This window comes from Polypterus senegalus, chromosome 1 (genome assembly GCF_016835505.1).
Source record: "Polypterus senegalus isolate Bchr_013 chromosome 1, ASM1683550v1, whole genome shotgun sequence".
NCBI classification, from domain to species: domain Eukaryota; kingdom Metazoa; phylum Chordata; class Cladistia; order Polypteriformes; family Polypteridae; genus Polypterus; species Polypterus senegalus.
The window spans coordinates 186,531,600-186,675,778 of NC_053154.1; the positions used below are offsets into that span (position 1 = coordinate 186,531,600).

The 144,179-nt window shown below is 39.8% G+C and overlaps 2 protein-coding genes and 1 long non-coding RNA gene across 5 annotated transcripts; all 3 read left to right on the forward strand.

The window, feature by feature from the left end:
* Positions 1-8,306: 8,306 nt before the first annotated feature.
* On the forward strand, positions 8,307-10,552 carry LOC120518768. 2 transcript variants are annotated; one of them, XR_005631296.1, is made up of 4 exons: positions 8,307-8,372; positions 8,539-8,641; positions 9,280-9,357; positions 9,624-10,552. It is a non-coding gene; the product is annotated as an uncharacterized LOC120518768 (long non-coding RNA). The 2 variants fall into 2 exon arrangements; XR_005631293.1 differs by having other exon boundaries at positions 8,318-8,411.
* Positions 10,553-26,035: 15,483 nt separating this feature from the next.
* On the forward strand, positions 26,036-55,458 carry LOC120518776 (C-C motif chemokine 20-like). Of its 2 annotated transcripts, XM_039741736.1 has the most exons (6): positions 26,036-26,099; positions 52,164-52,418; positions 52,726-52,834; positions 53,112-53,189; positions 54,795-54,799; positions 55,260-55,458. In XM_039741736.1, the coding sequence occupies exons 2-6, from the start codon at positions 52,343-52,345 to the stop codon at positions 55,400-55,402; spliced, it is 411 nt and encodes a 136-aa protein (XP_039597670.1). In that variant the 5' UTR covers positions 26,036-26,099; positions 52,164-52,342; the 3' UTR covers positions 55,403-55,458. The 2 variants fall into 2 exon arrangements, with proteins under 2 accessions (XP_039597670.1, XP_039597678.1); XM_039741744.1 differs by having other exon boundaries at positions 26,043-26,099; positions 54,795-55,375.
* A 5,093-nt stretch (positions 55,459-60,551) lies between these two features.
* LOC120518786 (C-C motif chemokine 20-like) lies at positions 60,552-68,972 on the forward strand. Its single transcript, XM_039741758.1, has 4 exons — positions 60,552-60,698; positions 63,701-63,809; positions 65,681-65,758; positions 68,494-68,972. Exons 1-4 carry the CDS (start codon positions 60,620-60,622, stop codon positions 68,516-68,518), a joined length of 291 nt encoding a protein of 96 aa, XP_039597692.1. The 5' UTR covers positions 60,552-60,619; the 3' UTR covers positions 68,519-68,972.
* The last annotated feature ends 75,207 nt before the right edge of the window (positions 68,973-144,179 follow it).

A 144,179-nucleotide genomic window follows, 5' to 3' on the forward strand; every position in this document is an offset into this window, starting at 1 on the left:
TTAGTTAAAGAAAATAATTTGCAGAAGAAAATGTCTCAATTTTCAAATGAAGTACATGACAAGTACACTAGCAAAATAATGCTTAATAAGACAGACAGTATATCACCATTCAGCCCCAAAAAGCTCACCAGTCCTATGCACTTACTTCTTCTAAAATAACATCAAAAAACTACAATGTACATCATACAGACCAATCTCACTCTTGAATAATGATGATAAGATACTCTCCATAGTTCTAGCTAGAAGGATTGATAAAGTGCTTTCTTCTTAATATAATATATTTAAGTATTACATTTAACAACCAAAAAATCTTACTATCTTTGAATGCAAAAAAAAGCATTTGACATGGTTGAGTGGGACTACCTATTCACCACATTGCACAAATTTGGGTTCAGCTCAAACATATGTACATGGATCAAACTACTCTATTCTAGTCCAGAAACCTTAGTTCGTATTGACAACATTATTTCAAACTACTTCAAATGAGAACTCGATACTAAACAAGGATGTCCCCTTTTACCATTGCTCTTTGCAATTACCATTGAGCCAATGGCTGTTTAAATTCAAAATGCATCTGAGATAAAGGGGATTTTCAGAAAAGGACTTGAAAAGAATATATCTTTATATTCATATGATATGGTACTGTATATATCTGACCCACAAAATTGTGTGCCAGCAGTCCTAAAAGCACTAGCAGAATTGGAAAAGATATCTGAGATTTCTATTCCAGAATCTTGAAGACTCAGATACCATCCAAAATTCATAAAAATATTTAAAAATCCCTTCATTTCAACGGTCCCAGGGCACAATGGGGAAAGTATCTTTCACTTAACATTTCAAAAAAGGAGTGGAAGGCAGACATGCAAAGAATACACTGTAGCTCCATATCTGCAAAGCACTCAATTATTCAACTTACAATCTTCTATTAAGTGCATTTATTTCAATTAAAACTGTCCAAAATGTTTCCAGGACAAGATTCAACCTGTAAACATTGCAATTGAGCTCCAGCCTCAATGAGCCACATGTTTTGTGCGCGCACCAAATTAACAGCATTTTGGACAAACATCTTTGAATACCTATCAGACAGCCTTGGTATCACAATCACTATTAGCAGCTGTGTTTGGTGTACTCCCAGATAGGAGTAAACTGCAGAAGGAAAAACAAATCGTAATTACGTTTACTTTACTACTCGCACATAGACTTTTCTTGCTCAACTGAAAGAATCCCATCCCACCACAATGTCCTATGTCCTATACTATCTGAAGTTGGAAAAAGTCAAATTCTTACTCAGAGAATCTGTTCAGTTTTTTTTTTAATTTATGGCAGGATCTAATCAATAAAATTTTAGAATAAGCTTCTATATCGGGGGAAAAGGATAATCTTTCATCCTTACTGCTTCAAAGATTTGCTTTGATGGCTGGCTATCCTTTCTTTCTTTCTTTTGGGTAGGGGTTGAATTTTAGTTTTGTTAAGTTTAATTTGATTATATGGATTGTTAGCTGCTTTTAATTAAATTTAACAAAATTAAAAAAAAATCTAAGTCTAGTTTTGAAAGTACCTAAAGTCGTACTGTCTGCTACGCTACTTTGTAGCCTATTCCATGTGTCAGTGGTTCTCTGTGTAAAGAAAAACTTCCTTCCTGATATTTGTGTGAATTTTACCCTTAACAAGTTTCTGTGTCCCTGTATTCTTGATGAACTCATTTTAAAATAACAATCTCGATCCATTGTAATAATTCCCTTAATAATTTTAAAAACTTTTAACAGTGTGATGAGCTGTTGGTTGCAATTAACAGTTAAAGAAAATAGTGCTCCATATTTTAACTATGATTTAGGTTAAATGTTGGGCTTTGGTTACTAGGTGCATTGTTACTTTCGGTTTTGAACCCTGCTTATATTCCATTATATATATTGTGACGGACAGCTGGGTCCCATGCCCGGACGCCCCTGCTGCATATGTTCCGGGGGAGCCACCATGGACAGCTCAATACCTCCCCCGGGATGCTTGGTGGTAGCCTCCCTGGCCGTTGTTCGTTTCCCAGTCTCCCACGTGGCTCCATGGGACATGGAGTCCTCCACAGCCTGGTTGGGCGATGGGGTGGCCACTAGGGGGTGCTGCCGAGAGCCAACAACCCGGATGGACGAGTTAACAGCCCCACCCAGAGGTGCAATTGGGACCAGCTGGTCAAGCACCTGAAACACTTCCGGGTGGGCTATAAAACAGGCCAGCCTGCCTTTATTCGAGGCCAGAATCGGGAGGAAGAGGACGAGGTTGCCTGGGAGGAGTGGTGGTGCCAGGAAGGGTTGTTTGAGCTCTGTATAAAGTGCTTTGGGACTGTGTTGGGCCTGTGGGACACGGGGAAGACGTGTGCCCACGGGCGAAGAAAAATAAAAAGGCTATTTGTTTTACACGTGCCTCTGCGTAAGTCTGTGCCGGGTCGGGCGCTATATAGCGCCTTTTAGAATATATTCCATGTTTTTCAGTTGAATTCCTATTGAAGTCATTATGTTTGCAGGTGAGTTGTTGCCTCACATACAGTTAGATATCTCCCCATGTCCAACTGCACTTAATTTTTACATTAAATTTCCTTATTATGCAACATATTGTAATAAACTTTAACATATAAACTGAATCAAATTACATTCCACATTCTATTTAGTTTGAGCCATGGATTTTTAAATTGCATTTAGTAGCTTTTGTATTCATTTATTAGCCACAACTTTCCACTGAAAATTTGGAAAGGAAATAATTTAAAATGAAGGCGTTAATAAATATGTCATAAAAGAAATCCAACAACGTCAACAGCAATGTGACTCCTTATTCCTATAAAGCCTACAACAGCAACAGGGTAGTACGTGAGTCAAATTCTTTCAACTCAGACTTATAAAACAATGGTGAGCAAACAGGAATGGCAGCAAGCAAACGAAACGCAACGACTGATGCTGCAACAGGCAAATGAAAGGCTGCGACAAGAAATGCAAGTGGAAATACAACAGGTGCTGGGTAAAATTGAAACGCTTACTGATCAATTGGAGGATCTCAAGGTGACATTCACGACTAGGATTGAATTAGCCAAAAATTTAGTCACCAGTGCTGAAGAAAAAGCAGAAAATGTCAGCTCCGAATGCAAAAAACTCGGAGAAAGACTGGCTGCTTTGGAAGATGGAAGTAGAAGGTACAACGTCAGAATTGAAGGTCTGCCTGAGAATCGAGAAAGTTCAAACCCGGTGAAATTCGCTGCTGAACTTTTTTCTAAAATAATCGGGGACGACTTTAAAGCAGAATCTGAGATAGCAGCAGCTTACCGCGTACGCGGATCAAACACCGTTAGACCCAGACCAAGATCTTTTATAGTTCGTTTTGAGCGATTATCATTTAAGCTAGAGGTGATGGCACTCCTCAGAAACAAGGAAGATATTATATATGAAAATAACCACATTCGTATCTTCCTGACTTCTCTCCAGCAACAGCTACTAAGCGCGCCTTCTACAACATCAAACAGCGGTTACAGCAAGCCAGCGTCAAATACAGCCTCTTGTATCCGGCAAAACTGAAAGTGGAATGGCAGGTCATTTCTATGTCTTCGCTAGCAAGGAAGAAGCAGAAAAGAATTAAGAAAGCTGATCCGGACTATTCTGATACATAATAGTGAGTCATGGCGGTTAATAATCTACTGTCTGATCTATTCGTTTTAAAATAAGGGTTTTATCAGCATATATTCTCATTTTTCTCATTATTACTTAGTATTACTAGGCGCTATCTGTTTATGTTTTATTGTGCTTAATTACTTTTTCTTTCCTTTTTTTTTTTTTCTTTTTCTAATTATTTCATCTCTACCCTAAACAGACTGTTCAATATCATACCCTTGGTTTATTGTTATTGCTATTACTGCATTAAGACTTGTTATGCTTATTTTGGACACATCTTTAACACCATCACCGGGTTTATTATCTGGGTGTATCATCTTAATGCACTAAAATTGCTGAAGACTATATATATATTTTAAGTGCAAAATTTTTTTTTTTTTTTTTTTTTTTCTTTTTAAAGACTATATTGGTAACAAATATCTCTATCATTTAACCTAAAGCGCCGCTGCATGGGGCTTGTTTGCTTTGGACGTGCTCTGTCTCTGGGTATGTCAGAGGACTGGGACTATGTGAAGTGGGTTTTAGCCTCACTTGGGGAGGCAAAAGGGAGGGTGGGGGTTAAGGGGAGAGAAAGAGAGCAGGCTTGATCTATACCTAATCTATCCTATTAATCTTTATAATTATAACTACCAACGTAATAATAAGCTGCATGGCAACAACTCTTGGGGAAATAGGAACCATTAAGACCTAAACTGTCTCACTTCCAGTTAAGACTATAAAATGACATCAAAAACTCAGAATCAGTGTCTCCATGATGGGACAGTTAACTCGTAAGCTGGAATGTTAAAGGCCTGAATCACGAATTAAAGAGAAAGAAAGTACTTCTCACCTAACAGGTCTAAATGCTAAAATAGTATTTTTACAGGAAACCCACTTACTAAGCAAGGATCAGTTCCGCTGCAAAAGACTGGACTGGCCAAATGTTCCATTCTAGTTTTACAAAGAAAACTAGAGGTGTGGGAATTCTCATACATAGAACAGTACCATTTGTAGCATCAGATGTAGTATTGGATCCTGAAGGGAGATATGTAATGGTCATGGGAGACTTATCTAACTGTAAAATGATTTTGATAAATGTTTATGCACCTAATGTTGATGATAAGGAATTTATACAAAATTTATTTGCATCCATTCCCAATCTGAACACTCATAAAGTTATAATGGCTGGGGACTTTAATTGTGTTCTAAATCCACTTTTAGATAGGACTTCCTCCACAGGGGGAACGGCATCTAACACCGCAAAGATAATTACAAAGTTTATAACTGATCACAACTTATCAGATCCCTGGAGGTTTTTAAACCCAAATTCAAGAACATATTCTTTCTACTCACCAGTACATCATTGCTACTCAAGGATTGATTACTTCTTTATAGACAATAACTTCTTGCCTAAGATTAAATCTTGTAAATACGATGCTATTGTTATTTCTGACCATGCACCTATGATCTTGGAGCTAAAATTACTAAGCCCCATACACTCACCCGCAGATGGCCTCAACCGCTTCTATTAGCTGACGAGAATTGTACTGAATTTATATCCAAACAAATCAAATTCTTTCTAGAGACAAATACATCCCTGAGATCTCTGCAGGAATACTCTGGGAAACTCTTAAGGCCTTCTTAAGAGGACAGATTATCTCATATCTTTCCCACAGAAATAAATCCGAAGCCAAGAAAGTAGCAGAGATAAAAGCGAAATTACTAAAATAGATGAAGAACATGCCAGACTACCAAGAGACTCTACATAGAGGAGGCAGGCTCTACATTCAGAATTAAACCTCTTGACAACTAAAGAAACTGAACAACTAATTTACAAATCCAGACATCATTATTATGAACATGGAGAAAGCTAATAAGCTTTTAGCTCAACAAATTCACAAGCAAGAAGTGCAACGCAATCTCGTAATCACTAACACTAACGGAGATAAAATCGAACACAAAAATATAATGCACACTTTCAGAGACTACTATAAATCCCTATATACTACTGAGTTTAAAGAAGACAATACACAATCTAATGCATTTCTGGATACATTACAGATACCACAAATAGACGCTTTTAGTGCGGAGGAACTTGATAAACCTCTGGCATTATCAGAATTACTAGATGCTATAAAGTCACTCCAAGGTGGAAAAGCAGCAGGCCCTGATGGCTACCCTGCAGAGTTTTACAAGAAATTCTCGCTCAGCTAGCTCCCTCCTATTAGCAACATTTACAGAAGCCAGAGATAACCAATCTCTTCCACAAACCTTTCGCCAAGCACTAATCACTGTCTTTCCAAAACAAAATAAGGACTTATTACAATGTGCATCATACAGACCAATTTCACTTCTGAATAACACGTTAAAATACTCTCTAAAATCATAGCTAGAAGGATGGAGAAAGTGCTCCCTCGTAATATCACAAGACCAAACTGGATTTATTAGGGGCCGACACTTATCTTCAAATCTTGACGCCTGTTTAATGTAATATACTCACCAACTAAATCAAACACCCCAGAAATATTATTATCATTGGATGCAGAAAAGCATTCGACATGATTGAATGGAAATACCTTTTACTACATTGGAGAAGTTTGGGTTTGGCCCAACATTTGTGCATGGATTAAATTACTGTATACTAACCCAGAAGCTTCAGTTTGCATCAATAACATTTGCTCAGACTACTTTAAACTAGAACGTGGCACTAGACAAGGATGCCCTTGTCACCGCTGCTGTTTGCATTGCCATTGAACCACTGGCAATACATTGTCGAAATACTGATCAGATAAAGGGGATTAGCAGAGAAGGACTGGAACAGAAAATCTCATTATATGCAGATGACATGGTACTGTATATATCGGACCCAGAAAATTCTGTGCCTGCAGTCTTAGCAGCACTCACAGAATTTCAAAAGATCTCTGGTCTCAGAATTAATCTGAATAAAAGTGTACTCTTTCCAGTGAATTCTCAAGCATATAATATTAGATTAGACACCCTACCTTTTATCATTGCAGAACAGTTTAAATACCTAGGGGTAAACATCACAAGTAAACATAAAGCTCTTTATCAACAAAATTTCGCTCTGCATGGAAAAAATTAAACAAGACTTGCATAGATGGTCAACCCTTCATCTCACACTAGCTGGAAGAATTAACACTGTTAAGATGAATATTTCTTCCTAAGATGAATTTTTATTTCAAAACATCCCAATATACATTAATAAATCATTCTTTAAGCAATTAGATTCAACAATAACCTCATTTATTTGGAATTCAAAACATCCACGCATCAAAAGAGCGACCCTACAAAGACAAAAGGCAGAAGGTGGCATGGCTCTACCTAACTTCCAGTTTTATTACTGGGCAGCAAATATACAGGCGATAAGAACCTGGACACAAATAGAAGAACATACACAGGCTTGGACCGCAATAGAAGTAAAATCCTGCAGTACTTCTTTGTATTCCTTGCTCTGCGCTCCAATAAACACACGCTATCGGCAATACACTAATAACCCAATTGTGCTCCACTCACTTAGAATCTGGAACCAATGTAGAAAGCATTTTAAGACGGAGAAGCTTCTATCTGTGGCACCTCTGCAAGAGAACCACCTCTTTCAACCTTCACAAACATATGCAGTTTTAATATCTGGAAAAATTTGGAATTAACTTGCTTAGAGATCTTTATATAGACAACGTCTTTGCATCCTATGAACAATTACATTCCAAATTTAACATTCCAGCTACACATTTCTTTCACTATCTTCAAATCAGGAACTTTGTTAAACAGAACCTTCCAGATTTTCCTCATCTTCCACCCTCATCCATACTGGAAAAAATATTGCTCAATTTCAAGGACGTAGACTCCATCTCTACAATATATAAAATCATTTTACAATCCCTTCCTTTCAAAGATCCAAGAGGACACTGGGAAAAGATCTCTCAATTAATATATCAGAAAAGGAGTGGAAAGTAGCAATGCAGAGAATTCACTCGAGCTCCATATGCAAAGCATACAATTATACAACTCAAAATTATATATCGAGCACATCTGTCTCGACTAAAACTCTCCAAAATGTATCCAGGGCATGATCCAACCTGTGAACGCAGCAACCAAGTCCCAGCCTCACTAGGTCACATGTTCTGGGCCTGCACCAAATTAACATTATTCTGGACAAAATTTTTAATTACCTTCAGACAGCCTTGGACTCACAATCCCTCCTAACCCATTAACAGCTGTGTTTGGGGTTCTTCCAGAGGGTTTAAAGTGGAGAAAGACAAACAAATTGTGATTGCATTCACTACACTGTTGGCACGCAGACTTATTCTGATAAACTGGAAGAACCCAAACTCTCCTCTTTAAAGTCAGTGGGAAACTGATGTGTTATATTATTTGAAATTGGAAAAATCAAATACTCAGTTAGAGGATCTGTACAGACTTTTTCAAAACATGGCAGGATCTAATCAGTAATATTTTAAAATAAGTTCATAAAGCACAGAGAATTTATTAATTTAGGTATGTTTACAAAGCCTTAAATCTTATGCCGTTTGGCTTGCTCTCTCTCTCAAGGGTGGGGATCGATCTGTTCTTAACTCTATTTTTCTTTTTGTAAAAACTTGATTGCTTTGTATGGAGTGCAATAAAATTAATAAAAATAATAAAAAAATAAAAAAAAAAAAACAATGGTGAGCTACAAACCTGTGCTCATTTCACTGCTGCTCCTGTGGATCTTGAATGTGTCTGCAAGTTAGTATGGCCTTGGCTTTAATTTAGTACTTCTTTTAGGTAATAATCCATGCAGAGCCTTATTTATAATACTTTTTGAAATGTATTGACCTTTAAATGCACAACTCTGCAGTCTAAAAACATAATTAGCAGCTTCTTTATTTCTTTTTCTTTCTCATTTTTTAAGTGTATGAAGACTGCTGTGTTTCCTACACAATAAAGAAAATGAAGTGCCGTGCTGTGAAGGGCTATTCAATACAAACATCCAGAGATCTGTACAATGCCATCATGTGAGTCTTTTTATATTATGTTGTTTTATTTTACATCGTTACCTGAAAAGAATGATCTCATTACAATTCAGGAAATATGATTTGTTAAATGGATAAAAGGAGAAATAGCATAATATCTGTGATTTGATGCTGAATAAATCTAAATGCCATACAAACTTAATTTCTAATTACATTTCAAATCATATACCTAAAAATGTACAATAGTAATTCATTTACTCCTTATAAAAGAATCATAATGATTAAATCATGTCTAGCCCCAAAAACTCTCCTCATCCTTACTTTCTGAACCTTTTTCTCAAGCTCCAAGCCTCCCTTCCTCCTAGCAGTTAACCCCTTTTCCAAATGTATCTCCTGTCTTTTAGTCTGTTAGCACCATGATGGAAGTGTATTTTATGCTTTAGCCATAAACAGCTTCCAAATGCCCCCAAAGAATTACTTCCTGGTCCCATATGTCACATAGAAGCCCTGTGGACTTACACCTAGAGCTCTGTATGCAGAGACACAGGCCGAATGTGCATGCCTCACTGTTAATACAGGTCCCTATTAAAAGTGCTACATTTTGCAGCACTTTGTATACAGAAATGATTTCACTGCTATAATGAAGAGTTTTGGTTAACTTTATTAACTTTTTTTCCCAGTTTCCACACAAAATGGGGCACACAGATTTGTGCAGACACAAGTCAGCAGTGGGTGATGGACATCATTCATTGCCTAAAGTAAGTTTCTCTCTAAATGTTCTGTAATAATGGAGTACAATATCCTAAACAATGCCACAGTGAAAAAACAGTAAGTGGACCATAGCAATAACTGCAAACTACAGCTATAGTGAAATCTGAGCACTTGCTGCCTACTCTGCAATTAATCATCACAGCTCTTTAGTGACTGAAAAACAAGTTTGAATCTTTCACTCTTGTTGGCAGCGCCTTTAAGCTATGTGTCAAAATAAATATATATATTTATTTTCTTTTTTTTTTTCATTTAGGCACAGAGTGAAATTAATTTCTCAACAGAGCTAGAATGCTGTAGAGGAAGAACCTGCCAAAGCTGGAAAAGCAAGCATAACACAACTCTTTAGTTTTGTTTTAGAAACAATAGTCTTTAAAGGAGCAGAAATGTTTTTTATTTATTTCCTGATATGTGTGTTTATAGATACTTAAGTACTGATCCATGATTATATAATAAAAGTTCATGTCTTGATTGGTTAAAGGGATATATGGCAAAAGAAAATTGCTAACTGTTTTGAACTCACAATGAGGACACACACACAGTATGTGAGATTTTTGTATCTGGGAGATGCACAATGAACTGAAAATTAAAAATACAGACAAATCTTGGAAAACCAAGAGGTACAAGTAACAAAGCCAAAATGTACATCCAAAAGAAACACTACAAAAAGTTTGAACCAAACTTGGAGGAAAACTTAACTCCAAAAATGTTTATATCCAAAGCTATAAGATCTTTACGGAAACATCCCAAAGCTAGGATGCCAGAGGTCGCATGCCACCATCTTAAATAGGTCGAATGAGATGATGATATAATTTCTACATCATGTGCCCTGCAACAGTCAATGTAACTGTAAACAACATGACCACAGTCATGAGAGGAAAAGGGCATTAAAATGGCGGTGATTGCCAATGAAAGTGAACATACAATGGTGATGCAGTGAAGTCACCAAAACACCATGAAATATAAACTAAAAAAATAAAATTATAAATAAATAATGTGCACAAATGAACTTTTAGCCTTCACAATGAAAGACCATCACAGAGTAAGAGAACAATGGTGAATTAAGTTGGTTATATTAAACAATCTAGACAATTCATTCAGTTTAATAAAGCCATCCATCCACAGTCTTAAAAATAAAGGTGCCAGAGGGGTTTTTCAGAGCAATGCCATAGGAACAAATTTTTGTTCCCAAAAGACCCACACATGAAGGTTCCAAAACGAAACCTTTTATTTATTTAGATCTGTAAGAGGCTCCATAAAGTAAAAAAAATATCAGTAAAATGTAACAGATTTGTGAAATATCAACATCTTATAATTTTAAAAGGACTCTTGCTACATATGATGACACAGGTTAAGTTGAAGTTTTCTTAATCGATTCATGTCCTTCTAGGTAGCCTAGTATACAGTACATTATACATTTCCATTTTTTCTATAGAAGAGAAAGTTTCTCAAAGGCCAAAAAAAATCTTCATATGCAAAGGATCTTTCCCAGAATGCAATGGTGCCTATTCTTGCTATGGTACTACAAGGAACCACACAATCCATTAAAGAACTGTAAAGTGCCATTAAAGAACCAGGATGTTTAAGAATGCATCTGAGACACTAATTAATTTGACCAGTTCAGGATGACGGGGAAGATGTTTATCCAAGAAGCACTAAACATGAAGTGGAAACCAAACTCCATTGTGTCACATCTTCACATCTACCCTTACTAACAAAGAGCAACTTGCTGAAGCAAATCTCAAACAACAAAATTGAAAAAACAGGAATTTGCTGAAATTTTGAAATCAATGCTGCGTAAAACAAAAGACTTCCGCTGGGAAACTGAAGCTGTAAGAGTATCTTTTGAAAATTAAATTTTTAGAAAAAACAAGCTTCATGAAAGTTATTTGACAGGAAAATAACATTAAGTAACAAACTGCAGAAAAACATCCAAACCTAGAAGTTAAGCAGTTCATTTGTTGTGGAAAGGCCCATTTGAAGAGAATGCATTCTTTAATTTTGAGGTTGTAGAAGATGAATGAATGCAAGGCAATTCAGTCTACTCTCATTCTAGTTAATGCAGAGACTCATGCTGGAAAAAACTTTTATAGTGCAATTAAAACAAATCTTGCATTGCTTTGATGCTTTGATAAGCACTTTAAGATGTTCATCAGTATAAAATGCATTATAAAAAATATTTGTTTTATATAAGACAGTAGCTGAAGTAAAAAATGAATCAAATCCAGCAATGTAATTAATCAAGTCCCTTTAAATAGAATGCATGGTTTAAGTAGGAAGCTTGCAGGGAGGCAAAAAAAAACTACTCTACATTTGTAAGTGTGTTGTGTTGTTTGTTAAGATAATTTTTTAGACTTCCATTAACAATAAATGGCATCACTGTGATGCTAGTACAAATCCTGGCTTGGACACTGTGGAGTTCGTACGTTCATGTTGTGTTTCCATTGTTTTATTCTGGATGTTCTGTAGTCCACCCTACCACCCTCATCCCATAAATATTGGTGTTTAGTTAATAGTGTAAGAATGTGTGTGTGGGGTGTGTGTGCGCGTGTGTGTGTGAATGTAACAGGCATTGATTTCTGTCTCTAGGGGCTGCTCCTGTCTTGCACTGATTCCTGCTCGGGTGCTTTAAGAAGATTAATGAACACCAAACTACATTTGGCCAATCTTTCTCAAATTAAATACTAGGCTGCTTTAAAACTGCAACCTTTGCAGTAAATTATTTCTCCAAAAACATTTTAGTTCTAATAAATATGTATGTGTATTTCAGAAAAAATAAAATATAGCCAATTTGTGACTAAGCATTTTTCTGTTTTTTTATTCATTGCTGTATACACATTCATTTATCATTTATTACATATTGTTTTCCTTCCACATGCTACAAACTTGCATTATATGTGAATTGCCAACTCAAATTTCATTCAGCGTGAGTGAAAGGGTGGATTATGGCCTGTATTTAACTGGCATTCCATCCAAAGTTCATCCGCAATTTGGCCACTTACAACAACCCTAAAACTGGATTGCTCAGGTTAAGTAAACAGATGGATGGACTTGGTATTTCCTTTGTTTCATTCTTCTTGTTCAGTGTTTTCTTTTTACTGTTTTTATTTTATTGTTTAAATAAGTCTTGTCCAACATTTTTTTTTCTTCTCTTTTCACTAACTTCCTCTTTATTAATTCCGTATTTTCCCATTCCACATTCTGGTGGATTATAATCTCTGGGTTTTCACAGATAGGACATGCCACAAACACAAAGAATCTTTTAAAAAGAGCTGGGTCATTTGGTTTATATTTAAACCTCAGCAGTAGTTGAGCTAATGGTCAGGGATTCCCACAGGGTTTTTGTTCCTTTTCACTTGGTCTGATGTTTTCCTTTCCTAATTTGCTTGACAGCTTCACCGCAACTATATAAAGCATCTTCTTAATTCATTTTATTATGTTTTTGAATGTTACTCATTTTTGAAAATATCTTTATTTTGTGGCACTATTTCCTAACTGTAATGTGTGGGTTACCATTTTGTGTAGGTGTTATGAGTAGAACTGCCTCCTTGTATGCTGCTGCTGTGCTGGCAGGCTGTGTGGTACTTGCTGTGTAATCTATGACATCAAAGCAGCTAGGAGAGATAAGGCTGAAAAGTGTCTGAACATGAAGATTAAATTCCTTGTTTTAACATGCAATACAAAAGAAAAACAATTCTTGGGGAACATTTTGGCTTTGAATGTTATTTTGATCTTCTGAATATGATTAATGGTTTGCATTTTGTTGTTGATTATAGATTACTTTAAATTAAGTATAACACTCCTTGGCTTGTTTACTGACAGTTTTCCCTCTTAACAAGATGCTCAGAAATCTCTGCTATACACCAAATTATGTACTGCCCAATTTAACTAAAATTTCTCTTCATTATTAACAAAACAAATATGATTTGACTGCCAACATATCTCTATTCACTTGCCAAACCTTTGTTAGTTTAATTTTATTCCTGTTATCCTTCATTTCTTAACAACTAAAACTGTCTTGGATGTGGTTTATTAACTTCCTCTGCTTCAGTTTTTTTGGATTAGTCTTGTGCTTACGTTGCACCCATTACTCCAGTCTCTCAAAATCCTGTACTGGATTAAGCAGATTTGAAAATGTATGTATATTTGCAAAATTCATTGCCAGAAAGAGATGTCCAACACCTAAGGAATATAATTTTTGCCCAGACTACTTCAGTGGAATTTGATTTGGTGAAGCTCATAGAAATAACTTCACCATAACCAGTCCCAAGCCTGGATGAGAAAGGAGGAGTGTTGGCAAAATGGCTAGCTACCTTCTCTTTAAAAACTTTGACAGCTACAGAAACATTCACAAGAAAATAACAGGACATTACAACTCCTGGGGAGAATGGATTTTCTTTATTTTTTCTATGACATTGGGAGGTGAAAGCCAGAGGCATCTGGAAGTTTCTGAACTGACTTCCATTCTCTAGCCAGAGTCATAATTACCACCACGACATGGAATGTGTGATGGATGGCCGGTGTTTCAGTCTGGCCGGGACGTCCCTCAAATTGAAGAAAAAGGCTTTTTAGGGCACTACATCACCCGAGACGCTAGATGGCAGCTCCCCTGGATGGAAATGGTTCCCCAGATTCCCGCAGGGCAGCATGGGACATGGAGTCTGGTTCTTCCGCCCTTTTGGGTGCTGTTGGTGCCACCAGGGGGAGCTCACCAAGAACCAGGGGGATAGTATCATGATGTTAACCCGGAAGTACATAGGAGTCACGAGGACGGAAACCCATAGTACTTCCGGGGCACCTGAAGAAGGTGTTTGACCCGGAGACAGAATACTTCCGGGTCATAGACTTTAAAGGGACTGTGGGAAACCCTAGCAAACGGAGCTGGAGTTGGGAGGGTGTGTAACGGAGCTGCTGGGAGTGAAGGAATGTATTGTGTTTATTATTGATTATTATATTGATTATGGGCGGCACGGTGGCACAGTGGTAGTGCTGCTGCCTCGCAGTTAGGAGATCCGGGTTCGCTTCCCGGGTCCTCCCTGCGTGGAGTTTGCATGTTCTCCCTGTGTCTGCGTGGGTTTCCTCCGGGCGCTCCGGTTTCCTCCCACAATCCAAAGACATGCAGGTTAGGTGGATTGGCGATTCTAAATTGGCCCTAGTGTGTGCATGGTGTGTGGGTGTGTTTGTGTGTGTCCTGCGGTGGGTTGGCACCCTGCCCAGGATTGGTTCCTGCCTTGTGCCCTGTGTTGGCTGGGATTGGCTCCGGCAGACCCCGTGACCCTGTATTCGGATTCAGCGGGTTAGAAAATGGATGGATGGATGGATATTGATTATTGGAAGAATTGTGGAGAGTGCGGTGCTTTGGGCACTGTTATTGAAGAATTATAATAAAAGATTCTACGTGTGCTTTTACGATTTTGTTTGGGACATCTGTCTGGTAGGTTCAATGGGGCAACAGTGCCTCCAGCGTCCACAAATGTGAGGACTATGTAAGAAGCTGGAAAGACAATATAAGTGGTGGCAGGAATAAAGACATATAAACTTGCCATATTAGGAATCAGTGAGTCAAGATTGATTGGATCTGGCCAAAAGAGACTAGGCATATTGTTCATGGTAACCCAGAGAGTACTAATTGGATAGATAGCCCATGGCCTTAGGGTTATTACAGCTTCTTTCAAAATAAAAAAAGAAGATTGAATTAAATAGCATCCAGTGCTCTGTTCCAACAAATGACAGTGATGACCTGAGCAAGGAAGAGTTTTATAGCAGAATGCTTATCATCATACAAAGTTGTCAAGATGAGATGTCACCATCATCTTGGGAGACTTTAAAGCCAATATCAGCGAGGACAACAGGGGAAATGAGGATGTTATGGGATAACAGGAGGTGGGCAAGATGGACAATGACTTGACCCATTTGCCACAAACAGCCTCATTGTTGGCGGAATAATTTTCCAGCACAGACAGATACACAAGTGTACCTGGGTATTACCAGAATAATCTACTGTGTACCACAGTGAACATGTGTGCATCACCAAGAAGCTCAGATTATCCCTTCAAGACATATTGGTTAAAGCTAAAGCTGAAGAAAACCACGGCTGGGGAGGCAAGCCATTGTCAGAATTACATTACACTTCAAGAAGAAAATCAAACTGGGGGAATACGAACAACTTCAAAGCTATGCAAAAGCAGCTGGAAGAAGGTATTATAAATAAGAGGTAGATGGTGGTCAAAGATGCAGTGACGACAGAAGTACTGTGCCCCAGGGAGCTTAGCTTTAACGAATGAATCTCAGATGCAAATCTGAAGAAGATACTGTACAAAAGAGGAAAGAGAAGAGAGGAACAGTCAACAGCAGCTGTACACAATATGTGAAAGCCAAAACCCTGGAGGAGTATATAGAAAACAAACAACTGCAATAAAAGAGCATCAAGGCAGACAAGAAGAATTATTATACATAGAGACCCTAGCAGCTGACACAGATGAACCAGCTTGAAAGGGAAATAGGAAAGATCTTTACTGGAATATTCCGCATGTGATCTCTCATGTTATCACTGCCTTTGCACTACCCTCTGGGATAGACCAGGGCAAGGGAGTAAACAAGTCTTACTAGTCAAAAGAAAAAAATTATTCCAAACATGCAAAATATCAAGTGTATTTAAAAAGTGCAAACAGTGCAATAAATAAATAGTTAAAGTCAATAAATAATCCATAAAATTGTGCCTTAAAACCAATAAAGTGTCTCCAGGGTGTTTAACAAATATTCTCCAAACAACGTTAAAATCCACATTCCTTCTCTTTTGCCACTCTCGCCAGCAACCATGGGCATCCCTGCAAACTCAGCTAGTACCCATAAACATGGAACTGCCACCTTAATCAGTCACCCTAACTACAAGAGCATGTGGTATAGTGGGTCCATGGCTCAGAAAAAGGCAGCTGATTTTTAAATAAATACATATTTAATTGGCCAGCTCAGTGTCTGTGGATGACTGTGCTTGCGCAGCTGCAGGAGGTTGGTGAGGTACATTTTCATGTGAGGGTATGATCTGTATCAGTTGTTTCATTGGCTTCCTGCAGTGCACAATTGGGATGCTGCTCCCATGCAGGCATATAAGAATGAGCTGGCACAAGAAAAGGGAAGATCAAGAGAAACAAAAGATGGAAGAAAAGATGTTAAAGGAAGAGGGAGAAGCAGGCAGGATGATGGGTGAGAGAATGAATGAACAAACGAGCAAGAGAGAGGAGGCAGGCAGCCATGAGGAGAGCCAACAGGTGGCCAACAGTCAGGGGCTGTAGTAGAGGATCTCTCCAGCTGAGCAATTCATGGAGGTGCAGTGATCAGGTAGTGTAGGCGACTCTCTGTGGAAGACTGGGAAGGCAGTAGGATTCAGAGAGGTTTGGATGGTGAGCCTGGCTGGTGGTCTATGGACAGTAAGCAACCAAGCATGGGTCCAGATGGAGAACCGTGCTGTTGAGCCATAGAGCAGCAGGGACCTGGACCCACGGTTTAAGTAGGATGGCATCCTTTCCTCCTGCAAGGTCCAGTCAGGGTAATGGGAGGAAACGAGAAGATAAAGGGATGCACCTGGATTTTTAGAAGAACAGTTTCGTTGCCTGTGAGATTTTAGCCTATTTTTAAATGGATTATTTATTTATGGAAGAAAGCACTACACTTTGGGATGTTGTTTGATTTTGAATTGTTTTTAATAAAAGCACTTCTGTACTTTATTGCACCTACTATATGTTTGTTGCATCCTCATACACTGGCTAATCCCTAAGGTACATCATTTTTGGTAGCAGATTCAAGTGGCTCCCCGAAAGGACCCAGTAGCGTGAGGCCAACTAGCACCACATCACAGGATGCCACATGCCACCACATAGGGGTCTGCTTCTGTGGCCTCTCTCACCCTCTTGCAGGTTCAGCCTTTTCGCTTTTCAGCTGCCGAGAGTGTGTCCACCTCTCAGTTCCCCTCCAGCACAAAGAAATCCATACATTCATCAAAACCTGTCTGCGACAGATCCTCAAAATCCATTGGCCTGACACTATTAGTAACCTAGACAACAGCTAGCAGAAAGGGAGATACTCAAATGACATTGGAGATGAATAGGCAACACCCTGTGCAAACTAGACTCAAGTACTACCAGACAAGCCCTTACATGTAATCCCCAGGGGAAGATGAACAAGAACAGGCCAAGAAACACCTGACACCATGTCCAGGAGGCTGACATCAACAGGATGGGCTTTACCTGGGGACAGCTTGAGCAACTAGCCCGAAATCATAAAGCTTGGAAAACCCTTGTCAGCGGCCTATGTCACAAATGGAGTAGTAGGTTTTATGTACTTAAGTAAGAAGCTCATAGAAATAAAACATCAATACATACATACAGGTAAGGACAACAGTAATCAAAATTTTCCCAAACAGCTTCCAAACAACCAGTTTAATACAAAAACACACAAATTCATGAAATGAAAGTAGTAATACTGGTGGTTGTAGTTGATGTAGTAGTGTCATTTCTAGAGAGAACAGTGAAATTTAAAATTGCATGTGTGTCTAGCATACAATGTGTTGCCACTCTCTGATGTTATAATTAAATAAAAGACAAAGTCAAGATATTGAAAAGGTTGCCCAAGTAGATTGATAACCTGTTTTTGTGTCCTCTTTAACCATCCATCAATCAACTTTTTTAACCCAGCTTTACCTTTTCAGTATACATAGTGTCACGCACGTGCGAGTGGGAGACCACGGAAGGATCTTAACACACCTGGGAAGACATTCGCTGGGAGGGAATGGCGGGGTACTAACTTTCTCCCTCTGCTTTCTCATGAAAAAAAGACGCTCCGCCACCATAAGCCGGGTTTGCCCGCACTGCGTTACTTCCGCCCTTCCTCCACCATCTTTTCCTGACATCATCGATCCCATCCTTCCTCACAGTTCCTTCCCAGCATTCCTCCACTTCCGGCTCCTCCTCCATAAAATGGCCGCCGATGCCATGATTCGGCGTCGTGCTTATGAACTGTTTGTTTATAATTTTGACCAGTTTCTTTCATCTATTATTGTGGATCGTCTACAATATACGAGGCCGGAAAACCTCAAACCTTTTTGCTGTCTCCTCCTCAGTCTTTTACAGTGGCGTAGTCAGCAGGATAGAAGATCCTTAGAGATGACCGAGGGACAGGACCTGAATACCGTGCTGCAGGGGATGTATGCCCAACTCCAAGCCCTGCAGCAAGCGCAAGCCGCTACCACCCGGGAGTTGGAGGCTATGAAGGTCCAAAGAGCAAGACCAGACCTGCCCAGACCGACGCCTCCGCCTCAGTTTCCAAGCCAGACGGCTCCTGGAGATTTTGTAAAGACTTTAGACGTCTGAATCAGGTCTCCAAATTCGATGCTTATCCGATGCCCTGCATTGACGACCTGCTTGAGCAGCTGGGTACGGCTTGATACTTGACTACTCTTGACATGACGAAAGGGTATTGGCAAATTCCCTTAACAGCATCCGCAAAAGAAAAAACAGCCTTTAAAACCCCTAGCGGGCACTGGCAATACAAGGTCCTCCCATTTGGGCTGCACGGGCCCCCAGCGACCTTTCAACGTCTGGTGGATAGAGTGTTGAAGCCCCACCAGTCCTATAGTGCCGCCTACCTGGATGACGTCGTCATCTATTCCGGCACCTGGGAGGAGCATCTATTGCAGGTCTCTGCTGTCCTCACAACACTAGCTAAAGCCGGCCTCCGCATAAACCCTCGAAAGTGTTTTTTTGGCTTAAAGGAGGCCAAGTATTTAGGTTACCTTGTGGGATGGGGACAGGTGAGACCACAGTGTTCAAAAATCAAAGACATCTTGGAATGGCCCTGTCCGAATACCAAGAGGCAGGTGCAGGCTTTCTTGGGGTTAGCGGGGTACTACCACCGGTTCGTGCCCCGTTTCTCCGAAAGAGCAGCATCCTTGACCAATTTGACAAAGAAGGGCACTCCCTTATACATGGTGTGGAACGACAAGGCGGAACACGCATTCAGTGACCTAAAGAAGGCCCTAACATCGGCACCTGTATTGAGGACGCCCGATTTTGGGCTCCCTTTTATTCTCCAGACCGACGCTTCGGACACAGGCCTGGGCGCCGTGTTGAGCCAAAGCGTCGACGATGTCAAACACCCCGTAATGTACTTAAGCCGGAAACTGATGGATTTGGAGACCCAGTATGCGGCGGTGGAGAGGGAGGCCTTGGCCATTAAGTGGGTGGTGACCCATCTCCGTTATTACCTGCTGGGTCGCGAATTCACTCTGGTGACTGATCACGCTGCACTTCAGTGGATGTCCCTACATAAGAAGTCGAATCCGCGGGTCACCAGGTGGTTTCTGGATTTACAACCATATAAATTCACCGTCACTTATCGTCGGGGCACCCTTCAGGCCAACGCCGATGCCCTCTCTCGTATCCACGACCTCTCGGTTAGGTCCGCCCGACCTGACAGTCTTGAGCTAAGGGGGGGATCATGTCACGCACGCACGAGTGGGAGACCGCGGAAGGATCTTAACACACCTGGGAAGACATTCGCCGACTGGGAATGGCGGGGTACTAACTTTCTCCCTCTGCTTTCTCATAGGAAAAAAGACACTCCGCCACCATAAGCCGGGTTTGCCCGCACTGCGTTACTTCCGCCCTTCCTCCACCATCTTTTCCTGACGTCATCGATCCCATCATCCCTCATGGTTCCTTCCCAGCATTCCTCCACTTCAATGTCCTCCTCCATAAAATTGCCGCCGACGCCATGATTCGGCTTCACACTTATGAACTGTTTGTTTATAATTTTGACCAGTTTCTTTCATTTATTATTGTGGATCGTCTACAATATACGGGGCCGGAAAACCCCAAACCTTTTTGCTGTCTCCTCCTCAGTCTTTTACAATAGCAAGAACCAAACCTGGATGAAACACTCCTGTTTTAAGCTCTTTTTGTTAATATTATTGTTAGTATTATAATTATTTAACATTCTCCATGACTCTGACTGTGCTGGCTTGTATGTCTTTTTTTCTACAGTTTGGCTGAGGTTCTAAAATTAGTTGATGAACAGATATTTATGTTTATTAGTTTTGTTAGTTAGTTTCTACTTTGTTTTAATTGATTTGAACAAATCTGTATTCATATGTGATATGTGATAGTTCTGTTTTTCGTGAATAGTGTAATCTATTCTTGCATTTTGCCTTGAAAGTTGTCATGTCACTCTGTGTCTGCTTCTGGTGAAGAGAGCTCTGCAAGAACAAAGTAGTTTGCATTACTGTATTGTATTTCAAAGGTGGTCCTTCCTTACTCAGGGCGTCCCAGCTGGGTAAGGGTTCCTGCCGTCTGTCACACTGCTCCTCCCCCAGCTGAGCCTTGACGGGTAAAGCGTCCTGTCATGTGAGGGATGTTGTTCAGTTAGATGGGGAACTGCTTGCATTCAGGCCACAGTTTTGTCCTGCAAAATATGAAGCAAAGGGGGATGGCGAGGCGCTGCACCAACGCCCTCCCTAGACGTCTGTTGAAATCTCATTGGTACAGTACCTCCACCCATGGCTGACTCTGTGGCACTTATAACAGCGCCACTCCCTACCTCGTGTCTGTGCCATCTGGATATGGAAACAATGTGGGAACCGCCGGTCTGCTTTACGCTCAGCTGGGGGTGTACGCATGATACTGGCCAACCCTTCAGAACCACGCGCTGATCTTCAGTCAGAAATAGACCAAAAATATGGACAGCAATTCAGCTTGATGGAGTACTTTAAGGAAAAATGAATCTAACTGTGAAAAAACAAGCACAATTATTGAGACAGATTTATCTGCCTTGAGAACAGAATATAAAAGGTGAAATGATGAATTATTGTCCATGCAAAGCATCAAAGATGAATGACAAAGGCTACGTAAAGGTTTTGATGCTAAACTGAAGACTTTACGTGTGTTTCTTGGAAAGACAGTGGAAAGGGTTATGGAAACGCATCAAAATAAACACCTACAACTACAAAAGCTAAAAGTCATGGAGGCTCAACAGCTACCTCAGTTAGTGTCCTCAGGACTCAAGAGGCAGCCCACGCAGTGCTGTTGGCTAAAGCAGAGAACCAAAAAAGGCACTAGATATAGAAGAGGCACAGTTGAGACCCAAAAGAGAATTTGAAGAAGCACAGCTAAAGGCTAAAAGAGATCAACTTGCATTAGATGCAGCAATTGCAGAATCCAATGCAAGACTGACAGCTCTTAAAGAATGCAGTCAAATTCGGAGTTAACCAAATCCCTGCAATGTTCTTGAGAAACCAGATGAAAGGAAGAAGGAGCTATACAGTGCAAGTGTTTTTAGTTTTTTGTATACTAAAGAAAATAAACATGAACCTCACCAGGAACAGCAAAATGAACAGCAAAAAAAGGCACAAGTACCTTATGTATCTTATAGAAAGGTCCCAGTATTTGATGGTGACCCATTGGCCTATGTGGACTTTAGTATAGCATTTGATCGTGCTATTTATGAGGTAAAGGAGAACCCCGAGATAAATTAGACCTCTTAGCGCAATTTACCAAAGGCTCACCCCATGAAATTGTTAAAGTCCGTAGATACCTGCCATGAGCACAAGGTTACAAAAGGGTCAGGAAGAAGCTTGAAGGCTTCTATGGATATCAACTACAGATAGCAGATGCATACATGAAGAAAGCTAAAAGGTAGCCACAAATAAAGTACAGATGACGGAGCAGGGATTATGTGGTCTTACTTAGAAACTGTTTGAGTGTTATGTCCAGGGTGAGGAATGAGCATGAATTTAAAAACAGAGAAAACCTTCGTACTATGATCTTAAAGCTCCCACAAGAACTGCAAGGACAGTGGCAACCTGCAGCTTGGAATATTGAAAGTAAAGAAGACAGACATGCATGACTCATCAACCTAGTGGACTTTCTGGAAGAACAAGCTAAAATAGCCTTGAATCCAGTGTATGACTCAGCCCCTCTAAGCCATAGCCCCAATAAGGAAAAAGGTCAAGACTGATCAAGGGAAGTCTCCTCTGAAAGGCAGCTTGAGAAAAGGCAGATTTGCTACAAGCTTTGCTGTTGCTGCTGAAAAGAGGTACCCAGCCATCTCAGTCAAGAAGGCTGAGACGGCTGGTCATGCATGCAATAAGCCCTGTTTATTTTGCAATCAAAGTCACGCTTTAGTTGAATGCAGTGCAATCCAGAAACTAAAATATGAAAGTAGAATTGACTTTTTGAAATCTGAAGGCTTATGCTTTAAGTGCTTTAAGCAAGGAGATCTTAGTAAAGACTGTGTAGAAAAAATTAAATGCCAAATATGTTCTCATTTACATCTAGTCATTTTGCATATGAACATGGAAATGGGTACCAACGATAAAGCCACACCTTCTGAAAAAGAGCTCACCAAGTCGGAAAAGCAGAATATTTCTTCTTCGTATTTCTTCTTTTCTGTGGAACCATTAGAGATGTGCACTGCCACCAGGGCCAGTAAAGAGTGTGACTTAGCTGTGGTCCCAGTTAAAGTTAAGTCTAAAATGAGTTTGTGGGGTAGAAGAACACATATTTATCGTATTGCCAGAGGTTTACACAATGCACTTTATACCAGTGAAAAGAGAGAACATCCCAATGCAAGAGGATATCACAAGTTGGTCCTATCTTAAGGACGTGCATCTACCCCAGATAAAGGCAGAAATTGGCTTGTTAATGGATACAAATGTCCCTAAAGCCATTGAGCCATGGCAAAGTCTTACACAGCAGAGGTGAAGGTCCTTATACTGTGAGGACAGCTCTTGGATGGATTGTTAATGGCCTAATAAAAGGGACAGACATTGAAAGACAACAAAGTTACACAGTCAATTGTGTGTTAATAATAGAAATCGAACAAATGTTACTTCAGTAATACAATGCAGACTTTGCAGAGTGCAGCTGTGAAGAGAAAGAGGAAATGTCACAGGAGGACATTAATTTCATGTGCATAGCCTCAGAGTCTGCAAAGTTAGTGGATGGACACTATTGCATTAATCTGCCCTTTAAAGATGAGACACTTAAAATTCAAGAGAAAACTTAAAAGGAACCCAATGTTCCATTAGGATTACAAAATTTTTATGAAGGAAATTTTAGACAAAGGATATGCTATGAGGGTACCCACAGAACAGTTGTCACTCAATAGATAAGATGCTAAAACATGAACTTCAAATTCCCCTGCAAGAGTCAACCTTTTGGACTGACAGCACCACTGCATTAAGGTACATTTCTAATGAAAGAGTGCGCTACAAAACCTTTGTTGCCAATAGAGTTACAGTGATGTTGAGGAAGGGGACTTACTTATTAATGATGATCCAGAAATCAAAGGTTATGTAGTAAACACAACTAGTGCCGAAGAGAAAACTGAAACAGTAAAAGAACTTATAAACTACTACTCAGAATGGTTAAGCCTAAAGAAAGCAGTAGTGTGGCTCCTTAGATTTCAAAGAAGTGCTATTGCATCTGAAAGAAGAAAGAAAGGCATTCCAATATATGGCCAACCAATCTGGACACAGCCTAGAAAGACAAAAAAACTAATCACAGAACATATGAACGAATATAAATCAACAATGAAGTTAAAGCCACTTTCTCTGGAAGACTTTTCCAAAGCAGAAAAGGAACTTATTCACCTCTGTCAATTGCAAGCTTATCTGGAAGAGATTAAAGCCTTAAATAAAAATCATCATATAAAGAAAAGTAGCAAAATCTACAAACTTGTCCCAGTCATACAAGATGGAATACTGAGAGTTAGAGGAAGACTCAACAAAGCTGCTATGCCAGATGAAGCTAAATATCCTGCAATTCTTCACAAGCATTCACATATTGCCATCATTATTTTGCCATACATCCATAAAGAACATGGACATTGAGGACGTAACTACATGCTAGCACAGTTGTGCCAGAAATATTAGATCCATCAAGCCAATTTAACTATCAGAAAAATTATTTCAAAGTGTACAACATGCATAAGATACAATGACAAAACAGGTGAGCAAAAAATGGCAGATTTACCAGAACATTGTCTACTCCCTGACCAGCCACCCTTTACCAACTTTGGAGTAGAATATTTTGGCCCCTTTTAAGTAAAATGAGGGCGAAGTTTAGTTAATTAGTTGCGTAACAATAACAGCAGTACATATAGAAACTTCACAAAGCTTGGACACTGATTCTTGTATCAATGCCTTATGTCGATTTGTTTGCAGAAGAGGGAAAGTAAAAATCATGCACTCAGATAATAGAACAAACTTTATCGGAACAGAAAGAGAGCTATGAGAAGCAGTTAAAAATGCTGACCAAGAAAAAATTTTCAATGCCATAATGAAGAAAGAAATCGAATGGATTTTTAATCAACCAATGGCCTCCCACTGAGGTGGTGTGTGGGAAAGACAAATTAGAAGTATATGAAAGGTCCTAAACTCAGTATTTAACCAAAAGACTCTAGATGATGAAACTCTCCAAGCAATGACGTGTGAAGCTGAAACCATCATCAACAGCAGACCCTTTAGAAAGGTATCAGATGATCCGAATGACTTGGAAGCACTGATACCCAATCACATGCTATTACTCAAGACACAACCCAACAAACCCCCAGGACTTTCTTCTAAAAATTACCAGTATACCCTAAGATGCTGGAAAAAAGTGCAGTACCTTGCTGATTTGTTTTGGAAAAGAAGGACTGAAGAGTTTTTACCAGTACTTCAAGAACTACAAAAATAGATTTCACTAAGAAGAAACTTCGAACCAGGTGACATTGTTCTCATTGTAGATGAAACACCACCTCGTAATTCTTGGGCCATGTGTCGAGTCATCAAGACAATGCCAGATGCTAAAAGGGCAGTCAGAAGAGTCTGTGTGCAGACAAAAACCAGCACGCTGGACAGACCTGTAAACAAACTGTGCCTGTTCCAAGAAAAAATTGAATTTGAATTGAAATGATTAATTTTTAAATCTTCATGCTTAAATTGTGTTTGTGCTTTTACAGTAAAGTTTAAATTTACATTTAAGCCCAGTTTTAAGTTTCCTAAGTTTGGTTTAAGTTCATTAAATATTTAAGGCTCTTACTAAGTAATGTTAAAGTAATTGATATTTGCCCATAGCATAAACAATTAGATGCTGGATGTGTAAGAGCCATTTGCTAGTTATTTAAGTTATATTATATGTTTGCCTATATATTAGTGTATATTCTATGGGAGGTTCTTATAAATTGAACTGAACTGGTAAATTCTAATTATTTCTTGTCCCTCTGACTACAGATTAGTCTCAGTTAGTGACCTGCCTTGCAATATGTAAGGCATGGAGGGCACATGGTTACAAACTTCTCCTTAATGTGCCCAATAGTATATAATGCAACATGCTCAATTGTATGTGCAGCGCCGTATGTATAGAACGTACAGAAGGTGAAGTAAAGCATCTTTTAGTTTAGAAAATAACTGAAGTTTAACACGAAAATGATAAATTTAGAAAAGAGACATTTTTCTAATTTGTTTTGCTTTTTATTCTGTGTGTAACAATCTTTTTTCTTTGTTCTTCTGTGAACTGTTTGCTTTGGATTTTCACTAAACCTTTTAAAACAAACCTTTGGACTGAGAGATTTCTTTCAGCACATGTTTGACTCCTGCTTGATTGTGCCTTACATACCAGCAGCTACATCCATTATTGACAAAACTGGAGCTGTAATTGAAAAAATACACATTGGAACAATCAACACTCTCCATTTTACAGTAAGAATATGACTCAACTTTACACTAATCAGGCTAGAAATTCAATGCGATTGCACTTTGCTTATCTTTTACTAACAAATTAATGTTTTTGTATTGAAGAAATGTAAGAAAATGTGTTTTGTTCACTTGTCAGCTAATATTTTTCATCAGGTTGTCACTGAATCCATTCTTTCTATGAAGCATGACAGATATGTTGATCAGCTTGTTCTTAGTTCTCTGCTAGTGATTTAATCTAACTTTGGTTAGTAGTAGTTTTAAACCAAGATCTGGCCTATTTTGCTCCATACAGTTAATAAAGTGGATGAATATTCACTCATTTATGAATTGCCAGTTTTGTGGACACTGCATTTTCACATTTGTACCACAGAATTCTAATAAAAACTTGTTATTTGTAAGTAATGTGCTGTATTCAATCTTCCTTGTGCATTCCTTTTTGCACTGTTTACAGGAAATGCTGAATAATGTGAAATATGTTATTTATTAAGGATATTAAGCCTGTCAAAAATCACTTGCTTTCCCTTCTGATTTGACTTGGCTAATATTTCTCATCAGAGATTACCTGACAATATCTGACACCACCAGTCTGTATGGATTCTTATCTGTCAGGCCCTGATAACTACATTCATTCCAGGCATTTGAATGGCCTACATGCTGGGTGCACCTGCAGTGCACATTTTTTCACAGAGATCCTCATAAATCTCACCTTCATTTATATGCATTAGAAGCCAAGAATGGGTGGGAAAAAATAAAATGGGTCACTTTTTGTGTAGGCAGTGCTGCCGGCTATAAACTGTGAGATCAATCAAGTGTGTGAGAAAGAGAGAAAACGGTGAGTGGTCCACACTATATACTCAATGTACCTCTCCAATCATACGATCCTACTATCCCCTGGGCCTTCCCCCACTGCCTAAACCACAGCAATGAAGAGGAAAGCACAAGACATAGGTGAGAGAAGAGACTGAGAACTTTTCTTCAGAAAATGAAAAGGGGACAGGGATGTACAAAGTAATTTAAGTTACTCTCATAAGGGGCAGCAATGTGTAAAAACTTAGACATTTATCAACAAGAGTGGACAGTAGGGTCAGAGTATACAAGCAGTAAGCTCAGCATTCTGTATAGCATAATTACTTAAGATGACTGACAAGCCAGTACCACTCATAAAAAAAGTAAAAAAAAATATTTATTAACCAGTGACTGCAGAAGTAAAGGATGGGTTTAAAAACATGCTGTTAATGCCTCAGAAGACATCTCTTTGATTTTATTTCTTCTAGTTTAATCTGGCCAATGATTTAGACTGTTTTGTATTGTGTATTACAAGAACTTTCCAACTTTCAAACACATGCAGAGTGAAGCTAATATTACTTACCAACCTATGAAAATGAGTTTAGTTATGTTTAAGACCTAAATGCAGACATGTGTTAAGCCATCACAAAATTAAAGCTTTTCTCACGGTTCATCAGAATGTAGAGGGAATAACATAGCATATGCCCAGCAACTGCGTTTATGGCAGTCAATATATTTATGATACATTACTTACCTGATGGTGCAGGGGTCTTTTTTCATCCAAGTCCATCTCTGAACACTGCCTGTAGCTGATCACTTTAGCCACACAGTCTAACTAACCCTTGGGATGCCATCACTCTCCACTCACCTCACTCCACATCATGTCAAAGAAAGTATTCATAATGTGCACTCCCTAACTCCTCAAAGACTAGCACAACAATCAACAAAATATACTTCTCCATTTTACAAAAGTTCAAGTGTTACACACAGATGGATTAGTGCATTGGGTAAACAAAATTTATAGCTGATAACTGTATTTCTGGAATCAGCATTAATGTCTGTGACTGTCATGAATATACCCAAAGCATTAGGAGTAGAAGTGCTCTAAATCTGATTGACATCAGTGGGATATTCCTGTGACTGCACGTGAACAATTAGGCAGTGTACAATTTTCCAGTGTGTTATTTCCCTTTTCACATACAGTATGCTTGAAAGCTTCAGGGGAATATATTAGGTCAATTGTTATGTAATAAAGTAACGTGATGGGTCTGTCTGATATCTTACCATATCAGATTTTATATATATATATATATATATATATATATATATATATATATATATATATATGGTTGAATAGTTTATTGTCAAATAATGCAAAGAATATGCGACACGTTTCACCCTAATTCTGGGCTCATCAGGTGTACACACTCACTGTACCCCCTCTTGGAGAATCGAACCTCAGCGTCAGAGGCGAAGCCTCTTTACATTGCGCCATGGCGTGTGGTTCGTTTATTTGACAGCATGTAGATCGGGGTAATTACATTCATGGCATTCGTAATCTGAATTACAATCTGATTGTATGGGTGGTTACCTGCCAGGTAACGCTTGTGGTTGGTCTGCAAGTTGGCAAACATCCACCATGGTGCCCTCTTTCAGTTGCAAGAAGCAGATCATAGAATGGTTGAATAGTTTACTGTCAAATAATGCAAAGAGTACACAACACGTGTTTCACCCTAATTCTGGGCTCATCAGGGCACCGTGGCGGATATATATATCTTAACTGGTAAAGACGTGAATACTAAATGATGGAAGTTTTAAATTTAATGTACTGTTTTACCAGACTTTTTGGGGCCACCCAGTAACCTCCACATCCCTGAGGATCATGAAACATGGACTTCATTTGCATACAAGAAGAAGAAAAAACTTATGACATTTAGGTCATAAATAAATTGTGAGGAGTTCTGCTGAGATTACTCTTTTAAAGTAGTCAGTTAGGACTCACAGCTAGGGCAGGGGTATGCAAACTTGTATGTGTGACAGAACCACATAAAACTCTGGCTATTAAAATTGACAAACACTAGCACACAGTGGGACAATATACACTTCTGATACTACTGGGAAAAATAATTACAAACAGATTTGAAGAACGGACTTGGATACCAAACTAGACTCATGTAAATAAAAAAGTATACTCTGATTCCGAACCAGGGGTGGGTAATCTCGATCCTGGAGGGCTGCAGTGGCTGCAGCTTTTTGTTCCAACCATATTTCTTACTGAAAAGTCAATTATTCCTATTGAAGCACTTACTGCTCAAGTGACATTTTGATGCTTCATTTTAGTGGTCTCACTTGTTAAGGTTCCCCACCCTTAATTGCTTATTACAGTCTTAAACAGTTGCATTCACTGCTTTTAATGGCTACTTAGTAACAATAAGAGGTAAATGACAAAGGAGCCAGCAGTTCTTTATCTAGCTTCTTTCCATTTAAATCTGTGTTGATTCATCATAGGTTTTATAAAACACTTAAGAAATAAATTTTACAGACCGAAAAATATCCATTTTAGGCTTCGAATCATTTGAATGATATCCTTAGTAAGGAAAAAATCTACGCTACAACAACCTAACATTGCAGACTAACAAGCCATAAAATTAAATAAGGTCTAAAACTGGCAAGGATTGGTTTCTAATTAAGCAATTGGGTTGGAATGAAAACTGGTAGCCACTGTGGCCCTCCAGGACTGATATTGCCCACCCCTGGTCGAAACGATTATTGTAGTATCTGAAAAATATGATCATTTTAAGTATATTAATGAAGAATTAGGAATAATAATGTAACATAAGGAACACCATTTGTTTCACAGAAAATACAAAGCAAACCTTTATGAAACCTATATGAATACAGGTTTTCTATATTTTCTATATACTTAGAAAAACAGTCTGAATGTGAAATGAAAAGCACAGCTAAATGTAATAATCAACAGCATGAACCACTCACAATGTCTATTAGATGAGATTAGATTAGATCTTTGGTGAGCAGTGTCAGTGCTAAAGGGCCACAGTGGCTACAGGTTTACCAAATTACTTAATGAGAAGACAATTATTACTGATGAAAAACTTATTGCTCAAGCAACATTTTTCAGTTTCATTTTGTCTCACTTATTAAGATTTCCCATCCTAAATTGCTTATTTTAGTCTTAAATCTTCAATTTCTCCTTATCAGCAATAAGATTGAAATAGCAAGGCAACAGGCAATTCTCCACTTAACTTGTTTCCATTTTTATGCTTTTTACATATTCATCTTGAACTGTCTGGTTTAATAAAATATACAGAAGGAGGCTGAAGAGAAAAAGTGAAGGACTGAGAATTACTCATTCATTTTAGCCTTCGAATCATTTAGATAATGTCTTTGGAAAGGGATAAAAATGACCTGACATTATAGAGCTAAAACACTAATGAGCTATGAAATTAAATCATATCAGTTACTGGTAAAGACTGGTTACTAATTAAGCATCTGGTTTGGAACATAACCCTGTAGCCACTGCAACCCTTCAGGACTGATATTACTCACCCCTGGATTAGACAGATAGATATTCTCACAGGAATATGAACATCAAAATTCTGAGGAAAAACACAAATGCATCCCAAAAATGTTGTGGACAGTGAAGCTTATCACATCTCCCTGCTCTGGTGTCAATTCTGAGGTATAAATTCTCAGGAAAGATTAAAAAATGGGTTATTGATTCTGTATATTTGACCTGTGGTGGAATTTGTTTTAGATTATGATTGAGAATATTCTTTCACAATCATATGCAAGGCCAATGTAATCAGAATCCTCTAGATGTATTTTCTCAAGTGAGGAAACATGTTACTGGTCGAAAGTGGATATTTGATAAGTCTCCTTCAAAGTTTGATCACAGTGTCTGTTCCTTAGCTCAAGAACAGTGTCTGATGGTACTTTCTCAAAGCAGTAAAAGAATGTGAATGCAATAGACTGCATATTACCATTTTAGTAAAGTCACAAAAATAATAAGTGGACTGAGCATATAAGTCACAGAGCAAGTACAGTATGTCTGTTACCACAGCGCTGCATTTGAGCTCATTTAGAACTGTCAAGAGTGTTGAAATATGCAAATAACACATCAGCTATTTCTCTATAGAACAATTGTTCTGGACTTTGAATGCTTTCATACTGGTATATAATTTATGAACATAAATATATTCTTCTTGGAGCTTTAACTTAAGGCCATTCAGATGATCCAAAATGTCAGGCAGCCAGTCCAAACATATTTAGAAACAACACAATGTTGTTTCTTAGCTCCCACATATGGCAGAACACTTTACCCAGGTTTAGCCAAACAACATTTAAGTGGTATAGCATGTTTTCAGTGGTGCCATTCCGAAAATGCTTTAAGAAGCTGATTGACCTCCTGATGATTGAGCCCCCTCCATAATACAGCTCCTCATTATTAATACTGGGCTAGTCGGATATTGCATTATATAGTACACGGTGTAGAGTATAAGTGAAGGGAAATTACACACTAGTGAGGCCTCACCTGGAGTTTTAGTCTCCATATTGCGAGATGTAGCAGCACTAGAGGATGTCTATATAAGAGTGACTAGACTAATTCTGAGTCTGTGACACATGAGCTACAAGAAGAGCTGCAAGGAGTCTATCCTTTTTAAGTTTAAGCTCACTGAGATTAAGAGATGACATGACTGGAGTGTTTAAAATCATTAAAGGAAATAGTACAGTGGATCCCAGTTGATGATTTAAATTAAGTTCTTAAACAAGAACAAGGGGAGAAAGTTATATGCCTTTTAAGAATAAAATCTGCCCAAATTTTAGAAAGTATTTCTTCACACAGAAATCCATAAACACATGTAAATAAACAATAAAGTGTAAAAAACACTGTGACCTGGCTGATACACCTAACAACCAGCAACTTTACATAATCAAATAATTCTTATTATTTTCAAAATGTAAAATGCTGACACTAATATGTTTGGCAGGATACCCAGAAAGTCCAAATAAACAAATACTGTAGGAAGATAAATAGTTTTCTAAAGGATCAGCAGGACACCTGGCATTGTTGTTCAGCTCGGCTACCACACAGAGATCATGAAAAATCTTTAACCACGATTCTAGGACAAACCATATGCTAAACCACGAATGAAAATGAGTCACATCATGAGGTCTGACACTTTTATAACATAGCCATGCTGACGTTATCTACAACATGCTGCTGCTACCACAAAATGGCAATGCTCATGGTTTTAATCCACAGAAAATACTGCTTGTAATACATAAACACAAGCACAAAATGGCAAACCCAGAAGAAAAATGAAACAAAACAAGAACAAATAAAAAAAAAATAACAGAACAAGTGTAAAACATCAAAAAAGAAATACTTACACATTCATAACAAATGCAAGTCACAATTTAATGATTTGTTCCATACTATAGTATTAGAGATTTTTTGATTAGAATAGCTCAATAATATGTTACTCTTGATACAAAAGTTGTTCCTTCTATTTTTTTATTACAAATTATGGCCATTTTGATGCATCTGTTATGTAGAGGCACTGGGTGCACGGAAGGAAGCATTGGTGCATCACAGGGCCCACTCACCCACAAAACCTCACCTGCACATCTTAGGTAAAGTGGAAAGAAAACCCACACTGTCATGGGGTTAAGGTATAAACTCCCCACTGGAACAGTGACATTTCAGCATTAATCACCACTCTATATCTGTTATAAAAAAGGTAGTAACATTGAATTGAAATTCCTTTATCTAACCTGGCTGAGACATTTGGCAGTACAATGCCATGAGTGCAGTAAATGTATGAATAAACTCCTACATTTTCTCCCAAAGTAATGAAAAAAAAAATATCTCCTCAATTTCTCCTAGACAACAATGACATCAGAAAAATATAAAGTAGAATCATTTTCTTTTGCCTCCTGCTTCTCCGATTTTCCTCCTGTGAAGAAATACCCCAATATTTATACAAGTGTCTCCTCTTGATTTTAAGCTGAGATCAAGTTACACAATGAACTCCAAGAAGTGGTTTAACGTTTTTTGTTTTTTTTTTGTAATTTGTAAGTATTTCCATTGAGTGCTCAGTAATATATGGTGAAATGTATGGGCAGATGTTTGAGGAAATAAATCACTTTGCTATGATTATAAAACTGCAGGTCTTGCTTCTTAATAATACTATTAGTTGCTTTAATTCATGTTGCTGTTAGATAATACTCATTCTGTAAGAGCAGATAGGCTGTGTGACATAGTGGTTAAGACAACTGACCTCAAGCCCTGTGGCTGTGGGCTCAAATCCTGCTACTGACACTAACGCAAGTCACTTCACCTGTGTGTGTTCCCATTGAAATGTAACCTGATCATATCTCAAGTGTCAGTCACCTTGGAACAAGGCATCAGTCCAATAATAAGTAAATATATTAAAGAGATTAAGATAAGACTAGAAAGCGATCTTACAAAATATAACATGCATTTCACACTAAACTCTCAATTTCGGCTCACCTCAGTTGTATCTCATGTCTCCTTTTTATTTAAAGCTACTCAGGAATTTTAGGAGAAAAATGGGTGACAATGTTGATTCTAAAATTAAATATAATTGAGAATTTCTTTAAAGACTCTTGTGGCATCAGAGATCAACCTTTTCCTATGGGCCGTCAGAAGCATGATCTTCCCGCACAAGGACGTTACTGGAACATCCATCCATCCATTTTTCAACCCGCTGAATCCAAACACGGTCACGGGGGTCTACTGGAGCAAATCCCAGCCAACACAGGGTGCAAGGCAGGAATCAATCCCGGGCAGGGCGCCAACCCACCGCAGGACATACACACATACACCCACAAACCAAGTACACACTAGGGACAATTATGAATCTCCAATGCACCTAACTTGCGTGTCTTTGGACTGTGGGAGGAAACCGGAGCACCAGGAGGAAACGCACGCAGACATGAAGAGAACATGCAAACTCCACGCAGGGAGGACCCAGGACATGAACCTGGGTCTCCTAACTGCGAGGCAGCAGCGCTACCACTGCGCCACCGTGGTGCCCCGTTACTGGAACATGCATCATTAAACATCCATTTGTCAGATACATTATTAGCCAAGAATATACTGTATGGTTTGTCAATGGCTTTATTCTGTGGAAAATTGTACAGTGTATTGGTTTTTATGATAGTTTGAGTATTCCCTGCAATCACTTTTATTTTGTACTTGTAGATATGTACTGTACATATCTTTAAATAGGATCATTATTTTAGTATCATCCACATCTTTTAGCACAGTCTTACGCCATAGATAAATTATTCTGTGCCACCTTGATAACTCTAATGATATTCAGTTTACTGTACACTTTCTTTCTTTGTTTTTCACAAGTGAGTTCCTGACCCATAGTTCTTTTTTTGTTCTTATTGGTGTCTTTTTAACAAAGCTGCATATGTTCTCTTTCCACAATTTTTAAAACCTCATTATATTTGAAAGTCACCATCCTTGTAGTCAGTTTGCCTTCAGTATTAATGATTAACTTGATTTGTACTTTGTTTTCTTTTTTAAAAATTTCTTGGCTCTTTTTACACATTGTTGGTTCACATTACTTTATCTTTGCTTCATCTTGCTTTCCAAGACGTACTGTATTTTTACTCACCACACTTTCCTTTTCTCCTGCCTAGGGTTATTTTCACTTTTGATTTTGTGCCATGCGCTGTACATAATCAGAAGGAAAAAGACTAAAAGCTGAAATCAACATCCATCCCACTATATCCTAACTACAGGGGTCTGCTGGAGCCAATCCCAGCCACCACAGGGCGGGAAGCAAAGCCCAGGCAGGGTGCCAGCCCACCGCAGGGCACACATACCCACACACCAAGCACACACTAGGGACAATTTAGAATCGCCAATGTACCTAACTTGCATGTCTTTGGACTGTGGGAGGAAACCAGAGTAAACCCAGCAGACTCGGGGAGAACATGCAAACTCCACGCGGGGAGGACCCAGGAAGCGAACCCAGGTCTCCTAAGTGCGAGGCAGCAGTGTTACCCATCTTGCTCTGTTACACCCATTTCTCACCACATCTATAAACCTTCTCTTAGGCCTTCCTCTAATAATAATTAATAATTCTTTATATTCATAAAACATGTTTTTCACTACTCAAAATAAGTGGGGAGCTACTTCAACCGCCACTAATGTGTAGCATCCACCTGGATGATGCAATGGCAGCTATTTTGCACCACTACACTCACCACACATTAGCTATTAAGTGGTGAAAGGGTGAGAGAGATGGCCAATTAGAGATAGGAGATGATTGGGGGGCCAGGATGGATGAGGCTATGGGGAGCAATTTAGTTTGGACATCGGGATACACCCTGCTTTTTATGACCACAGATAGTCAGGACATTGGTTTTACACCTCACCAAAGCATGGTACCATTTTTACAGCACAGTGTCCCTGTTACTGCACTGGGGTATTGGGATCCACATTCAGACCACACAGTAAGTGCCCCCTGCTGGCCTCACCAACACCTGTTCCAGCAGCTACCCAAGCTTTTCTTAGATGGTCTCCCATCCAAGTACAGGCTGGGCCCAAACATGTTTAGCTTCAGGTGGATGACCTCTTCTGAAATGTATGTTGTTTGGTATTTAAAAAAAAAGATTACATGATAAAGAAGAAAAAAGACAAAGCAATTGGTGGTATGCCCATGGGAATAAAATATGGTTTCACAAAGTACTGCATGTGCCATCATTTGGATTTTCCAAATCTTGAAATATTTTTGACGTTAAAAGGTACATCCTATTTTTTCTTTTGTGCTATTTATACAACTGGGGGTCTCTGTCCCCAGCTCGCTTCATTCGTTTTTTTTCATGGGTATTGTTACATATGCATTATGTTCACTTTTCATAATGCAACGTATAACTGGCCGTGAGTGGATAGTGTTTCAATAAAAATAAGACTTTCTGATAAAACACTTTACTTAGGAAAGTGGGAATATCCAGAACCGATGTAGCAGGTGACATTGTTCTCAAGAAGCTGCAGAGTTCTGGCCATTGTGGATTGCACATCATTCTAAGAAATAAATCTGGCTGGCCGATAGTTCTGGATTTTGCCATTGCATCATGATATAGCTTTTGATATTTGATTTTTTAATGTGATCAATGAGACCTTGCATATGTTCCATTCTAAGTTTAGCTTGATTCGATTTAATAAAGAAAAGACGATTAGCTGCGACTTTTACACATGCATTAATAATGTAATGTTGCGATAGACAAGATGATAGATGTGGGTTAAATAGTGTGTAAAAGATGCAACAACAAACAGCATAAAAGTTTGGGGTTTTCCGGCCCCGTATATTGCAGACAATCCATAATTCAATAACTCAAAACTCGGGTCAAATATAAACAAAACAGTTCATATGCGCGACGCCGTTCTGAGGCGTCGGCGGCCATTTTATACGGGAGGAGCCGGAAGTGGAGGAATGCTGGGAAGGAACCGTGAGGGAGGATGGATGGCGGAGGAATGGCGGAAGTAGACGTACTGCGGGAAGGCTTATGATGGCGGAGCGTCTCTTTTCCTGAAAGACATTAAAGGAGAAAGGTTAGTACCCCGCCACTCCCTGCCGGCGAAGGTCTTTCGAAGCGGTTTAAGGTCAGTCCGCGGTCTCCTACTCGCGCGTGCATGACACGACCCCACCCTTAGCCCAAGACTGTCAGGTCGGGCGGACCTAACCGAGAGGTCGTGGATGCGAGAGAGGGCATCGGCATTGGCCTGAAGGCCGCCGCGACGATAAGTGACCGTGAACTTATAGGGCTGCAAGTCCAGAAACTACTTGGTGACCCGCGGATTCGACTCTTTGTGTAGGGACATCCACTGAAGCGCAGCGTGATCAGTCACTAGAGTGAACTCGCGACCCAACAGGTAGTACCGGAGATAAGTTACCGCCCACTAAATGGCCAGGGCTTCCCTCTCGACTGCCGCATACCTGGTCTCTCGGTCCAGCAGTTTCCGGCTTAGGTACATCACAGGGTGTTCGACACCATCGACGCTTTGGCTCAACACGGCACCCAGGCCTGTGTCCGAAGCGTCGGTCTGGAGGATAAAAGGCAGCCCAAAATCAGGGGTCCTTAGTACAGGTGCCAATGTTAGGGCCTTTTTAAGGTCACTGAATGCGTGTTCCGCCTTGTCGTTCCATACCACATGTAGGGGAGTGCCCTTCTTTGTTAAATTAGTCAAGGGTGCTGCCCTCTCGGAGAAACGGGGTACGAACTGGCGGTAATACCCCGCTAGCCCCAAGAAAGCCTGCACCTGTCCCTTGGTATTAGGATGGGGCCATTCCAGGATGTCTTTGATTTTGGAACATTGGGGTCTCACCTGTCCTCGTCCCACAAGGTAGCCTAAATACTTGGCCTCCTTTAAGCCAAAGAAACACTTACGGGGGTTGATGCGGAGGCCGGCCTTAGCCACTGTCGCGAGGACAACAGAGACCTGCAATAGATGCTCTTCCCAGGTGCCGGAATAGATGACGACATCATCCAGGTAGGCGGCACTATAGGACTGGTGGGGCTTCAGCACTCTATCCACCAGACGTTGAAAGGTCGCTGGGGCCCCGTGCAGCCCAAATGGGAGGACCTTGTATTGCCAGTGTCCACTAGGGGTGCTAAAGGCCGTTTTTTCTTTTGCAGATGCGGTTAAGGGAATTTGCCAATACTCTTTTGTCATGTCAAGGGTAGTCAAGTATCGAGCCGCACCCAGCCGCTCAAGTAGGTCGTCGATGCAGGGGATCGGGTAGGCGTCGAACTTGGAGACCTTGTTCAGACGTCTAAAGTCATTGCAGAACCTCCAGGAGTCTTCCGGCTTGGAAACGAGGACGATTGGACTGGACCAAGGGCTATGGCTTTCCTCGATAATGTCCATATCCAACATTCGTTGCACCTCCAGTTCCACTTCGGCGCGTTTTGCCTCTGGGAGTCTATAGGGCCTCTCCCGGACGATTACTCCGGGGTCTGTGACTATATCGTGCGCAATCAGCGAGGTCCGGCCCGGTGACTCGCTCACTACTTCGGGGAGGGCGTGGATAGCCTGGGTTATCTCTCGCCGCTGTAAGTGTGTCAGCTCGTCACCAAGGTTAAGGGCAGACGTGCTAGCGAATAGGGAGAGGGATCTACGAGTGTCGGGAGACTCCTCCCTGTCCTTCCAACGTTTCAACAAATTGACATGGTAGATCCTCTTGCTCGGTCGACGATTAGGTTGCTTAACTAAATAGTCGACAAGCCCCTTTCTTTCCTTAACCTCGTATGGCCCCTGCCAGTGAGCTAGCAACTTGGAGTGGGAGGTAGGAACGAGCACCGTCACTCAATCCCCCGGGCGGAACTCCCGGAGGACGGAGTTGCGGTTGTAACACCGGGCCTGCGCTGCCTGCGCACGAGTCACATGGTCCTTTAGGAGTGGCCTGATTTTAGCGAGCCTGTCGCACAGTTGCGCCACATACTCCAATATATTGGAGGAGGGAAGGGCCTCAGCCTCCCAGCCCTCTTTTAGTATGTCTAAAAGTCCCCGGGGTTGTCGCCCGTACAATAATTCAAAAGGGGAGAAGCCCGTAGAGGCCTGGGGCACCTCCCGGTAAGCAAAAAGCACGAGCGGTAGGAGCTGGTCCCAATTCCTGCCATCGGCGCTGACTACCTTGCGGAGCATCTGTTTAAGCGTCTGGTTAAAGCGCTCCACCAATCCGTCTGTTTGGGGGTGGTAGATAGACGTCTTCAGGTGCTTTATTCGCAGTAATCTGGCACCCTGGTCTGTGAGGACTTCTTTGGGGATGCCCACTCTGGAAAATAAGTTGACTAATTCCCGTGCGATATTCTTGGTATTAGCGGAGTGCAGGGGAACCGCCTCTGGGTATCGGGTCTCGTAATCCACCATGACCAATATGTATTTATGGCCACGGTTAAAGGGTTCCAGGGGTCCTACTAAATCCACCCCTATTCTGTCAAACAGGATTTCTATCAAGGTATTGGGACGAGAGGAGCGCGGCCCCTCCTAGGAATCTGGCGAATCTGACATTCCAGACAGGATTGACAGAAGCGCCGGACCTCCTCGTTGATCCCGAACCAGTAAAAGCGGAGCTTGATTCTCTCCAATGTTTTTTCGGCCCCGTTGTGGGCGCCTAGGAGGTGAGCGTGAGCTAGTTTACATACCTCCCGCCGGAAGGTACACAGCACTAGCAGCAATTTCCGCACCTCACCTTCGTGGGTTGCCAACCGATACAACAAATCATTCTCCAGCACAAAGAAGGGCTCGCGTGGCATGGAACCATCAGCTTGTGAGCTGCCTGGAAGAACAATCGCATTCCGGGCAAACCGCAGGGAATCGTCATTCCACTGCTCCCTTTTAAATGAGGCAGGCGTGGACCGAAATTGATGGTCCAAATTGCTCACGGGGTCTTGTGAGCGGGTTGGCGTAAGTGTTCCCTGGCTTGTCCCTTCCACGGCAGATACTTCCAGGTCAGGGTCCGTCGCCTGAGAAACGTCCCCCGATGGGCCTGCGTCACTAGGGCCTGCCCCAGAGCACGGCGTGGAGACCGTAGGAGGGGTGCCTCGCCCCCTCATCACTAGACCTAGTGAGGCCCCGGGAGCGGTGTTCGTCTTACCGCGTTTTCTGTGCGACCACTCTTGTCCCAAAATTACCGGATAGGGGGATTCGGGCAACACCGCGACCGTCAAGTTGGATACCTGCCCCTTCCACGTGATGTAACAGCGGGCGGAACGGTAAGACTTGGTCTCCCCATGCACACACGTGACTTGCAAATGCTGCGTAAGCCACTGTTGCAGTAATACATAACGGCGAGCAACAATGGTAATGTTGCTGCTGGAGTCAAAAAAGCCACCACAGAGTGCCCATTCAGTAACACCACTCCCATGTTTGGACTTGCCAGCGGGTGCGACGGAGTACAGTACCTTTCCGCGGTGGCCCAGGTGCAGTCCATCCGCTCCGAGGGGGTATTGAGGGGACAGGTCGGCAGTAGATGGCCAGTCTCACCGCACTTGAAACGGCTTTTCTTTGGGCCTTTGGGTCGAGAGGGCTCGGGGGTGGCCACCCGTCCCTGTCGGTTCCCACAAGCGTACCTTTCCGACCCCCCAGCTTGGTAGACCGCAAGGTGACGCTCCAGGACTTCCAGGAGGCCTGGCATATCCTTATAGGGGTGGCGCCGGACCTGCTGAGCGAGGGAGCTTGGCAAGGCGTTCACCAGGCCCTCACAGGCCACCTGCTCCACGACCTTCCGGGCTTGGGGACTTTCAGGCCGTAACCAGCATCCCATCTTCCCCCAGAAGTCGAAGGCCTGTGAACGGGCTAGTTTCTCCGGGTCAAACTGCCTCCGGGTCAAACTGCCAGCTCCGCCATTCAGTCGCCTGCTGGCCCGGCGTGATGCCGTAGCGTGCCAGGATCTCCTGCTTTAGGAGGTCGTAACTTGCGGCCTCCTCCTTGGGGAGGTCGTAATAAGCCCGCTGCGCGGGTACCTTCAGGTAGGGCGCCAGAATGGACGCCCACTCGGACCGCTGCCACTCGTTCCGGGTGGCCGTCTGTTCGAATATGCCCAGGTAAGACTCAATGTCATCCGCCTCTGTCATGGGTACCAGAGGCGGGGGCGTTGGACAAGGCGGATTGGGTCTTACCCTTCGGGCTTCTGCCAACCTGGCCTTCGTTTCCTCCAACTCGCGGGTGGTAGCGGCTTGCGCTTGCTGCAGGGCCAGGATCTGGGCGTTCATTCCCTGCAGCACTGTGTTGAGGTCTTGTCCTTCAGTCATCTCTCTTGGACTGGTATCCTGCCGACTACACCACTGTAAAAGATGCAACAACAAACAGCATAAAAGTTTGGGGTTTTCCGGCCCCGTATATTGCAGACAATCCACAATTCAATAACTGAAAACTCGGGTCAAATATAAACAAAACAGTTCAAATGCACGACGCCGTTCTGAGGCGTCGGCGGCCATTTTATACGGGAGGAGCCGGAAGTGGAGGAATGCTGGGAAGGAACTGTGAGGGAGAATGGGACTGCTAACATCAGGAAAGATGGCGGAGGAAGGGTGGAAGTAGACATACTGCGGGAAGGCTTATGATGGCGGAGCATCTCTTTTTCTGGAAGACATTAAAGGAGAAAGGTTAGTACCCCGCCACTCCCTGCCGGCGAAGGTCTTTCGAAGCGGTTTAAGGTCAGTCCGCGGTCTCCTACTCGCGCGTGCGTGACAGGTGTTAATTGTTTTGCTGAATGCGATTGTTTCATATTGTACGACCATCCTGTTTCGCCATCTGGGAAAAGCAAAGGAAAGAGTCAAGGGTCAGCATGTGGCGATGCATTTGACATAAATGACGAATCATGCTTTGCGCTTGGATATACATGAATATCTACTCTGTCTTTGATATCTCTCTCTTTTGAAAGTATTATTGCTGACAATTTGTCACATGTGGGTTTATTGTAAACGCGACTGTGATCTTTCGGATTCATATAGACATCCAAGAAAATGTCTTTGTCCATGTGTTGCTGATAAATTGTAAAGTGTGATACATTTGGATGTATAGACTTGTATCCATTATTGGCCATTTAATATCTATTACTTCGGATCACTCTTTCGATTCTATGTTGCATCACTTTTACGCAATCATAAAGATACACCTGACCAAATTGTGTTTTTTTCTAAATTAAACTTGTTTTAGATGTAATTGTTGTGGGAACACAGATTCTCATAGCGTATGGTCCATCATTGTGTAAATGAAGATTTTTTGCATTGAATGATGCTAATGCGAAACGATTTTTGTAGACGCATATATTTTGCCTGTGGTGTTTGTGGATTTCACTTTTACCAAACAATGAATCTTTTAATTCTTGCGGAAACGTCTCTTCATTGGGAAGCAGCAGACTTTGGCCAAACCAGAATATTAATTCTGTTAGATTTTAGTGCAGAATTTGACACTGTCAGACATGACATTCACTGTCCAGAATGGAGAACATGCTGGGTATCTCTGGCACTTCCCTCCAGTGATTCAAGTCCTATCTGACTGATAGGCAAGAGTTTGTTAGTATTGGCAACAGCAGTTCCAGCTCAGCCCCAATCACACAAGTAGTTCCTCAGGGCTAGTTCCTCGGCCCTCTTCTCCTCTGTATTTATATGCTTCCCCTTGGCCATATAATTCATAGCTATGGACTGGTTTATCATTAATATGCAGATGATACTCAACTCTATTTCAATGTCAAAAGTGCAACTTCATCTGAGTTTTCTCAGCTCACAACTTGCCTCAGTGAAATTTAAACCTGGATGGAGCAGAACTGAACTCCTGCAAATTGTTACTTAAAGCGCTAGTTAAGAAAATAATCTCATCAGACCTTCTTCTGATGCAAGGAATCTTGGTGTCATTTTTGATTCCTCCCATTCTTATTCTGCCCACATAAACCACATTAAGAAACTTTCTTACTTCCACCTCCGTAACATCCCGTGTTCGTTCATTCCTCTCCTTTTCTAATTCTCAGAAACTTGTCCATACTTTGATCACATCCCGCATCGATTATTGTAACTCACTGCTGGCAGGTGCCCCTTCTAATCTTATATCACAGTTCCAGTTGATTCAAAACTCTGCTGCAAGAGTCCTTATACGAACCAGCAACAGAGATGGGGGTAGATTCATACGTGGTGGCATGGATTGTGGACTATCTTACAGACAGACCTCAGTATATGCGTCTTGGGAACTGCAGGTCTAACATTATGGTCAGCAACACAGGAGCTCCGCAGGGGACTGTACTTTCTCTTGTCCTGTTCAGCCTATATACATCAGATTTCCAATACAACTCAGAGTCCTGCCAAGGGCAAAAGTTCACTGATGACACTGCTATTGTAGGCTGCATGAGGAGTGGGCAGGAGGAGGAGTACAGGAAGCTAATCAAGGGCTTGTTAAGTGGTGCGACTCAAACCACCTACAACTGAACACCAGCAAAACCAAGGAGCTGGTGGTGGATTTTAGGAGGACCAGGCCCCCTGATTACTGTAACGCACTCCTCTCAGGACTACCCAAAAAGACATAAATCATTTGCAACGAGTGCAGAATGCAGCTGCTAGAATCCTAACTGGGAAAAGAAAATCCGAACACATTTCTCCAGTTTTGATGTCACTACACTGGTTGCCTGTGTCATTCAGGATTGACTTTAAAATACTGCTTATGGTTTACAAAGCCTTAAATAATCTCGCTCCATCTTATATATCGGAATGCCTGACACGTTATATTCCAAATCGTAACCTTAGATCTTCAAATGAGTGTCTCCTTATAATTCCAAAAGCTAAACTTAAAAGAAGTGGTGAGGCGGCCTTCTGCTGTTATGCACCTAAAATCTGGAATAGCCTGCCAATAGGAATTCGCCAGGCAAATACAGTAGAGCACTTTAAAACACTGCTGAAAACACATTACTTTAACATGGCCTTTTTATAACTTCACTTTAACTTAATCCTGATACTCTGTATGTTCAATTCTTCATAATAACTATTCACAGTGGCTCCAAAATCCGTACTGACCCCAACTCTCTCATCTGTTTGTTTTTCCGTTTCTTACTCAAAGCATCATGATGCACCAACATTGATGGACTGAAAGCCAGAAGTCTACGTGACCATCATCATCAGGTCCTTCCATGAAAACCCTAAATACAAAGAGGACTGTTTGACTTATGTTAGGTAGATTGCCCAGAGGGGACTGGGCGGTCTCTTGGTCTGGAACCCCTACAGATTTTATTTTTTTCTCCAGCCTTTGGAGTTTTTTCTGTTTTTTCTGTCCACCCTGGCCATCGGACCTTACTTTTATTCTATGTTAATTAATGTTGACTTATGTTTATTTTTTTATTGTGTCTTCTATTTTTCTATTCATTTTGTAAAGCACTTTGAGCTACATTTTTTTGTATGAATATGTGCTATATAAATAAATGTTGATTGATTGATTGATTGATTGATTGATTGATCATGGACCCCGTGACCATCAGAGGTGACTGTGTGCAGAGGGTGCAGACCTATAAATATCTGGGAGTACAGCTAGATGATAAATTGGACTGGACTGCTAATACGGATGCTCTGTGCAAGAGAGGACAGAGCCGACTATACTTCCTTAGAAGGCTGGCGTCTTTCAACATCTGTAATAAGATGCTGCAGTTGTTCTATCAGACGGTTGTGGTGAGCGCCCTCTTCTATGTGGTGGTGTGCTGGGGAGGCAGCATAAAGAAGAGGAACACCTCACGCCTTGACAAACTGTTGAGGAAGGCAGGCGTCTATTGTTGGAGCGGAACAGTTTGACATTCGTGGCAGGGTGATGGGCACTGAGCAGGCTCCTATCAATCATGGAGAATCCACTGCATCCACTGAACAGTGTCATCTCCAGACAGAGGAGCAGCTTCAGCGACAGACTGCTGCCAATGGGCTGTCTAATAGGAAGAGTGGATTTTACAATCTGGAGTCAGTGGGGTTTGGAAATCAGGAGATGAGGTGGCCCAAATATTAGTTATAAGTGTGTGTTTATGATAAATATGAACAAGTCATTTTATGGCCAAGAGATTACATTTTGTTCTAGTTTATTCTGCATGAAAAAACAACTTGCAAGCAAACCTATATTTCCCTTTAAACTTATATTTCCCTTTATACTTTAATATGAAATTACCTCCTCGTCACTGTCAGGAAACACTTTGATATTTGGATCTAGTACAACAACAACAACAACATTTATTTATATAGCACATTTTCATACAAATGGTGTAGCTGAAAGTGCTTTGCAAGATGAAGAAAGAAACTTTATATGAAAAAAAATAAGATTAGGCAATACTAAGTAACAAAGAATAAAGTAACGTCAGATGGCCAGGAGGACAGAAAAAAACAAAAAAAAAATTCCATATGGACTGGAGAAAAAAACTAAATATGCAGGGAATCTGAGGGCAAAAGGCCATCCAGCCACCACTGGGCATTCTACTTAACATAAATGATCTAAATCAGTCCTCATGGTTTGCAGGCTTCACATGAAATAATATGATGATGTTGATAATGTGGACATAGTAGTAGTTGGATTATAAGACACTTTCTCATGCTAGTCTGATATACAGTATCATCTTTATGTTCCTTAATGTTTAGTAAACATAAAATAAATGATTGAACCTGGCAGAAATTAGACATGTCAGTAACAGTGTTATGATATGACATAGGGACTATCAAAACTTGACGTGATGCTATTTTGGAAAACTTAGGTGAGCTTTGTTGGCCTGAATGTCTTCTGATTGTCTAGGTTGTTCTAACATTCTATCTATAAGTTTGAAAGTGAAAGCTTCTGTGTTATCTCATCTCTGTAAGACTTCCATATGTGAGCAAGTTACATAGTTAGATACTTTTGTAAATTCGCTTATATAACATTTTAGTGGGAGGAAAATGTGGTTTATGTCGATACTGCACAGGGCGGATTTCCCTATCTTGGTTTTTGTTTTCAAAGATGCTCTTCTGCATACTTTGGTTGTAACAAGCGGTTATTTGGGTTACTGATGCCTTTCTATCAGCTCAAACCAGTCTTGCCATTCATCTCTGACCTCTGCCATCAACAAGGCATTTTTGCCAAGAGAACTGCTGCTTACTGAATATTTTCAGACCATTCTCTGTAAACCCTAGAGATAGTTGTGGGTGAAAACCCCTGTAGATCAGCAACAACAACAACATTTATTTATATAACACATTTTCATACAGATAATGTAGCTCAAAGTGCTTTATATAATGAAGAAAAGAGAAATAAAGGACAAAGTAAGAATTAGAATAAGACAACACTAATTAACATAGAAAAACAGTAAGGTCCGATAGCCAGGGAGTACAGAAACAAAAAAAAAAAAAGAGAAAAAAATAAAATCTGAAGGGGTTCCAGGCCACAACACCACCCAGCCCCCTCTGGGCATTCTACCTAATATAAATGAAACAGTCCACTTTGTATTTAGGGTTCTCATGGAAGGGCTTGATGATGATGGTCATGTTGACTTCCGGCTTTTAATCTATCAATGTAGGAACATTACGGTGCTTTGATTAGTTGGTGGTGGCGCAGGTCGCCACCACAGAAAACCGGGAAAAGAAACAGAAGAGAGAGTAGGGGTTAGTACGGATTCTAGAGCCACCATGAATAGGTATAATAATGAATTGAATATACAGAGTATCAGGATTAAATGAAGGTGAAGTTATCAGAAAGCCATGTTAAAGTAATTTGTTTTCAGCAGTTTTATAAAGTGCTCCACTGTATTAACCTGGTGAATTCCTATTGGCAGGCTACTCCAGATTTTAGGTGCATAACAGCAGAAGGCCGCCTCATCACTTCTTTTAAGTTTAGCTTTTGGAATTCTAAGCAGACACTCATTTTAGGATCTAAGGTTACGATTTGGAACGTAGGGTGTCAGACATTCCGAAATATAAGAGGAGTATAAGGAGTGAGATTATTTAAGGCTTTGTAAACCATAAGCAGTATTTTAAAGTCAATTCTGAATGACACAGGTAACCAGTGTATTGACATCAAAACTGGAGAAATGTGCTCAGATTCTAGCAGCTGCATTCTGCACTAGTTGCAATCGATTGATGTCTTTTTTGAGTAGTCCTGAGAGGAGTGCATTACAGTAAATCTAGACGACTGAAAACAAACACGTGAACTAATTTCTCAGCATCTTTCAATAATATAAGAGGCCTAACTTTAGCTATATTTCTTAAGTGAAAAAATGCTGTCCTAGTGGCCTGATCAATATGCGATTTAAAATTCAGGTTACAATCAACAGTTACCCCTAAAATCTTTACCTCCGTCTTGACTTTTAATCCTAATGCATCAAGTTTATTTCTAATAATCTCATTATCTCCATTATTGCCAATCACTAAAATTTCTGTTTTCTCTTTATTTAGCTTGAGAAAATTACTAGTCATCCAATTAGAAACACAAGTAAGACATTGTGTTAGTGAAATAACTGCATCTGGGTCATCAGGTGCAATTGATAAATACAGCTATGTGTCATATAGCATAGCTGTGGTAGCTCACGTTGTGCCCTGAGATAATCTGACCTAACGGAAGCAGGTAGATTGAGAAGAGCAGCGGACCCAGGATAGAGCCTTGTGGAACACCATATAGAATATCATGTGTATTTGAGTTGTAATTACCACAACTAACAAAGAATTTTCTCCCTGCCAGGTAGGATTCAGACCAATTTAAGACACTGCCAGAGAGGCCCACCCATTGACTAAGGCCATTTCTAAGAATGTTGTGATCAATGGTGTCAAATGTGGCACTCAGATCTAAGAGGATGAGAACAGATACACGGCCTCTGTCTGCATTTACCCGCAAGTCATTTACTACTTTAACGAGTGCAATTTCTGACTGAAATTTATTAAAAATAGCATGTTTATTTGTTAAGCAGTTTCTCATATACTCAGATCAGCCCCCTCTGGTGTTCAAAGTCACTTAAATCACCTTTCTTCACCCTTCTGATGCTTGATTTGAACTTCAGTAGGTAGTCTTGACAACATCTACATAACTCTTTGAGTTGCTGCTATGTGATTGGTTGATTAGATATTTGCTTTAACAAGCAGTTGAACATTTGTACCAAGTGGCTGGTGAGTGTATGTTGTCATAAATTTCATACATTCTGTTCTCCCCAGTAAGCCAAATTCATTTCATTAAGAATTAGGTTTAATGTCAAAAACTACAATGAATAATATAACAGCCATAGTTTGTCATTTAATACAATTTGAGAACTGCGTACTGTATATTTTTAATTACATTTTATAATTCAATTAATTAACCGTGAAACTCATTTTCATATGTACATTATAATACTAGTTTACACACTACACACTAGTTGAAAATTAATCTTTGATGTGGTTTGAAAATTCTTCCACACTTTCCCAGTTCATTCATGCCTGATAAGTACTCTGTGGTCTCACAGTGCTCAAACATACAAGGCTCAGATTTAATCTCAGAAGGAGCAATCTTTTTGTTAATCTTTAGTGGTCAGTCAGAGCTACATGGAGTGTCAGCTAGCTAAGTATACCAAAATATTTTTATTTCAAAGTAATCTAGCTACAGTTTGACAGCTATTGGCTGACATATTTGATTTGGCCAGGCTACATTCCCAGCCAAAACAAAAATGTAAAGCACCTCCTTAGTGTTTTTTTTCTTTGAGTTGCAAATGTTGTACAGTCTGATCAACCATTTGACAATAAGTGAATATTCTGAGCAATTATTGGGACTTCTAAATGGACAGTACTGCCATGATCTGACAATAGTTTTTCATTCTTTATAGCCATTCCTTTGCATTTAAAAATCACCAAGGGATCATTTGGGGTTTTGAAGGCCAAGTTAGTGATCACATTTTTCTATAACTCCATTTTGTTTGTAGTGTTTTGGTTTTCTTTGGTCTGGTTGCCAAACTGTTGTTAGGTAAGGTTAACCGGAAGTATGCCGTGAACAAAAGTTCCAGGTCTAAATTATTAAAGTCAACATTTTATACTTTTTGGTCATCCCATCTGGCATTTATTGATTAGTCTTACCTGGTATTGTGACTACAAATTCACTTTTAAACTAAAGTTTTGTCTTACACTTTGGTTACTTGTACAATTTTACTGGCTTCAGATCCTCCTTGAATTGTTTATTTCACTTGGTTTAATTTCTTTGTCTTGTTTAAAAGATTTATTCAACTCCCTAATATCACTCTTGGCACTTTTGTGAGTTTGACTCTTGACCTGAATATTAAAATATCACAGCTGTCACATTGTGCAGTCAGTACAAAATGCAGGTTTCATATAAAAAACTAGGCCTCAGAATTTTATGAAGGCCTAGAAAGCACAAAGTAAGCTTGGTCTCCAAATGTTATTATTTCCTGTACTCAATAGGTAAAACCTGCCCAGTTATTATGTCATCCCAGACAGCCAGCACCACTACACTCAGGTGATGGCCTACTCAGAGCTAAAATGGGGCCTGTTTTTAAAAGTTCAAAATGGATTTTAAATGTTCCAAGAAAATAACAATAAAAGAATCTGGGTAAAAATTAGCCCAGAGCAAACAATTCCCAGTTTAAAAATCCAATAATCATAACAACATCACACAAAAGCAAAATATCTGTAATCCAGAAAAACAGTATTGACAATAGAGGCTGCTCCCCAGCTTCAAATATATAGGCTGAGGGTAATCATTCTATAGCAACATCAGGTTGGTCTTGCCTCCTGGGTGTTAGGAACTGGAATTGGAGTCCCAAAGCATGTACGTCTCAAAATCTCTTCTAAAAACAACTACTAGAGAGGGATTTACCACCAAACCTTGGTTAGATATAAAGACAGACACTGGATCTTTCTAAAATAAAAGACTGATTTAGAAAAAAAATGCTCTGTAACAAATGGAACCTCCTAGAGCACATAAGGCAGAAGGAGTTGCCTGTAACAAAGGCAATCCAATAGCAAATGAAGGTCCAATACAGTAATCCAATGACATAGTCCAAAACCAGAGCAGAAGGTCAAAAATCCAGAAAATCACAAAAAGCATATAGCACAGCAGAAGACAAACAAACTCACCAATGCTACAGTGCATTCTCAATTAACTACAAGGTACTGTAAGTTATTCTAAAATTTTATAGAGATGAGGGCAGTACCTCACAATGCTGGGCAGGTGTCCTCCCCTCTTGGGGAAACCACCCACAAAACACATGGAATGCAACACAGCCATACATACACAGACAAAATCAAAAGCAAAGAATAATGCATATAATAAACAGAAATATTAACACAAATCAATAATGAACAAAGATGACACAATAAAGGCAGTTGAACCCCAGCCAAGATGGGGATTTTGGCTGAGACATAACACTGGGCTTATTTCCACAAAGTAGAAAGTATATAAGAGAACAACAAAAAATACATACAAACTAAATAATATACAGACCAATATTACCAAACTATATTTAATCAATGAAAACATTAACAAAATAATACATTAAAAAGAGTTAAAAAGATTTGCTATAAGATTTGCTAAAATTGCTAAAACTAAATTAATCCACAATCCAAAGATTAAAAAAAAAGAAGAGATCAAAACCAAAAAACTCAGAAACACAGGATTGCAAGGATAGTATTGTATTTTTTGTCTTTCTTGTTCATTTTTGATTCCTTTGTTTATGTTCATTGTGTTGGTCATTTAGTTGTTATATACTTATATATCATCTTTTATGCGTCATGCGCCAAGGACAGTGGGGCCACCTGCCCATCACAGTCAATTGACTCCCTGCTGAACTTTAAAGGCTGAAGAAAATCCACAGTCTCTGGCAGATGATTATGGTGGTGATTACTTCCTTTGTTTATTGTTCTTGTAATTATAGAGAACTGATGAATTTTTGTGACATTTTTCTCTGCCTGTTGTCCACTCTTGGTTTTGTGTATTGGGAGTGTGTTTGCTTTTATGATTACCTATTCTGAATGTATTGCCTACTGTGCCCTTTTAATTTTTTCTCCTCTGTGCTTTTTTTGCCACAGAGCATTTTTTGTATAAATATATTTTTTGTTTGTTTATATTGGATTTTTGTTGCTCTTTTTTCTGACTAGCTTGGGTATGATTATTTCCCCCCTCTACTGGGCATTTTAAATAATTACTGGGACTAGTGCTTTGGAACTCGACTTTTTAACAGATAAGAACTGAGCAAGACCAGTAGTGAATTAACTCAGCAAAGTACTGGAGCCTCTTAGCCCAATACAAAGTTTGAGGGCAGTTATTTAGCTGCAGTAATATTGGGCCCTGTCCCCTTAGGTGCATTTTACATTTTACTTAACAAAGAACAAAATATATTATTAAATATACAACTAATATAAGATAATAACTTAAGAAAGTAAATAAATAAGACAAACCTCATTAAGAAATAATTTAACATGAACAAAAAGAAAGCATAAATCATTGTTGTGAACTACAAATCCCTAACGCACATAACACCCAAAAATACTTCTTAAATTGCCCTCTCTGGCAGTGATTGGAAGGTGGCCCGGCCTCTCGGGGAAACACCCACAAAACACATGGGACATAACCAAGGCATTAATGCATACATAAAATGAAAAACAAAGAAACAAATAAATATAAGGAATATTCATGCAAAGAAAAGGGACAAAATGAACAAAAAGGACATAAAACAAAGAGGAAGAACCCTGGCTGAAACATGACAATCAATCATTAAGGAATATACAAAGAACAATAAAATAGTCAAACAAAAGAAAGGACACTAAAGCCAGAAATGAAACCCTGGTAATACTATGACATGTGGCACTGTTTTTAAAATAGAAGTATGGCAAAGACATCATGCATTGGATATGGTCAGGTGTTGCCAACTACAATCCTCCCCTGGCCATCTCAAATCTTAATATAAAATGGTAATGCGGAGATGGCTCAAACATGACAACAATTAGACTCAGCATGTTCCAAAAGTTTAAAATTACAGAATTATTCTCCAGACCTGACGTAATCATCTATTCCCCTCTTTAAATGCAATCATGTTTTATTTGAGTAGCATAGAAAATGGATTACTGTTCGCAGATATTATGTTGCTTGTTTAACTGGCTAGTCTCTGAACATTTTGATCCTGTCTTAAAACACTGATCTGGCCTGTTGACAACACCACGCTTCTTCTTTCTTCAACATACATAGGAATTTCCATTTGTTTCATATTAACATAAACTCTCTATACTCCTTTATGTCCACTTTCTCCATCCTATGTTGTTTTCTTTCACTCTCTTACTCAAGATTAATATTTGATCAACACTTCTGTATCTGGGTTAAGCAAATAAATGAATGACTAATTTACTTACAGACTCATCGGTATCATGGCTGACTTTTTAAGCAAATAAATGAATGACGCCTTTACTTACTGACTTGTCTGTATCATGGCTAACTTTTATAGTGAGCTTCATATTCATTTTGCAACTCAGCTGTGCTTCATATAACAGGGAATTACTTGAAATACTTCTCATTTAGGACAACCTTTCAAAACTTTCTTTAACTGACTGTTAGCTGAGGTTGTCAGATTCTTTAATAGCCTGATTAAACATTTCGAATTGAATAGATAAGTTTGTCCAATTCTTTATAATGTAAGATAACTGTGTTTTAGGACTCAGCTTTTATTAAAAAAAAAAAGAAGCATTCGGTGTTAAAGCTAAAACAAAAAGCAGCCTAATATTATTAAGTGACTCATTAGTTCTGTTCACCTTGTTCTTATTATTCAGGTATGTCAGAGGGGAAATATAAAGAGGAAGTTCTTCAGGAAAATTTCTTTGTCCTGTTTTCAAAATGTCCATTACAAGCTATCATGACTGGGAAAAGCCCATTGAGGTGCTATAAAAGCAGGTGTGCTGAAATGACATTTTGACAAAGTCACAACTGACAGAGAGAAGGCACATAGAAGATGGCTAAAGCTGCAGTCCTCGTGGCCTCATTTTTGTTTGTGGCTTTGACTATGTTTTGTGAAGAAGCCACAGCAGGTAGGTGACTGCAAGCAACATTTTTTCTAAAGATTAAATTGTACTTTGCTGATTGTTTTTAAAGAGAATTTCATCGATATTCATTTCAGAGTCTCTTTTTACTTTAATTTTCTGGAAACCCTCTCATTTGGCCAGCATGACAGAAGTATTTGCCTTTCAAAACTGTTAATCCTAAATAGCTGAATAACAGAAATAAGGCAGGATCACGCAATGAATTGAAAGTTGTTTTTGTGCCTGTACTTGCTGTGTTTGCTTTGAATGAGAATGTGTGGCACAGTTTAACTATTATTCTCTCTTTTTGTTAAAGATTATGAAGGCTGTTGTGTCTCCTATTCCAAATACCAGCTGCCTTTCATACGAATTAAGGGCTACTCCATTCAGACACCCAATGATTATTGTGATATTCCTGCAGTTGTGTAAGTGTTGGTTTCATTAAATTAGGCAAATTAATTTTATTGATGATACAAAAAGTTCTATGGTATAACAAAAATACATGTACTGTTAAGTTAAAATGTGTTTTTTAATAACATAATATAACTTATAATAAAATGTGTGTGTAAATGGTTAAAAGGTATTGTAGCATACAATACTTAAAGCCATGTGATACACACTTCCAAATACTTTGAGCTGCATTATTTTGTAACTTTTCAAATAATTCTTTCTGACTAAGCTTGAATTGTTTATTTTGTTCAGGTTCCACACAATAAAGGGCAGACACATTTGTGCCAACCCCAAAGACACATGGGTGGAGATTCGAATTCAGCAACTCATGTAATTACTTTTTATTTGTGTTTTTACCTACAAATGGTCTATCATTTATAACTTTATACAGGCTAAAACTCCAGAATAGTTTATGTATGACATAGCTATAACTGATAAAAATAACTCCTTTGTCTGCTTTTCTTTTCTTAGACCATTGTATTATACAGCAAAACATTAAACAGTTCTGACAAGTAATAGCAAATATAATTGAATTATTATGATTTGTTGGCAAAGCATTTCCTATAGAACAGTGGTTCCCAAGATCAGCCCTTGGGACCCCCTGTAGCTGCAGGTCTTTGATCCCACCAGATTCACAATAAGTGATAATAATAGATCTCATTTAAATAGCTGATCTTTTTTTTTCACTTCCCTTGTTCTGCATTCTGAATAGCATAACAGTGTGATTTTTACAGTATAAGACATTTAGAAACATTTCTCTTTTTTGCTATAGCTTTAAATGCTTAGTTCATTTTTGTAGTTTTCCTATTATTTTTCCCTTATTCGTTGTAGTCTACTATGTACCCTTCTTTGTATCCTAAGAGTGACAAAAGCAAGTAAAGCAGACACCCGAGAAGAACACTAAATGTTGAAAGGCTGCAACTGCTTCAGTCAGCACCACTAGCTAGTCAATAATAGAAAGACAGAAGGGAAATCAGGATGAGCATAAATAAAAAGTTAAAAAAAATACATTATTTACATAAAACTGCTTAATTTTTATTAAAATGTATTAACACAGTTACTTTTGTAATTTCTTCGTTGACCCCAAAACAAAGAAACTGGGAAATAACAGCTCACTTAATTAGGCTAGGAGTCCAATTAAAAACAGAAGTTGGTTGGAACAAAAATCTGAAGCCCCAGGGGGTCTCCAGGACCATGTTTGGGAACCACAGCTATAGAACAAAAGGCATATTCAGGCATTTGTAACCTGAAATTATTTAAAATCAGTATTGAATACTTGCATACATGATGTGTGTACTTACTTGACATTTAAACTTTTTCCACTTTTAAGCCACCTACGTTACAAGTCCCAAAGCTTCATGTAATTTGGTCATTTCTGCTGCATAAAACACATTGTTTATGTCATGATACACATCTAAAAAGATTTTTTAATACTTTTGCAACTGTCAGAATGTTATAGCTAACTAAAAACTGTGAGCATCAATCATTTGTCTCAAAATATAGTTTCATGTTGGATTAGGTTTCCCTTAATAGTAACATTAACTTGAAATGACAGATGATAGTTTAGTCACCTAATGAGAGTGTCACTCATCCACTGAATGGCTGCTTTGTTTGACTCTAGTAGCAGTGTACAGTAGTAGCTGCTCTAGATTTAATGTACTAATACAATATCTTGAAGTTCTCATTATTCTTATATTTCATAGCAAAATGTATATATGGCAATACAATACTGTATGGTTACATGAGGAGTATTATATATAAAGGAGCTATGAACCATCTATCATATTCTTAATTGCTTATCCAGATTGTGGTTTCATAATTACGGTGCATTTGATTATTTAATGGTAAATTACAAGATGTATGTTAAACTCAATTCTGGCCTTTTGTTTGCATACACTGATATTGATACTTTTTTTTTGTTTGTTTTATTTTTAGGAACAAAGTGAAGAAAATGGCTTAGAAGCAAATATCAAACTATGTCTCAACAGGCTTGAGATGAAACTAAGAGTGCAGCTTTTATCATATACAGTATTTTAAAATAAGCATTCTGTGTTTTAAGCAGAAGAAAAACATTATTTCATTATTGAAATCAAAATGTATTGTTTCTTTAAAAAACATGTAAAAGGCCTATTGACAATTAATGAACTGCCACTGAATGTGAAAGTACATAAGTATATTTTAAAAATAAAAAAATTGGGTTACAGGTGCCAGAGTGTTACTCACAAAGGAAGGTGCTTTGTTCTACTGTGCAGAATCTGCATCTATGAAACAGTTTATACAAATGTGTGTACTGTATTTAGTAATCTTGAAACTCCACTCAAAACAACACCTGAAAATTAGAGTGCAACGCTTACTTTAGCTGTTACGTTTGAGGTCAGTAAGCTCAAAATGAATTGGGGGGCTTTGTAATGGGCTGGCATCCTGTGCTGTGTTGCTTGGGTAAGCTCCACTACCCTGTGACCCTTTACTGGACAAAGAGGATGAAACTTTGTCTTCTTTTAAGAGTTTTTTTAAGAGTTTCACCGCCCATGTTTCTGGCTTAATTGATGTTAATGTTTACTTAACTTGATAAAAAAAATAAAGTTATTTTTATTCTTTATTTATTGCATTGACTGTTTTTTCCAAATTGTTTTTGTGGAAAATGATTTACAACCTGAGAACACAAAAAAAAAAAGAAATTGAAAAGTATCTTCCCCGTATTACGTCAGTCATTCCAACCTTACTTTATATAAAACTTTCACACCACTATGACCTGGAGCTTTTAAAAGCAAAAATAAATCTGTTACAAAGCAGGAGATAATAATAATAATAATAATACAGCAATGTTTACTTCATATAGGATATAAAGTACATTCCACAAACAAAACAATAATACCCAAGAAAGCCAGATAAAAAAGATATAGAAAAATTGATTTTTAGTCACCTTTTTAAGCTTGCGACATTAGAAGTTTTATATACTCTTCATGGCACTTCAGTGTAGGTGCCTACTTATAGAAAAAGCATTTTAAACCTTTTATTTACATTTATAGAAATCAAAAATTGCAAAGCATATTCCCTTTAGTTAATTGACAGAAGCTTGTAAACACATATTGAATTATTTAGAGTAGGCAATTTGTTTATACTTTTTGCATTTTCTTTAATATTTATGTAATAAATGCATTCTACTGTATACTGAATTTGACTCAGCACACTTGATGAGGCTCCTTGCACTTAATGACACAGTTAACTTTACTGGGTCCCAAAGGGTTCACCTGCTCTCAGGCTTTGTTTTTATATAGCACCTTTCACAAATCACTTCATACCTTGCACGTTGATTGGAGAATGTATGGAAACCACTGAAATAAAGAAAACTTAAATTCCAGCTGCATATGCACTCAGGTCAGAATTATCCATCCATCCATTTTCCAACCCGCTGAATCCAAACACAGGGTCACGGGGGTCTGCTGGAGCCAATCCCAGCCAACAAGGCAGGAACCAATCCCATGCAGGGTGCCAGCCCACCACAGGGTGCACACACTCACACACCAGGGACAATTTAGAATCGCCAATGCACCTAACCTGTATGTCTTTGGGAGGAAACCAGAGTGCCCAGAGGAAACCCACACAGACATGGGGAGAACATGCAAACTCCATACAGGGAGGACCCGGGAAGCAAACCTGGGTCTCCTAACTGCAAGGCAGCAGCACTACCCACTGTACCACCCAGGACAGAATTATGCAACAGATATCATGGAGTAACATAAAAAGGGCATTGCATAAAAAGGGCAACAGCACAATAGTATCATCTTCTGTCCTTGTTTAATAATAAGACACATTTTCTTTAAAAGAGTGGGCACTGCAATATTCTAGTAACTTCACATGTCTGAAGCAAATCATCATTTCCCAAATGTATGCTGAGTTTAATTTTATGAAAAATGTAACCTTTATGTTGAACCTTCTGTAACTTCATTTTTTCCTAATATCTAGCCAGTATCACTTTCAACTTTCTGCCCAGTATTGTCTGGATAGGTCTCAGTCACCCCATGACCATGAATTAAGCTGGTTGGAGACTGTTAAGTTTTGTTAGTTAATATTTAACACAACCCACACTCCTCACCATAATATTGCATCAAGTGAAAATGCTAAAGAAAACATAACCAGTTAAAAACCAAGAACTGATGGAAACACTTGATAGAGAGCTCTAGGGTTTGATTATCTCAGTATAATATCACCTGAAGACATCATTGTGGTTTGAAAACCTCATGGTGAGGCATAAGTTATATAAACTTTTGCATGTTTGCACAATAAAGGGTCCATTTGAACAAATAGCCTAGAATTCCACCAGTCAGCAAAAAATGTTTTAATAATATCTCCTAGTTTTCTATCTGTATATTTCACAAAATAATCTTAATTTTCTTTTTCAACGTTGACACAAATTTTGAGAACTTTTTATAGCATTTGTAGAGCAGTTGTAATTGCAACTTTCAATGAAGTTACCATGAACTGAAAAGAGGGGTCATTTTTAAATTTAAACCAGCCTCTGCTTTGAAAATGTTCTAGTTTTGTTTAGATGACTTAATTTAATGAAACAATACTTTCAATGCAATAAAATACTTTCAATGCAATGCAATAAAATTCTCCTTTTGGTTTCTTGCTCCATTGAGTGCCCTTTCTTTAAAGAGACATTGAAGTAAACAGGGATGTCCGGGTTGGCGGCCTAGCATTTATTCTGTGGAGTTGTCATTCCTTGCCCTAGCAGACAAGTATCTGATTTGTACCAAATACTTATTCAGTCCTCTCAAAATGTTGGCAGCACCTCTGTTATCCCAAAGTTCCCAATTTTGATAACTGTCTCCAAGTACCTTGTGAGTAACATAGTGTTTCCAGTTTCTCATCTTTATTGTCCTTTCCCATTCTTTTAATTTCCGCTTGTGTCCTCAACTATACAATTCACTATTTAGCTAAAAGGATTCTGCTGAGTCAACTTTGTGTGTACATTTTTGAGAATCCTGACGATTTAGCCATCTGTGCTTAACCTTAAAGAAGTTTACTTCCTATCAGAGTAGGACATTCCCTTCAGGATGTGATTGATTGCTCTTTTCTTCACAGCCTCCAGTGCCTTTTATCTTTTTGAACATTGGTGTCCAGAATTACATACCACCCTGAAAACAAAGTATTATTCATGCGTTGTAGTGTTGGAGCATAATGTTTCTTTTATTTTTATTGCGTGCAGTCTGATGAGACTCCACCACTACAAGCAGCTAAATCATTTTTGGAATTTGGTTTTCTTTAATGACTTAGCATCCCATCTACAGTTTATAATTGATACTATAGTTATCAGTAGGTATTTGTCTATACCAAATTGCCATGCCAGATCTTAATAATATCTACAGGTTGTATGGCATAAACAATTTGTTTCCTTTTTCTGTTCCAGTTTCTCTAGAAGCCATTAAATAAACATAGAGTCTAAGTGTTGCAAGAAACGTCCCAAGCTTTATAGGAAACTGCCTCCCCCAAGACACTAGATGCAGCTCCTCTGGAGTATAGTGGTGCCCCAGATTCCCACAGGGCATCCTGGGACATTGAGTTCAGTATCTCAGCACTGTTGGGTGCCATGGGTGCTGCCAGGTGGTGCTGTGGAAGGACTGGAGGAGTCTTGCTTCCCTTATAGCCTGGAAGTACTAGGAAGTAATGCCCTGAAGTACTTCCAGGCTGATTAAAGAACTTTAATTCTCTGCCTGACCTGGAAATGCTAACAAGTCACGTGGACAGAAGAACAGAAGCACTTCCATGTCAAAGACTATTTAAAGGACTTCTGAAAACCCAGCAGGTGAGCCAGAGTTGGGATGAGTAGGATAGAGCTTGCTGGGAAGTGTGGAGGACAGATTTGTGCTTATTATTATTATGATTATTATTATTGGTGAATTGCCTGTTTATTGTGGCAGAGGTGCTTGAGGGCACTATTACAGTTATGCTTTTAACCTGTGTCCAGAGCGTCTATCTGTTGGGTTTAAAGGGAAAACAGCGACCCCTAGCATCTTACAGTGGGTTTAAAGACTGCTCCCTTGGGACAAACACTTAACTAGGAAAGAAAAAAGTATGAGGAAGGGTGGTAAAGGAAAAATTTTGGTTGTAATTTGAGAACTGTGAATATTAGGCAGGCAAATGGGTGGGCCATCCCATCAGTTAGACAGGCACATGAACCTGCATTCTGGAGGCAACTAAGATGTGATTAGCTTTGTATATCTTGATAGCTTCCTTGTTATGCGTCATGTGGTTAATAAGTCATTATATCTGTAATAGTTTGGGTGTTCTGGTGGTTGTGGTTCCAGTTTTTGAAATATAATTAGCGGGGTACTTTTCATGTTTATATGATATTCATACAATATAGTTATCTGTTTGTTTGGTTGATTTGTAATATTGTTCCCCTCTCTTTGCTACTGAACATGCCTATAATTTGCTAAGGCATTTTGATAACGGTATTGGTTTTGTAAGTGTTGTGGGACATGGACGGACATCCCAAAGCTTTATTACTTGCTTGGACAGAATGCTACGATAAAATAAACTGGAAGGACAGGCTCTCTGACCAGATGGAAACAAGAATCCTTACACAACTTGGAGACCAAAATGTTGGAAGGACCAGGAGAGACAACAGCATCTGGGTACTGTATCCACCAAAACGCTAGAGGGCTGTGTCCCTGAGATTTGGGTCCTTTTCGGATACCTACAGAACATCATGAGAGTCGGTGCTGTGGAATATAGCTCTGTTGGGTTCCATGGGTACCACCAAAGGGTGTTTCAGGGGGATATGGACCCTAATATGTGGGACTTTCATCTGACCCAGAAGTGCTGCTGACAAACCATGTCCTAGCCCCAGAAGTACTCCCGGGTCAAAGATACAAGGAGCCACTTCACATTCACCAGACAGTCAGAGCTGGGAGGTGGTGGACAAGTCTTGATGGGAGGAATGTGAAGCAAGATGATTGTTTTCTGTTCAGTTCATACTTTGGTTGTCTTAATCTGTGTGTCACAATAACATTTAATTAATAAAAAGGGACTATATTTGAACCTGTGACTGGTTTGGTTGTGTCTGGGGTTTGGGGCTCAGCAGCTCCCCCTACTGGTTACAGTTTTTAGGGTCACTATAATTATGTGTATATAGTGCAGAGAAATTCTTACTTTCATGTCCTACTGGACATGCAACACATCACCTGTGATGACAGATATGGCTAGAGCTGCACGTCCTTTACTTGACTACAGTGCTCACGGCAGTTTTGAGAAAGTGAATGCAAAGTTTCTAACATTAGATACGGTTAGTTGTAAGTCAAGAGAAAAAAATAAGCAATAAAAATAAGGGAAAATCAAATCTAAATGAATTGTGTAATAAAAGCCAGAGCAGAAAACTAAAGATCTTTTCAGTTTCTTTTAAAAGATTAATATACAACAAGTAAAGAAGAAGCAGGGGAAAAAATTACATGACATGTAATGGAGCTTTTTAAAGTGCATGCGATAATTCCTTCCATTTTAAAAACTTTGAAATATTCCAATAAAGATTTATATTTTTTATATAATTACTTTTCAACTTTTAATTTTTTTTTTTGCTTTTGTTATCAATTATTATGTGGTTAAGGATGTTAGGGAAAGTAGACAGGAAACTCTATCTGACCTAGTTGACACACATATAAAAAGAAGCCTATAGCTGCAAACTTTATTTCTCTGTACACAGAGACTTCTCAGATAATTTGGACTGGACAGAAAACACAGAAGGTACCTACTGTGCAATGGCATCATATAGCCTTTTAGGAATAGCTATGATGCTACTGTTCACTATACATTTTTCTGTTGAACTGAGTATTGCAAGTGAGTATTTAAAAATAATTGTTTTAGCTAAGTTAAGATATATAAAACTAGTATGGATCTTAAAGTTTTTGCTATAGCATAACATTTCTGTTTTGGTTATGGTGGTATCTTTTTTTTTTTGGGAAAGGGGTAAGGGAGAATAGTAGAAAGCATTACATATCATATTTGTTTTAAACAATAGGGAAGAGGAGCCATTTGAAGAGTGTCCTACAAAAGAATATGATGTCTTAATTCAATTTATCATTTCATTAAAACTATTTATTCACTTCAGACAATTTATTCATATAAAACATACTTACTTTCACCCTATACTACTAAAGCAATGAGCAAGTCACTTGACCTAGCTGTGCTCCAACTCTAAAACCAAAAGAATTGGAACCAATTGAATCATAAATGTTGTAAGTCTCCATGGATAAATATGTCAGCCAAATAAGTAAATGTACAATGTGTTGGCATAATTTCTAGTGAGTTTAAGAAACAGAAATAAGTTGAGAAAAAGATACAGGCTGACAGAAAACAAAATCATGAGTTAGTGTACAACTAAATTGTTACATATGTTATCAAAAAGTCAAAAATTATAGATCATTCAAAATGCTTGAATAAAGTGTTTTTTTTTTTCTAAGACATCCATGACAAAATGGAAAAAGAAACAATCATCTCCATACTTTCTAATTAAGCAGATTGCGACCCAGGGGAAACCTGGTCTGATTTATAATTAAGCACAACTTTACTGTTGCAGATATTTCTATTAACTGCATCTTTCTCACACACATATTGCATTAAACCATATCTAACAGTCACACAAATGCATAAACAAAGGTTCAATAGCCAAGCCTTTTCAGTCTAAATTTAACCTTCCCCTATTTCATCTTCTTTATACGATAAACTAGAGAGAACTAATTTGTCCCCAAATTAAATAAATAAATACATGATTAGGTAAATAATTAAACAAATAAATAAATATACACACACACTGGATATCTATAAAGGAAAGTAATTAAAAAGAAAAACATTCCGACTTGGTTGTCACAGTCACAGTGAGGCATCATGCAGGTGTATTGCTGTTAGTATGAAGGGACACCAATAGAAATACTACAAGAAAGTGTTTATGTGTATGAGTGTGGATGTATTTCATAGGTGGCAACTGGAATATTTTAACAAAGCTAACAATGGGCTGAATTCATGTAACAATTATCTGCTGCAGTGAAAATGACATTTAACCATATACAGTATCCATTTTCTTCTAATTTAGTTATTTTGGGTGCCAGAACTCTTTAGCTTTTCTTTTTTTCCTTTATTGCTTTTGTTTGTGTTCATAAGCAGTGTGCATCAGGAATTAACTCTGAAGAGAGAAATTAATTGGTAATTTCTTATATAATAATGGAAAAGGGGAAAAATATATCAGGTCACAGGAATGTTATATACTGTAAACGTGTTTTGCAACTTTGTTTTCAAAATGTAACTTATATTACACCATACATTCTACATTAATACACTGTTTTAAACTTGACAGAAATCAATTGGTTAATGTGCATTGCAATAGTGTGGAAATACCACCTTTGCATGCAGGGGTGTGACTGTTCTTCTTCAGTATTTTGGCATTCAAGAACGAAACCTATAGGTTATATTCCATATTCTTCTTTATGTGTATCATATATTCCTGTGATTGATGGGAATTAACCCATCATGGGAGGGATGGTTTGAACTCTTGAATAAGTATTTCCAGGCTATGAAACCTTTGTTTACTGTTCCTCAATGACATCTAAGACCTAACATTTATTACATGGGGACAGACCTCAGATAAACACTACACACAAGATGTATTCTCAGCTCTTATCTCATAGACATCCATATACAGTGGGAATGTTTGGGATTTGGCAAATATAAAATCAACTGTGTGATGCCTTATTACATTTATGTTACAATCAATCAGTTTTTTAGTTTGTCTGAGGTCTCCACCATTTTCTGTCCACTTAAAAGTCAGACCACGTTCATCAAATGAATCTAACAGATAGAAAACTGTTTAGATGGTTTATACGCCCCCATCAGTGGAGAGTCCAAGAGGTAAGACAAGGAATACTTTGAGGGTCTTTCAAATTAGTGGTGGTGTGATGACTATTGGTGGATGGACCTCTTGGGGAACTTTTTGAAGGCAGAGTGGATTTATGTATCTTAAGAGAGGATACAACAAGATTTGCAGCATCAGAGAGTCCTATACATGTGCTCTTGGTTGCTGCTCATCCATGTAAAAAAAATCCAAATAAAAAGATGAGCAGCTGTGATATACATACATTTGACCGCCAGGTGGAGCTCATGTATCAACTAGATGTGACACTTTCTCTCAGGCCAGGCATATTAACTCAGTTATTTTAAACACAGAACAGTATCCAATTACTGGGTGCTGTCCTATTTCCAATATGCTCTGCTGAGGTCTGGCATTTCTCAGAACCAATAGGATAACAGTTGGTGCTAAATTATAATAAACTGACTTTATGATAATTACTATTACATTTTATATTCATCAATATTTATTGGATCAGCCTATTTGTAAAATATAAGACAAGTGGGTTAAATAAAATGACAAAATGGGACTCCAAAGCCAAAATAAAATACTGGAATAACTGGCAGTTCAGTAAGCACTGTTGTGGTGTTTGAATCCATTAGTTTTCATCAATGTGGAGTTTGCACATACTCCCTGTGTCTGTGTGCCGTTTTCTCCCGGTATTGTGGTTTGACACCCACAGCCTCAAGATGTGCATATTCAGCTATTTGGTGACTTTAAGCTGGCACGTGCATGAATGTTCCTCGTAAAGGCTGTTTTCTGCCCTTTACACAATTCTGCTGGGATCAGCACCAGCAACTACATCTCTTACTTAAAGTTGATCAAATTGTCTGGCAATTGCAGATGTTTACATTTCTGTACATCTAAACATGTCACATATGATCATTTCTGCCTTTTTAATCATCTACTACATTTTCAATTAAAATATTTTTTTTTCTAGGCAATCGTGACTGTTGCATTTCATATGCTAAAACCTCAATTCCATGCTATCGTTTGAAAGGTTACACAATCCAGACCAACAAAGACTCCTGCAACATTGATGCAATTATGTAAGTTCTGCTGCATGTTGTACATTTTACTTATAAGACTGGATATTTGTAAACCATAACCACTGAAAATGAAGCAGATTCTGGTTGTTAAGCAAAAACAAAAATTCACCAAGCACAAACAAATACCATTAGATGGCTTCAGTTCTGAAATAATCATATGGGATTTGAAATATTTTATTATCATTTGGAAACACTTTATGTACTTTAAGAGCAATTTCACAAATGGCCAGTTTTGGCTCAATTTTCCTTTTTTTGTCTGATCTTCATAAATTTAGCAAAGCAGCTGCCTCATGGATAGCTCTGCTAGGGTGTGGGTCCATTGACTTTTAGTAACTTGTTGACATTGTGTGTCCAGTTACAGTTAGTAACTACAAGCCTGCTGTGTGTTAGATGTCTATCTTGGAGCGGACCTTGGCTTTACCATAGCACCAGATACTCTATTGGACTTTTTTTAATGAATTACCTGATGTGACTGATGTGACTCCTCCTATAGCTCAGTATGGAGAATGTATATAGACATTCTTCTTGTCCTGAAGTTTAAATCCCTCATATCTAGGTTATTGTTTTCCAACATACTTATCCTTGCCTACATCTATTTTTGATATGGCCCTGCTGAGTGTCCTGCTGCTTTGCAGTAAGAAGATTGTGGGTTTGCTTCCTGGTCGTCCAGATACTGTGGAGAGCACTTTGAGTAGTGAGAAAAGCAATATATAAATGTAAAGAATTATTATTATTATGGGTGACACGGTGGCGCAATGGTAGCGTTGCTGCCTCGCAGTTAGGAGACCCTCTCTTCCCGGGTCCTCCCTGCGTGGAGTTTGCATGTTCTCCCTGTGTCTGTGTGGGTTTCCTCCGGGTACTCTGGTTTCCTCCCACAGTCCAAAGACATGAAGGTTAGGTGGACTGGCAATTCTAAATTGGCCCTAGTGTGTGCTTGGTGTGTGGGTGTGTGTGTCCTGCGGTGGATTGGCGCCCTGCCAGGGATTGGTTCCTGCCTTGCACCCTGGATTGGGATTGGCTCCAGCAGACCCCCGTGACCCTGTGTTCGGATTCAACGAGTTGGGAAATGGATGGATTATTATTATTATTATTATTATTATTATTATTATTATTATTATTATTATAAGGTCCTCAGTCTTTATCTCCTTCTGGGAGATTCCTCATCACTGTTTATAGGTATTATGGCTTCAGAGGTCCAACCTGATAAAACTGCAGCACCAAGAGACCATCCTTATGTGACACCAAAACAACTTCAACTGATTCTACTCTGAGGAATGTAAACTCCTCCCATACAGGCAGCCAGAGAATGACTAAAGCAGCCATTCTTTTTATGTAGTATTGTTGAAGTGACCTGAATAATCTGATTAAAAAATGAGTAAATGGATGGATGGAAACTTTAACCGTGCAGGCTTTGCACAGATACTGTAAAAGAACTTTGAAAGCCTTTTCCTTTTGCAACCTGATATTGCAATCAGCAATGCAGAGAACATTGAACCTGTTGAACTAGTAGTTGGTTTGCAGAGGAAGATTTGTCACTCAGTTTTCTATAGCAATTGCCATTACAAGGTAGAAGGGAAATAGCATCTGTTTCAGCAAATATTGACCACAAGACAAGCAGTAACCCAGAATAAAATGGTATTTCATGACATGACACACTGTAGCGCCCACATTAGACTTATTTCAAGTTACTTTATGTAAAACTTAATGTGTTTACCTTTTGGGGTGTTGGAAGGAACCAGAGTGCCTAGAAAGAGCCCACATAAACCCCTCTAAGCACCTGAAAGATCACTGTACCATATCTGTTTTTGTGGTAAATATTCATTTTTTTGCTTGTATGCATTTTCACTGAAAATTTTTATCTTTCATTGCAGTTTCCACACAATTAAGAACATACGCATCTGTGCAAATCCTTCTGATAAATGGGTGATAAGCAGAATCACTTGCCTTAAGTAAGTCCATCTTTCAAATACTTCCTTCCTGTTGACAGAGGTAAATTCATGAATGGCATGTTATTTAATGAATGCAAATTTCAAATTTCAGGGTTTTAGCTAAACGCAGTATTTGTGAAACAATTATATAAAAACTGATCAGAATGTTTTGAGCCTGACTTATTAAAAGAACCACAACCAAAACCAAGCAAGTTTGATTTTTCAACATTGTATAATCCCCATGAACACTAATATACTTGTTAAAACATTCATGAAGCTTTTCTGCAGCACTAAAAATGTCTTGTCTTGTTTGTTCTTCTGTTACCTACTGTCTAGATCATGGCCATAGCATCTTCCACAGTGGTACCCCTTAAGATTGGGAAATAGGTGCTAGCGTTGTTAAACAAAATTGAATCACTGTTGATTTAATTTGGCTTTTTAATAACTGATCAACACAAAAAGATTTTTTAATGTCAAAGTGAAAACAGATCTCTGCAAAGAGATCTAAATTATTTACAAATATGAACCTTTTTAATATGACACATCTGAACCATCACTGGTGCAGCCAATAGGTTTTAGAAGTCACAGAATTAGCTCAATGGAGATCATCTGTCTGTAGTCAAAAGGTTTGTAGTCTAAATGCACCTTACCTCAAAGGTCCAGCTTGAGGTAAGTCAGTGCCACTACTAGGGTGACCACATAGGTTCGGCTATAAAGGAGGACATCGACAGTCAAAAAGGAGGACAAAAATGACCAAATATATTTTCCAATTCCAATCAACCACTAACCACTGTCCATTACGCCGTCGGGCGGAAATAGAATAGAAAAACAATGCTGCCGCTACTTGATGTTACAATTATTGATAACGTGATAATTTAACGTAATGTCACGCGGTGATGCGGGTAAATGGAGAATGGCCACAGGTTGCTCATTGCTCATTCTCGGTATATATCATATGTAATTAGTCAAAAACGGTCAACTCTGTTCATGATTCTGTGAAAGGAGGACATTTTAATGAATTTTTGGAATGCCTGGAGGACGCAAGAAACCATGTTAAAAAAGAGGACATGTCCACCTTTTGGAGGACGTCTGGTCATCCTAGCCACTACAGTAGTTTTAGCTTTATGCTTGAGTGACAAAGAGAAAGCAATCATTAAAAAAAAACAAAAAAATGACAATTCAGCTAGAGTTTGCAAGAAGGTCCATGAGAGACTTTGTAGTCAGCTGGAAGACGGTTATAGGGTCTGATGACACCACAATTGAGCTTTTTGGCTTTCAGACATTAACACCATGTTTGACGTTAGCCAAACACTGCACATTATCATAAGAATATTATTATCACCATGAAGAATGATGGTGAAAGCATTATGTTGAGAGGATGCATCTCTGCAGCAGACCCTGGAGGGCTTGTGAGGATGGAGGGTAAAATGAATTCTGCAAAATACAGGAACATCCTGGAGAGAAACTTGATGTAGGCTCTAAGAATCTTGCAACTTGGGAAGATTTGTTTAATGACAACAACCCCAAGCAGAAAGCCAAAGTTACACAGGAATGGTTTAAATGCAGCAACGTTAATACTCTAGAGTGGTCAAATGAGAGTCCAAATTATAAACCAGTTGTGGAATTGAAAAGGGCTGCTTATTCGGCCTTTTTTCTAAGCAATTTCACAAAAGAGAATGGTGAAAAAATTGCAGTGTCTAGATGTGCAAAGCTGATAGAGAGAAACCTGTGCACACAGAGTTAAGGTTGTCACAGCTGGTAGTGGTGGTGCATCTACTAAATACTACTGTTAAGGGGGTAAACACATATATCATCAATTATTTTGAATTGTATTTATAATTAATTTAAACTGCTTTGCTGAGATCTGTTTTAACTGTGACATTAAATAATCTTTTTATGCTGATCAACATCAAAAAAGTCAAATTAAATCCATTGTGGTTCAATGTTACATAATTATAAAATATGAAAACTTTGAAGGATGAATGCTTTTTATGGCCTTCTGATGCATCTATTCAATATGGATCACACACTCATAGACAATTGTGCACATGATAGGGTCATCATTGGCCTTGGACTTTGAATGTTGGAGGACTACTATATTTCTGCTGTTTCAATTGTTGTTTGGATACTGGGCTACATTGATGTATGCAGGCCTTATTTCAATAGCTTGAGATTTTATTTAGAACTTTGAATGCAGTGATGCTTCATGCCACATTCTGAACTCCCAATGTGTGAAGACTATGGCCTCATAACTAATCCCTATAGCGTCTGCATGTCTGCAGTTCCATGCACTGCCACTCTACAGTATTATGATTTACCCCATGATTTTTGTTTGCCATCAATTTCAAAGACTAGCTAGAGCTTAAGTCGTTTTCAAGAGACACCCTACCACAACAGAATTCTGCCGAGTGTCTTTGACAGTAGATTTTGGCTCATGCTGTCTAGATGAGAATCAGTCTCTGAAGACATGCAGTAATGTTCTCCAGCACTAGAAATGCAATGATAGCAAGATACTCAATACTGTGGTTTTCAATATCCATGCTGAATTGGTTCTGAAACAAGAAATACACCAAAACCCAAAAATGCAAGAAACATATAATCAGTACTAATCTTTGTCCACTTAGAAAATGAGCACTATGGAATAATCATCTCAGGTTTGGGCTCAAAACATTTTAATCACCCCTCACAGTTATGTGAGTGAAAAAATGATATGAATTTCAGTAGTTTTAATTCTGCTATGTGTGCTTCATTTACAGGGAAAAAGCTATGAAGCTGACTTAAAAGTCAAACATGTTCTATTCTGTCATGAAGACAATGCTGTAAGGAAATAACAGTATGGATTCAGAAGGCTTCCTTGGGCTCTTCACTGCTGCTTTACTTGCACCATTCTCTGTTATTGGAGCACTTCCAAAAACTCAGCTGCAGTCATCATTGTCATCTTTGTCCTGGTTAGAAAAATAGCTCTTCAGTTCATTTTATCTTTACATATATACTAATTTCAAATTAGATTAAATAATACAGTATATCATGATTTTTGTTTCCACTTCCACTCCAGTTCATTTTATCTTTGCATATATATTTTTCTCAAACTTCTGAAAATTGAAAAACCGGAAAGGGGTTGAACATTTAAAGTTAGATTTACTTAAATGTCTTGATAAAACTCTATATCTTATTAAGCATTATTTTTACCATATTTGGATACCTCTGAATCATTAAAAAATAATTTGAAAAAATATTTCACTTTGTCCCTGCCTTCTAGTGCATATATCCTTTGTGTCCCCTTGAGGGCGCTAAAGATCTTCATTTCTTCTGTGAACAAAGCCCAGACAATGGAGGCCCAGAGCAGAGTCACATTTTTAAACTTTCATTTAAGCACATTTTCTGTTACACTTTGTGAGCAAATGTCAGTTTTTTCTTCACAAAACTAATGTATTTTTATTAAGTCTGAAACTTATTTCAGTTGAGACCCTAGATATGTCAGCAAAGTGAACGGCTACACATGCATAGACTGCAGACAAATTATCATTAAAACAGATAAATCATGGCAAAGCAGATCGAGATATGTAAAGAAGAAACATGTGACAGTTTAAGAGTAAAGAAAGCAGGCAAGGAATCTGGAGACCCCGCTAATCCATAAACCCCTCCCGTCTTTGCACCTATTTCTTAGTTTCAAGGTCATACAATTCTAATCAATATAATGCATATACACTTTTGTAACCAATGTTGGCTATGTAAATGCACCATAATATGAGAAGTGCTTTGTATAAAAATATAGGTGTTTGAGTTCCATACAAAAATAACCTTGCTCTATCCACAATTATAAATGATCAGGAAAACAATTCCTAAAATGTATGCCCTTAAGGGGAATATTAAAATGAACATTTCTTTGACTTTAAATGATGAGACTCATTTCTCATTCATAATGTAATAAAATCAAACTCTTTAGAAACAATAGACATACAGTATAAAAATGATTCACTAAATACTCCAGGGCCCTTTCAGGTTAAAGCTAGTACAAAAAATTGATGGCTAGACAATGTACTTGAGATAACACAAGTCAGTATACTTTAAGTCTTTTGTGTCCTGCAATGAATTCTAGTTGAAATTATAAAGAACTGTGGAAGATTAATGAGTTCATAAGTGGCACCAAAGGAGCACAAAACAGGATAAAGGATGTTAACATGCCCCCAAACCATTAATTTAAATAAAAATATTGTAATAAAAACCTGGGTAAGTATAGGCTGAAATTGGCCTGATCTATAAAATGTATGCTAAAAAAAATCTCTTTTCAGTTTATTTGTGTATAGCACTTTTCATGAGTACAGGCTCAGAGCGCTATAAAAAATTCACAGATAAAATATAATTATCACTTTACATATACTAATTCCATAATGCATACACATAAATAAACAGATTAACATAAATTAAACCTAAAAATATTTGTCCTAACATTATAGCTGAACTAGGTGACAATGAAGAGAGGAAACCAAAAAACTCCAGTCAGCAGCAACACAGGAGACAACAAATCTCTGGGGGGCCATGATGAGTTACAACAGACAAAGTTAGACACAGTGCTGGAGACCTCAGCCAACTGACCGCCACCTGATCCTGGGCATACTACAGTATAAGGCTGTTCTGGTCCCACTATTATGATGACAGAATCTTTCCATTATTTGACTCGAAGGCTTCCAATGTCTCAGATGTCTTTCCCAAGGGCAGGAAAAGAGCTTTGAATTGAGCAGTGGAAACAAGTGTCACCACAGGACACCAAGAAGACAAACAGAACAGAAAGAACACTTCACAATTATTGTAGTGCTTACATTTTCTATAAATGGATAGCAAATACAAATACAGTAAGCACAGTTAATCAGCAGTTGTATTAAGGGTACACCAAAGTAAATTAGTAAATCCTCAGCCTGGATTTAAAAGCTCAGGGTGAATGGGGCATCTCTCATACAAGTAAGTAGATTGTATCCATATCTTTGGGGATTTTGATAAAAGCTTGCCATTCAACTGTTATTTTATTAATCCTTAGAATCTTTAGTAGGCTGGCATCTTGAGATTTTTTTTTTTTTGTTATCAATTATTTCTTGAGAGTAAGATATGATACATAGCAATGTAAAAAATAGGAAAATAGATAGTTTATAAAATTACAGATAAGTCAAAGAAAGATAAATTACAAACTATGTTTGAAAAACCATGAACTTAAGGTTGTTGGACATTAGAAAGTTCATAAACACCAGCCCCCCAATCCCCTCCAAGACTCCATCACCCCAACTCCAAAGTGCCCACTCACCTCTGATAGCAAACCACCAATCATAGCATGCAAATCATAACAGAAACAAAAAAAAGAAAACTTAACTACTGCATAGCTGGCTTTTGATTTTCTTAGTGATAGACTCCCAGTTTCTAATGCTATTTTCTGATGTCCCATTAATTCTCGAAGCTGAGCCTTCTGAAAGCATCAGATTTAAAAATGAAAACTTCCAGTGACTTAAGGATACACCTCTGGGTGTTTCCAAGAACAAACTAGAAGAAGGGTTCTTAAAATTCAAATGCTTTTTTAGTTTTAACTCAATAGGGTTAGTTAAAGTTGATTTACTAGGGTCAGTATAACAATGTAATAGAGTGAAAATTAACCCTAGTCAATTACCTTGATAAAATGCACACCTATTAACCTTATTTATGTCAATTTTAATTTCTATTTATCACTAAATTCAGATAGTAACCTATCTACGTACAATCCTTTGCCTAATGGCATGATTTGTAAAAATGCCATCAAATGTCCATTTGCACTGAACCATGTCGTTTTTGTGCAAAATAACCAGCCATCAACACACTGAAAGGTAAAAGCTCCTCTTGTAATGCATTATCTGCAAAATGCTTCCCATCTTATTGAAGCCAAATTTACTCAGAATTACTTCCATATCCAGATTTCTGGCATTTTAAAAAGAACCAATATGTATAGTGTTTAACTTTCTCTTGCACTGCACTAAGGAGTAGGGACCCCAAATATTGTTTATCATACTTTGTCAAAAAAAGTAATTACTTAATGCAAACTACCTAATTGTGAGTAAATAAGACTGAAAATTATCCTTAAAATATAAAAAAATAACCTATTGCCTTCATATCCCATCAGAAAGTGTAGAAAAAATAACAGAATTTGGGGAAAACCCTAACCACATGACAAGACTGCTGTATGACATCCTGACATGTACATGTGTGATTCAGGGTCTTATGCCAATTAAATTTATTTGCTCTGTTTACAAATTACTTAGCTGATGTACCAGCCCTCAAAATTATGTTATTTATTCTAGAAAGAGATACATAAAGTCTCCAAGAACATTTTCTTTGAGTTAAATCAACCAAAGACAGTTGGGTAAAGCAACATATCTCAAGAATATATGTCTTACAACTTCATAACATGCTCATTTTGAGTGAATTCCTCCTAGCATTTTTGGATATTGGCAATACACCAAAATGACTTCATAGAGCAGCGAAGACATTTAAAGCAACAAGATCTTTTGCATTGTTTCTATATTAATTTAAACTTTTATGTGACATCAACCAAATTCATACAGCCTGTAATGATTGGGATAGTTGTGCAATTGTAACATGCTCCAGGAACCTTTTCTTTTTTTGGGTGTTAAATATTAAGACACTCTTGTAAAATGACTGACAAAAACAGTGTGTAAGACCCAGGGCCAGGATAATTCAATCAAACCACTCTGACAGGGAGCTAACACAGAAGGAGGTGGACATATCCAGATATGGAATTGCCAAGATCTCTTCCACGAGTCTGCTTGCCACTTTATTGACAGCATAATTTTCTCCCTTCTCTTCTCACATAATCACAAAGCCACTGTGCTGTACCCCAGTTTCATGGTTACTGCCATAATAAGTGGGCAGTTGGTAGAGATGGGTGTCAGTATTTAAAATGCCATGGCTCTGTGTGGTACTCCTCATAATAAACATTTTAAAATGTGGCCTGAAAACATCAAATCAGCAATAAAGGATATACTGTAAACATCATGGGGGTTTTGGGAAAAAGTAAAGGTCTGCAGAGTAAAGGATTTTGGTCAAGTTAGGAATAATAATCAATGCCTTTCATGTCAAGGTCACAGCAAGTTCTTCTTCACACTTACTGTATATTGAGATGTGTTTTGGTATGAAATCTCACTGTAGATCCCCTTTAAAGCAATACAAATTTTTAACACAGACAGTAAAACAACAAAAAGGAAGAAGAAAGAGATAAAATCATTCATTTTATTACAAAATCACACTTTCTCTATTCCTCATTTTGATTTTCATATGATCATGAATAATACTAATAATTTATTCCAATTCATAACCAACTTCCCACTTCCTTAATTTTAGTGGTAAGATGACAAAACATAAATTTGACAGAATTTCTTTTTCAAAAATGTGCAGGTTTAATCCTTACTCTATTAATTCTAGCCCAGTTTCCACTAAATGATTTTCTCTGTTTTGCAACTGTGCCCTGTACATCTGTGAAACTTATCTGCATTGCCCCAGTGTGCATTGGATGGCCACTCAGTTTCAAGCAGAGCCAGCCATGTGCATTAGGAGCTTTCTGGTCCTAATCAACATGAAAGATGCTGTAGAGATTACCATTATCTTACATATTGTGTCAGAGAATACCCTATTATCATCCATCCATCCATTATCCAACCTGCTATATCCTAACTACAGGGTCACGGGGGTCTGCTGGAGCCAATCACGGCCAACACAGGGCGCAAGGCAGGGAACAAACCCTGGGCAGGGCGCCAGCCCACCGCAGCCTATCAACATGATTTTAATAATAAATATATCCATGATCCATCAAATAACCTGCTAATCCAGGTCCTAGCCAGGTGGGTCACAGCCTACCCATGATCCATGAAATGTACCCTGTACAAAGTTACAGCTGAAATTTCATCCACCCATTCATTCTTAGTTCAATTGTTCCATTGCAGAGAGTCAAGGCTGTTTGTACAGCAATACACACAAATCCACATGGATGTGGATAATTTACAGCAGGCCAATGTAGAGACACATCACTTTGAAATGTAAGGTGATACTCAAGTTTATGAAGGTAAATAACCTGAAAATAAGGAGAATATGCAAACTCCCAACATGAAGCGATAAGAACAGAAGCCGAACCTCTGTTTCTGAAGCTGGGTGTGCTAAGCACTTTCTCAAAGTTGAACAGGGATTCAGGGTTTGATAGTGAACTGTGATGTCTGGTTATAGAATTGTCTGTAGAATTCCTCTAGTTAAATAACACCACCTAATAAGGACTGATTGAATAAATTGTCATATCAATTTTCAGTCTTCATGTTAGCACAAAACAGACCATATTAATTCAATTCAGGTTAACTTCTATTAAAAAAATTACTTCAAATGAAAAAATTCATTTACCCAGCCCTCCAAAACCAGAGTGCTTCATCCCTAATGTTCTGAAATGGACAACCAAGTGATCAAATTTAAATATTTAGTGATCAAAAATCAATTCTACTATGTTTCGTTGTGCTATACCTGAATTGACTTCAATGGAGAAGATATGAATGCACAGCCAATAATACTCAAAGAATGTCCAGTATCACCACAGGTGAGAAATGGCATAGCCAGAATAAAAAACAATTGAGAAGTGGACCAGGAGTGAAGAAAGACAGGCCAGCAATCGCAGAGTCATGAAAAACAGGTCAGGAGTAATAACCCAAGGGCAGTTAGACCAGGTAAACAAGTCTGAAACATATAGCAAGAACCAAAGTCAAAAGGCACAAGAACAAAGGTCAAACACTATAACTAAATCACTTACACATGACTGCTAAAAAAGATGGCTGCACCCTAAAGATCAACGGTACAAAGTTACAACAGAGAAAAAATGATCAGCAATAAGCGAAAACAGTGTCTCTGCTGTATATCAAGGATATTTTCATCTTGGTCTTATCAGACCCCGACCACAGTACCGCAGTGCATCCCAGCTGAGTATTATGCAGTTGTTCAAATCCAAAGTCATAATTGTTGCTTGGAAAAGAAAGGCTTGCTCTCTACAGCTTAAAGAGGAGAAATTGTCCCAGGTAGAGAAGTTCAAAAAGCTTAAGGTCTTGAGTCATTAGATTTAGAGATGGTTGTGCCACTGGGTAAAGCCTCAAGCCTATTATAGAATGCAGGCACAGTTCAGGGCTGTCTTAATGTATGGGCACAATGGGCACTGGCCAGGGGCCCAAGGACCATAGGGGGTCATGATGTTTCTGATGTCTATGTATGTTTCAGTTTTGCTACCAAAACAGGGACACCAGCGCACTACTTTGCCCAGGAACCTATGATGCTGTTAAGATAGCTCTGAGTCAGTGTACCCGAGGTGACTGTCATGACTAGCATGCACAAAAAGATACAAACATTAGCATTCACAAAACATACTGGTGAATTTCTAAAGCGCTTAGGAGTCACAGAGAGACAAAGAAAATGGCAAATGAAGGTATAAAACACTAACAGGCTTTTCACAAAAAAAAAGCTAATAATGAAGGCCTTCTTCATGTTTTCAAGAGCAGACTTCTCCCTCATGAACCTGCACAGTTGCCATAAGCATCTGCCTATTTTGCATATAAGGAAAACAGTCCCCCTCCGTGCTTAAACAAATGAAACATATAAGACACAAAATTAGTGTTGCAAAAACAATATACAAACACAGCTAAAAAGGATTAACAAATAGAGAAACTTAAGCAAAAAGACAAAGTCCATGCTTTACAAAATAGGACCCAAAGACCTGACACTTTTTTATGATTGTGCTAGCCTGCTTTTATAATAAGATGATAACAAAGAACGAGGCCACATATCAACCTGCATAGGTCATTTCATTTCAACTACATCACGAGAGGAGCATCCTGTGACCACATATCCAGCAGGTCATTATTCAATGGCCATCTTGCTTCTCTAGAACAAATAAAACTGTCAGTCTATCAATACAAAAGGACAAACGTAGTCCAGCAGTCTTAGCAGTCATCTTATCTTGTTATCCACAGCAGAGTATAATTCACCGTTTTTATTAAAAAGCATGTAATGTTCCATACAATCAAGTCAAACTTAACAAAACTAAATTCAATTCACCATGAGAAAGAGAGGAAGGCCAACAGCCAGAGTAAAATTTTGAGAGTAGTAAAGAGGGAAAGAAGTCCTTCTCCCCAATGCTTATTCTAAAATGTTATTGATTAGATCCTGCCAGGTTTTAAAAAAAGGTCTGAACTGATTCTCTGAGGATTTCATTTTTTCCAATTTCAGATGGTATATAACATTGGTTACACACTCACTTGAAAGATGTGGTTTAGGATTCTTCAAGTTGAGGAAGACAAGTCTATTACATAAGTCAATTACAGTTTGTTTGTCCTCCACTTTACATCCATCTGGGAGTACTCTAAACACAGCTATTACAGTAATGGCTTAGCAGGGGTTGTGACATCAAGGCTATCTGATAGGCATTTAAAAATTTTTGTCCAAAATGATGTTAATTTGGTGCAGGCCCAAAACATGTGACCCAGTGAGGCTGGAACTTGATTGCAACATTTGCAGGTTGGATCTTGTCCTGGAAACATTTTGGACAATTTTAAATAAGATAGACGTTCTCAATAAAAGATTTTAAGTTAAATAATTGAATGCTTTGTGCATACAGTATGGAGCTAGAGTGAATTCTGTGCACTGCAGCCTTCCACTCCTTTTCTGAAATGTTGAGTAAAATATCCTTTTTCCAATGTACTGAGGAAGGGATTTTCAAATGGTTTTATATATTATAGAAATGCTGTCTGAGTCTCAAAGACTGAGCAATATTTCTTCTGGAACAGAAATAGGTGGGAGATGAAGAAAATTGTGCAGATTTGATTTAGCAAAGTTTCTAATTTGCAGACAATGGAAAAATTGTGTTGAGAGGAAGCTACATTTGGAGTGTAATTGTTTGCAGGATGCAAATACATTATTTATATTAAAATCGCTAAATGATTTAATCTCATTTTTAAAATGTTTTCCAAACATTAAAAACTATGTAAGTTTGAGAGTGTGGAAGAAGGTGGTTATCATGTAGAGGTGCCACAGATAAACTACTCCCTAACTTAAAGTGCTTCCTACATTGGTTCCATATTCTGAGTGAATGAAGGACAAATGGGTTGTTAGTATATTGGCAATGGTATTTAGTGGTGTACAAAGCAAGGAATATAAAGAAGTACTGCAGGATTTCATTTTTATTGCAGACCAGGCTAGTGTGTGTCTATCTATTTGTGTCAATGTCCAGGTTTTTATGGCTTTACTGTATATTTTCCACCCAGTAATAAAATTGAAAATTTGGTAGAACCATGCCACCTTCTGATTTAGGTTGTTGTAGGATTGCCCTTTGGATACATTTTTTTTTAACTGATGGTAGACAACAGTGAATTTGTTTGTACCGAGTCAATTTCACACTGCTTTCCAGGTATTTTCCGGTGTTGGCCACCCTGCAAACAGGCATTAATAGGGCAAAAAAAAAGTTTTTTATTATTATTTTTTTTTTTAGAACCGGTAGATTAAGGTGAAGTGTCAGCCAGAGTTTGTGTATGTTTCTAGTCCTGTGTGGTCTTTTTAAAACCCTTTTAAACATGATCTCTTTCATAATCTTGTTGATCTCATTTCTTTCTGCTTTCTGGAGATAAAAGCTATTATTATGTTGAAAATGCATTATAAAAAGTTGGCGGAAGTGTTTTTTTTTTTTTTAAACTTTAAAGATTTAAATGTGTTTTGGATAAATCCATATATGTATGTGGTGTGCAAGAAACAGCAGTGACCATAGAGGATTAAATTGGCTGGTTTACTTAAAAACCTCAGCCATGTTTATTAAGGGAGCCTTGCACTTTTACTCAAAAGCTTTGAGATTCATTGTACATCTACTAGCTCCTGTCTTCGTATCCCAGTTTTCCACTACTACAGGGGACTGGGGTATGTCCATCTTTTACTTGAACCTGGGGAGTGGCCTTATTAATAGTATAGCTTTTAGTCTTAATCAGCTAAAACAGGCAGGTAGGATTAATCTCTGTATATTGTACATTGTTGGGCATTGATTACCCTTAATGTGGTAAATGTTACCCGGCCAAGCACTGCTGATATTTCACGTAAGTTAAAATATACCTACTAAGCTCTTTCTGTCTCTGTACTCTTTTTTTGCCCCAGGCATTTGTTTACCAAAAAGGCACCTGCATGTGAATGGAAATTTGCATTTACTGCACAAAAAAGATTCATCTTCTTTCAAAGGCTCACTTAGTTCAAAAAGCTTTACCCATCAAATCCCACAAGATTTCAATTAAATTTTTGTGAAAGAACTGAAGCTATCACTCTTCATAACATTAATAAGATGACTACTTGAATAAACAATTGAGACACATACTATGTAAGTATGGTGACACATATATTTGGGTTTCAGTCCATGTCCACTTACTATCTATGTGGCATTTACACACCCTCCCTGTGTCCACTATGACTTTGTCCAGGTAATCCAATTTCCTCTCACAACTCAAAGATGAACGCACAGGCCAACTGGGTGATGGTGAGCTAGAAGATGGACTGCTGTTGAGGGCTGGTCCCTGTCTTGTGCCCAAAACTGCCAGGAATAACTTCAGCCTCACAGACCATGTAATGAATACATTTAGGAAATATACAAATATTGTAAAAGGTTGCCAGGGTCAGGAGAGTGATTAGCACAACAGAGAACTGATGACTGGAAATTCCCCAAAAGTTCAAGTTCAAGTTAAGGTTCAGATTTATTGCCATGCATACTTTACCCTAGTGTGCTTAAGGAAGTTAGTGAGCATATAAACAAAACTAGGCGACATATTTTTTGAAAATGACTCCTTTTGGGGGAAATTCCAAAAAAATCAAAGCTAGTTAATATTATCTTGTTAAATAAAAAGTGTGATTTAGGCTGATCCAAGTCACTATAGGCCACTAAGCTTAACATGTAAATTAATGAAAGCAATTCTTAAGGAGAAGAATGAGCATCACATGTCAATGATAGATGTATTAGTAAATATTAAGCACATGTCCAGAGAGGGGTTATGATGTCATTTACTGTATCTTGATTTTCAGAAAGATTTTGAGAAGGTATCACATGAAAGATTAGTGAAGTAGGAAAAGGAAGAAATTTTAATTGGTTAATGAATTACCAGTTCTGTCTTCAGCAATGCTGGCAATTAATTAAATAATTTGGTAAGGCTCTCACTTTACTTACCTCACGTTACTCTATCTGAGGCAGTCTCTGGCTGTTAGACTTACATCAAGGTAACTGAAGCAAACTTGTTTTAAGAAGCAGAATAATACAATATGATGTTAAAAAAAAAAGAATTAGATAAATACGATAACTGCTTAATGTATATATATGTTGAGTTCTAAGACAGGATGCAAAAAGACAAGCATGTAACACAGAAGAGGCTGACTGTTTACTGGCTATTTAGAGTTCTTATTTACCATGGCACAGATAAACAATTTTATGATGCCAAGTCTCTAAGGATAATTGTCTGGTGTTGGTGTGGAGGTTTTGTTGTTCTTGCTCTGTGTTCTCCTTGTGTAGGAGTACACTCTCTCTTTGTAATTTGGTCCTGTGCTCGTGGTATTCTTTGCTTTCCTCAGTTAGCCACTTTGCTTTGTCGTCTGCAGCTTCATAGGAAAAAGAATCACTCTTTCTGGCGCAAGACTTTACATGCTGAAGTTTCTTCGTTAAAGTATTGGCTGCTTTTCAGTCTTCTCAGACTCAACCTCAGCTTTCATGTATACAAAGAGAAGAGATTTTCAGCGTTCAGTTCTCCAGAAAGAGAGAGGTTATATCAGCTTTAAGCTTCAGAAAGAGGTTGTTTCAGAGAGTGCAAGAACTCATTTCTAAGCATGCCAACAGATTTTCCTCTAGAGAGATAAGTGCAGCTAGTTTTTTAAGGAATAAAAAACCTCTAATGATTGGACTAAAGTCACTTAAGTTACAAATAGTGTCCCTTCTCATATGCATGTTATTTTGCCCATCACAGTTGTCATTTGTTGTGTTATAGCTTTTTATTTGGACTTGAGTGTCCATTTGGCACTTTTTGATGAGTTTAGCTCTGATTTGCATCTTTGTTATCAGATGACGTGCAGGCTGAGATTAGTACAACCTGGTGATCAGTCACATCTTTTGGAATGAAAGGTGAAGCTGAATTTCTTCATCCCTGCTAAATCTACTCAGTTAACATGCCTGGTGTGCCACTAAAGACTGGCAGAATGGGTAAGGCCCACATTGTCCTACAGTGATCAAACAAAAAAAAGTGGGTGATGAGGAGATCTGTGCATAGAGGGGTGAAAAATTGGCTCAATTACTGAGAACAAAGGCTTATGGTGAGAGGAACCTTATCAAAATTAGGTGATGTTAAATGTGGCTTTCCTCAGGGGTCAGTGCTGGAGCCACTGCTCTTTTTAATATATATAAATTATTAGGATAGGAATATAAATAATAAGCTAGTTAACTTTGTAGATTAACTATGAACTACAAATAATGGTAAATAATTTATAATGAACAAAATCACTACACAGGAACTTTGACAGCATATATGCGGGCAGATCTGCGCCAGATGAAATTTAAAGTAGTAAATGTAAAGTATTAGACGCAGGAAGAAAAAATGTTAGTTTTCTATACACAGTGGGAGGTTAATACATAATGTGGGGGAGGAACGATCTCCTCAGTCTGTCAGTGGAGCAGGACAGTGACAGCAGTCTGTCGCTGAAGCTGCTCCTCTGTCTGGAGATGATCCTGTTTATTGGATGCAGTGGATTCTCCATTTTTGACAGGAGCCTTCTCAGCGCCCGTCACTCTGCCACAGATGTTAAACTGTCCAGCTCCATGCCTACAATAGAGCCTGCCTTACTCACCAGTTTCTCCAGGAGTGAGGTGTCCTACTTCTTTATGCTGCCTCCCCAGCAAACCACCGCGTAGAAGAGGGCACTCGCCACAACCGTCTGATAGAACATCTGTAGCATCTTATTGCAGATGTTGAAGGACACCAGCTTTCTAAGGAAGTATAGCCTAAATATATATAATATATATATATATATATATATGTAATATATATATATATAAGTTTATATACAAAGTATTTAATGCACTAATGAAGCTTTATCTGGAACACTGTACTGTTTTTGTGTCTGTATTGCAAATAATACTTCAAAGCTTGTTCATGAAACTCAAAGAAGAAAGTATGATTTAAAGAGAACTCTTCTTATGTTTGATTTGTGCAACTCAGGACCCAAAATACAACGATATGACTGCATAAACAAATCTACTGTATGTACAGTATATAGAATACCTGGATGGGTTAGCATCCTCTCCAGGATGTTTGATGACACCTTTCTGATGTCAGGAGGCATGAATAATGAAAGGACAGTATGGAAATGCCATCAATATGTTACCTTAGTACTCTGGGTTGCAGCATCCCTCTGACAATGTTTTTGTTTGGACACCCACAGAGCTACATGGGATATGTAGTCTTAACAGGCAGCACTGTTGGGGTCTTCCTTAACAGTTGGAGGAAGCTGCCTTGACATTGTGAACCTCCCTCTGGCCCAGAAGAACTTCTTTGCTAAAACTTTCACATGCCAAAATTATTTCTTAGGTTGAATTAGGATTGTAGGAGAACAATATCTGACCAGAGAAGAGAAAGAGAAAGAAGACAATAATTTGTATTGTGTTTGCTGTGTTCTCAGTGTCTTCTGGTGTGCTTTGGAGCTTTAAACAAAGGTACTGTGCCTAATAATATTATTGTGTATTAAGCTGTTGTGTTTTGCGTTTGGGGTGCCTGATGCCCCCTATAGTCCATAATATGTGTATCAAAAACACTTCCGCAGTTTTCATGTTTGAGTTGCTGCTGAGTAACTTTATTACATGTATTAAAAAAATGGCATTAGAAACTGTCCATGGATAGACTGAGAAGAGTGCAAGTGGTACCTAACATCAGAACTGAGGAGGAAAAAAGTCTCCATACAGAGCAGCCAACATCTTTTTACACAAGTGTTGTTACAGTTTCAGGAAGACAGGAGCTTCCATCTGCAGCTAAAGTCATTCACGTACTGAAGTAGCATTGCATATGTAGTTTGTCAGCATGCCTGTGTCGATAAAACACTGGAAGCTCTGTAGTCTACTTGTGACTTTACGCTGTAGGAAGATAAGTAAATAAATCAAGGTAAATAGGTAAATAACATTTGATGTGGCTTTTATATAAGTAACATATAAATGTTTTTCACATAAAGACCATCACAAAACATAATCATAAACAGAATTTTACACAATACCTTGGAAAGCTTGGCTTGCCCTACTGTTTTGTTGAAGGACATGTGTGGTAGATTGACCAATAATATCCACTGGCAGGATGACGCCTGACCTCTTGCAGCATTCAAACTGTGCCTTCTTTCACCTTTACGCCTGGTGCAGCTGTGTTGTTCTTATGTTTGAGTGGACGTTTCTTGCGGGGTGGGCTTCGGTTCTCTCTCTCTGATGTAGAATACTCACCCTCATCTGAGTTCACCTCTGTTATAGCATATCTTTATTTAAAAACAGTAGTGTCAGATCTGGGGAGCATAAACAAAACTGAATAAAAATGCTAACCTTTACTAGTACCATAAATTTACACCAGCTGTTACAGCAAATATTTGCTTTTATTGATAATAGTAACAATAAGAGCAGCTCACTACTCAAAATGATATTTCTAGGAAGCTGCTGGGGTCAAACCCACGACCTCTTGATTATGAGTCAGCAGTTCTTACCTCTGCACCACCCAAACAGTCATGTCAGTGTTGTACTCTAACCCAATTGCTTTTTCTTCTGTTATATTTATAATAAAAGAAAGTGTTTATTTGATATTTGGACTACAGTCTTCACACATTATACACTTCATGTCTACCTTTTGTCGTTAGTAGTGTAACATGAAAAAAGTTTGTTTTAGGTATGTGTTCAATATTTCTTACACTTCTCTCATTTCCAAGCATCCTACATTTACATAGATAGTTGTATACCTGGAACACACATGAAATGCCTGAACTTTTTGCCCAAGTTGAGCTGCGTATGGGGTGAGGTGATGGGATAGCAGGCTGCTTGCTGCTTGTACTGATTGACACATTTTCAAAACAAAAGATACTGATGGATAGGTGCGAAGGAATTTAAGGAGGCCCAGGATTACAAGTTTATTTCTAGTGTTAAATAACACTGTTTGCCATTCTAAGTAGAACAAAACTACGTACAAGTAATATTTTAAACCAGACTCACTATTCACTGTGATGTTTTGCAGTGCCCAACATGTAGCACCACCACAATGTCATACAGCAAGTGAGGAGTGACTCTATTATGCATCTGTAGAAACTGGTGAGTGTAGATGGAGCCATCCAGACTTTTCTCAGGCATCTGATGAGCCTTCTTGACAATAGTCAAAATGTACTGTGCCCACTTAAGATTATCAGTGATGATGACTCCAGGAAATTCAAATCTGCATACTCTCTCCACAGAATCTCTTCTGAGGTAGACAGGAGTATGGTCTACATTCTGCTAATCAAGGTCTTAGAACCTTAGAAGGTCTGCCTTCTAATCAAGGACAAGTTGTTTTTATTTTTCTTGTCTATAAAGGAAAGATTGTTGTCCTGACACCACTGATATCTTTTCTTATTTGCTGGTGATGTCATCAGAAGATGTAATGATGGAGTTACAGCAGAGTCTGGCCACACAGTCAAAGGTGAACAAGGGATATAGAAAGGGGCTCAGCACACTACCATGGAGGTCTCAGTTCAGAGGATCAATATGGAGGATGTAATGCTACTTATCCACATATGCTGGGGTCTGACCCTTAGGCAATCCAGGAGTGCAGGTGTCACTTGTTTAGTTGGTTGCACTGTAAGTAGCAACTGCAGTGTAAGATAAGTTATAGGAAAATGGTTGAAAGCCAGGGGAGCACATGCAGATGTATAGCTAGAAGCAAATGTAACCCTGCTGAATATATATAGAAGGTGGTTATCACGAGTGCATTGCTCTTTAATGGAAGTTAGAGAAATTACGGACGTTGGCATACCTGTGGGTGCAAGTGAGATCTCTGAAGTGAGAGTGCCAGAACGTTTCAATGGCATTCATAACCCTGCAGGCTATTCTAAGGATTGCCCTAGAATAAAACCTAGATCAGGTTTAAAAGCCACACACTGCCATAGACCAAATAAACTTAGATTGGGATATAAGTTGCTACAAAGACTCCCCTGGCAGAGAGCGGGTTTATAGGTTTAAGGTGGAGGGAGGAGGGTAGAGACTGAGAAGTAAGAGTCTGTATATATGCATGTGTGTGCTTTACATTATATATTCACATTATGTAGCCTGCCCAATTTTCCACCTTAAAATATTTAACACATTTTTTGTTCCTGCCCCTTATTCTCCTATCCTGATGATGTTCCCCAGTTGCCAAAGAATCCTACATGCACATCCATCCATTTGTAGAACCTGCTATTTCCATTAAGGGTACTGTATGTGAATTAGTGCCCATCCTGGTATGTTTGGGCTCACTCCATGGCAACAGTCTATGGCAAGGCACACTTTCACATATATCTAACTCCCATTGACTTCCACACCTTGACATTGTAGAATTTTCAAATTGCCTAACACACATGACTTTAGAATGAGAGAAGAAATTAAGATATCTTCCACAAACACAGGGACAACATACATATGCCATGCAGGGGATATGTGGGCACCCCAAAAGCGGAAATATACTTGGGCTGTTTGTCACAGAGGCAGCAGAGTCAGACTTTCTGGTAAGTGCTCAGGGGTCCAAGAATTGACTTTCCTTAGACACACTGCCCTTGATGTTTTTTTTTTTTTTAACCATCAAATGTTGCCCCAAAACCACAAGTCTTCTGACCCCTACAGGTTTCCGCTCACTGTTTTCTTGGCAAGCATTTGCAAAACAGCTGGCTGGTCATTGTATTTAAAATGAAGAAAAGCTCCAAATTAAAAAAAAGAACTACTTAGGTGTGGTAATGAAAAGATTGGATGAAGGGCCTGGTCTGAAAATAAACTAACAACATAAAGTATCAGGATGTCGTAAACTCCAGGATGCAAAATGAAATTATTTTTTTAGCGAAATATTTAATTTATTCCACAATATTGCAACGTTTTTAAAAGTTAACAACAGTGCCCCACTGTGGCTTGTTTGTGGTATGTTTGACTCATACATAGTCAATCTTATCCATACAATATGTGCTGTAGAAATTTTATTGCATAGGATTCTGTACAGAAAAAGAAATAAAATTGTCTTTGTGTAATTACTTAATTGACAACTATTTATGCTGCCCTTTTTCATTGCAAATTACACAGCAATAAAATTTCAATATTTTTTCAGCTCACAAAGTCTATCACACATGCACTTGCACTCACTCACACACACACACACACAAAACCTTTTAGTTTTAATTAAAGAGCTGAAAGAAAAATTATAGCACTGCCATACTTTCAAGGCTGAACAGCTTTTCTCAGATTCCATGTGGGAACTCCAAAACAGACTTATGTATAATTAGTGTACATAAAACAGGGCAATTATGTAGTTCTTTAAAAGCTGAAAGGAAGAAGTTGAAATTTACAACAAGTTAATTCATGTAAATGTAAACAAAATGTTCAGCTATATGAAAACAATTTAGCATTATTTAAGGATACAGGTATTTATCCTTCACCATGCATGTAAAAACAGTTCAGAATTTTACTCTGTGGTTTGTTCTTTGTTTCCTATTGATGCACATCTGAAGAACCTTTAAGCTCCAGATTACTGATATTTTCAGCTAATGTGTGTGGGGTCTGTATACAGTACCCTAGAGAAATGTCAGTTATTGCAAATCAGTATGTGGAAGTGGAACAAGAAAAGGTCTCACTCACTTTATTAGGGACAGTTGTACCTCATGGTATTTTAGCCCCATTCAAACCTGCTATTATGGATTTTAAACAGTAGAGCCTTATGAGAAGACTGAATACCCTTTGTTTTTTCTGTTCAATTAGATTAGCTTTATCCTACATTAACATTGGCCTAAAATGCACCATAGTTTTTAATCTATATGTAACAGTATTATTAAATAAAAAATCAAATTAATCTATTATGTGATTCTGCTGCCGTATTGTCTTTTCATTTTTTTTTAACAATTGCTGCAGCCACGTGGCCTTCCATAGGAGGTATGTACTTGAAATACTTAAACTACAAGTCATTCTTTGACCAATAATGTAACATATCTTTATTTTGTGCCTCACATCTCTTAAATCCTATCTTGATTCCATGTTGGGGTGCCTTCATCGTGAAGTTAACATGCTCTTTCTCAAACTATCATGTGCTCCTATCAAAAGTTTCAATTGATGACTGTATAGTGCAAATGAGTGAATGTGTGTAATGATGTGCCCATTAAATTAATTTGGTTCTATCTTTCTCTTTCATAGTCCTTACTTTTTTACAAGACCATACCCATGAAAAACTTTCAGTAATGACTAATTTTGTATAGTTTACTATTAAATTGATCTCTGTGCAAGATTGTGTTATCCCCTAATTAAAAGTCCACCAGAGACACAGTACAGCTAAACTAATGAATGAGTAAATAAAAAAATGGATATTGTGCATATACTTCAAAATGAACATAAAGAGTAAATCAGGAGGAAGTACTGATTTACCTAAAAGCAGTGGGCAGAAAAGACCCCCAGAAGCACTTCTTAGCACACAAGAAAAATCCTGTTGCTAAAAGTCCTCCAAGAGGGCCATCTGGAGGGGATGAAGGGTGTTTTTCATGATGTCATCCAATTTTTGCCACCATCATCTTTCCCTTCTCCTGTGTCCAAGGTTTGCCCTGTGATGGAGCAGGTTTTCCTTATAAATATTCCATGAATGTTCCTTTAGCTCAGTCGTTCGCAACATTTTTTAACTGACGGACCCAGTCCTATTTCTCAACAAGCCTAGTGGGTCACATAATGAGATATTAATGTTTCCTTCAAAATGACATTAAATGACAGACTTATGGATTAACTAATATATAAACCTCAAGGTGTGTGTTTTTTCTTTACACAGTTGCACACAAAGGGTCCAAATTTAACAACATTTTCTACACATAGGAAGAGACATTAGACTACACTGAGACCCAAAATTTTGACCTTGGGGATACATTTGCAGAGGGGAATCCTACTTACTACAGTGACTTTTAAGGATAACATAATAATGAAATAGTTAAAATAAGTTTAATTTGTCTCTGAAAAGGAAAACTAAAACAAAAAACACTATTTATAGAAGTTTGAGACACCGGGGGTTGCTCTAGTACAGAATACATTAACTTGTTTGTTTACCTTGTGATGAAGTCAGTATTGATAAATAATTTTTTAGATCAAATCTTTATTTAAAAAAAAAACACCAATGAAAAAGAAGAGTACTGAAGAAAGAGAAACTATAACTTTTATTTACAATTAGTAACAACAAAGCCAACCCCTCAACCCTGCTTGTTTAATTAATAATTAAAAATACCCTTTACAATTTACTCTGAAAGTTTTATGCATAAAACTGTAGCTTTTCACAATTAACAAATGCTTATTTTAGTGAGCATATGTCGTGGAGAAACATTCATCACTAGAAGGCTTTTTACCTAAAAATGAAGGCTATTAGGACTCGAGATACGCTGACAGAGTTATAGAGCTTTATTGCAATAAAACAACACAAATAACAACACGGACTCAACCTAATATGGCCAAATTGAGCTGAGCCCTGAACGGTTCAGCAATCGAAGTTTATATAACAATTTCTTATCACTTTGACCTTGTTCAATTAGTTCATTCTGCACCTGTCTATACTGTCTATTGTTCATTCTAGTTTCTGTTTTGCCTATTTTTGATTGGTTCTTCAACTAGGCAGATGTTCCTTATTCCATATTTGGTCTTTCATGGTGTCACATCCTTCTCTGAACCTTTCAAGCTATGTTATAATGGTGACCTAAAATTAACTTTGATTAAAAACAAATATGGTATGTGCTTTTATTTAATCATTGCGTGGCAGTCCTGACTTGCCTTAATTTCTAAAGTTAATTTCTAATATATTCCTATATTTATTGCTAATGCCTGAATATAATAGTGTTTCTTTCATGCATTACATCATTGTGACCTTGCTTACAGCAAAAGCCTTTTGTTGCCTTTCTGCTGATTCATTAGTCCAGCTGGTTTCTTTACGTGCCTACCATATCCATCTTCTCTCTGTGGTATCGTTCTTTTAGCTTCCCAGAGTAGTTATATGCATGCGGCTTCTGTCAAAATGATTTATAGCCCTAAGCCCCGCCCCTATGACGTCATACCGGAAGTCCCACCCGTATGACGCAAGACCGGAGGTCCCGCCCCTGCTGGCGTTATGCCTCCCTCCACGTGACCTAGCCCCGCCCCTTGGCACTTGATTGGCTCTCCTTTCTGTCAAGGGCCTTTTGATGGATGTCTGTCCCCTCGTTGAACCGGCCCCCGGCACATGATTGGTTCAGGAAAATGTTAAGGGCAGTTTGATTGATGTCTGACCGCTGTTTGAACTCATCCCACAGCCACCCGCTTAATTAAATAAACTGTCAAGAGCAGCCCCCCTCCTTGAACGGGCATGCCCGGGGCATGTCCTGACAAATCCAGGCAAGTTTCTATCCAGACCCTGCCGTCCACCCCTTCTGAAAGGGCTGTATAAAAAAGCGAAGCATTTTCTAAAGACTCTGAGAAGAAAAATGGAATCTATGCCCGATGCCCCGGTGAAGCGTCCATTCCGCAGAATCTATTTGAAGGACCGTTTGAGAAGGGTTAAAAGATGTTTGGTGCCTGAGTTTCTCGAAGCTGAAGCTCAGTCTAAGATGTGCTAAGTACAGCTGTTATCGGAGGACAACAATGAAAACTGTCCGCCGGCTTTAGTATTGAAGGACGGAATTCTGCAAATTGAAACGGCGGTCGAGTAACGGACTATGAGGGCTGAAACGTAACTCGAATCGAGTGATGACGCCACAGAAAACCCTCCTTTATTTTAAGCCACACCCTCCCCTTTTATCATAAATACACAGCCTGTTAATCAGAGGACCAAAAGGAGGACCATTTAAAGCTCCCCAGCATGTCGGCAGCTACTGACTTTGAAAAGACAAGGATCGGCGTAACACCTTCAGGGATACAGCCTGAAGCTCCAAAGCCTGAAGCTTCGTGGTCTGAGACTTCATGGCCTGAGGCTTCATGGCCTGAATCTTACCACTTCTATAACTCGGTCCGGACTGACGGCCTTCAAGAACCCCAAGAATCTGACATCCGGTATTTTAGTATACGACCCGATTACAGTCTCTGGTCAAGAGACCTCGAGCCGGATTGCGGATTCCATTCTCCAGGTCCGGTATGGTCTTCCGCTGTCTCCACTGATGATCAGACGGATAACCCCGTCTCCGCCAATGGTGCTCAGACGGATAGCACCGTCTCCGATAAGGGTACTCAGACAGAAATCTCTTACCTAGCTCCAGGACAACCATGGGTGATCAGACAAGGTCCGGAGAAACCGATGTCGATCGAACTGTCTGAGACAGGTATGGATTGCCCGAATGGTGTGCTGCCTGAAACCTGGAAAAAGGCTCAGCAAATTGTTAAAGGGCTGATGACGTGTCTGCTGGATATCATCATCTACAATGACCAGAAAAAAGAATGTCAAGGCTGCGAGATAGCCCATCCCAGCCAGAGAAGACATACCTGCCTCTTTGAACCTGAAACTACCTACCGTCAAGGACGCTTTCAGAGGATTCTGTAGATTTTTCGCAAGTCTTGGCTAAAAGGACTAGCGGTGAAAATTCTAGGTTATTTTAATATTCTACTGCCGATACACAAAATACACACTGTGGTTGAAAAGACTGTGGGTGAGTCTGATAATACCAGCTCTATTCATGATACAGTAATGCAGTCATTTTATGATATGGATGAATACTCTTACTCGGTAGCCCGCCATGTGGCAAATGAGTTTTGTAAGCGGAATCTTAATCATGAGGGTCATATGAACCTGTGGACTAAATATGACCTGGAATTTGATGATATGATAGAACTGAGATGTAATTCTGTACCTGAAACTGTGTGAACAATTCAGACTCCTAAATAAATGTTTTCTATAAGGTTAAGTGTTGTCAGTGTCTGTTTTATCACCGGCGATGGAGCAGGTCTTGGAAAAAACATATTATAACTCTGAGAACGCCGGGGGCTTAGGGGGTAAAGATTCCTTAAAAAGAGCTCTCCGGCATGCAGGGCACCATATTGGGGACCAAGAGGTATCCGATTGGTTATCGGGGCAATACGCCTACATGATCCATAAACCGGCCAGAGTCCACTTTAAAAGGAATAAGGTGTACGTTTCCAATATAGAGGGGCAATGGCAGATCGATCTGGTGGATATGACAAACCTGGCTGACTATAACCAGGGTTACAAGTATCTACTGACTTGTATAGATATTCTTTCTAAATATGCCTAGGTCAGGGTACTGAAAAACAAAACGGGTAAAGAAGTAACGAGGGGTTTTCGAGAAATTTTGGAGCAAGGTAGAGTTCCCGTCAAACTTCAGACCAATAGCGGTAAAGAGTTTCTCAATCAGGAATTTCAAAGCCTGCTCAAGAAACATGGAATTAAACATTTTACCACCGCTAGTGAATTAAAGGCTTCGGTGGTGGAGAGATTTAACCGAACTCTGAAGACAAATGTGCCGTTATTTCAGCTCCTGGAATACCCGGTCCTATCTGCAAGGGTTACAGGACTTGGTGAAATCTTATAATCTGAGTCATCACCAAGGTATAAAAATGCCCCCCGCCGAGGTGAATAGTTCCATTTCTTGGAAAGTCTTTAAAACCTTATACGGCCTAACTAAGCCCCAAAGAAAACCCAATATATAAGTTCAAAGTCGGTGATACGGTGAGAGTGTCGAAATCCCGGAATCCTTTTACTAAAGGATACGAACAAACCTTTTCAGACGAGGTATTTACCATTTCTGAACTAGTCCCGAGGGAGCCGCCTGTCTACAGGCTCAAAAATTATGACGGCGAAGACATTATAGGCTCCTTTTACAATGCGGAGTTACAAAAGATTTGAGGGCCAGACGTCTTCAGGATTGAAAAGATTCTGGCGAAAAAAAATATCCGTAGAAAAAAGCATATTTTGGTGAAATGTCTCGGATTGCCCGAAAAGTTTAGCAGTTAAGAAAGCTGTGCGCAAGACGTTAAATACTGAGTTTTCCTTAATAACGCCATCGCTGAATTTACCGTCAAATTAGCCGCTCCCATCGAACTACAGGGCCCCTGGGAAGTTGCATTGGCCGAAATTCAGTATCCGCACAACTGGAATACCCTAGATAAACCAGATAATAATTTTATTGTGGTGTCCCCGCGAATAGTTAAATATTATACTATTCCATCGGGGTATCATGCTAGCCTCGAGAAAGTGACCTCCAAGATGAATGAAGCCTTGGCGAAAGAACCCCAGGCCGTCGAGGGCGGTTCAGTCAACACTCCAATACCTGATAACACCATGAGATTCCACTATAGCACTATCGAGCGAAGATTCTACGTCATAAGCAGCATGAAGGATGAATCTTTGCATGTCAAGGGTCAGTTGGCGAGGCTTTTAGGAGCTCATGGGGACATGAGCGTAGGTCTGGTGAATGAAGCGCCATACCCCACGGATATCAGAGTACGGTTTAATACCTTGTACGTCTACAGCGACATTGTCTCTCACCAAAGTTTCGGAGACAGCTACGTCTCTCTCTTGAGATGCGTACATATTGAGGATGAGATGAATAAGATTACCACAATCACCTACGACAGGCTGCACTACGCACCGGTCAGCAAGAGTCACTTTGATACTTTGACCGTTGAAATAAAGACGGATCAGAACAAACCGGTTCCATTTCAGTTTGGTAAAGTCATTGTCAAGTTACATTTCAGACCAAAGTTGTATACACGACTAATACAGAGATGAGATCTTACCTGGACCCTAGCCCCTACGTGCATTATTATGAAGCCCAAGCGGGCAACGGTCTCCCCAGGTTTTCTGGGGCCCCCGTGATGTACGGTTCTGGGATCGGCCTTTGCATCTCTTAAAAAGAGGTTTTAAAATTGTCAAACCCCACATTAAATCAGCCGCTAAGAATATTGTCAAAGATGTGGTGGCAGGTGCCATGTCGGAAGCGATGACTCGAGGAAGCGAAGAAAATCAATCGGGGTCAGGTCTGATGGTGATGAGGAAAACTAAGCGTAAGAGACCGCCCGGATCACGAGCCGGACCCGTCCTCAAAAAGACGCACCGTTCGGCTTTTACATCATTTTCTTCTCTCCGCCACAAGGATAAGTCCCGCAGAAAAAAGAAATCGAAAAACATTTTTTAGCTCAAGATGTCTTTCGTTCATCGAATGTCTCAAGAGTGTGTGAAATCCGAACTGGACTTGTTTACAGTACCCTATACTCAGACTAGCGTAGAAAAAAGCATCTATGTTGAGGTCCCCCCTCTCGCAGCACTATCGGAAGTCGCCCCATTGGAGTTTCTGATTATGGGGAACGAGGAAGACTACTTGGACCTGAATAATACGCTTCTACAATACGCTTCCAATGCAAAATCGTCAATGCCGACGGAACTAATCCGGGCCAAGGGGCACGGGTAGCCTTGGTTAATTATCCGATAGCCGCTTTATTTTCACAAGTGGATGTCACCTTGGGAGATCGCTTAATATCCCAGAGTTCCAGCCTTTACCTGTACAGGGCCCTTTTCGAGGAACTGTAAAATTACAGCAATGAAACTCTCAAGTTCCAATTTGCTTCGGGTCTTTTTTACAAAGACACGGCCAACGAACATGAAAACACCGCCTTGGATGGACCGAATGAGGGTTTCAAAAAAAGAATATTGATATACAGCCCAGGGTAAAACAGTAGAACTCCTCGGGCCTATTCATTCCGACCTATTTTTTCAAGAAAAATTCATTTTAAACGGGGTGGATGTCAGAATAAAAATGGTACGGAGCAAAAATGAATTCTGTCTGATGTCCGGACATGCCGAGCGTTACAAAGTAAGCATTTTATCCGCCGTTCTTTTTGTCAAGAAAGTTAAAATTTCATCGGCGGTGAAAATAGGGCACACCCAAGCTCTCACCACCGCCAATGCCAAGTACCCCGTGGAAAGAGTGAATATGAAAGTTCTCAGTATGCCAACCGGGATACGAGTGAGCAATCAGGAGAACCTGTTCTTGGGACAGATACCCAAGTACGTGGTCTTAGTCCTGGTGGATAATGATGCCTTTTCGGGTGATTACGCCAGAAACCCCTTGAATTTCAAGCATAACCAGGTGGAGTTCCTGGCCTTGTATTTGAACGGAGAGCAGATTCCAGCCAAACCATTTCAACCTGATTTTGCGAATGACATCACAGCTAGAGAATATTACAACTTTGTGTTGGCCTCCGGAAAGCATTTGAAAGACCGGCCTCTAGCCATCAGTCGTTCTGACTTCTCCCAGGGGATACACCCTGTTTGCCTTTGATTTGACGCCCGATCAAGAATGCGGAGACCATTTCTCCTTGGTGAAAACCAGGAACATGAGAACTGAACTTTTTCGACAGCCCCTACCCCATACTGTGAATCTAATAGTGTACACCGTCTTTGACAACATTATTGAAATAAACCAGAGAAGAAACATCCTTTATGATTACTAAAAAAAGCATGAACACCGTGCAGATTGAGGAACTCCTGGCCGGTAATCTGTACACAGGAAATCTGTTTTACAGAGTGTTGGCATGTGACGAACTGCCGGAAAAAATACTTACGGATCTCCTGGCCATGATCATCGTCAATACTCACCGTCAAAACCAAACCAGAGAGCACTGGTTGGCGATACATCTCAGAGAAGACGGAATTGGTGAATTTTTTGACTCTCACGGCTGCCCGCCAGACTTTATCTATTTTCCTGAGGAAATATACCGCTTTTTAAACAGAAACTGTAAAGAAATTATTCACCATACCCGACAGCTTCAAAGCTGGTTTTCCAGCGTCTGCGGGCAACATTGTATTTTTTTCCTGCATCAAAGAGGAAAAGGACTTTCTTATGAAGAGGTTATGAACCTGTATGTTAATGAAGTCACCAAGAACAATGATATGGTTCAAAAATTTATCAACACTTTGTCTAAGAACACTTCCAGAGGTTTTCAGGATCTTCCCTGCATGCAAAGTTCTATGCCCTGTCATTATCTTAATAAAGAATAGACAGTCTGTATAATCAAATGTAATATTTTATTAAACAAAAATATAATTACATTTCAATAAGGAATCCATTCATTCTTTTTGAGAGATTTGATTTTCTTGCCCTAAGGTGTAGCGGAAGCAGCAGGGACCAAGGCAGAGGCAAAAAAGGCAGAACTCCCGTCCGGGGGAGAAGTTTTGAAACTCTCTAGAAGTTCTCTCGTGTCGATGTTCGGCACGGCAGAGGTCGGAATGTTCAAACCGGTCAGGACCTTAATAAATTCTTTCCACCCCCTGGGTCTCCGATAGGACGGTATGTTGTGACAGGCGATTAAGTTTCGGATTAGATTGACCATATTCGTACCGGGTAAAGGTTCTCCGCGAAACACAAACTCTCCCAAGCCATTCCAGTAGGTTGTATTAGGGTGATGCGACATTTTCTATAAAATAATTTCGGTATATTTCTTTGATTTATCCGGAGCACTTTTCAAAATCTCATTATACACCCTTTCTTCTGGGGTACTAGGAGCCTGTTTGAGAGCTCTCGACGGTTACTCCTGGCTCTCGTCAGGCAGCAATAACGTCAAAGATCTGGATTGTTTATCCGCTTTTTTCACAAAGGTCAGGTATCTTTGCAAGACGGTCGTATAAAGTTTTACTTTTGCATCGGCGCTCAAGTATGAGTTTCATTTGCTTATCCAGTTCACTTTCCGTAGCGCTTAAAAGGCCAGTGGAATTTGGGGCTTTCTGACGCCATTGAGCCATTTGTTGTTGAGGGACCAGGTACATCTTGCACGTGTATTCCATATTTATACTCTCGACCCTATTAAACTACTAATGAAAGGAATGGCGGCGCTTAATAGGGCACCGAGGAACCCCCCTTTCTGATTTAAAAGGGCTTTTTTCTTTTTAACGGTGAGTTTTTTATCGCCGAGTTTTTTAACGGAGCAACGATGCTTCTTCAACAACTTGAACTGTCTGGAAGTCAGAGGGACGCGGCCTTTTAAAGTATTGAGAGCTATTTCTGACAGAGCGTAAATTAAATCGTCCGGAGCCTTGCTCAACAACACTTTTCTTTGATGACAGGAGCCCCTGAGTAGGGTCTTGAGCAGAGGGAGATTTCTTTTTATTCTGCACGACATGTCGGCTCTTTCTCAAATACTCGGAAAATTGCCCGCCTTTATCTTTTCACGACGTACATCGCGGGCCAGTCGGGAGGAAACAATCCTGTCCGTAAACAAAATTTGTCAGGCGTAGGGGCTTTTACATCCACCAATAGATAACCATAAGGTTGTCTTGTAGCATCCTCAAAGGCCTCCAAGCAAAATTTAACCCTCCCAGGGTACATTTGACGCGCTAAATTGGTAATTTGCAGTTTATCTCGAGGGTTTTTAAAGAGGGTAATGTAATTGGCATTCAGATTTATCGTTCTACTTTTCTTGCCTTGAAAAAATACATTTTGGACCAAGTAAATGATGGACAGATTCCTATGGTGAGTATATTTTGTGAAGGCCCTCTCTATCTCTTCGCTATGATTTGCCTGTTCCATTAAATCGTCGACGATCACCAGGTTAACGCGGTCAGGGGGCAGTAGTTCATCGTTGCTTAAGGAGACGGGTAGCCCCTCCAATAATTTGGTTTAGGGAAATCGAGCTAGTAGCTCGTCGCACAGAGGCTGCCAGCAGCTGTAAAACCAGACTATATTGTCAGGGCAGCGAGAAAGCACATGGTCAGCATGCTCCAAGAGCTTTTTCACATAATGCGATTTGCCCGAACAAGAGGGTCCCGAGACTATTTTCGAGAACGGATGTTGAAGTCTAACGTCAAAACCCCTTTAGTATCCATAGGGGAGAGTGGTGAAATCGGGCAACAGAACCCTTTTGTTGTACACCACTCTGAATCTTTTTCTGAGTGGACGAGTTTGTAACATCAGGTTCTTTTTGTTCCTATGAATCTGCGCCCTGAACCATTATTTCTTTCGCGAGATCGCGTTCCACAAAACTATGCACTAAATCCAATAGCGAGTATAGGTTTACCGCTTGAGCCGTTTCGTGATTGAGAGTAATGCCCTTTACCTTCATGCAGACCTTGCCTTTGAACGTTCTGTACGCATACGTTTTCGGACCCCCAGGAACAAACTCTTCTATGAAATCATCAGGATCTAGTTCGCTGGTGAATTCCCCTAAATAGTCCCCGAGCGGCGGAGTGTACTGCCCGGGCGAGGCTGTGAAAATAACGGAATCTGTATCATGATACAGAATCCTCGACCCTAAACGTTCCAACAAACCGTACAATTCTAGGCGGGCATAGGCCGTGGTAAAAGCAGCAATCACCACATTGACGGGGCTGGGTACAACGTATCTGTCATGCACATACCTCCCCTGCACTTGAGCGATTTCGTCGCTGACAAAACCAAAATAGGACACCATTTACATGTCTGAGAACAGGTAATCGAAGAATTCTTGGCTGTGTTTAACAAATGTCGTGGTCGGTTGATTAGGCTTCTGACCGAATTTTCCCCAGAGAATTCAGAAATAACTTGGAAATTTGTCTCTTAGCAGGGTTGGAGGCGATGTTTTTACTCTCCAATAAGACGCCTTCTTTTATGAAATAGTCGTTAACATAGCGCTGGCGGGATGCCCCGTCCTGGGCCCACGAGGGCCACCCAGAGGCTTCCTGTTTGCCTTTCAGATGAATTTTGATGTAATCGGAAAATAAATCGGATGTGCTCTGTTCGTAGTGCCATATCTCGTGTATTTTTAAAACTCTATACCCTTTATCTAAGGCTTTTAGTATTTCGACGCTGCACCAGGTTCCTGTTAAAGACCTTTCCCGATCATTGTGACGGCAAAGGCTGGTAGTTGTTTGGGTTTCTGCACACGTACGACACAGAGTGAACATCAATTTACCGCAAATTCTTAAAGGGAGGACCAGAAAATACAGATTACGAGGGGCTAGCACAGTGATTTTAACAAGCCCAAGTAATCTTTAAGATCCCCAAAGTCCTCAAAAACAAAGGTCGGATGGCCGATCGGGTAGGTTTTTGTTTTGTTGACGTAAGGGTACAGACTTGTAAAATCGTAATAATGCATTTGCTTGACGCATTGAACCTTATGATATAATTTGATAGCGTTGGTGCGCCCTCCATACAGGGCATCACGGGGGTTGATAGGTTCAGGACACTCAAAGCGTCTTAAGAAATCCTGAAGCTCCGAATCCTCTTTTTTCATGCTTTCCCATTGATGTTCCCTGAGCACTCTAACCGTCAGATTAAATTTTTCATGCAATTCCTTCAGCCTGTCATCAAACGTCTTAAACAATTCGGCAAAAGGCGCCCCCCTGAGAGGATGTTTAGCTTGCGCGTCGTACCATTTGGGGCAGCCATGATAAAAGCATCCGGCAAACTCAAAGGCCGTCGGGACGCCCTGAACTTCGGCGTAACCGTCTAGATAAAAGGACCCCATCTTTACTTCACCGTGATTCAGGGCGTGTCGAATGTTTATATTTTCCTTCTCGGAAAGAAACATCAGCCATTGAATAGAAGCATTAGAATAAGCTTTGTGAGTGCTTTTGTAATGATCGCTCGGAATGATTCCAATCGTGTTATCAGGCATGCTATTTTGTCTGTACATGGACAGGCAGAGAGAAGCTAGGGTCATACACTGAAAAGGATCGATATTACCGATCCTGAGCACTTCCTCTCTAAATTTCATGCACGGCGTTCTCAAAATAATCATGTCGTTTCTACAGTAGAAAGCCATTTCTCATCTAAAGTTGAAGGTACCACTTTTAATCGATTTGTACCAAACAGAAATTCCTCTCTTTCCCGACTCATCATGTATTGAATGCCGTAATATTTAGGCTCGGGGTACGGCCTGATGTAATTTTGATTTTCAACGGTATTAAAGAAATGGGGAAAGTATCCTTTTTGAGCCTGGAATCCCAGGGCCTTGGGCATCCCACTCAATTTCATGGGTAAGAAGCTCAACGAGTCGATAAATCTGAAATCATAATCTTCTTCTATAAAACAAATTAGTTTACAACCCTGAGCTGTAACCGTTGGAGTTTGCCCACTCTCGACAAGATATTTCAGTAGGAAATAGCCGTCATACCCCTTAGAATTATGAGCTATGAACATGTACTCTTGGTATTTCGGACATCGATATCTGTGGAAGAACTCTGGGACACAGTCCTCCCCGGCCCAACTCCACGATTGACAGTTCCAATGCATGCAGTGGATGTAATTGGGGACGTGGATGCCGTCAAGATGATAAAATCATAGAACATGTACTTTTCCTGGAGCGGTCTTAGCGGTAAACTTTGAATAAAACACTGATGATTTTCATCCGATTTTTTCAGGACCATTCTACAAACGCGACAGTGTTTGGTTCGACACTTGTGAGGTTTTGAATTGTCTTTCGAGGTGTATCTCAGTTTGCAGAGGAGGCAGACTTTATGGACGTCGCAGATACTTTCAGACCTGCGTGTCTTTTCATTCCATTTGTGCGTTTTGTGGATTTCGAAGCAAAGCCTTGATCGACAGAAACGCTGGCCATAGGAACATCAGAAAGCCTCTCCGTCAACCCAGCGACAGTCTGTAGATAAACAGACGTCACAATGTTGCTCACAACGATGTCGTGAAGGGTTAGAATACCCCATGTAGCAAAAATCGCAGATGTAGGAAAAACCCAGAAAGCCTTTTAGATTCAAAAAACAGTAATAATGCTCGTGATGCAAAAACAGGAAAGCCGTCTTTGTATCTCTGGCCCCTGACGCTTCAAATTTTAATAGTGTGCTAGTGCTCGGTTCACGGTACCAGACGATAATTTTAATTCCCATTAAACTCTCAAACTTTTCAATATCTGAAAACGTAACTTTCTGATCCGTTGATAATCCGACCCTGACGTGCAATCGACGAGCCTCTTGTTCACACAATTTCTGATTGTTTCTGAATCTAGCATTTAATACAGCCAGCAAACATCTGGCAAAACAACACTGATCATCCATAGGTGTTTCCATTTCTTTTGAACGATTATATCGTTGAAAAGGGTACGTGCTTTACGCCTAGGACCACCGCCACCAGATGGAACCCTCACTACCTGAACGATTAGCGTCAGACTAGAATCGGCTAAAATAGTAGCGTGACTCTGGAGAAGTAATTCAATTTGATTAAAAAAATCCTCCACAGAAAGCATACCCACGGGGATTGTGGAAAAAACACTAGGATTGAGTGATTCAGCCTGTAATTCTAACTGCACTAGATCCCTAGGATCCAAAGTGCTTGTAAAACTGTCTAATATTTGTTGAAGGGTCTCGTGTATATGATTGAATGAATCAAGTGTGTAGGCCTCAGAAAGATTGAAACGGTGTCTAATCTCGATATTGTTAAATTTTGGACGCTCCATTATAGAAGTGGACGGATGCGGGTCTGGAGAGGAAGGATTGAAGTAGAGGGCTGCGGGGAGTTTACTGACGGGTGTGGAAAGGAAGGATTGTCGGTATGCGAAGTAGAGGACTGTGGAGAACCAAGATTCGAGATTACCCCGGACGGCTTAGTCACTCCGGAGCCTGTCTGAGGATTTGAAGAATCCGACCCTGTTAAAGCATCAGCAGGCGTGTGCTGATGCGAGGTAGATGGCTGTGGAGAGTCTGTTTTGGAAGTATCCGACCCTGTTAAAGCGTCAGCAGGCGTGTGCTGATGCAAGGTAGATGGCTGTTCAGAGTCTGCTTTGGAAGTATGCAACCCTGTTAAATCATCAGCAGGCGAGTGCTGCTGTGTAGAAGGTTGTATTAACGCTTCGCTGACAGGGTGATGTCGAAGCGGGGAACTACTTGCCCCAGAGGTACCTGAAGTAGAAGGTTGTGGGTTTTTTACATTCGGATCTAGGGTCTTAGGTTGTTGGGCCGGACCAGAAGACATTCCGGCCTCAGAAGAGGTATTCTTCAAAAGCTCCAGCAGAGCGTTAACTACGGCTATTTCATCAGAATTTAGAACCTGGAGCGCATTATTAATGAGATAAAAATTGTCGATCAGATGAGTCACAGGCTGAACAATTTGAGGAGATCGCGGAGGGGTGGGAATTTTAGGGGGCTTTATGGAATATTCTAAGTTATCAGACATCTCTTTAAATAGTCCAGGTTTTCACTGGACGGTCTTTTCCTACCTTTACGCCCTTCAGGATGTTCACAATCACTGCCACTACCGTCACTGCTTCCGCTAGAACTGTTTTCAGGCATGACCTAAATTTAATCAAAGGCTACAATTATGAACACAGAATATAATATGCAATTATGAACACAGAATATAATATCAACTATGAACACAGAATATAATATCAATTATGAACACAGAATATAATATGCAATTATGAGCACAGAATCTAATATTTTGCAAAAAATATTATTTTCATAAAAAATAATATAAAGCGGCTCCTTTATTTACGGGTTAGATGGATGTAAAAGGCATTCATATGCATCAAGTCTAAACATATTTCGGGTGTGGAGTTGTACACAGGAGCCTCCAATTCTACAAAGTCCACCAGTAATTGGCGAAGTCACACTGTCAGCCGCTCCAGTCTTTGTCGATGTCTCCGTTGGTGTTCAGGACGGAGGGAATAACGGTTTATACTGTAGGTCGATATCCGTGTTCAGAGTGAAGCGGCGCCGACAAAGGCGACCACCTGTTAGAACACAGTTCTCAGAGTGCGCCGGAGAATACTGCACAACGCTCCCAGGGGGCACCGGAGAATACTGAACACAGTTCTCAAAGTGCACTGGAGAATACTGGACACTGATCTCAGAGAGAGGAGGGGTTTGTAGATTTTGCCAATTACGATACAGGTTTAGATTTTCGGAACCGTCTAGCACTTGCGTTAAATTCCCCGGGGGACTGGGGTCTGTAAATAAAATGTATGAACTTTTTTTTAGTACAAGGCCTCATTTCACATTTGTATGCTTTCGATAAACTGAAATGACACTTACTGCGATTGGTCAACCCTGAGGAAGCCCTTTGAGAAACTTCTTCACTGTGTAAAGGACTAGCTTCTAAAAACAAAAACAAAAAGTCCTAAGCCTCCAAGGTTTGCCTCGGTTCATTAAAAAACATGCGTGCTCTCTCTTTAAATCAATCCATCCACACATGCAACCACAGCTCATGCGTTATCACCCTGCAGACTCTATTCCGCTAGATGCTTGTCCATATAAAAAATTCTATTTTACGTTAGCTAAACAGAATCTCGAACTAAATAGGTTATTTTGTAACTACCTGAAACCTCAATCCCTACACCAAGATAAAAACTTTATCAAAACAGACACCCTAGTTCTTAATCCTATTCATTTACACATGAACAATACACTGGAGACGTTTACAAGTCGCCCGGACTTTGGACACAAGCGCATGCCCTAGCTCGCGCACACACGCACAATGCACGTGCCCAAACTCGCACACACACGCACAAGTGCTCTGAAGCACCTTGCAAGCCTAAGGCATTTTTAAAAAAAGGGTCTTACCTGAATCCATATAATAAATCGGAGACTCTATGGGGATATAACCCTCTAAAAATATAAAAAAAAGGATTCAAACCTCCATTTTTAAAAATATGCTTGTTTAACGCTTATAAGAATCATGAAAAGGACTTACCTTGATTCGAAGACAGCCCGCTTTCTGCAGGGATTCCTGTATGAACGATAATTATTTTTCATTTAGTTCTAGTCGTTAAAAGTAGAAATCATTAAGAAGTTCGTCAAAACGCACCGTCATGGCTGAAATTCATCTTGTTGTTCTCAGGGCGAACGGAGATATGGGTTTGGTCATGGAAGCCTCTCTTTTTATTGAGAAAAGAGCAGTATTTTGGAAGTGCTTTATGATAGCAGCTGTTTGCCAATCATTTGATCCGGAATATATTTAAAAGGGGATGAAAAAAGGTTTTAGACCAATTTTAAAGCATCTCTCTTTATAAAGCGGTATTTTGGAAGTGCTTTATGATAGCAAATGTTTGTCAATCATTTTAACCGGACACAAGCAATGCTCGTTGTACCGCGTCTTTGGAATGTCTCCTAAAAACATCCTTTGTTTTACAAGCTGCATTCCAAAAGGTAAGGCAATTTTTCACATCGGACGTAACCTGTTGCCTTGGTGTTGTGAATTGCTCCCCTCCTTTCCTCTCTACTCTGCCATCTCTGGGCTGTGAAGCGCACCCCCCACAACCACTTTAGCTTCAGGCGAGCGCTGCATGTATTGGGAAAATGTCCTCCGTATTCGTGGCTTGCCAAAGCATCTTTACCTTTTCCCAGAATGACGGCACGTTGTAGGCGATCTAACTTTTAGACCTATAAATGTCTAAAAAAAATAAAATCTAAGTTTGGGGAAATACTTTTTATACACCGAGGATAGCTTTTTTTAAAATACACCATTTAAAAAGTGTGCTGTTGCCTATTATTTAACTTTGTGATTTTTACAAGGCTTATATATCAAAATATATTTAAATTAGGATGGAAAAAAAAGGTTTTAGACCAATTTTAAAGCATCTCTGTTTATAAAGCGGTATTTTGGAAGTGCTTTATGATAGGAAATGTTTGCCAATTGTTTTAACCGGACACAAGCAATGCTCGTTGCCCCGCGTCTTTGAAATGCCTCCTAAAAACATCTTTTGTTTTACAAGCTGCATTCTACAAGGTAAGGCAATTTTTCACATCGGACGCAACCTGTTGCCTAGGTGCTGTGAATTGCTCCCCTCCTTTCCTCCCTACTCTGCCATCTCTGGGCTGTGAAGCGCACCCCCGACGCCTGGGGGTTGGAGGAGGTGGAGTTTACACTCAGCTGTTTACGCGCAGGGGCTGTCAGTTTCCCGGCCTATGGCTGAACTGTACTCTTTGCTGCTATGCCCAGCTGCTGATAAGGATGCTTGCGCAGAACGCAGCAGGAGGGTTTTTTTTACAACTATAGCCTGCTCGCAGGGGCTCAGAGACTGTCAGCTTTTTAGAGAGCCTGTCAGCTTTTTACAGACTCAGGTACTCGGCTGTGTAGACAAAACACGTCTTTCCATCTTGCCTGCGTGTATGCTTGGAGCTTTGACCCAGGGGCATCTCGGGGTGCATGCAGAGGCTGTCTCAGCTCTCAGTTCTCACGCATCAACTGTGTAGAGAGAGAGAGTGAAGGGAGAGCTTGTCAGCGCAGAGAATGTCTGGGGGCTTGACTTAGATAAAATAAAAAAACGGTTTACAAGTGCTGAACTAAGGTTTAGATCTTTAAAGTCATAGATTAATATTTTAAACAATCATGTGCCAGGGGCGGGTTCAAGGAGGGTCAGACATCCATCAAAAGGTCCTTGACAGAATGGAGAGCCAATCAGGTGCCGGGGCTAGTTCAATGAGGGGACAGACATCCATCAAAAGGCCCTTGACAGAAAGGAGAGCCAATCAGGTGCCGAGGGGCGGGGCTAGGTCACGTGGAGGGAGGCATGATGTCAGCAGGGGGTGGGACTTCCGGTCTTTGTGTCATAGGGTTGGGACTTCCGGTCGTGTGTCATACGGGCGGGGCTTAAGGGTGATAAATCATTTTGACAGAAGCCATATACATATAACTACTTCCCAGCCTTGGACACAGGTGTTCGCAATCTTCTTATCCTGTTCTAAACTGGTGTCTACACGTCATTTTTGTTCTCGTTTTGTTCTTTTCCTATACTAGCAATTCTGCTTTAAGCTTAAAAAATAATGCAAAATGACTGATTTTTTAGTTAACTTTTTACTTGACCTATCTTATTTTCTTAACATTCTAATTTATGCTTAATCTAATGTTTTAACAGCTTTTAATTACTTTTTATGACTCTTTATATTAATTTGCTATTTTATGCTAAAATAAAAATTTTCCCTCCTGCATTCCTAACTTTGAGGCTTATTTCAGTCTGACCACCTAACCTGATTCCAAAAGAAAGGTAGGGGATGTTGGTTCAATTCCTCTTTGGAGCCCAATACGGACCCCTCACAGTTCTTCTCAATCTTCAACACCCATACCCCTCCTCTGGTGGCACAGGAGCCAAACATCTCCCCCATCAATCAACAGAGAGGAGTAAAAGACTTCCTGGCCCTACCTTAGCAGTCAAAAACATGCATAATCAATCACAAGTGCAAATAAAATTGAACAACAAGGGAATATAACATAATCCATGATCGTTACAAGAAAAATAATACAGAAGGCTTAAAATAATAAAAGAGTTGTCCATAATAAGGGCTTTTCCTTCGCTTGGAGAGATAGATTTTCAGTGAAATTACATTTTTTCTTCAACCCAGGTACTTTGCACACCATAGAGTGTCACCTACCTGGGGAGCGGTTACTAGCACTTCACCCAAGGAGTTTCTTCTGGTTTAGTATTTCATAATCTACATTGTCATCAAGAAAAGAATCAAAATCTGCAGCTGAAGATGTCCATGGTTCAAGAACTTGGATGTACACTTGTTTGACAGCAACTCTAGTAATAATCAATTAGAAAAAACTGGCAATAAGCAGCAAAATACCAATCAAGAGAGTAATTTCTGGTTCACTAACATGACCCCTTGTGTTTCCCAGGTTCAAATAAAGCTAATACTAAGTATACTGTTTTTACCTTTTCTTTCTAATATGAATTTACAGATAATGTCAGAACTGTCCCAATTCCTTAATATGGTGAAATAACTATTTAAAATATGTCTAGCTCTCTGTGTTCATCTACAATCAGACCTGTTAATAATATTGTTGGTGACGATACAGGTAGCATAAATATTCTCAGTTTTATGTTGCCACTGGTGTGCACAATGATAATCAGAGATAAAGTCCTTATACACTTCACCATGTTCACATCCTTAACACACTCATTCATAAAGTTGCCCAAATATACACCCAGCTGTGGTATCAATCTTGAACCACCTTTACCATATTAATGCAGCTATTTTGTGAACAGTAGGTGTCAATCCTTCCTTCGGAAGATATCAGCACTACCTTCCAAAGTGCAAGTCACTGGGTCATTTTTGAGGTCACATTCAAATTTCAAGGGTTATACCCAAGCTTCTCATTAAGGATTCAAATATTCAGAGATCTTCAAACTTCATCTGGGCTTTTTAATCCACAGACCACACATTCACCACTGTATATATAAGACACTCCATCTCCTATGAGCCAAATTATCACTTCATTTCAGTAATTCTATAATACATATACTCAACAAGCCATAATGTTAATTATTTGACCTGTATCGCCATCAACATGCTAGACTAAACTGTATCACCCTATTCTAAAGGTCATGGATGTTCTGACCTATAGTAAGTGTCCCTTATTCCCAAAATACTAGTTACGGGTGCCATCCCATAGGCTTACTATTATTCTTTTCAATTAAATAAATGTACCTAAATGTTTAGCTCTACATTATTTGTTATAATACTACAATCAATAACCTAGAATATCTAAACTGGACTGACCCTAACTAGCAATGGTGTAATGCCCCTGTAATGACAGTCACTTAACAATCTCTAATAGATCTCTTATGTTATATCAGATTAGATTCTGATTAACTCCAGATTACATAAATCATTGGTCCTTAAAGGTAATGTATTATCTCATGCTAAATATCAGAAGGCATATAAAAACACTTAGCTAAAAATATCTTATTCTTAAACACTTTGAATTCATAATAATCATTCAATATTCCTATTAATGCAAACATTCATTTAACACATATTATTTAGGATTCCCTATATACTGTGTTGCTTGCAAATAATTAATTTTATGGTTCAAATACTTTTTTTTTGTTTAAAAGATGTTGCTAGTTGTCAAGCAAGTGGACAGTCAAAGTAGGCTCCGGCAAAGAAAATTGAGCCCTGCAGAGTAAAAGTGTGACAAATTTTCTTCTCTGATAAGGATTAAGGCAGGTGTTGGGGTCCAATATCCCAGGTAAAAAGGACCACGTCTAGAAGTCTCGGACCAAAGCAGGCAGATGTCATCTATGATTCGGAATCCGCGATGATCTTTTGGGCTCATACATCACCAGCACAGTTGAGCTCTTAGCAGCAGGGATCCATGATGCCTGGACTGGAATTGAAGTACGTTGTCCAGTAGTCAGCTGATCGATGGCCTGATCCACGACTTGATCCTACCTCCGGTTTGGCTGGGTTCTCCTTGCAGTCGGATGATTAGCTTATCTGCAGACCTTTATCACAGCCCAATCTCTGGTTCAACTTCAAATTGCTGTCATCTATGATTTACTAGAAAAAACAGCTTTCACCTGCAGATGTAAAGACTTAAAAAACGCTCATTTAAATAGTCAGCATGTTAATTCTACATTGGTAGCTACTTATGGATCCAAAAAATAACATGTCATAAGATGTCAGATCTGTTTTGCTGGGGGTACCCCAATTAAAAATATTGCTAGCAGTAAAACAAATGGTCATTTCAATCCAGGCTGTGCTTGTCTGAGTCAATTTGCCTTTAAACAGTCAAAGTAAAGTTTTGAAATTAATAAGCACAATGTTCAAGCCTTCCTTTATAGCTGTTTCCAGTTTGGCCGCGGTTGCAATTTCCACTCAATTAAAAACATGTCCCAAGTCATTATAAAAATAAAGTCAATCTTAATGTATTACAAAAGAAAATGTACTTAATAATAAATCATTACAAAAATTGGTCCCAATAATATTGGCATAATATTCAAATTATCTGCACTTGTTCCATAATAATTGAAAAATAGCTTTAAAAATTAAAAAATGGTTTCAAAATTTAAACAAAATTAAAAATTTAAACAACTTATACCAATACTTATACCAACCCTTCCCCCCTTATTGACACTTGTGTCAATATTGCTGTTATTATCTTACAAGTAGAGGAGATATGGAGCAAGAGGGTATCTGAAACTGATCCCATTAATATAGTAATTTAAAATAAAAACCAAATTTTATAGCTCTCTTACAGGGAAGACAAGTATGCCCAGGGATAGAGACCAAAACAAAAGCAAAGAGAAGGTTGAGTATTTATTAGTTAAAGAGCTATGCTCCGTGGAGGTTGGTGTAAAAAGCAAGAAGACTTAAGCCAGCTATTATAAAAATAAATTTGTCTCATTGTTTTACTGTTCCCTTCCCCTAAATCAACGTCAATATATACCAGCAACCTCCAGAGAACATTTCATAGTTAGCATAGCAAGAAGAGTCAAGAAAGAAATCCACAATCTGGACGGGTAAATTCTTAATTGTTTTTCCTTTTTGACATTATATATAACAAAAACAGTTAGGCTCCACATTTCCTCTCCCATGTATCTAATTATAAAGCCTTGTTGAAATGTTCAAAGTCCTAAGAACATTTTTCTTTTTACACAAAATGTTCATATTTGAGTATATTTGGACCATATCTAAGATTAGCAAGGTCAGTGAAGTAAAATATTTTATCCCTTCTCACTCAAAGTCCCTTAAATTATTTCAAAGGTTATTTAGCAGCAAAACTTTGACTCCATCTGTAACACCTTATAACTTATCTAAAAGCTTAAAGTTTCTTTACATGTATCCCAAGTATTATTTCTTTCTTTCTGTCATTACTAATTATTTTATTAATTAAAGTGCCACATACATTTGGATCTTAGGTTTTAGAATCTTAAAAAAATGTATCATTCAGTGTTTCATGAAAGCATCAAATTATAACAAGTGAACCTTTCATTAGCTTTGTTGTGATACCAGTATTCCACTATATTTCACACAAATATGTCAATATTACACACAAAGGAAATGAGGAAGGAAATCAATATATCAGAATGTCCTATAATGCATAATATGCCTTTTTTTATTTATTAAGATGCCCTCTAGGAAATTAGCACATTCCCACCCATATTTAGAATGAAGAATCCACTTTTTTGTTAGTTAATTTTTCCAGAATTCTAGACTAAGAAAATAATTTTAATCTATTACAGTTACATGCACTGATTTCTTTTCCCCATAACCTTCTGTCAAAAACAGTTGCTCTTGCACATTCTTTCATTGTTATCTTTCAGATGTTTATTATGTTGACTCCAAAGAGCACAGTCTGTTTTTCTCTTAGTTAACCCCCTTATTCCCTATTTTTATAGCCTATCTTAGTATGGAGCACTACCTGGACTGAAAGCCGTTGTTTTTCTTCTGCTTCATTACTATTTTAAAGAATGTCTCCTTCAATTGAATTTTTACTCTTTTTATTTAAAATCCTCCTTGCATCAGAGTCTGGCCAGTACTCAAATGAAAGGGGTGCTCATATAATATCATGCCTAATCTGGAGACTTTTTACACCACCTGTTCATATCCTTTTTATTTTGAATTAAGAGCTCTTTTAATTTCAACAAACATTTATATTCTCATACATGTTAATATCAATCATTTCATCCTTTCAAACAACACCACATATTTTGACACAAATGCTCACGAACACACTTGAACTTGTTTATCATGCACTCACAGGGATCCCTTTAATAGACTATATAACATACACAAAATCACTTCAACCATTGTAACCAACTCAGCCTTACCCCAGTATTTATTACTTTTTATTTATGTGTGCACACTATATTTGGAAACAATGTAGCAAAGGAATCAGAAAGAAAATGAACTCTGAAGAAGAGCAAGTTCCGTTCTCACTTAACATTACCAATCAGGCCAAACAAACATAAAACAACCTCTCACGAACGTTAGCTGGTGTTAATCCTAGGAAACATAACACAATCCTGCCCAGCTCCAAATGGAGCTCATGCAGTCACTCACTCAATCATTCCTTATTCTGGGATGGGGCAATTAAAATATATGTGGGTGTGTGTCTGCCTACACTTCACCTAGCTGCTTTTTTTATTATTATTATTTAATGGTGCAAACCTAATTACTGTACTGCTCTTTCATTTTTACTATTCAAATTCGGCCACAAAATCAGTTTTATCCACTTTACTCAAATGCTCTTAATTGTTATTTTTTCTTTTTCTTTATATACATACATACTTTGCAATTTATACTTAGTTGCCTCATCTAGTACTGTATTTAGTGCTCAAGCTACTCTAAAGGGGGACCTTTAGGGAGTTTCCCCCAAACAGGTGTAGGCATTGGTCGACCAGTAAGCATTTCATGTGGCGCTAAATACGTCACTCTGTTAGTCTGCAAACGATAAAACATTAAAGCAATTGGCACAGCATTTTCCCAACTAAGACCAGTGTTTGCGCAGGTTTTAACCATCATATTTTTTTATGATCCCATTTCTTCAGTTCACCATTTCCTGTGATTGGGGGTGGCACTCGCAGCCACATCTTTGTTTTATTCCACTGCTCCGTGTCTGGCGCCACCTTTGAGCTGATTTAAGCTCTCGCTTTTTTAGTTCGTCCTGTCCTGTTTCTTTCTTTTCTCTTAATTCTTCCTCCTCATTTTTTACTGCTATTTGCCCTTTAAATTTTCCTTTTCCTTCTATCAGTGGGAACTCATATGACACACCTAAAGGCAGTGTTAATGGGGTTCCACCCCCTATTAGTGATGTGTCGTTCGCGAACGAACCGGCTCTAAGAGCCGATGCTTTGAAGCGAACGAGAGGAGCCGATGCCCGTCGAGCAGAGCCGAAGCTTCAGCTGCTCCTGCTCAGCTCTGCTGAAAATCCATTCGGCAGGGGCAGGACTTTATTTATATGGATACACAGAACATTGGTTCATAGTGAAGGTGTTCTGACGATTTGTCCTACCGTAGTTTATTTAAATGGTAGATATGGTATATACACCGTATATGTTACACCCATCCGTTTATTGTAAGTCGTAACATTAAACTTATAACGTTATACCATGTCATCATTTAACATGTTGTATTTAGAAGTCGTATATCAAATTTATGGAAATGTTAACATTTCTCAATTTATTATATATGCATCATGTAATAAATGCATTAATGTAGTAAGGCTAAGAAAAGCATACATATTACTGAAATACAGTAACATTTACCTCAATCTTCAAGACTAGGTAGGACAGGTCGACGAACAGTTGGTAAGCTTCGAGAAAAGTTGCGTGATTTTTGTCTGCGCATGCGTAGTATCAGTGAGTAGATCATTTCGATGGGTAGGATTTTTCGTTAGAACACCTGTTCACAGGCTCGTTCACAAACGACACATCGGACTAGGATCCTACCATTATGTGAAAGAAGTAAGGGGGGCAGATGCTCCGAAGATAGAGAGTGTTCGTACAGGCCAGGTACACAGAGCTGTCGCTGCGACAGACGAGGAGCCAGATTTAAATGCAAGCGCGTCGTGAAGAAAAAAAGAAGAGTGAAAAAATAAGTGAAAGCCGAAAAAGAAGCAGCATCTGGCTGCATTTCAGTGATATCGGAGACTGCAAAGCTAAGTGCAGAATTTGTAATATGAAAATATCCGTTAGAGCAGGGTCAACAACAAACCTGCACAGACATATAAGGACCACCCACACATCTGTGCAACTGGAGGAGAGCGTGCCCTCACTCCTGCCATCCACTGACCCTGGAAAAGAGCCAAGTACTTCTGCTGCAGCATCCACTGTCTTACCGAAAACTGCAGGTATAACACGGTCTTCAGTTTAAACCAAAATAAGCACATTTATTTCAAAACAAATGACGCCAGACAAACAAATAAGTGTTGATGAGGAGCTGGCTAAAATGATAGCTAACGACTTTCAACCATTTTCCATTGTGGAGGACAGAGGATTTACAACTTTTGTACAGGCCTTAAATGCCAGGCCATGTATGTTCTCCCTAGCAGAAAAACTTTGTCCCAAACAATTATTCCACAACTATATAACAAGGAGTATGCATTATGGCAAGACAGAGTCAAAAAGCTTCAGTTTGCCTTACAACTGACTGCTAGACATCCAGAACAACATGCTCATACATGTCTGTCACTTGTCACTTTATTGAAAACTTTAAGATGACATCCTGCCTTCTTGACTGTTTTGAATTTGCTGAGAGACATACCGCAGAAAACCTAGCAGAGGAGCTAAGAGTGGCAAAAGAATGGCAAGTAAATGGCAAAGTGTTGTGCTGTGTTACTGATAATGCAGCAAACATAACAAAAGCCATATAAAATTTGCAGTGGACTCACAATCCGTGCCTTGCACACACAATAAACTGATAGTTAAAGATGTGGTGAAACCAACTGTGGACAAGGTAAAGGCTATTTTAGAGTTTTTCCATAAAAGCACAATTGCCACAGAGAAGCTGAAGTCTATGCAACGCCAGATGGGGATGCCAGAGCTAAGGCCCAAACAACAGTGTGCTACAATGGTAGGAAGACTTTGCATTGTCGCTACATCGGTCCCTTCAGAAAGAGTCTTCTCAAAAACAGGACAAATAATCATGGAGAGGAGAAATCGCATCAGCCCATCTAAGCTGAGGCATCTGGCATTTCTGAATGCCAACCTGGCCTAAAAACTTTTATTCAAAGAGTCATAGTGTTGTGTTGTTGTTGAGTTTGGCCTTTATTTAATTTGTTTGCTGTGGTTTTGTGTTAAGTTGTTCATTTAAAGCTTTATTAAAATGTTAAACAATTGTAACTGTGTATTTTTTGTAATGAAAAAAGCCATAAAAATACGTAATGTCTGAAAACAATGAATAAGAAATTGCTTATACACAAACCATTCATAATTGCTTAATTAGGCTAAAATATAAGCATCCAAGTGATACTAAACGAAGAGTCATTCGGGAGCTGTAAGAGCCGGCTCTTTAAAGGGAGCCGATCCAAAACAGCCGAAGCTTTGAAAAGACCCAGAGTTCCCATCACTACCCCTATCTCTTTGTTACCAAAGCACCGACTCGCTCTTTCTAATGTGCTTCTTTTCATTGCTTCCCCCATAAACATTTGCATTATGTTTAGTTCCACTTTCCTCTTATTTTCTGTTTTATAATTTTTTATGTGCTCTATCATTTCTTCGCACAGTTCCAGATTAAATCAAAATTTAGATTCTCTAATTAAATTAGGTTTGATCGTACACAGGACCTTCCTTACTGTGACTGCTGGCAGCACGTATCTTCCTACAGCGTTTCTCGGACACAATTTACTCTTCTTGCTATTATACTGAGTTCAACACCAGGATATATCAGTATTTTTCCTGTCTTTCCTTGCCCTCTCTTAAAGCCACAATTTATTGCCTTCTGTAAATATGGCTGTAAATGTTTTTTAAAAGGAATCACAATAAAGTAAAGTCTGTCTGACTCCACTAGCTTCTCCAAAGTAGCTCCCAACTTTCTCACCGTCCAATTTCTTGCAATTATAGTTCCCCAATCTATATAGGGCCACTCTTCCTGTACCTCATCCAAGTTCGATATCTCTGTGATTGCTTTTAGTAAAAAGTTTTTAGTACCCTCTGCTAATTTGTGCGGTTGTCCTGCTGCGTTTATGTAAAAATCTTCTTTCCAATAATGAGTATGCACACCATGAGTTATTTGCAGGATCCTTTCTTGTGCCATAAATTTTGTTGCCTAACTTTTCCACAATTTACAACCACAGTAATAAATCTGTACTATTATTCTCAACCTTCCAATATTTGCACAGGACTCTTCCTGTAATTTGATCTCCTGATATTTTTCTTGTTTCTCCTCAGTAATCTTTATTATTTCTATTTCTACTCTACTCTTACAGTGGTGTGAAAAACTATTTGCCCCCTTCCTGATTTCTTATTCTTTTGCATGTTTGTCACACAAAATGTTTCTGATCATCAAACACATTTAACCATTAGTCAAATATAACATAAGTAAACACAAAATGCAGTTTTTAAATGATGGTTTTTATTATTGAGGGAGAAAAAAAATCCAAACCTACATGGCCCTGTGTGAAAAAGTAATTGCCCCCTTGTTAACTGTGGTGTATCACACCTGAGTTCAATTTCCGTAGCCACCCCCAGTCCTGATTACTGCCACACCTGTTTCAATCAAGAAATCACTTAAATAGGAGCTGCCTGACATAGAGAAGTAGACCAAAAGCACCTCAAAAGCTAGACATCATGCCAAGATCCAAAGAAATTCAGGAACAAATGAGAACAGAAGTAATTGAGATCTATCAGTCTGGTAAAGGTTATAAAGCCATTTCTAAAGCTTTGGGACTCCAGCGAACCACAGTGAGAGCCATTATCCACAAATGGCAAAAACATGGAACAGTGGTGAACCTTCCCAGGAGTGGCCGGCTGACCAAAATTACCCCAAGAGTGCAGAGACGACTCATCCGAGAGGTCACAAAAGACGCCAGGACAACGTCTAAAGAACTGCAGGCCTCACTTGCCTCAATTAAGGTCAGTGTTCACGACTCCACCATAAGAAAGAGCCTGGGCAAAAACGGCCTGCATGGCAGATTTCCAAGACGCAAACCACTGTTAAGCAAAAAGAACATTAGGGCTCGTCTCAATTTTGCTAAGAAACATCTCAATGATTGCCAAGACTTTTGGGAAAATACCCTGTGGACTGATGAGACAAAAGTTGAACTTTTTGGAAGGCAAATGTGCCGTTACATCAGGCGTAAAAGGTACACAGCATTTCAGAAAGAAGATCATACCAACAGTAAAATATGGTGGTGGTAGTGTGATGGTCTGGGGTTGTTTTGCTGCTTCAGGACCTGGAAGGCTTGCTGTGATAGATGGAACCATGAATTCTACTGTCTACCAAAAAATCCTGAAGGAGAATGTCCGGCCATCTGTTCGTCAACTCAAGCTGAAGTGATCTTGGGTGCTGCAACAGGACAATGACCCAAAACACACCAGCAAATCCACCTCTGAATGGCTGAAGAAAAACAAAATGAAGACTTTGGAGTGGCCTAGTCAAAGTCCTGACCTGAATCCAATTGAGATGCTATGGCATGACCTTAAAAAGGCGGTTCATGCTAGAAAACTCTCAAATAAAGCTGAATTACATTAATTCTGCAAAGATGAGTGGGCCAAAATTCCTCCAGAGCACTGTAAAAGACTCATTGCAAGTTATCGCAAATGCTTGATTGCAATTATTGCTGCTAAGGGTGGCCCAACCAGTTATTAGGTTCAGAGGACAATTACTTTTTCACACAGGGCCATGTAGGTTTGGATTTTTTTTTCTCCCTAAATAATAAAAACCATCATTTAAAAACTGCATTTTGTGTTTAATTATGTTATATTTGACTAATGGTTAAATGTGTTTGATGATCAGAAACATTTTGTGTGACAAACATGCAAAAGAATAAGAAATCAGGAAGGGGGCAAATAGTTTTTCACACCACTGTATGTAAATATTTATCTAATTTTAGCACTGTTCTTTTATTCTCCTTCGAATACATGTTGTCAATCCTATTCTGTCTTTCTTACCCCACAATCCTCCGTAACAATATTTTTTCCATACACGTCTCCGAATGGTATATAAGGTCAAAATTATATATCTAAACAATAGCCCTCTTTCTCTATTCCTTACTGAGTGTCTTAGCTCTTCTCTTCCTCCCACAGGGTAAAATTTATTTAGAGCTTATTGTACACGCAGGTTTTTTTTATGTTCTCTAAAGCAATATAGTCTATTTTTGCACATAAAAAGTTATATACACTTTTATATATATATATATACTAGCAAAATACCCGCGCTTCGCAGCAGAGAAGTAGTGTGTTAAAGAAGTAATGAAAAAGAAAAGGAAACATTTTGAAAATAATGTAACATGATTGTCAATGTAATTTTTTTGTCACTGTTATGAGTGTAGCTGTCATATATATATATATATATATATATATATATATATATATATATATACTGTATATATATATATACACACACACACACAACACACATATAAACATATATATATATATATACATATACACATATACATACACACACACATACATACATATATATATACACAAGCAAAATACCCGCGCTTCGCAGAGGAGAAGTAGTGTGTTAAAGAAGCAATGAAAAGAAAAGGAAACATTTTGAAAATAACGTAACCTGATTGTCAATGTAATTGTTTTGTCACTGATGTGAGTGATGAGTGTTGTTGTCATATATATATATATATATATATATATATATATATATATATATATTTACACACACACACAAACATATATACTGTATATATATACATATCTATACATATACACATATATACATATACATACATATCTACATATATACACACACAGCTATTGCGTATCAGTGCAATACGCTGTTTGTTAAAACGGTTGACTCCCGCTCTTACATGCAATAACAAATCAAATCATTCAGTTGTCTTTGCTCATATGTCATTTTAGAGCTGGACGCCTGGCATCTTTTTGGCCACAAGTTCGTTTCTGTTTGGTGTGAGGTTCTGTGTTGTGGAGATTCTCAGGATGGATTGCAGGTGCTCATCAGTGAGGCGACTCCTGTGTGCTGTTTTGTTAGTCTTTATCACTGAGAAGAGCTTCTCACACAGATATGTGCTACCAAACATGCACAAGGTTCGAGCCGCATGTAGACGGACTTTTTTTGTTCTTCAAAGTTACCAAAGCGCCGTGCAAACTCAGTGCTAATAACTCTAGCCAAGCGCTGCATTATGGGATCTGTAGTTTATTGTGTTACCAGCGCTTCATATACCGGGCTTTAATAACAATAATACAGTATATAAAATAATCTCGGGCGGATATAATTACACGCCGGGCGGATGTGGCCATGCCCTTGAGTTTGACACATATGGACTAAATAGAACTTGAAAAGATATATTTTTCAAATGTGATCGCGCAATTCAGATAGAGTTGACGCACACTACAGCCTGCATGCCTCAATGAGTCATCCTCCCCTCGCTCTTACTTTTTTACCGTTCATCTAATGAATACACTGAGTATGGCTTTACCAAAACAATCATTGATGGCGAATAAAGTATCCATTATTCGAGTATGTAGATCGGAATATATATATACATATATATATACCCGCGTATCGCAGCGGAGAAGTAGTGTGTTAAAAAAGGTAGAAAAAGAAAAGGGAACATTTTAAAAATAACGTAACATGACTGTCAATATACAGTATTTGTTTTGTGAGTGTTACTGAGTGTTGCTGTCATCAAGGATTTGATTATCATTATTTCTTTCAATCAGGTTCGTATTTGTAGGATGTGTTGTGTTCAAGTTACATTCCGTGTTTGTCAATCGTTGTAAAGATGACAGGTTTCATTCATCGATTCGTTTCTTACTGCATCAATAAACAGCTCGTCTTCTTCTTTATCTGAGACCTGACACACTGCATGCACAGGTTTTTTTTTACACTGTCTTCCTTTAGCGGGACATTGACTTTTTCCACCATGTGCTTTGTTTCCACAGTAGCTGCATTTATGAATATGCTTATCAGACGCTTCATATTTTTTGCTGCCTTTTCAATTGTGTAATTCGGTTTTTGTTCAGCTCTTTGGAACTGTTGCTTTTATCTGTGCACTGCGTCAGTTCACGTGAGCCGCTCGGTGTACATGCATCGAAGGTTCCCAGCTGTGCTGGTGCCATCTCGTGCTATGTCCATAGCTTTATTTAATGTTACCTTAGTCCTGGCACTTAAAACTTTCTCTCGCAGTTTCGCTGAGTTTGTGTCAAACACCACCCTGACCATCTCATCTTCCTCTCCATAAGCACAGTCCTTTACCCGTGGCAGTTTGCTATTGGATTGCCGCTGACGGACGGCCTTATATGGGAAGGCACTAAATTACAAACGCCAGCGGCAGCCTGTCTATGAACTTAATTTAAAGTGTAGGTTTACATCGTGCTTTGTTTCCGAAGTAGCAGAACTCATGAATATGGTTGTATATGTCACTCGCTCGCTTCTTATTGTTTCGCTGCCTTCTCAATTATATAATGCATGTTTTCTTGAGCGCTTTTTTGAGGTCTTCCTGGTTTTCTATGTACTGCGTGATTACGTGGGAGGCGTGATGATGTCACACGAAACTCCCCACGGCGTTGAAGCTCATCTCCATTACAGTAAATGGAGAAAAACTGCTTCCAGTTATGACCATTACGCATAGAATTTCGATATAAAACCTGCCCAACTTTTGTAAGGAAGCTGTAAGGAATGAACCTGCCAAATTTCAGCCTTCCACCCACACGGGAAGTTGGAGAATTAGTGATGAGTCAGTCAGTGAGTGAATGAGGGCTTTGCCTTTTATTAGTATAGATAGATACACACACATATATATATACAGTATATATATATATATATACATACATACATACATATCTACATACACACACACACACACACACACACACATACATATATATATATATATATATATATATATATATCCTTTATATATATATATATATATATATCCTTTAAAGTGCGAGCAGCTGTTGCTGGGGTTGCCAGAATCCATCGAGGAAGAAAAATGAAAAACATTATTAAATGTTTATATATTTAAATATTAAATCTTAATTTATCTATCCATTCCGAAATAAATAAATGGGCAGGCTATTTCGTATCAGTGCAATACACTGCTTGTTAAAACGGATGACTCCCGCTCTTACGTGCACTTAGTGCTGTGTGGGTATTATGAACTATCGGATCTGTTCAAGTTCTATTTAAATTTTAAATATAAGTAATTTTTATTTAGTCGACAGAAATATGTTTGGTAGGAATGCAAGTTAAATTTAGTCACCATTGCATAAATTTTTCTTCACCATAGAAATTTAAAGACTAAATTCAACTTACATTCCTACCAAAGATACTTCTGTCGACTAAATAGAACCTACTTATATCCAAATAGAACCTGAATTTTTTCGAATCTGATCGTGCATTTTAGATCGACTTGACGTGCACTACATCGAGCCTGCCTGCCTCAATAAGTCACCGTTGCTTCGCTCTTACTTTTTTACCGTTCATTTAATCATGGCTAGTCGCGAAAAAATTAGAAAATGGAAGGAGGATTACACTGAGTATGGCTTTACCAAAACAATTATTGATGACGAATAAATTATCCATGTATATATATAATTCACTAAGGCAAGACACCCATGGAAAGCACACCGGAAGGGGCGTGGATTCACTAAGCTGCCGACAAGTAAGACACCTATGGCACACGCAAGAAGGAGCCACGCCCACCAACTCCAAGACCGTTGAATACAACGACAACTCGCAGAGCCATGGCCACAAACTAGGACGCGACGACACAGAAAAAATGGCGTCATTTATATTTGTCTGTCGTAGAGGCCACATGCACCTCTAAGCCACGTTAACTGTTCATAGAGGCATGTTTCTCGCGGAGGTGAATCGCCATATGCAGCGTGTAAAACGTTTTGCGACGGATATCCCATGGGATCCTTAAAACAATCCTTTACAACTGAGGTTAAAACTCAAAGAAGTAAGCAGTCTTTAAAAAATTAGTTTTCGGTTATGACGCACGACTGTGTGCACCATAGCAAACTGTTTTACACGCTACATACAGCAATTCGCGCTACTACCGTGGTCGGGTGTTTTGGTGGATTATATATAAAAAAGCAGCCAAAACCGCACAGAGCAATGAAAAGTCTATGTGAGTCACAGGTGCTTTTGGACTGTGCAAAGATGACAACGACTCAAGTGATGAGTTGGAGGTGGGCACATGAGCAGGCAGGGCGCGATGGCGGTCCACCAGTTTTCAGTCACAGACGATTGTGTGTTGGTTCGTTCCGTGCATTGTTACAATGTTGCTTTTCTTGCTGATTTATTACATTATCGATTTTTGAAATGTTAATTTTCTCCCTGTGCTTAAAAATCATTAAAAAACCGGTCTGATTATGCGGCGTATGGTACGCCGCGGGTTGGCTAGTTATTCATAAAGCTTCAATTGGTGATCTGTTTTTCTGCATTAACCTCATATTTTTTCATACTTCTTCTCAAACCAAGGGCGTGCGACTGTAAAATAAATCGGGAAGCACTGATATATACAGTATGTATGTGTGTGTGTGTATATATATATGTATATATAGAAATAGTTTTACTGTCAAATAATGCAAAGAGTACGCGGCACATGTTTCGCCCTAATTCTGGGCTCATCAGGCGTACATACTCACTGCACCCCCTATGGGAAATCGAACATCGGACGTCAGTGGTAGAGGCGAAGCCTGTTGTGTTGCGCCACGATGTGTGGTTCGTTTATTTGACAGTATGTAGATCGGGGATATATATATATATATATATATATATATATATATATATATATATATATATATATATACTGTGTATATATATACTGTAAATATATAAACAGTATATACTGTATATATAAACATATATACAGTGGTGTGAAAAACTATTTGCCCCCTTCCTGATTTCTTATTCTTTTGCATGCTTGTCACACAAAATGTTTCTGATCATCAAACACATTTAACCATTACTCAAATATAACACAAGTAAACACAAAATGCAGTTTTTAAATGATGTTTTTTATTATTTAGGAAGAAAAAAAAATCCAAACGTACATGGCCCTGTGTGAAAAAGTAATTGCCCCCTTGTTAAAAAATAACCTAACTGTGGTGTATCACACCTGAGTTCAATTTCCGTAGCCACCCCAGGCCTGATTACTGCCACACCTGTTTCAATCAAGAAATCACTTAAATAGGAGCTGCCTGACACAGAGAAGTAGACCAAAAGCACCTCAAAAGCTAGACATCATGCCAAGATCCAAAGAAATTCAGGAACAAATGAGAACAGAAGTAATTGAGATCTATCAGTCTGGTAAAGGTTATAAAGCCATTTCTAAAGCTTTGGGACTCCAGCGAACCAAAGTGAGAGCCATTATCCACAAATGGCAAAAACATGGAACAGTGGTGAACCTTCCCAGGAGTGGCGGCCGACCAAAATTACCCCAAGAGCGCAGAGACGACTCATCCGAGAGGTCACAAAGACCCCAGGACAACGTCTAAAGAACTGCAGGCCTCACTTGCCTCAATTAAGGTCAGTGTTCACGACTCCACCATAAGAAAGAGACTGGGCAAAAATGGCCTGCATGGCAGATTTCCAAGACGCAAACCACTGTTAAGCAAAAAGAACATTAGGGCTCGTCTAAATTTTGCTAAGAAACATCTCAATGATTACCAAAACTTTTGGGAAAATACCTTGTGGACTGATGAGAGACAAAAGTTGAACTTTTTGGAAGGCAAATGTCCCGTTACATCTGGCGTAAAAGGAACACAGCATTTCAGAAAAGAACATCATACCAACAGTAAAATATGGTGGTGGTAGTGTGATGGTCTGGGGTTGTTTTGCTGCTTCAGGACCTGGAAGGCTTGCTGTGATAGATGGAACCATGAATTCTACTGTCTACCAAAAAATCCTGAAGAAGAATGTCCGGCCATCTGTCCGTCAACTCAAGCTGAAGCGATCTTGGGTGCTGCAACAGGACAATGACCCAAAGCACACCAGCAAATCCACCTCTGAATGGCTGAACAAAAACAAAATGAAGACTTTGGAGTGGCCTAGTCAAAGTCCTGACCTGAATCCAATTGAGATGCTATGGCATGACCTTAAAAAGGCGGTTCATGCTAGAAAACCCTCAAATAAAGCTGAATTACAACAATTCTGCAAAGATGAGTGGGCCAAAATTCCTCCAGAGCGCTGTAAAAGACTCATTGCAAGTTATCGCAAACGCTTGATTGCAGTTATTGCTGCTAAGGGTGGCCCAACCAGTTATTAGGTTCAGGGGGCAATTACTTTTTCACACAGGGCCATGTAGGTTTGGAATTTTTTTCTCCCTAAATAATTAAAACAATCATTTAAAAACTGCATTTTGTGTTTACTTGTGTTATATTTGACTAATGGTTAAATGTGTTTGATGATCAGAAACATTTTGTGTGACAAACATGCAAAAGAATAAGAAATCAGGAAGGGGTCAAATAGTTTTTCACACCATTGTATATGATAACTCCTGTAGCCACAATAAATGACTTTATTGAATAGACAAACCAGGGGTCAGCAAGTTCCTTTCTGCTGCAGCCACAGCCACGACACACATAAAAAACATCAATAATAACTCATAAACTTGCAGTATTATTTAGGAAAATCGCAACATTTTACTCACCAAAAATTCGGATTGTTTGTAAACAAAATCCATCCTCCTCTATTTCCTCAAAAACAGTTCAATCACTGTCAAACGGATTATCCGTGCGCTTCAGTTCCATCAAAAAGTCCCTTTCTATCGCCATCGAAGCTAATACTGCAAGTCGAACCTGCTCTGTCGCATTTCTGGCATAAGTTTTAATTCGCTTTAGGGCTGATAATGTCCACTTGACAGAAGCATTTTACATGGGAATGGTCACCAACAAATATACCAATGTGAACAGCCGCCCCATGCTCTCATTCAGATTTTTCTGATGAAGGAAGTCAAGGAGATCAATGGGAGATTTTCCTGCAAAATCATCCATGGCATACATTACAGTCAGTTCTGTTTTTAGCCGAGACAGATCAAAAACCGCTCCGTGGCTCTTGTGTTAAACTGGAGAAGGCTGCATGCGTGAAATTTTCTTGTATTCCCGAAAAGTCTGGGGCTTGTGGAGCATGACAAACATCAGGTTTTCATGGTCTTGAAATCTGGTCTGTGTCTGGCAAATAATACTGTCCAGAATCCTGGCATGGAGCTGGCTGTAATGCGTGTGAGGACGCTCGGAGTGCTTGCGGTGCGTTCAGTGGCCTCGTAGAGTTGCTCATATCGGCTTCTATCCAATCAATGGGTCTGAATACGGTGACGTTGCCGTTCGCCTGCTAGAGGGCTGTACTGACACCAACTCAAAATTTGATTCGTTGAAGCAACAAGTTAATCGACATTTATTCTGTGTTAGAGTGCCTGCACAACGGATTGTAAAGTCCTCTCTTCCTGGCAACAAATGATGGCTGAAATGTGATTGGTTAAATGCTTTAATATGAAAATACATGCCTGGAAGCAGCACAACCATCGGGAAAGCTATGAAAGGAAGTGGACAGACTATTTGGAATTATTTAATAAGTATTCATAGACAAAATATAATTAACATCAGTTTGTGATTCAGATATTTTTACTTATGAATATGCTAAACACAGTCCTTCACCCGCGAATATTTACCTTATATGGGCCGGCACTCAATTACGTGATGACGCAAGACACAACTCCGCCTCCCATGGCCATCGAGCTACAGTATATAGACGAAAAAATAGGTTCCAGTTATGATGATTACGCATAGAATTTCGAAATGAAACCTGATCAACTTTTGTAAGTAAGCTGTAAGGAATGTGCCTGCCAAATTTCAGCCTTCTACCTACACGGGAAGTTGGAGAATTAGTGATGAGTGAGTGAGTGAGTCAGTCAGTCAGTGAGGGCTTTGCCTTTCATTAGTACAGCTATATACACTTTGTTCATTCCCTAAAATCCACACTTGTACTCAATCACACTCACCTGGGTCAGAGTGCTCCTGACTCGCCTGGGCCGGAGCGTCTTAGTTACTGCACCATGCAGCCCTCCGATCTCGCCTGGGATCGGAGCATCCTATTTACTGCACTCTCAGTCATACACACACATTCATATAAGCTGTACAGTCTTCACACATTCCATTTAAGTCTGTCTGCTCATCCCTTATTCCTACCTGTTTGTTTTAGAAAGGCCAAATGCTGCTCAACTCTGTTGGAGGGGTGGATGCTCTTCAAAACTTTACACAAAGTAGTTTAGTGAAAATATTGCTTACCATTTTGGTGGCCACCATCTGTGCCCGTTTCGTAGAGCATCGTCCCTGCCTCTGGATTTGCGCAGTTGACCTGTTATTTCCATCATGTCTCGGAGTCACCAATATGTCGGGGCGAAAAATTCGTCACTAGAAGGCTTTTTACCTGAAAATGAAGGCTATTAGGACTCGAGATAAACAGACAGAATTTTAAAGCTTTATTGCAATAAAACAACACAAATAACAACACGGACGCAACCCAATACAGTCAAATGGAGCTGAGCCCCAAATGGTTCAGCAATCAAAGTTTATATAACAATTTCTTAACACTTTGACCTCGTTCAATTAGCTCATTTTGCACCTGTCTATACTGTCCATTATTCATTCTAGTTTCTGTTTTGCTTATTTTTGATTGGTTCTTAGACTGGGTAGATGTTCCTTCTTCCATATTTGGTCTTTCATGGTGTCACTTCCTTCTCTAAACTTTTCAAGCTATGTTATAATGGCGGCCTAAAGCTAAGCTTTGATTAAAAAGAAATATGGTATGTGCTTTTATTTAATCATTGCGTGGCAGTCCTGACTTGCCTTAATTTCTACGCTAAAGTTAATTTCTAATATATTCTTCTACATTTATTGCTAATGCCTGAATATACTAGTGTTTCTTTCATGCATTACATCATTGTGACCTTGCTTACAGCAAAAGCCTTTTGTTGCTATTCTGCTGATTCATTAATCCAGCTGGTCTCTTACGTGGCTACCAGAGCCATCTTCTCTCTGTGGTATCGTTCTTTTAGCTTCCCAGCCTTGGACACAGGTGTTCTCAATCTTCTTATCCTGTTCTAAGCTGGTTTCTATACGTCATTTCTGTTCTCGTTTTGTTCTTTTCCCATACTAGCAATTCTGCTTTAAACTTGAAAAATAATGCAAAATGACAGATTTTTTAGTTAACTATTTACTTGACCTATCTTATTTTCTTAACATTCTAATTTATGCTTAAACGAATGTCTTAGAAGCTTTTACTTATTTTTTATGACTCTTTATGTTAATTTGCTATTTTATGCTAAAATAAAAATTTTCTCTTCTACACTTCCCAATGCTGTCTGGAGGAGATCCTTTATAGTCAGGAGACAGGTTAGTGGTAGCACAATGAATTGAGTGCAGCAAATTGTAGAGAAAGTGTGCTCACACATAGCATGGGTTGCCTCTACTAGTTGTCAAAAATATAAGGAGTTGCTTGTACTGTCATCTTTGAGCTGCTAACACTTCAACTTTTCATTTACTGACTCTCAATTTAGAGCACACTTCCCCTTGATTGCCATTACCTTCTGTAAGAGCCAATCTTAGATAGTTAGATTTTTGAGTTAAACTCATATTAATGTTTGCTTAATTTGAATAGAATAGAAATTTCTTTCTTAGTCATAACTTATGGTATAGTCTTTTCCCCCATAAGTTAGTAAGAGATAGAACCTTCTTACTATAACTGAGAAACAGTGTGATAATAAGCTTAGTTGTGGTAAGATTAGGTACCAGTAAAGAGGGACTTGAAAGACCCATTTTCTACTCAGAGATGGGATAAGCATACAGTTTTCTGACCGTTTAGAAATGGTTCTAAAACGTTTTGAAATAGTTCAGAAATGTTAAGTAAATAGTAATGATTTGAGATGTAACAAAATTAAGCTTAGAACTGAACTTTTCTTAACATTAATTTTTCTTTTTTTTTGCTATTTTAATTTTCTTTTTTGTGTGAACTGTTTTACTGTGAAACTTAACTAAACTGTTAAAAACAAATATATTTTGTCTGTGGAATCATTTCTGCACATCAGGCTTTTGTTGAATCCAATTTTTTTGAGTTGAAGTTGCTGAAATCACAGCTACATTTTCTTCAGAAAACTTGCCATCTGAAGGCCTGAAACTTGAACTGGAATCTACCATCCGAGTATGGAGGACACTTCTGCTCCTGAACTCATCAACGAAGAAAATGGACTGAGCTATTCCAAGGTACTGTGCTCTATTCTACCGTCACTGCATGATCGTAAATGAAAGCAAGGTCTCCGTACCTTGAAAAGATTTAAGAGACTGTGATATTATAAAAAAACGTTTTGGATGTTCGGATGTGCTTTTGCCTGAGTCATCGAAGCCTTGTTGCAAGGAAGTAATCTGCTTTGTTGGAACATCCCGATTGCGATGAAATTGCTGTCAGGAAACCTACTGTCATTTACTCGAACTGCTGTCATGTCAATGTCTAAGCATAACTCAAGTGAAGTCGGTAGCGATCTAAGTACAGACTCAAAATCAGAGAATATAATTAGAGATCTTAAAGATCATATAAGTAGAAGGAAAGAAAGCCTTAAAGACACTTCAGAAAATCATTTAGAAGTAGCAGAAAGACTTGGAAAATTTTGTGAGATGCACAGTGAGATAGAGTATCTACATAAAAGGCTTCTATCTGCTTTAAGTAAAGAAGGAGTGATTAAGAAACAGAAAACGACATTTGCGGAAAGCTCGAAGAAATGGACTAAATTTATTGCTGCTACAGCGGCATGGCTGAAAGACACAAATAGCCTGTTAACACACACATCTGATGAACAGCTAGTTAATCAATTTGAAGAGATGCAATTACTAGAACGGGATCGCTCAAAGTCAAAAACACGAAAGACGTCTCCTCAGTTAAAGCACACTCTTGATATTAAACTTGATTCTTTAGCCCAGAAAACCACTGCCGCATCATTACCTTCTACATCATTGTTGACTGAATGAACTAGAGTCCTGAAAGGCAGGTACGGTCAGTAACTGCCTCAGGACAGCCATTGTTGTACGGACACGGTCTTATTGACATATTAGCATAGAATCAAGCTCAATGTCAGAAAGCAATTTCTGAAATAGCTAAATCGATAACTGATCAAAAGATAACACCTGCACCAGCACCTCCAGTGCCGCGTGGTGAAGTACCACATAGACAGGTCCCTTTATTTTCAGGTGACCCACTGGCTTATGCAGACTTCATCAGAGCCTTTAATCATGCTGTAGATGATGCATTAGCAGACTCACAAGATAAATTTAATTACCTGATCCAGTACACCAGAGGTTCTCCTCAAGAAATGATTAAATGCTATTCACGAATGTTACCAGAAGAAGGCTATTTAGAAGCAAGAAGGTTGCTTGAAAGATATTATGGCAATAAGTTATTCGTAGCAGACGCATATCTCAATAAAGCATTGAAATGGCCTCAAATAAAGCAAAATGATGGGGTGGCTCTGCAAGATTACGCTAACTTCCTCTCAATTTGCATTAACACTATGAATAACTCAGGGAATAGTGGAGAATTCAATAACAATCATAATGTGCCTGCTGTGCTTAAGAAACTTCCATTTCCTTTGAGAAACGAATGGATGGGATATGCTTACAAGCTTCAAGAAAATAAAAAAAGACCTGGCGTACCTGAACTAATGAACTTTTTGCATCACGAAGCTGAAATGCTGTTACAACCTGTGCACAGTGCTGTTTCACAAGGCTACACTTGTATAGAGAAAAAAGAAAAGATTGACAAGGGTGGGTTTCCACTAAAGTATGGACAGAAATCAGGAGGTATCTACACTACAAGCATATCTGATGCTGCCAAAAAGGGGACTCAATAAATCTCTGTCAAAAAGATTGTTAAAGATATATGTACAATGCATTTAGAAAGCCTTGTGTATTCTTCAATGGTCAGCATACTCTTGCTGAATGTAGTAAAATCAAAGAATTGCCACATAAAGAAAGAACTGACTTTTTAAAACCTAAAGGTTTATGTTTTCGCTGTCTCAAACAGGGGCACCTTGGTAAGAACTGTAAAGAAAGAATGAAATGTCAGACATTCAGCACCCAGACATCCTGCAGATCAAAAAAGATGGTGGAGCAACATCTAAAGCTAGAGACAGTGTAGCAACACCAACTGAAAGGAACACTGAGACTGGAACTTGTGCCTTTACTGGGGCCGAAGAAGAATGTGCACTACAAGTAGTTCTTGTTAAGGTAAAATCCAAGAAGAGTGAAAGGTATGTAGAAACATACGCCTTTATAGACCTCAGCAGTGCAGTAACAATTTGCATTGAAAGGCTCCAGAGACAATTAAGCCTTCAAGGGAGAAGAACACAAGTATTCCTCAAAACTATGAGTAATTATGATGATGATTCAAAGATGCTAACCCAATGTTCTGTCTTATCAGATTTACAAGTCTGTGGTCTCAATGATATTGAATATATTGATTTGCCAAAGGTCTTCACACAGGTCTCCATTCCAGTGAACAGAGAAAGTATTCCACTACAAGAAGATATCGATAAGTGGGTACATCTTAAAGAGGTACGTCTATCTCATATTGACTCTGAAGTTGATCTTTTAATAGGAATCAACTACCCGGAAATCTTCAAGCAGTCACGAATCATACCTAGCCAAGGAGGTGGACCTCACGCCATGAAGACTGTATTTGGATGGGTGGTTGGTGGACCATACAAAGAGATAGATGACCTTGCAAAACAAAGTAGTAAGATGCCCAAACATTCAATCAATCGTGCGTCAATAACAGAGATTGAAGATATGTTGCTGCAACAGTATAATACAGATTTTCCAGAGCGCAGCTGTGAAGAAAAAGAGGAAATGTCGCAAGAGGTCATCAAGTTCATGCATATAGCCTCAGAATCTGCAAGACTGGTAGGTGGCCACTATTGTTTAAATTTGCCTTTGAAGGATGAAACACTTAAAATGCAGAATAACCGCTGTAATGCTGAAAAGCGTGCTATTGGACTCAAAAGAAAATTGAGCAAAAATTTGGGCTTCCACGAAGACTATAAAGCCTTCATGAAAGACATTATAGACAATGGTTATGCTGTCAAGGTACCCAATGAAAGCCTGAATTGCAATGAAGGTAGAGTGTGGTACATCCCACATCATGGTGTGTATCATCCAAAGAAAAATAAGATTTGAGTGGTCTTTGACTGCACTGCCACCTACCAGGGGATTTCACTTAATGAGCAATTACTAAAAGGCTCTGACCTAACTAACACACTCATTGGCGTCCTTACAAGATTCAGAAAGGAGCCAGTAGCCTTAATGGCAGACATTAAGTCAATGTTCTACGAAGTTATGATACCAGACAAAGACACAGATCTTTTACGTTTTCTATGGTGGCCTGAAGGCAATCTAAGTAAAGTCCTAGAAGAATTCAAAATGACAGTACATCTTTTTGGTGCTACTTCTTCACCCAGTTGTGCTTCTTATGCCTTGCGTAGAACAGCCGAAGATGCCAGAGATACATTTCCTGAGGAAGCTGTTAACACCGTTCTCAATAACTTCTACGTGGATGACTGTTTAAGGTCAGTGACAACAGAAAAACAAGCAATAAAGCTGGCAAAGGACTTGGAGCTCTATGCCTCGAAGGGGGATTCCATTTGACTAAGTGGGTGAATAATAACAGAGCATTTTTATTGTCCATACCTGAAGAAGACAGAGCTCATGAACAAAGGACTTAGATTTGAGCCACAGTCTCCTTCCCGCAGAGCTTGCCCTGGGCGTCCAGTGGTGCATAGATACGGACAGTTTCAAATTTCAGATTAAGTTACAAAACAAGCCCGCTACAAGGCGTGGTATCCTGTCTGTTGTTAGCTCAGTTTATGATCCACTTGGTTTTCTAGCACCTGCCTTACTGCCAGCAAAGCTTATTCTAAAAGACTTATGCAAAGAGAAATTTGGGTGGGATGAGGAAGTAGAAGTCAAACATATTCAGAAATGGAAAAAATGGATGGATGATTTGAAGTTACTTACAGACTATACAGTGAACAGATGCTTCAAACCTACTGGATTTGGAACCATAAAGTCAGCACAAATGCACCATTTTGCGGATGTTAGTGAAGATGGATATGGCACTGTCACTTACCTTGTCTTAACCAATGAAGAGGGCAAAAAGCATTGTTCATTCCTGATGGGCAAGTCAAGAGTTACACCATTGAAGCAGGTCACGATTCCAAGATTGGAGCTGACAGCAGCCATTGTGGCAGTAAAAATGGACAAAATGCTAAAAGGTGAGCTTCAAATGCCCTTACAAGAATCTACATTTTGGACTGAAAGCACCACAGTGCTAAAATACATTTCAAATGAAAGCACTCGATTCAAGACTTTTGTAGCCAACAGAATCTCCGTGATCAGAGATCATTCACAACCTTTACAGTGGAGGTATGTTACATCTGCCCTTAACCCAGCTGATCAAGCATCCAGAGGGCTAAGCATAGAAAACTTTCTCAAAAGCACCACATGGTCACAAGGTCCAAGTTTCTTATTGAAGTCAGAATGTGAGTGGCCAAAAAGACCAGATCAACTGAACGATTTACTTTTTGAAGATGATCCAGAAGTTAAAACTTGTGCACTTAACAAGACAAAAACTTGAAAGTGAACTTTCCAACGGTCTTTGTTACTTATGGGCCCATCTTCAAGAAATTTGGTACGCGCATTCCCAACGCTAACTGAATCCTACTTACGTACATATATACGTCCATAGCCTGCAGCTCGGTCACCGTGTGAGGCGGCGTTGGGTCCCCAATCCCAACGCCTCCCATGTTGTTGCCTGCCTGCCTATATAAGGCTGTCTGTCGCTCCAGTCTCTACATTCCCTTCCTTGCTTCGCCACAGGATTCATGTCTCCCTGCTGATAACTACAGCCTTTTTATTTAATCCATGGCTTCTCCGCTGTTTTATTGTTCGTTTATTACGATTATAGTTATTGTGTAGGTATTTTAGACTTACTTTACATTGTTCAGGTACTCATTTTCTTTATCGTTCCAACCGTACCCCCATTAACATGTCTATTGAGGTGATCACCATCGATCAAAGAACTGTCACTTACCGAGTGGTTTCCATGCCCGGAGATGATGCCTGCCTTTTCCATTCTCTTTGTTACATATTGCACAGCCATATCAGGCTCACTCTTGATATCCGGAGGAACATTGTGTCTTATTTATTGAATGACTGGGACAGGTTTAAGGTGTGGACTGATGATGGTACAGGAGATAATTATACTACACAGGAGCACTATAAGAGTGAAATGCTTAAGCCCTTCACCTATGGTTCTGCATGTGAGTTGATGGCTGCCGGTGAATTGTTCGGTTATTGCTTTCAAGTATACCGAAATGGCCAAATATTTTACACCTTTGGACAACCGCCAATGCCTCTTAAACATCTTAGATTCACAGGTGACGATTTGAGTAGTGGACTCCTTTATGTTTATGAATGTTTAAACTCTCAAAAGCTGGATGCAAAGTTATCAATGAAACCGGTTGTATGCTTTACAACGCTTGACAGATGCCAAATGTCACTTCAACACAAGTCCTGCAAATACTGTCGTAATTGAAGCAAACCATGAAACTCAAACAAATTATAACAGCAGCAATCCAAGCTGTGAGATTTGAAACAAGATTACTGTTCACATGGCCAACTGTACGTTGCATGCTTAAGAGTAAGCTCAGCGCACAGCTTGGTCATATTACAACAGGAGGGCCGAACTGACAATGTGGTATACAAAGAGATCCTTAACAAATAATTATTGGTATATTTTCCCTCAGTTTAAAAAGGTTTAATTTTCTTAATAAAAATTTTAAGGCAGTACTTTGCCGCTGTGAAGCGTGGGTATTTTACTAGTACAATATAAATTTCTTTCTTAGTCATAACTTATGGTATAGTCTTTTCCTCCTATAAGTTAGTAAGAGATAGAACCTTCTTACTATAACTGAGAAACAGTGTGATAAGCTTAGTTGTGGTAAGAATAGGTCACAGTAAAGAGGGACTTAAAAATCCCATTTTCTACTCAGAGATGGGATAAGCATACAGTTTTCTGACCGTTTAGAAATGGTTCTAAAATATTTTGAAATGGTTCAGAAATGTTAAGTAAATAGTAATGATTTGAGATGTAACAAGTCTAACAAAAGGTGCTATATAGGCCCCTGACCTGACACGGAGGCACGTATAAAATGCACAAAGAATTTATTTTTCTTCACCCGTGGGCGCACGTTTTCCCCGTGACCCACAGGCAATACACAGTCCCAAATACCACACACTGAACCACAACACACTTTTCTTCCTCTACCACCAATCCTCCTCCTCAAGCTTCGTCTCCTTCCTCCCAACTCTCGCTCTTCCCTTTTATAGCCCATCCGGAAGCATTCCAGGTGATTGACCACCTGGTCCTGATTGCACTTCCGGGTGGGGCTGAAGACTTGTCCAGCTGGGCTGTTGGAAGTACACAGCCCCACCTAGCGGCCACCCCGGGCCCCAACCAAGCTGTGAAGGACTCCATCTCCCATGGAGCCCTGCGGGTGGTTGGGGAATCACCGTCGGCCAGGGAGGCTGCCACCAAGCGTCCCGGGGGAGGTATTGGACTGCCCATGGCGGCTTCCCCGGAACATAAGGAGCAGGGGCATCCCTGCAGGGCATGGGACCTGGCTGTCCTTCACACAAGATTAAGCTTAGAACTGAACTTTTCTTAACATTAAATTTTCTTTTTTTTGCTATTTTAATTTTCTTTTTTGTGTGAACTGTTTTACTTTGAAACTTAACTAAACTTTTAAAAATAAAGATATTTTGTCTGTGGAATCATTTCTGCACATCAGGCTTTTGTTGAATCCCATTTTTTTGAGTTGAAGCTGCTGAACTTTGGTAATTTTGGAAAATCGCAGCTACACCTTCCTTTTTTGCATTGCCCACCTGCTAATTTCTTCCATTTGCATTTCCTGGTCACAGCGTGACAAAAAAATACATATTTAGAAGAACTCTAAATGTTTTAACAAGCTGATTTGGCAGACATAAAAATCACAAGAGTATAAACAGCCTTAACATACAACTCAAAGTTAAACATTAACATGTTTTGGAATGACCAATGCAAATGATTTGTGAGTGCATATGAGTCATTTTCAAGAGCTTTTCCAGGCCACATATTTTGGTGAGCCAGGCCACAGGCTGAAAGCCCCTTCTTTATGTCCATTAGTTAACTAATTGATAAGTTGAATTGTTTAATGGAATCTTGGGAAATGAGAGGATGCCTGAGAAGTGGAGAAGAAGTGTGCTGGTGCCGATATTTAATAATAAGGGGGATGTGCAGGAATGTAGTAACTACAGGGGGATAAAATTGATGAGCCACAGCATGACATTATGGGAAAGAGTAATGGAAGCTAGGTTAAGAAATGAGGTGATGATTAGTGAGCAGCAGTATGGGTTCATGCCAAGAAAGAGCACCACAGATGCAATGTTTGCTCTGAGGGTGTTGATGGAGAAGTATAGAGAAGGCCAGAAAGAGCTGCATTGCATCTTCGTGGACCTAGAGAAAGCATATGACAGGGTGCCTCGAGAGGAGTTGTGTTATTTTATGAGTAAGTCGGGAGTGGCAGAAAAATATGTAAGAGTTTTACAGGATTTGTACGAAGGAAGTGTGACCATGGTGAGGTCTGCAGTAGGAGTGACAGATGCATTCAAGGTGGAGGTGGGATTACATCTGGGATGGCTCTGAGCCCTTTTTTATTTGCAATGGTGATGGACAGGTTAACAGACGAGATTAGACAGACGTTCCTGTGGACTATGATGTTTGCTGATGACATTGTGATCTGTAGCGATAGTAGGGAGCAGGTTGAGGAGACCCTGGAAAGGTGGAGATATGCTCTAGAGAGGAGAGGAATGAAGGTCAGTAGGAACAAGAGAGAATACATGTGTGTAAATGAGAGGGAGGTCAGTGGAATGGTGAGGATGCAAGGAGTAGAGTTGGTGAAGGTGGATGAGTTTAAATACTTGGGATCAACAGTACAGAGTAATGGGGATTGTGGAAGAGAGGTGAAAAAGAGAGTGCAGGCAGGGTGGAATGGGTGGGGAAGAGTGTCAGGAGTGATTTGTGACAGACAGACATCAACAAGAGTAAAAGGGAAGGTTTACAGGACAGTAGTGAGACCAGCTATGTTATATGGGTTGGAGATGGTGGCACTGACCAGAAAGCAGGAGACAGAGCTGGAGGAGGCAGAGTTAAAGATGCTAAGATTTGCATTGGGTGTGACAAAGATGGATAGGATTAGAAATTAGTACATTAGAGGTTAAGCTCAAGTTGGACAGTTGGAAGACAAAGTCAGAGAGGCAAGATTGCATTGGTTTGGACATGTGCAGAGGAGAGATGCTGGGCATATTGGGAGAAGGATGCCAAGGATAGAGCTGCCAGGGAAGAAGAAAAGAGGAAGGTCTAAGAGAAGGTTTATGGATGTGGTGAGAGAGGACATGCAGGTGATGGGTGTAACAGAACAAGATGCAGAGGACTGAAAGATATGGAAGAAGATGATCTGCTGTGGCTACACCTAACGGGCACAGCCGAAAGAACAAGAAGTTAACTAATTGATAAATTGTCCATGACAGGTGCAGGACCTCCTGTAACTGCTTCCAGTGAAATCTGAAGTGAATACAAAGATTGTTGGAAAAAAGGACCTGGAGGTGATTTTAATAAAAAAAGGATTAAGCTAAGACATTTGGTTTTGACACTTTCTGAATATTGTCACGCATGCGCGAGTAGGAGGCCGCGGACGGACCTTGCACCGCTTCGAAAGACGTTCGCCGGTAGGGAGTGGCAGGGTACTAACCTTTCTCCTTTGTCTTCCAGGAAAAAAGACGCTCCGCCATTGTAACCTTCCCGCAGTACGTCCACTTCCGCCCTTCCTCCGCCATCTTCCTTGACGTCAGCAGTCCCATCCTCCCTCACGGTTCCCTCCCAGCATTCCTCCGCTTCCGGCTCCTCCCCTATAAAATGGCCGCCGACGCCTCTGAACGGCGTCGCGCATATGAACTATTTTGTTTATATCTTTGACCTTTTTTTTGATTATTGTGGAGTGTCCGCAATATACGGGGCCGGAAAACCCCAAAACTTTATACTGTCTGTGCTTTCTTTTACAGTGGCGTAGTCTGCAGGATTAAAGCCCAATAAAAATGACCGAAGGGCAAGACCTCAACACAGTGCTGCAGGGGATGAATGCACAGATCCTGGCCCTGCAGCAGGCGCAAGCCAACACCACCCGGGAGTTGGAGGAGACGAAGGCCAAACTGGCGGAAGCCCGGAGGGTAAGGCCCGACCCGCCTCGTCCAACGCCCCCACCTCTGTTACCCATGACGGAGGCAGACGATATAGAATCATACCTGGGCATCTTTGAGAGGACGGCCACCCGGAACGAGTGGCAGCGGTCTGAGTGGGCGTCCTATCTGGCGCCCTATCTGAAGGGACCCGTGTAGCGGGCTTATTACGACCTCCCCGTCGAGGAGGCCGCAAGTTGTGACCTCCTGAAACAGGAGATCCTGGCGCGCTACGGCATCACGCTGGGCCAGCAGGCGGCCGAATGGCAGAGCTGGCAGTTCGACCCAGAGAGGCCGGCCCGTGCGCAGGCCTTCGACTTCTGGGGCAAAATGGGGCGCTGGTTACGACCCGAAGGCCCCCAGGCCTGGAAGGTCGTAGAGCAGGTGGCTTGCGAGGGCCTGGTGAACGCTTTGCCCAGCTCCCTCGCCCAGCAGGCCCGGCGCCATCCTTTTAAGGACATGCCAGGCCTCCTGGAGGTCTTGGAGCGTCAGCTGGCGGTCTACCAAGGCGGGGGGTCGGAAAGGCACGGACAGGGACAGGCGGCCACCCCCGAGACCTCTCGACACACTGCAGAAGCGACCCAGAGGCCAAAAGAAAAACCGGCCACCCTGCGCTGTTACAAGTGCGGCGAGGTCGGCCACCTTCTTCCTACCTGTCCCCTCAACACGACAGTAGAGCCGATGGACTGCACCTGGGCGGCTGTCGAAAGGTACTGCACTCTGTCACACCCTCTGGCAAGCCCAAACACGGGAGTGGTGTTGTTGAATGGGCACTCGGTGGTGGCTTTGTTTGACTCCGGCAGCAACATTACCATTGTCACTCGCCGTTACGTGTTACTGCGACAGTGGCTGGCACAGCACTTGCAGGTCACTTGTATACACGGGGAGACCAAGTCTTACCGCAGCGCCCGCTGTTACATCACCTGGAAGGGGCAAGTTTCCAACTTGACGGTCGCAGTGTAACCCGATCCCCCCATCCAGTAATTTTGGGGCAAGACTGGTCACACAGGAAAAGCGGTAAGACAAACACCGCTCCCGGGGCCTCACTAGGTCTGGTCATGAAGGGGTCCCGCGGTCTCCACGCCATGCTCTGAGGTAAGCCAAAATGGCGCAGGCTCATCGGGGGAGGTTTCTCAGGCGACGGACTCTGACCCGGAAGTATCCGCCAGAGAAGGGACGAGCCAGGGAACCCTTCCCCCAAACCGCTCACAAGACCCCCTAAGTAATTTGGACCACCAATTTCGGTCCACGCCTGCCTAGTTTAAAAGGGAGCAGTGGAATGACGATTCCCTGCGGTTTGCCCGGAATGCGATTGTTCTTCCAGGCAGCTCACAAGCTGACGGTTCCATGCCACGTGAGCCCTTCTTTGTACTGGAGAATGATCTGTTGTATCGGGTCACATCCCACGAGGGGGAGGTGCGGAAACTGTTGTTAGTGCCGCGTACCTTCCGGCGGGAGGTATGCAAGCTGGCTCACGCCCACCTCCTAGGCGCCCACCTCGGGGCCGAGAAAACACTGGAGAGAATCAAGCTCCGCTTTTACTGGCCCGGGATCAACGAGGAGGTCTGGCGTTTCTGTCAATCCTGTCCGGAGTGCCAGACTCGCCAGATTCCTAGGAGGGACCGTGCTCCTCTCGTCCCGATTCCCCTGATAGACATCCCTTTTGACCGAATAGGGGTAGACCTGGTAGGCCCCCTGGAACCCTCAAACCATGGCCACAAGTATATATTGGTCATGGTAGATTATGCAACCCGATACCCAGAGGCGGTTCCCCTGCGCTCCGCTAATACAAAAAGTATCGCACGGGAATTAGTCCACCTATTTTCAAGAGTGGGGATCCCCAAGGAAGTCCTCACGGACCAGGGTACTCCTTTCACCTCAGATACGTTCAAGGAGGTTGCCAAATTACTGCGAATAAAGCACCTGAAGACGTCTGTCTACCACCCCCAAACAGACGGGCTGGTAGAACGTTTTAACCAGACGCTTAAACAGATACTTCGCAAGGTGGTCAGCGCCGATGGCAGGAATTGGGACCAGCTCCTGCCGCTCGTGCTTTTTGCCTATCGGGAGGTGCCCCAGGCCTCTACGGGCTTCTCTCCTTTTGAGCTATTGTACGGGTGACAACCCCGGGGACTTTTGGACATACTAAAAGCGGGCTGGGAGGCTGAGACCCTTCCCTCCTCCAATATATTGGAATATTTGGCGCAACTGCGCGACAGGCTCGCTAAAATCAGGCCCATCCTAAAGGACCACGTGACCCGTGTGCAAGCAGCGCAGGCCCGATGTTACAACCGCAACTTCGCCCTCCGGGAGTTCCGCCCAGGGGATCGAGTAATGGTACTCGTCCCTACCTCCCATTCAAAGCTACTAGCTCATTGGCAAGGGCCAAACAAGGTTAAGGAACGAAAGGGGCTCGTCGACTATTTAGTTAAACAACCGAATCGTCGACCAAGCGAGAGGATCTACCACATTAATTTATTAAAACCTTGGAAGGACCGGGAGGAGTCTCCTGGCACTAGTAGATCCCTCTCCCTGTTCGCTAGCACATTTGCCCTTAACCTCGGTGACGAGCTAACACCCGTACAGCGGCGGAGATAACCCAGACTATCCACGCCATCCCCGATGTAGTGAGCGAGGCACCAGGCCGGACCTCGCTGATTGCGCACGACATAGTCACGGACCCCGGAGTAGTCGTCCGGGAGAGGCCCTATAGACTCCCGGAGGCAAAACACGCCGAAGTGGAACTGGAGGTGCAGCGGATGCTGGATATGGACATTATAGAGGAAAGCCATAGTCCTTGGTCCAGTCCTATAGTCCTCGCTTCCAAGCCGGATGGCTCCTGGAGATTCTGCAACGACTTTAGACGTCTAAACCAGGTCTCCAAGTTCGACACCTACTCGATGCCCCGCATTGACGACCTGCTCGAGCGGCTGGGTGAGGCTCGGTACTTGACTACCCTTGACATGACAATAGGGATATTGGCAAATTCCTTTAACGGCATCTGCAAAAGAGAAAACAGCCTTTAGCACCCCTAGCGGACATTGGCAATACAAGGTCCTCCCATTTGGGCTGCACGGGGCCCCAGCAACATTTCAGCATCTGGTGGATAGAGTGCTGAAGCCCCACCAGTCCTATAGTGCCGCCTACCTGGATGACGTCGTCGTCTATTCCGGCACCTGGGAGGAACATCTATTGCAGGTCTCTGCTGTCCTCGCGACACTGGCTAAGGCCGGCCTCCGCATTAACCCCCGTAAATGTTTCTTTGGCTTAAAGGAGGCCAATTATTTAGGCTACCTGGTGGGGCGAGGACAGGTGAGACCCCAATGCTCCAAAGTTAAAGACATCCTGGAATGGCCCTGTCCGAATACCAAGAGACAGGTGCAGGCTTTCTTGGGGCTGGCGGGGTACTACCGCCGGTTCATACCCCGTTTCTCCGAGAGGGCAGCACCCTTGACTAACCTAACAAAGAAAGGCGCTCCCTTACAAGTGGTATGGAACGACATGGCGGAACACGCATTCAATGACCTTAAAGGGCCCTAACGCCGGCACCTGTATTAAGGACCCCTGATTTTGGGTTGCCTTTATCCTCCAGACCGATGCTTCGGACACCGCCTGGGCGCCGTGTTGAGCCAAAGTGTCGAAGGTGTCAAACACCCCGTAATGTACCTGAGCCGGAAACTGCTGGACCGAGAGAGCCGGTACGCGGCAGTGGAGAGGGAAGCTCTGGCCATTAAGTGGGCCGTGACTTATCTCCGGTATTACCTGTTTGGGTCGCGAATTCACTCTGGTGACTGATCACGCTGCGTTTCAGTGGATGTCCCTCCACAAAGAGTCGAATCCGCGGGTCACCAGGTGGTTTCTGGACTTGCAGCCCTATAAGTTCGTGGTCACTTATCGCCGGGCGGCCTTCACGCCAATGCCGATGCCCTCTCTCGCATCCACGACCTCTCGCTTAGGTCCGCCCAACCTGGCGGTCTTGGGCTAAGGGGGTCGTGTCACACATGCGCGAGTAGGAGGCCGCGAACGGACCTTGCACCACTTCGAAAGACGTTCGCCGGTAGGGAGTGGCGGGGCACTAACCTTCCTCCTTTGTCTTCCAGGAAAAAAGTCGCTCTGCCATTGTAACCTTCCCACAGTACCTCCACTTCCGCCCTTCCTCCACCATCTTCCTTGACGTCAGCAGTCCCATCCTCCCTCACGGTTCCTTCCCAGCATTCCTCCACTTCCGGCTCCTCCCCTATAAAATGGCTGCCGACGCCTCTGAACGGCGTCGCGCATATGAACTATTTTGTTTATATCTTTGACCTTTTTTTGATTATTGTGGAGTGTCCGCAATATACGGGGCCGGAAAACCCCAAAACTTTATACTGTCTGTGCTTTCTTTTACAATATCCATAACCATTTATATTCAATCTTACTGGGGATTTCCTATTGCTTCTTTAATTTATTATCTGTAATAACATTGCAGGAGCATTCTTTTTGTCACATATCCAATTTTGAAATCTGGTGCCACTCTCCATTTTTTTATCAGATAAACACTTCACAAAGGCACCTACCATCAACAGGTTCTCCCTAACCTGCTTCTACTTTTCTCCAAATTGGTCAAACAAAACTAGAATGAGAAGAGTTTGTACTGTGTTAAAAATGACTGGCTTGTACCCATATACAGAGGGAACATTCCCATGGCAGTGGTTTTGTAACTCATTCCTTGAAAGGTCAGCTAAAAGAAGCAGATCACGCTAATCAATTTGTGAAGAATTGTCAGCTCAAAGCAGGTATTTTTCAAGATTCTGATTTACATGTTTGGTTTGCTGGTTAATTTTGTGAAGTTAAGTTAGATGTTAGTTTTTGAATATATTTTGAATATGTCCAAAATCTGGAAATATACGTACCTTGGAACATGTGCATCTGAAGCGAAATTATTTATTTAGAAATACAATGAAGTGAAACAAATTGTTTTACAAGTCATACTGACAAATTCTTTTGTGGTAGGTGATTTCAAAATGAGTACTCTTTGAAAAGTCCCCAGTTGCTAATATTGAAGTACAAACCCTTAGACAGGAAAAGATCAGTTAGAAAATATATAATTATTTCTTCTTAGTGTCACTTGTGGTGAGGAACTTGCTGCAAAAGACCAAGGGAGATAAGTTTTTACCATATGACTCAATATCATTCTTAACATCTGTCTTTAGACTACAAAAAATAATGCAAAACAAATTTGGTTGTTGTTTTTATTCTTTGGTGCCCAACAATTAAAGAAATATGTCCCATTGCAACACATGCTCCCTTAAGGTTTCTGGAATAAATTGTAACCTTATGAGAATATTGGTGGGCAAGTCTTCATTAAAATTTACCTCCCTAACTTGTGTGAATAAATCTTCTGGCAATTGTACAAAGATTAATTCAGCAATACAGTTTTCTTGAAAAATTATATAATCTGGCTCAGTTGGACTGTATGTTTGCTGTCTTCAGATTGTCTAAATAAGGCATCAGGTTTTACATTTTTATCTCTTGCATGATATGTACTACATAATAAAATGCTAAGGTCTGTGTGTGTCACTCAGGGCAATCTGATTGATCAGTTCGGCTTTGATGTGACTGGTCTGTTTGGGTTTGGTGATGCAATCGAAAAATTAAGTACAAGTGTGAAACAAACTAGGAGGAGTAAAGGCTGAGAGTCACCTTCAAAGATGGGAGGAATAAATGTGAACAGGAGGCAAGCAATGCACCTCAAACTATCTGAGGAAAAGGCTTTATTATTTGGATTTTATATACTTTGTTAATCCTGAGAGGAAATGTTCTTTTTGTATGACCTTTAGAGGTCAGAGTCAGGTTCTGCCATTACACAGCACCCCTGGAGCAATTTTCAGGTTAAAGGCCTTGCTTAAGGGCAAGGGATTTGAACTGGGAACTTTCCATATATCAGCACAGATCCTTAGCCACAGAGGCACCACTGCAGCCATATGGGACTCTGTTTATAGGAAAGTGCTCAACAGAAGGAGCAGCAGTCAAAAGATGTTTAGACACACAGGGGTGCAAAGCAAAGGCACTGAAGGTACATGTAGGGCAAGAGATATCAAATGTTTGTAAATTTATTAAATGACCTGTCTTCGATAGGTAACATTGTTAGTAAGATAAGAAAGCTAAAACAAGTAAAGAACAAAGCTTAACTGGCCTATTTTAAATAAAATCTAATAGTTATGTACTTGACAAAAGAATGTTCTGCCCCCTCCAACCAATCTTGCCATTTATCAAGGATTCATTTTTTAAATAAGGTTTGCCATGAAGGAATGTTGTGAAATCATTCCACAAAAGGCACAGCACCGGGTAGCAGGCCTCTAAAATCCACACAAAAGACTAGACCTGCCCTTCTTTCACATCTGGGCTCAAAGAACTGTTCTTGACCCAGGTAGCCTGACGCCAATCTCAAAAAGGCAGGGTTCCCAGTCTGCACAGACTAAAAATGGGGCTATAGCACTTAAAAATAACCCCTCAAAATGTTTACAAAAATTGAGATGAGGAAAACAATGAATCCTCTGATCCAACACAAAAATGGCAAGACCTTTGTATATAAAGATTTATTAAAGAACATTCAAAAAAGATATACAATGTACAAAAAGGTAAGGCAGCCAATAACACAAACCAAACACAATACTTTAATCAAAGCAGGGGCTGTTATGGTACAGCTGGAGTTACCACTCTGTCTCAAGATTGTTTCTTTTTTCTTTATTCATTTTAGTATTTAAATATCATACTGTTAATATGTTGTGTTTTTTTGGTTTTGTTATGATTTTCATTAATTTTGTCATATTTTTATATCTATATATCTATACTAATAAAAGGCAAAGCCCTCACTCACTCACTCATTCACTCATCACTAATTCTCCAACTTCCCGTGTAGGTAGAAGGCTGAAATTTGGCAGGCTCATTCCTTACAGTTTACTTACAAAAGTTAGGCAGGTTTCATTTCGAATTTCTCCACGTAACGGTCATAACTGGAACCTACTTTCATCCATATATACGGCTATAACCTGCAGCTCGGTCGCCGTGTGAGGCGGAGTTGCGTCCCGTATCATCACACCTCCCACGTAATTGAGTGCCTGCCCATATAAGGCCATCCGTCAGCAGCTATCCAATAGACACGCTGCCGCAAAATATTCATGGGTGAAGGACTGTGCTTATGCAAACAAAGATGAGATGGTCAGGCACAAACTCAGCAAAAGTGCGAGAGAAATTTTTAAGTGCCTGGTCTTAGCTAACATTAAATAAAGCCGTGGACATCGTGAGATTGCACGACATAGCACAAGCACAGCTGAGAACCTTTGATGCATGTACTCCAAGCGGCTCACGTGAACTGACTTTGCAGGACTGGGAAAGGTAAACCCATGCATGCAGTGTGTGATGTAACAACCCTCTGACACTGAACAAGCCTTTTGTACACATATGAATAGGAAAGCAAGGTGTAAAGCTTAAGTTTAAATTACGTTCATAGACAAGCTGCCGCTAAATATTCGCAGGCAAATCCACAACTTAATACCGGGAATGCCTGTTAAACATCATGAGTACCGATTTGGGTAGTGATCACTTCGATGAATGAAACCCTTTCAAAAAACGCATTACACAATTGAGAAAGCTGCAAAAGAATATGAAGTGAGTGACGCATACAAGCATATTCATAAGTGCAGCTACTGCGGAAGCAAAGCGCGGTGTAAACCTTAAGTTTAAATTAAGTTCATACACAGGCTGCCGCTGGCGTTTGACATGCCTACAACGAATACGATATTCGTGAGATACAAGTTTAATGAGAAGACGCAGGGTATAAATGAGACTTTTGATCACTTTGTCGCAGAGTTAAAATTGCTGTAACGGAGTTAAAATTGCTGGTGAAGGACTGTGCTTATGCAAACGAATAGGAAAGCAGGGTGTAAAGCTTAACTTTAAATTAAGTTCATAGACATGCTGCCGCTGGCGTTTTTCATGCCTAAGACGAATACGATATTCGAGAGATAGATCACACGAGATAGCACAAGATAGCACAAGATAGCACAAGCACAGCTGAGAAGCTTCGATGTATGTACTCCGAGCGGCTCACGTGAACTGACTTTGTTCTGGCTTTAGCTACTGTGAAATAAACAGACATAAACTGGAAGCGTGAGTCTGTGCCTTTTAATAATCTCGAGAGAGAAAAATGGTGGCAGCATAGGTGATGGAACTGCGCCGAAAGTCACGCCAGTTTGCTGTTAAAAGTTCAGGACGCGGAGACGCTAACACGAAAGGAAAATGGAGGGTCTGAGACCGCAGCTGACATTAAGCCTCAATGCTAAAGTCCTGGCGAAGTCATGGAGAACATGGAAGGATGAGTTCAGATTATTCACAGAACTTGCAATGCTGCAGGCAGAGGAAAACACTAAAATCAGATTATTCAGTTATCTTATAGGAGAGAGTGGCAGAGAATTGTGTCAGGCGCTGACCGGTGATGTAAGACCTGATGAGTTAACCATGAGCTTGATGATACGTATATTTGATGAACATTACAACCTGAAAATAAACAAAACTGTAGAGAGGTACAGATTTTTTTCAAGAAATCAGGCAAGGGGAGAAAATATAGACAACTACATCACAGATCAGAGAGTGTTAGCAGGCACATGCAATTTCGGGGAGATTAAAAGTTCCCTTATTCGTGACCGAATTGTGTGCGGAACCAGTGATGCAAGTTTAGAGAGGTGCATACAAATATGCAGAGCCACAGAACTGTCGAAAGAGAACAGCAGAACAGTCACACGGAGTTCCCTTTTCTATACTTCTCCCGGTGTGTATCTCTAAATCCTCCGTGCGGGAACATTATCATAAGGCTTAACAATCCTATCGTTACACCTTCTACGTGCACCCAACCTTCCTTATTACAAAGTCTTCCTTGCTTTACCGCTGGCTGCTTCTTTCCATTCACCTTCCCAGCTCTTAATTTAAACAGTTTTCCTTCTCAACAGAACGAAGTCTAGAAATGTTTTGGAGATGGAAGAAGGCAGTTCAAGAAATGTTACTTATGTGGGAGGAATTATTTAATAATAATAATAATTATTATTATTTAATAATTGCCATTATTAGTGTATAAATGGATATAAATAACTGCATGTAAACGATTCACCAAAATCTGTTGTATGTAAACAATACTCTTTTAAACATTATTGTTTTTTCATCAGAAAACCCAGTTTCCACGTCTACCTATATTAGTTTAAATGCCACTCACAATAGGGCGGATGTGCTGACGTATCGTGTCGACTGGGCAACACAGTGAATGCGGCGTCTATATATGTCTATGCTCTCAACCATTGGCATTGGGTTCGTTCCTTGCTATTGGTTTCACTCCTTGCTAGTTCCGTTATACTGCAACGGTTGTTTCCTAAGCCTTTGTTATAAAATGAACGACAGTATCTTCTCTGTCGACGGGTTTTTGTACAACGTCATCTCTATTCTAGGATCCGGCAGCTGCCTGTTCCTATCAGTGGGTTATTTCTTGACACAAATTGACTTCAGCAAAACACCTATTCACAACTGCGTCTTTCAAGAAGTATTTCTTTGTTCTTAATTTCTGAATTCCTTTCTCACTGTTTTTCTTTCCTATTCTTACACCACCGTAGCCGGCGGGCGTCAGCTAGTATAGTACAGTATATATTTCCCTAGTGGTATGGCAGTGATTCTAAGATCAAGAAAGAAAACCTAACACTAAAGAAAGATTGGCTGGGCACTTCCAATAATACAATATTCAAAGGAGAGCTAGCGAAAGTATGATGTAGTCATGGGTTCCTGCAGTCGGCCCTGGATTGCTTCGAAAAAGAGTGTGGATGGCATACACTGTGTGCACAATTATTAGGCATGTTGTATTTTTGAGGATTAATTTTAATATGGAACAAACACAGTGCTATCAGTCAATCCAAAATGTTAATAAACCTGAAACCTGAATGTTTCACAACGGAAATGTGAGTGTGAACATCATCAGGGGAATACATATGTGCGCACAATTATTAGGCAACTATTGGTGTGCAGATTTATTATGCAACTAAAGGAAAAATGAAAATTTTCCCATCTCTTCTATAGTGAGAATAATAAACAAACACCTCAAAATTTACAAATAAACATCTCTGACATTTCAAAAAAAATAAATCAATCAATGAATGACCAATATAGCCACCCTTCTTTCCAATAACAGTCGTAAGCCTTTCCATTCATGGAGTCTGTCAGTTTCTTGATCTGTTGACGATCAGCTTTTTGTGGAGCAGTGACTACAGCCTCCCAGACACTCTTCAGAGAGGTGTATTGTTTTTCTCCCCCGTAGATCTAGCGTTTAAGAAGTGCCCACAAGTTCTCGATAGGGTTTAGGTCAGATGAGGAAGGGGGGCCATGTCATTATTCCTTCATCTTTAAGGCCTTTACTGGCTGGCGACGCAGTTGAGAACTTCGATGCAAGTGATGGAGCAT

Excerpts from the sequence above, each read along its gene's own strand:
- LOC120518776 (XM_039741736.1), top strand. The coding sequence starts at position 52,343 with ATGGCTAAAGCTGCAGTCCTCGTGGCCTCATTTTTGTTTGTGGCTTTG. Across the intron at positions 52,419-52,725 it reads TTGTGAAGAAGCCACAGCAG|ATTATGAAGGCTGTTGTGTC; the intron begins GTAGGTGACTGC and ends TTTTTGTTAAAG. Across the intron at positions 52,835-53,111 it reads TGTGATATTCCTGCAGTTGT|GTTCCACACAATAAAGGGCA; the intron begins GTAAGTGTTGGT and ends TATTTTGTTCAG.
- LOC120518786 (XM_039741758.1), top strand. The coding sequence starts at position 60,620 with ATGGCATCATATAGCCTTTTAGGAATAGCTATGATGCTACTGTTCACT. Across the intron at positions 60,699-63,700 it reads TGTTGAACTGAGTATTGCAA|GCAATCGTGACTGTTGCATT; the intron begins GTGAGTATTTAA and ends TTTTTTTTCTAG. Across the intron at positions 63,810-65,680 it reads TGCAACATTGATGCAATTAT|TTTCCACACAATTAAGAACA; the intron begins GTAAGTTCTGCT and ends CTTTCATTGCAG.